This window comes from Natator depressus, chromosome 5 (assembly GCF_965152275.1).
Source record: "Natator depressus isolate rNatDep1 chromosome 5, rNatDep2.hap1, whole genome shotgun sequence".
NCBI classification, from domain to species: Eukaryota; Metazoa; Chordata; order Testudines; family Cheloniidae; genus Natator; species Natator depressus.
Window position 1 is genome coordinate 55,478,391 of NC_134238.1, and position 123,530 is coordinate 55,601,920.

A 123,530-nucleotide genomic window follows, 5' to 3' on the forward strand; every position below is an offset into this window, starting at 1 on the left:
TCATAGGGATGTAATGTATACACCACAATGCACAGAATCCTATCAGTTTAAAAATGTAGATTTCTAATTGAGTCAATGAGGGTGTCTGCCCTGCAATTCTGCCTTCCCAAGCAGGTCAACTATGCACACTTTTATTTACCTAGCAGTGATAGACATGCTATAAATACTCAAATCATCTGGCTTTAGCCTCTCTGAAGTAAACTATTATACTATTTTAGATTATAATGCATGACACTCACCAGATTGACAGATGTGCCCTGTCTAGGGTAGCATATATAGTTGCATATACCTGACTAACTATACAGGGTGTGTATAAAGAGTTTGCTTTTCCATTTCAGTTGAAAAGGTGTCTTTATAAAGTTATTCATCAATTCCTCTAATCCCTTTCCAGTCAGGGTAGCTGCACATTGTTCCTACGTTTGAGAAGCATATATCTGAGCCATAACTGAGCTAGCATTACAGTAATACCAGATCCTTGAAATAGGCTTAAAAACCAAGAAAAATGTGGGGGAAAATTATATGTAAAGATGGGATACACAATGCAGACCTCCTGCAGTGAATTTATTAGGTTTTTAGAAAGAAATAGAAGATACAGGATAATAGATGGCCCCAGAGTGACTACAAAAGCAGTAATCCGTGTGAGGGGCTCTGCTGATGTCATGAACAGTGAAAGTACAGGTCAAGGGGTTTATGGACAGTGGTAGAGCTTTCCGAGCGAATTCAGCCACATAGCCATTCAAGCCAAGATCATCGAGTGGATTTTTCAAATTACATTCACTTATTTCTTTATTTGAACTATGCAGAGAAATCCAAACCATGAAGCAAGAGAAAAATGTACATAAAGAAATGCAATTAGAAAAAATAAAGCTGCGAGGCTATTCTCTTCCTTAGCGTTCAGATACACCACGATGCACATATACCTTAGCGCCACAGCTTAGCAACTACTCTATGTGAAATCAAAGCACTTGGCCATACTCCAGAAGCAAGTCTATATGATCTGAGTCACCTGAACAACCTCATTGACTTATATAATTTAGGACTGATTCATCCCTACTGGCGGAAGGAGGTGGAATTTGCTAATAGTGGCTAGTGCAGATAAGAGGGGGGGAAGTAAGTACTATTCTATTAAATTGTGTTTAAGGCTCCATAGCCCCCTCTATGGGAGGCTGCCTGGGGATTCACTGAATCAGCACATCCTGGGACACACCGCCCCCACCCTCTGACCAGCACTTTTTTATGGCTGTGCTGGTTGACTGCCATGCTTCCTTCCCGTAAAAAGGAAGTTGTGGACATGTTACACAACTTCTCTGGGCAGACTTTTTGCCATCAAGAGCCCTTCCATTTGGGTTATCCAGCTTCTGCCAGAGTAACTTGGGGCTGCATCTGACCCACAGTTCTCTAAATTAGGACCTTTAAAGTCATTGTTTTTAAAAGAGGCATGTGATCTGCATGCCTCTAGTTGGAGATACTCGTCTAACTTGCATGCCTCTGTAGGAACACAACTGTAGTCTTCTTAGAGAAAACCATTACTTAGCTCATATCAGAAGTGTATGGTATCACACATATCTAATATGCTAACTCCAACATGCTATCATACCTGTAAAAGATATGGCAAGAACAGTAACAATTTCTGGCAGAAGCCAGTCATTTTAATATCATGAGATGGGTCCATATGTTAAAATGCAAGGATGAATTCACTTCCTTGGGACTTGCAATCTACCTTGAGTAAGGAGCACAGCAGAGACTGAATTAGACTGTGCTGGTTGGTGTTTTGTGGGGGTGAAGCCAAGGATCTGACCACTCCCTGAACTTGCCCATCTACTTTCCAACCATCTGTGTGGAAGGGAAATAGTAGTCTATGGGTTCTCCCTTCTATACTGTGACATATGAGGTAGATACCTGTGCAGAGGAGTCAGGGGCACCAAATACTCCCTTATGCAGGTGCATAGACTGGTTCATGAGTGAGCCCTTATGTATCAGTGATCCACAAAAAACAGGCAATAAACTTTATTTAGGGCTAGAATAAAACAGTCCCTTAAAAGATCTGACAGACAGGCATATACTGCGCTCTGTGCTGTATGTGCAGTTTCACATTTGGTGACCATTGGTTAATTGTGGTCATCTGGACAGTACAGCTGGTTGAAAAAAAAATTTTTCACCAAAAAATGTTAAAATTGTTTCCATTTTTCTGGGTTCAAAATGAACCCATTTGACATTTTTGCTACATTTTCTGAGATTTTTTTTTAAAACCAAAACATTAAGGGTTTTTTTGTTTTGTTTTTTGGGTTTTTTTTTAGTTTTTGGCCCAAAGGCCATTTTTCTACGAAAACCTTTTGGGCACAAAAATTGTACACCCTACCCCCCCGCCCCTTGTGGGCAGGGAGGAGATTAGTGGTTTCAGTGCAATGTCGTTGTGACCTTACAAAAGCAGAGAGGGACAGCAAAAAATGTACCTACTCATAAGACGCAACGTTATCCTCACTTAGGAAAGGGAAAGAGCTGGGATTTGCCTTATTAATGCCTTAATGCAGCAGTTTTATTACCAAATGTATGTGTTTCTTTGGGAGACGTAAACGCCAAAGCTTTTAAACGTGAACTTTTAAAAACACAATCTCGGTGCTTCAGACAAGTATCTTCCCCTTAAATTCACAGAAAATTTCTGTGACTCGCTTACTGCTTTGAAAAGCTCAGGCTGAAGTCATACCCATCTATCAGTCTTTTCATGCACATCTGAACACAATTGGAAGGTCATGATTTGGTGGATGTGAAGCACCTTTTTAATGTATAAATATTTCTATAATTTTTGTAGTCAAGTGCCCCGCCCCCCCCCCCCACACACCCATGGTAGGAATAATGGAAGAATTAAAATAGTTGTGGAAGAAGGAAGGAACACCCTGAAAGACTCCCTCATTTAGGAACAATGGACTATAGTAGCATTCACTAATCAAAATTTCCCAATAATCAAATCATGCACCAACACTGCAAAACATAAAAGATCACTGTATTCAACCAACACACCCATGCAGCAAAAAAAATCCTCACTACCCAAACCAGGCACTGACACTGCAAAACAAAACAAAACAAAATCCACCGACCATATTAAAAGTCTAATCCCACATGGATGAACATCCACCAAAGGTAATGCTGAAGGAATGGTTAGCAAAGTAAGAGGAGAACCAGGAAAAGACAGGAGCCAGATTCTCACACCAGCTGAGAATATGTCCCAGAGTCATGAAAGAGGATCTCAAGAAGATGTGTATGGTCAATGTCACATATAGTAGAAAGATCAAGGAGAATGTATGAAATCTTAGATTTGGAAAAGAAACTATCATTAATGACTTTTGTAAAGGCAGTTTCAGTGATATGGAAAGGGTGAAAGCCAGACTGATGGGACCCAAAGAAATGGCTGGAGGTGAGGAAGCCTGGGCACTGGGACTAGAAACCACTCTCCAGAAGCTTGGAGACAAAGCAGTGGAAGGAGACAAGATAATAAAGAGACATGGACTTTAGTGAGGAGGAGTATTTTTTAGAATATAGGAAACAGTTGCATGTTTGATTGCAGAAGGGAAGAAGTCAGAGAAGAGGCATGATGAAGGAAACAGAGGAAGTTGGAAGACATGAGAGGATGGGGGTCAAGTTCACAAGTGGAAAGACTTGAAGTAGACAGAAGTTTGTAGACCTCAAAGCAGGCCACAGTGTTAAAGAACAACACTGAAAAGTAGGGAGGATGGTGACAAAAGAGAGATGGGGTGAAGGGAGAGAAAAAAAGGAAAGTTTGAGGGTTTAAACAAAGTCAAAGGTGGCAAAGAGTTTTTGAGGTTTAGAAGCCTGGGAACAGACAAAGGAGGGGAAACAGAAGGACTTGGCCAAGAAGAGGGCAGCACTGAAGGAAGAAAGGTCAATTACAGTTGAGAGAGTTGGCAAGATGACACAGTGCGCATCACTCACCACCAGACTGGCACCTCCTCCTGGTCATTCTGGGGATTAGCTCAAGGCCAACACTGCCACATTCTGCACACCATCATTCGATCTCTGCCATCTACCTGCAGCCCTTCTTGAAGCCTCAGGATCCATAGAATCTTCTTCATGGCTCAGCCCTCCAACCAGTGGCAAGTGGGGGCAGGACCAAGGCCCACCCACTACTCCACATCCCAGCCAAGGGACCCTCCAGACTGCAGTCACTTACTGCATTCCTTTGGTTCTACTATCACTATATTTCCCTGGGCCACTTCCCCATAGCAATAGCACCCTCCTCAGTCCCAGCAGCCCATCCAGAGCTCCCTCTCTTCTCCCCAGATTCCTTTCTGCACTGCTCACCATGCTACAGGGTTACAGCCTACTCCACACATAGTTCTCCCTCCTCAAGCCCCAGGCAGCTACTGACCCTGCTCTGCCCTGAGGTTCTTTTTATATGGGCCTGTTGGGACCTGATTGGCCACTTCTCACAGCCCCTCTTCTATTGGCTGCTTTTCCCTCAGCCTCCTTAGGGCTCTATTAAACCATTACTGGCCTCTGTGGAGCAGATGCCCCATCACACAAGGTCACAGGGGACTTCCAGAAGATGCAGCAGAGCAAGAACAGGAGCAGATATAATAAAAGCCAGGAAAGAGTAAAGGATGTGGATGCTATAGAGAGCTCGCCTCCCCACCGGCCTACTATTCCCCAAGGACCTCTGGGGCTCCTGGGCACTCCAGGGGTCCTGCATTTTTCCCTCCTCCTCTCACTCTAGCAGTGGCAGCAGCGGAGCAATGGACGGTTCCAGGAAGAAGTTACAAGGAAGTGGTCAGTGTGCTGTCTGTCTCCCCCACATACTAGACAGCTGCTGACTGGAAAGAAAAGGAACCAGTGAAGGTCCTCAGAGGTGCCAGGGGGGAGCCAGGGACTTCAAATTGTGGGGATATATTCTCCTTCTGAACCATTCAATATTGTTTTTGTCTTGATAAGGCAATAATTAATAACTGATTATTAATTGTTACTGCAGAAAGAACAACAAACATCAGAGCCCACTAAACTAGGCGAAGGGCACAAATCAGACACCAAGAACATAGGTCCTGGTGAGTAGCATCAGTCATCAGAAAAAGGAAAATCATGTGTGTAATAAACAGGGCATTCAGGCATGACCACTGCACTATATATAGATTTTCAAAGAAACTCCCACAGAGCTCTGGTAAAAGGTCTTCCCCTCCCACGCTAACAAGTTTTTCTTGGTTTGGCTCCTCTACAGTTGCCGAAGCATGGCGCGGGGTGGGGGAGGGAATGTACATTGGTCAAACTGGACAGTCTTTACGTAAAAGAATAAATGGACACAAATCAGATGTCAAGAATTAGCACATTCATAAACCAGTCGGAGAACACTTCAATCTCTCTGGTCACTCGATTACAGACCTAAAAGACGCAATATTACAACAAAAAAGACTTCAAAAACAGACTCCAACGAGAGACTGCTGAATTGGTATTAATCTGCAAACTGGATACAATTAACTTAGGCTTGAATAGAGACTGGGAGTGGATGGGTCATTACACAAAGTAAAACTATTTCCCCATGTTTATTCCTCTCCCTCCCCCCCCACTGTTCCTCAAACGTTCTTGTCAGCTGCTGGAAATGGCCCACCTTTATTATCACTACAAAAGGTTTTCTCCCCTCCCCCCCCCCTTGCTGGTATTAGCTCATCTTAAGTGATCACTCTCCTTACAGTGTGTATGATAACACCCATTGTTTCATGTTCTGTGTGTATATAAATCTCCCCACTGTATTTTCCACTGAATGCACCCGCTGAAGTGAGCTGTAGCTCATGAAAGCTTATGCTCAAATAAATTTGTTAGTCTCTAAGGTGCCACAAGTACTCCTTTCCTATTGTAATGGGGTATGCTGCGGGGGAGATTAACCTGTAGGTATTGATATCCACATTCTTGAATTGATATTAAACAGCAGAATTTCGGTCTTTTTTTTTTTTTATGTTATTCACTGAGGATGGCTGTTGACATTTTACAAAGCAAACTCTACATGTACTTAAACAGATGAGTAAAACATTAAAATTAAAAATCACCCCACTTTTCCTCCAAGTGCCTTTTTCAAATGGCACGGAGAACTTTACACAAGCTACAGGAACCTCTACTTTTAATTCCTAAGGGCAATGATATTCATCAGTATATCTAGCAGTCTAGTCAGGTATTGCTGAGTCAACCCAGTTCTGGGACTTTCCTTGCTTGCTAACACAGTGCACAGGCCTTGAGATGTCATTATTTCACTGTTATGATATGTCTTAAACTGCTGCTGGTTTATTGCAACTTGGAGCAAAGGTTTAAAAATCCTTAGCAACATATTCATATTCACTATTTTTAAAATGAAAACCTGAAGTGCCAATTCATTTGAGGAAGTAGCTTCCCTTTCATGGTGAGGTATTTTTTCTGTTTGATGTAAGCATTTTCAGTTATATAAGGATCCAAAGATACTGAATTTCATAAAACACTGAAATCTAATTTTGTTTTTTGCAGAGCAATTGCACAGATAATCTCAAGCATGGTAGGCTGATATTTACATCACCCATTTTCTAAAAATGCCATGCTTATGTTGCAGAGAAATATATGATATGCCTTACCACTTCAGCCCATTGGTTGAGCAAGTCTAGCATCCTGCCACCAGCAGTGAACCGATATTTGAATTTCCAGAAGATAGTGAAAAAAGCACCACCACCACTTGTATCATAATGTACCTACTCAGTTGTGCAATGTTGTATATTGGCAAGTAAATAGTTTGTAAATAATGACAGGTTTCAGAGTAACAGCCGTGTTAGTCTGTATTCGCAAAAAGAAAAGGAGTACTTGTGGCACCTTAGAGACTAACCAATTTATTTGAGCATAAGCTTTCGTGAGCTACAGCTCACTTCATCGGATGCATACTGTGGAAATTGCAGAAGACATTATATACACAGACACCATGAAACAATACCTCCTCCCACCCCACTCTCCTGCTGGTAATAGCTTATCTAAAGTGATCATCAAGTTGGGCCATTTCCAGCACAAATCCAGGTTTTCTCACGCTCCGCCCCCCCACAGACAAACTCACTCTCCTGCTGGTAATAGCCCATCCAAAGTGACCACTCCCCCTACAATGTGCATGATAATCAAGGTGGGCCATTTCCAGCACAAATCCAGGTTTTCTCACCCCCCCACACACAAACTCTGTGTGTGGGGGGGGGGGGTGAGAAAACCTGGATTTGTGCTGGAAATGGCCCACCTTGATTATCATGCACATTGTAGGGGGAGTGGTCACTTCGGATGAGCTATTACCAGCAGGAGAGTGAGTTTGTCTGTGGGGGGGGCGGAGGGTGAGAAAACCTGGATTTGTGCTGGAAATGGCCCAACTTGATGATCACTTTAGATAAGCTATTACCAGCAGGAGAGTGGGGTGGGAGGAGGTATTGTTTCATGGTGTCGGTGTATATAATGTCTTCTGCAATTTCCACAGTATGCATCCGATGAAGTGAGCTGTAGCTCACGAAAGCTTATGCTCAAATAAATTGGTTAGTCTCTAAGGTGCCACAAGTCCTCCTTTTCAGTTTGTAAATAGTCACGTTTACTGTTGTTGCCCTAATCTGAATAGAACTGTCTGCATAATCAGTGTGATCCATCTCCTATTAAGACCATCCACCCACCAGATAAATATTCTGAAGTTCTAGTCAACCCAGTTACATTACTTAGACCATGGACAGAACTCCCAGGGGGAGTGGAAGATGCGAGTGTGGACTGAGGGCAGTACATGGCCCTGAGTGTCACCTGTTAGAGGTCACTATGCATTATCTATCTCTTAATAAAAATTATTTTGTGTACATTTATGCAAACTTTGACATCCATCTACAGAAATTACTTTCACACTGTAGTGATTGGAACTAGTCACTCCTAGATAATGTTTTCAAATGTGCCTAAGTGACTTAGGAGCCTAACTTCTATTTTCACACAAAGTCTCATTGACTTTCAATAAGATTTAGGCTCCCAAGTACCTAAGTCATTTTTGAAAATGGGACTTAGGCTCCTAAGTGAGAGAGGTGCTTTTGAAATGTTTCCTTTACACTTTTTCAGAAGATAGCTTGTTCTTGGATTCCTGAAACATATAAACAGAAAAGTCATTCTTTGGGGGTTTTTTTGCAAAAAAGAACAGTCTCCAGGAATGCCTTTTCTTGCCAGTTTTTGATGAAACCAGAATAGAGGAACTCTGTGTTACAAAGAATGGAATGCATCTGCTGTTCTAAAACCACCAAAACTCATCCTCATTTGACTCAAGCACTGAAAATAAGGGAAAGCCAACTCAGTTCAGAGCTGACCTGCAACATTACCCAACTGAAACCAAAGCTTTTAAGCAGCTCAGGAAATATAGGTCCATTTTCCCAAAAGAGCCATCATCTCTTTTTCCTGCCCCCTCACCTTTTGATTGCAAGGCCTGCCTCATGTGTTGCTAATGAACTCTGGTACATCTGCAACAGTGATGCTTTGGGGTGCACAGCTCTCTTGGGAATTCCCAAATCTCACACAGCCTCGGTCTTCCTAGATACACTAGATGTTTTAAAGTATTACAGCGAGGAACCTATAAATCAAGATATTCAAAAGGAGAGATAAATCTAGTCCTACTGCTGCCTCCTGCTGCTCCTAAGTAAAGGCTGTGGAGCCTTCCTCCTCCCCACATAAGAGTGCGGCAAAGGATGGCAAACCTTCCCCAGGAGGACTCATGAATTGTGGTGGAAGCTGTAAATTGCTGTTGCAAAGGAAAGCCTCCCAAAAACAAAATCCTTTCCTGTTCCTAATGGGGAAGAGGAAGAAGAGGGGTACAGGAAAAGAGGGGGAATCAGAAAAATCTAGAGTCTATTCCTGGCTCTGTCATAGACCCACTGTCTGACCTTGGTCAAATCTCTTGCCAGCTCTGTGACTGCTTCCGCATCTGTCAAAGAGGGGTAAGAATATTTACCTACCTAGAATGGTAGATGTGAACGTTAATTCACCAATGTTAATGTGATCCACTTAGAAATTCTTGGGTGGAAGGGACTTACAGAAATGCAAAAGATTGTACTGTATGGGGAGGCGAGGGACACAGAGAGGGACTTACTATGGGAAGGGAGAGGCCAAGAATAACTTCACTGGGGTTTCCAATATCTTCAAGCTGGCCCTGGTTCCAGTTTTGACCTTCATCTTGTTTTTTATTAGTTTCTAAATTATTTCCCACATACAGTATTATCTGCTATTCCCCTGTGTTTTCTTCATCTAGATCCACAACCTGGCTGCTCCCCTGTCACCTCAGCCTGCTACTCTCTTTGAAGCACTCACTGGCTCCAACACCGTTTGATGCCAGCTCCACATTCTTGCAGCTTAAAGATCTACATCCTTGATGTGCAAGGCAAATACGCCCTGTAGCTGTGTGCTTGCCCAATCATCCATCATCCTCTTGCTTTTGGAACACGTAGAGTATATTGGTGTGCTAGGGAGAAATTAATCTGGTGTAACTGGGGGGGGGGGGGGGGAGGAGGGGTATCAAGACCACTTCAAAAGAAATCTGCATGCAGATACGTTCCCTGCAGCAGCAACAACATCCACCCTTTCCCCCCTTGCTCAGCAAGCCACAAACTTGACCTTCCAGAGCATTTCAAGGATAGCAACTCTCTAGCCCCCTCCATTCCCTTCCAAAAGAGCTGTGCGTTCCTCCTTCAGGGAAATCAGCTCCGGATGGAACCAGCGCTCCAAACCGCGCATGCTGAGCCGGGCAGGCACAGGCAAAGGAGGGAGGTGGCTCATGAGCACATGCATGACATACCTAACGCTGACCTAATCCAGAGGCAGCTGTGGCAGAAAGAAAAGGAGACGGGGGGGAGGAGGGGGGAAGAGGAGCAGAGGGGTGGGGCACAGAATTCATGAGCTGAAGAGGTGATTTGCATCCCCTCTGATGATTGGCTGCCGGGTGGGGGCGTGTGAGGGAGGTTTTGTCTGACTGGTTTGCATTGGAAGAAAGGGCGTTAATTCCGCGAAAGAACCGAATGGTACGCGGGGAGGCGCTCAGTGCTGGCCAGGACCACTAGGGGGCGCGGTGCCCCCTCTTTGCCCTGCATCTTTCTCCTCTCACTCCCCATCCCCGCCGTACAAGCCTAGAGAGTGCCGAGAAACATGTGACCCTCTCCACCGCGGTTATAACCCCCCCTTTCTCTCTCGTCTGCCTTCATGGGGGATCCGCTCTTTTCATTACACGTTATCACCTCAGTAAATATTCCGAGCTTTACAAGAAAAGCATTTCGGCAAAAGGAAGGGCAGGAATATAAGGAGAGTGCGTGAAAGAGAAGGTGAACGTGGAGAACACACACATACATATAACCAGAGACCCACTCACCCCCCACACTAATCCAATCCTATACCCTTCATTGGCAGGACAAGCTTCACAAGTGTTCCTACTGTAAAAAAGACAATTCCCAGGCTCCGAAGCAGCGACAGTCCATCAAGCCTCGTGATCCAGCGTCTCATGCACGACAGCCCCACACAAATACACATCCACACACAAATAGGAACACGCCCGTGTATCCACACAGCCAGCCGGACACAACATTTAGGGGCGCACATAAGTTTGGGCCGAGATCAAAGAAACAGCATAAACTAATTCACCTCATAGGAGCTGTAGCTGTTTCCGAAGGATGCTTTCAAGGATACCTCTGAAAGCTTCACCTGAAAGGCAAAGAAGCCACTTTTTCAAAAAAGTAGATCCAGCTTGTGGCATTTGGTAAAAGAGGGAAGATTTGCTTTAAAAAAAGAAAGTCGGTATGTGCATTGTCGTATGTTTTCCTGTGTCTTTGGGATACACAGCTCTTCAGAAGCCCCTCACTTAGCTGGCATGGACTGCACACAATAGGCATAATTAAACATTCCATATCAGAAGAGCTACCTCTGTATTTACTATTCTGTGCAAATGTTTGATCGCTTTACTTGCTGACATTTTTATGAGGGGAAGGGATGAGGGACACTTTCTAGGAATTTAGTAAAGAGGAGAACAGGAGAGTGAAGCTTTAGGTGCCTGCCCGCTTTTAGATTGCATGTTTCGTTTCGTTTGCTACAGTTAATGTATGAGATCATCGCGATTTATTATCATTATGACGAGATCTTACAACCCTATGTAGGAAAAAACGGGGGGGTTTCCAGGTCAAATTTTATTTTTTTACACGCAAAAGAGATCACTTCCCAAAAGATATCAAAATCATTAAATCCGCCTTCACTTTTATTTTGTTCTCATGACTTATTTGTAATTTATATTAAACTCGTTTTCTTCCATTATTTCGTCAACTGTGGCTTTAGACATATATTAGAGAAGTAGTAAAATACTAGTTACCTATGCCATTTCAAACCTTGATTTAAGTCATTACTTAATTACAAAAATAACCTCCCAAGGTCTGAGTATTTTCATTGAAGCGATAATTTGGAACAATTTTTGTACAAATAAAAAATGCTTCACATTTTAAAAAGTGCGAATACGTGTGTGTGTGCAAAAAAAGTGCTTTAACGGTCCAACATAAAGTACTAGTTCACAGGAGTATATCCATAATGTAGCAGAATCATTCTCACGCTCACATCATTATTACAAACAATAAGTAAGCCATTGTCAAGAGGAACATGTAGAAAACTGAAATTGATACCTAAAGTGAATAAGAAGTCTGACAAACTACTTATAAAGTGATTATTGCCTAGTTGTTACTTCAACGCTTTCAAGGAGAAAAGTACAAAATACATCAGACTCCTACCCAAAAAAAAAAAAAAAAAAAAAAAAAAAAGACTAAAAAGAAAATAGATTTCTAAATTATTCGCTTAATTACTCTCTGGAATCCAGTTCCCTAATTGATATTATTTTTAACAAAGTGCTATGTTTGTCCAGAAGCCGATCTGGAGTTTAAACCAGAGGATTTAAGAATATTCAAGGTTGGGAAATTTTCTTCTGTGGCCGCCCCTCTTCGTCCTCCAAAAAATAAAGATAAAATTCAGAACGCGTGGGAGGAACTACTGCTCTACTCACTAGGGGAAAATATGGCTCCAAGTAACATGACTGCAGCCTGAGACCGCTTTCATTTTGTTTTAATTTAGCAAAAACAAATCTCAGCAATCTTCTCTCCGATGTCTTGATGTATACAGATTCAGAGTCATCAGCCATCAAATGTCGCTGGCTATCCACACAATAAACCTCATTCGCAATATGCAGACACCTATGTCTATAGTTTAAACATAGATTGCATTGCAAATTCTAAATGCATGGAAGTAATTGTAATTTCTAGGGGAGTGGCATATGACAAGAGCCCATGGTGAGGTGTGGGGTTTTGGTGGAGTAATCCAGGTTGCTGTTTTCCTTCTATGGTGCTGAAGTGAATCATCCCATTGCAAAATCTTGGGGCTGTTTGGCCCTCTTGCAGATAAAAATCAAGGAACCTAATTACGGGTTAGGAGTTCTCTCTTTAAAATTAACATTCTGCTTAATTAGAACTTTTCCGCAGTGAAGGGGAGGGAAACATATCCATGAAACTGGTGCTTAAATAAAACATCATCCTGCGGAGGCAGAAGGAAGCGGTCGTGAGCTCTCTTTTCCTCCCTTAAAACAAACCACCCTTCCCTCTATGTTTTGCTACTGTAGAAAACACCCGGGGGTAATTGAGGACACTTCCCGAGTTCTGTGATACTTTCCTCACTGCTCACTCAGATTCAGAGAGATTTAGCCACAGACATTTTGTTAAACCCCGCGAAAGAATGAAAGCTACTTATCATGCGTCTGCTGTCTAGTGCAATGTGTTGTAGCCAATTATAAGCAATTGAAGCAATCATCGCTGTTATGGGAGAGGGAGAGAGGATTTCAAATAGGAATCTTATAGCTTTAGGACGCTAATTTGGGGAGATTGGGGGGAGAAGCATCTACCAAGGTTATATAAGGGAGAGGCGAGGAGAAATCTACAGCATCAATCCAACTTTGTTTTCAAACCCCCAAATGCAGTTTTGGTGACACCCCTCACAACAAGTCCACTCCTTAGTTTGTTCAGTACACGGTTAAAATAAGGGCCAAAGGATCCATCCCCTAAAATAGGGGGCTCCTGAATGGGACTGGACACGATGAGCATTAGCAGAGGGGCACCTGGAAGCTTCGCTGGGCTGTAGTTTCAAACCACAGCTGCTAGTTTGAGAGAGGAATAGGGCTTACTGGTGCCACCGCCCCAGGAGAGGGTTCGCCCGCTGGCCGTGGGGCTACACTTCTCATAAGTGCTCGCTCGGACCCCGGCTGCCGCTGCTGCTCTATTGAGTTCTAGGAGCAGAGCATCAGGGAGCCAGAGCGTGTCTCAAGGCATGAAGACGAATAATGTGCCGACAATGCTAAAGAGGCTTGTTTGCCATGAATTCTACCCTTATTCCTCCTCTTCAGCTTCAGATCTGCTTGGAGGGGAGCATCAAAGCACTGACGTGTTTTCCCAACACAACTTTAAAAAGAAATATTTTTAGCAAAGGGAAAGTTGGAAGCGTGAGGAGGCGATGGCAGTTGTCACAGTATAGCTACAAACAGAACATGAATTTATGCAAGAATGAAAACAAGCAAACAAGCCAGCTTCTGCTGGATCAGTATATTTCAAGATGTTCCCAAATCGCCACCATAGCGACCCTGCCAACCTCTCCTCCTACTGCTAAGCTAAACGGTTGCAAGGTTGGCCCACAGCACAGAAATTCCAAGTGTAATTTCTCCACGCAGTGGGACATCTGCGAATGCATCTGTTCAGGGCCTGATCCTGGTCTCATTGAACGCAATGGCACTCTCCTTTGACTTCAAGAGGATAAAGATTAGGCCAAACATGCGCATTTAAGCCTTCTTTTACCTCTCAGGAAAACGTGCCTGATTCTGTGAAGCGTTTTTACGGCCTGCTGCATCCATCCTCTGCACAAAGTCTAAGAAACGGTGATGCCAGAGTACAGGAGGTTGGAGAGAATATTGTTTATCTGATCTTTTAGCAGAACATTTAAGAGTTGATGGGGACGAAAAGCACACAACAGATGTGGGGGGGAAACATTTCCTTACTACTTCACTGTACAGAGTGTATTACATGACTAACATTTACGCTGCTAGAAGGGAAACAGCCAGTTTCCACAATGGAAAATTTACAGTGTTGGATAAAGAAATAGCCTTTGGTTTCTGGGAAAGATCACTTTTTAAAAAAATGTGAAAGACCTTAATATCTGTAAACACAGTGCAATAAAAAAAGATCTATTCTACTCTGTAGAGGAGTTTCTTATATAACTGGATTAAAATAGCCTGAAAAGTCTATGCACAGTGCCTGAATAATTTAACAGATATAACTCTGATACCAGTGAAAAGTTGTGCTTTGTTGGGTGATATGAAACATCAATACCCAAACCATGTTTGTCTTGTTTTCCATAATTTTGTTTATGAATCCTGAAAATTGTGTAGCCCATAATCAGTCTAGTATTTGCTGTTCTATTGTAAAAAAAGCTCACTACCAAATGTAAGGCTTGTAACAATAAATATCACCTCATTGATATAAATGCTACAAGAAAGCTACAAGATTCCCCCCCCATCCCAGAATTTTGAGGCATCAATTCATTATATTTCAAAAGAAAAACAGATGTAAAAGAAATTATGGCTAACAAACTTTCACATAAAGCTGATCTGCTCCCCAAATCTCCTCCCCACACTGTCCTTCAACTATATAGTAAACACTATAATTATCATAAATTTCAAACTTTTTCATATTAAATCACATTTCCAAACTGTGCAGCCTAATAGACAGATGAGGGGCACATTTAGAAAACTGCCAACAAAATGTTTAGCTTTATGATTGAAAATAATATTCCCAGAATAATTTGGAAAGTTTTTGAAGCACACAATAATTAGGTTGGCATAATAAACATTGTAACTGTGACTGTTGCAAAAAATTCTGTACTTTTGCTACCATCTTTTTAAAAAAATTACAGACTGCACAGCACAGGGAATACAGGATTGTAAATAGGACTGCAAACTTAGTATTCAGTATTGAAAATTGTTAGCATTGTTGTTGAAATTGCTATTCACAGATGAATTTCGCAATCGATGCAATATTCAGAATTAGTGCTAAAGATGGTAAACACAAATCTCCATTTAAATAAAAATGTGTCAAATATGCAGACATTTTGCAACAGTCACAAAGCACAAAATATTCAGTGTATTTGAATTTTACAGGTTCACTGGTTTTGTTTTTGCAAAAGTTGTAATTGTTAACACACAACAAATTAGAGTCTAGAGATTTTTGTTAGTTCTTCTGTACCGCTCAGAACACCTAGACTTTGTGGGTCTGCTGTCAATCATTGTTTCTCTCAAGTAAGATTTAACGAGCTACTGTAGGAAAAGCTCTATTCACATCCAGTAGTTTTAACAGGTATGGTAACTCCATCTCACATAGATGAAACACTTCATGGAAAGTTTCTTTGTAGGACCCCAGACACTGTGTGAACTAAAGGAGAGTTGTACTGGCTTCCCCATGCCATTGGAAACATTTTGTTCTAGGAAACATAAAGCTTGTGGAAGTTCATGGGAAAGGTCTGCCATGTCAGAATCATGTGCTTTTGGTAATGGCTTGAAAGTATTCAGTCAAGAAATACATGGCTGGTTGAGTTGAGTGCATTAATACCATTCATTATTTTGTAATTTTCTCTTGAGAACAGATGGTTCATTTCACAAATTATGCAATCAAGGACTGTCTAAGATGTGGGCTATGATAGTATCCTTGTGGCTGTCACTTTCCTCCTGTTGTCTCCATAACTACTGAGATTCTTTTCACCCCTTCTTGCACACAGATCCTTTAATTTGAGTGACATTTTTAGGAGTCATTTGACTACAATAAAAACAGTTTGTTTTCACTTCAGCCAAAATTCTGATAAATTCATTCTCAGGTTACTAGTGACAAACATATCCTTTGACAATAATAGTGGCTCTTCTCCTCCTGCAATATCTCAGCACTCCATCGTAGGAACTAGAAGATTATTTTCACCTAAAATAGAGCAGGAAATGAGTATACTGCCAGTCAGCCCATTGTTATTTCATCTGATTGCACAAGCTAACTGGAGTCAGGCCCCAGCCGTAGCTGGATGGGAGCCCTCCATGGACAACCCAGAAAGCTGCAGGAAGTAGTTTAGAGATTCAGTAGGCGGCACTCGAACAGAATTGAATTAATTCCCCCATATGATGTAGCAGATATTGTGTTGCAATTGAGACATCAAGTGAGGTCATTACACTTGTGATTATTAAAAATTCCATGGCATTTTTCACGAGGTAAGGGCAAATTCAAGCGAGAGTAATTACATTTTATCTAGTAACAATTCCCTTTGCATATGATTGTTCTTCTGCAACAAACCGTTGCATAGTGTGGCCATCTACCGTTACAAAATTGTTGTGTCCCAACCCCACAGTGGTTGTATTTCAGTGGTGATTCCTTCCCTTCGTCCTGTGTAGTCTGTGAAGTGCTCTGGGTGAAAAGAACTATAAAAATGTAATAAATACAAAACCCTCACAAAAATACTGAGAGCCAGACCTTAGGCCCCTTTTCCAGCTGCTTTGAACTGCTCAGGTACCACAAAAGCAACTGGAAATGCGGCAGATGGCAATTTCCATAGCATAGTTGAATTCCTTTGGTGGTAAAAGCTGGTGTGCCCAGCTCCATGTTACCCATTCCCAGCCAATCCAGGTAAAGGGAGTATGCTAGGGGTATGCTGAGGCAGTAGGGACCTGGCCAGTGCCCCTGGCACTCTGGCAATCCCTGGTCAGTCCAGGCTCCTCTAAATTGACCACTCCCCTGTCCTACCAGGTGTCCCTGTCTTGAGAAAGATGGCTTAGGCCTGTGCTAAATATAGCTTGGCTGGGTCCAAGAATCAGATTCAGGATATTTGTCATAGATCTGGGAATGCAAACCCTGTGTTTCATTGGGGGGTTTTATTAATGAATTAATTAATTAGCAGTAGTAGTAGTATTCTGACAGTGTTTTCAGTGGAAAGGTGCGTGGGGGAGCTTCTCTCTAGCACACCAGCAAATACAATACAAACAGGCTACTTAACTATTAAACTTGGGACATTTTGGTGGAATGCCACTTCAAACAAACAGACACCAACATCAAAATACAGTAAAAGCCTTGTTATCTGGCATGTTGGGGAAATGGGGGATGCTGGTTAGTCAAAAATTCTGGTTAACTAAGAGTTACACTTACCAATGGAATACCAATTTTCAAAGAATTAGAATACAATAAAATGAATAATGTATAAAATAGTATGCAGGTACTCACCAATCCAGTGGTAGTACTGCACTGCAGAGTGGTTGGTTTCTTGAAGCACTTAGGTATATACAGGTAAAGTTTTCTAGACAATAGGTTATCTTATGACACTACATATCACTATGGGCACTGCATGGCATACACCCAGATCATTAAATATACACTTAACACTAAAACTATCCTGAAGATAATTTAATCTTTCTTTGATGATTCGGAAGGCACTTCAGGATCTTGCAGTGCCTCAGCATCATCATCATCATCAACATCAATTATCACCGTAGATGTAGCAGGTGTAAGAGATTGGGCTGAATCTGTAACGACCCTATGACACACCCTGGAAGCTGCTTTTTTGAATAAATCCCTGAGATCAGCTTGCTTACTTGTCTTCTGCCTCTTTTGCATAAAAGTAGAGTGCAGAATGTGCAATTGCATAACCTCCTGGGCAGTATATAGTCCCAGTTACTAGATTGTATTGGGAGATATCAGAAATGCTGGTTAATAGAGCTTTCCTGTTGATAAAGTGCCGGATAACACAGCTTTTAGTGTATACAAATGTTGAAATTTGAATATAAATATACAGCTTTTGGCACTGTAACATCAAGGAATGAAGGTAGTTAATCAGAACGAGTAAACAAAGACAACATACTTAGCTGCTGGTGGCTATTAAAGAATGTTTACCACTCGCATCAGAATCTGCCTCAAAGACTTAGCCAACACAATCTTGTGTTTGTTGTGCAGGCCAAAACACTTGTAAGCATCTTATTACTACTTGTCTGAGGCTCTCTTCATCCAGTTGTGAAAAGCAAAGAGCTTTTATAAATTGTCCCATTACAGGAGCACCAAAGTCTGTGCAAGATCTTCTCTTTCTAATATTGTTTTATCCACAGTAAAAGAAAACTCCACTTTCTTTTATGATCTGATCTTGAAGCATCTCTGAAATTGTCTGAAGTATTTCATTTGGCATAGTATCACTCAGTGGCAATTTCAGAAGTGGTAAGTGCTACTTTGCATTATATCACCTTATATTTTTCCATAGAGACGTAACAACGGAGCACTCCAGGGACTCCTGGGGACCCTTTATTAAATTTCCACAGACAAATTGAAGGGAAAGTTGGGCTGAGTTCCCTGCTTCCAACAGAATTCAGCTCAACTCTGGTCTCTGCTAAAAAATCCTTGCTAGAGATTAGTTTTATTTCTGGGGTTATAAAAATACTTCAGAAGAACAAAATATTTTCCTTGGGCATGCACAAGACTGCAAAAAATGGCAAGTATTTTCTAAAAGATCTCCAGTCCTTTTCCCCCTGGCCATCCAAGTTCTCCTCATGGAACACCTCACACATTCACTATGGTTTTCAGGAACAAAGTAGAAACATTTCCAGCAAATGCACTTAATATAACCTGATTTGCCATTTAGTGCTGCTGCTGCTGCTCCTCCCTTACATTATGGGTATGATGAAGCATTTTTGTTTACAAGGGAAAACAAAAGAATACATTCCTCTGTCCCTCACTCCTCCACACAACAAGCACGTTCACCCTTACCACAGACTAAGTGGGGAGAGGGAATTTGTGAGGGACCCACTAGTCCAAATATTGGCAGCATACCATTGCCCTCCAGTTCTGAGTGGCCCTCTGTACAGTAGTTACTTGTGGTACAGCTCCTTAAGCGCCAAGTGCTTACAAAGACCAATTCACTTTTTCAAATTAATTTAGTACCCATGGAAGGTACTAGGACTGACAGCTCTGGTTACTCAAACTGTTTATCCCAGAATGGGTGCACCACAGGCAGTGCAACGTCCCTCCCACAGCCTACCACGACGCCTGATTTTCTGACCTGGCAGGAGTACTTCCAGAGATGAGGAGGTAGTTTTAGACTCCATAGGCCAAATCCAATTGCTACTGAAGTCACACAGCATTTCCATGTACTTCAAATAGAGTTGGCTCATGCCCCATGACCATTCAGTTCTTAGCCTTTGTGCTGAGACTTACATCAGCGCTAATTATTGCCAGATGTGGTATTTACTGTGATATGGACACCCATCTCCAAAGAAATGAACTGAGTTCAATCAATGGCTACTGAACAGACGTCAACTGGTGATAGCTAGGCTGCCCTGGGTTGGATTTGCACAGGCTATCTAGAGGCAAATGGTGCTGTATTACCAGTTCTCCAGGCCAGCCAGTCACCTCACCATTCTGAGACAATCTGTTGTAGCCTAAATCATAATTGAAGGTGAGGGAAAAGGAATATTTCTATGCCTACCTCTGCTTCATGAAGTAGTTGCAGCATTCAGAGTTCCTGAGTTGATTCACTCACTCACATTCCTGACACAGCTCTTAAAAAAATCTTGCCACTTATTGCCTGACAGCAAATATGCCAACAGTCAGCTGATAAATAAGAACTTCTGTGAAGAGTGACAAGACACTAACCCTGTCGCAGATTGTCTGCCTGGCAGACAACAGTGAAGCATGTTTCCAGCCAGAGGAATTGGAAGATTTATTTACTTTTTGAAAATCGTTGTTGTCTGGTTACCTCAATTCTGAACTAGAACAGAAATTTGAAGGCTTTTTTCTAGTTAAGATTTTTATTGACAATTATTTTTAAAAGAACATAAGTACATACATGGTACCATGTACATGGAAGTATAAAATTAAAAAACAACCTAAGTTTTCTCCCCCAACAAATCCTGTCCCAAATTTCAATTTGGTTAAATAGTACAACAATGGGAATAACTAGATCCTAATTATTTCACTGTCCCCCAAAAACCTTTGATCAGTTTGATGAGCAGATATGTAAGTTCTTTATACCTGAATAAGACCATTAATTCAGCCAGGTAGTTAAGCATATGCTTAACTGTAAGCATATGAGTAATGTTACTGACTTCAGTGGTTTCAGTGGGACTCCCATGCATGTAAGTACCTTCCTGAATAAAAGCCTGTATTTCTAGGAAGAAAAACTAGATGAACAGAAAGTTGATAATGGGAGATACACTAATTTTAAAACTGAGACTTGTCTAGTGGCTAGAACAGAAGAGTAGGGGTTATACCACCTGAAGATCTGACTCTAAGACTTAGAACTTTTCATATCAATTCTTGGCTATGTAGCTGGTAAATTTTGCCCTCTCAAAAAAACCATTTCGTAGAAAGAGATGTTTCAAAAGGTCCTCAATTTTGGGGTGTCTAATTTTAGACATTCAGAGCCTGATTTTTCACTTGTAAATCTCACTGACGTTAGTAGCAGTTGTGAGCACTTAACGCCTCTAAAAATCAGGTTGTGGGTGTCTAAAGTTGGGCACCCAAACTAGAGGAGACTTGAAAAGTTGGGGGTTTTTTTTAAACACCTCTCTGGGCCTCAGTTTATTCATCTGTAGATGAATAAACATTTCTTTTCAGAGATCCATCAACTGAGGGCTATTACTGAGGTAGGCACCTCTGAGTCTATTGCAGTAACTTGTGGATTAGAATCTTTAGAATTTAAATTTCTTCCCACAGCACGTGGAGCAGATACAGGTCCCAAAAACTGGATTTGCTTTTTCCTCCAACATGAGTAATAGGATAGACTCAGTTTGGGAAAGAAACTAGGGCCCAGCTCAATGGGAATTAGGTGCCTTAATATCTTTGAGGATCTGGGCCTTAGTTCTTACCTCATAATCATCTTTCTTCTCCCTCCCACCTCTTTTTCCCCCCCTCTTAAAATATTGTTCTCTGTATTTGCTCTTTATTTTTTGCATACTCCATTTCCAATTTAACTTAGAAAACAATGGTAATTAGCTGTATAACCAAGCCACGTATTTCATCTGTAGATTCCATTGTTAAATATCTATTAGCTTGGCTCTTCAGATGAGTTATAATGGATTGTAGTTTTGAAAATAGGCATAAGCTTTTTCAGTGAGTGAGGAATAGAGGGAGACTACTTCTGACTGATGCCACTTTGTAGTCTGATGCCCCGTCTCCATGATGTAACGTGAGTAGAGTTACTGAACACTGGTAAACAGCTGCTGCATTCATGGCTGTCCTAAGGTGTTGGCAGATCTATATGAAAAGTGGGATCTCTGACATGCTTGTGGATTTCAAGAGAGTCAATCCTGATTTACACTACGTAAAGTGAAAGGAGGATCAGACCCATTATCTTCAATAGATAAGGGAAAATATTTTGTTTCAATTCCCATTCTAAAAAAAAAAATTCACTGCCATGATTAGTAGAAAAAAGTTGTTACAACAATGTGTGCAAAAACAATTTCTGCACCTTTTGCTATAAAACATGCGAGCTTATTGCATTTGTTCCTCTCCATATCTTGGATCCTACCGGATTGTGACATCACTAGGCCCAATAAATACAAAGGTTATTTCCTCACTCCCCTTCCTCTTTGCTTTAATTCTTTGATATCATTGATATCTCCTTCTTTCGCTGCTATTTGTCCATAGCAGTTGCTCCTGCTTTTGCAGGAGGTGCTGATTCTGTTCAGTTACTCTGGGTGGGGCTGGCAGGCTAATGGAAAAGAATAAAAATATGAGTTGACAATCTTGTGTCCAGGGCCAAAATTAGGAGTGAGGTAGCTGCTCTGTGACATACAAACCTTAACCCAGAGTTTACAATCTTTTAAAATCAGGTGGGTGGTGGCTGCATGCATGCACTCACACAGGCACGGGGAGCGAGGATCATTAAATAATCTCAACTCCAAAACTGATAGCTTGATCCTCTTGCAAGATGACATGTGTGTCATCTGGGCATCACCACTTCCACATACATTAGTACTAAGAAAAAAAATATTTGTCAGTCTAGTCCGATCTATAAAGGCCACTGCCACTTTCCTCCAAAAGACTTCTAGAATGAGCAAAAAGGTTAAAGAGCAGAAAACTGGGGGTAAGTTACAAAAAAATACATTGGTTTCTCCCCTCAGATGATACTAGGAGGGTGGGAAGAGAGAGCTACAATAAAAGGTGAGTAACTTTCCTTGTTGTGCTGCTTCTTTTCCCCATCTGATCTATAGGGAAAGTCAAGGGAAAACAGCAGATGTCATGAGCAATACTTAGAGAAGGAAATACCTGATTGTACCACTTGGGGAACCTTGCAACTGAAGGAGGCACTTGCCAAATGAGACGCAGGCCTCAGGGGCATTACTAGATGAAATACGGGTCTTTACAACAATAATGAAGATGCCCAATCCTGAGAGACTAGCATTTCTGGTGAAAGAAACCAGGAAATTGTGGGAAAGGCAAAGGGCACCTATTGTGATGTGGGATAAATTGGACAACCAGGACAGGGAGAAACAGACTGTTGATAGGAGAAAAAAGGTTTCCTCTAAGGAAGAGAGAATGCCATCAGGCCAAAAGAAAAGGCTGTAGGGGTTCATGGTGTAGATGGATGTAGAGACTCAAATGAAGATGAAAAATTGCTCTGACCCAGTGAAGGGAGGGAGTCAAACCAGAGACGTCTGATAGAGCCTGAAGCCTGTCCAGAGAGACCAGGGCTTTTGCCATTCTGGTGTCCAGTATTATCCCCAGGTGTGAAAGGACCTGAAAAGGGAAGTAGATGGGAACTGTCCTGATTGAAAAGGAAACTGGGATGCTTGATACTCTAGTATCTTGTCCTGTAACCATTTCAGCACATCTGGATGAGGATGTGGGTGCGGGTGCTTTAAGTAGGTCTACGCTTGTGGCAGTGTGTAGAATACAGACCCTGCACACCCAGCTAGCATGGGTATAAATAGCAGTGTGGACAATGAGGCATGGCTTAGGTGAGTAGAGCACTTTACATGCCTGAACCCTACACAGTTCTCTATAATGCTGTTTTCAGCTGTGTAGTGTCTTGCTGCCTCAGCCTTTCCTCACTTTAGTGAAAGGCTTTGGCAGCAGCAAAAAGCTCTGACAGAGGGGAGGCATTGGGGAAAGATTTCTGCAATGGGGAGCTGCTGGAGCCTTTCCCCACTGCCTCCCCCAACTGGAGCTTTTCGCTGCTGCTTGTAGCTACACATCTCAGTGACAAGAGAAGATAGAGCCTGCTTTTACTATGCCCTGTAGCTACGGATGTAGTACCTGTACCCTACATGCCACCATTTAAGTGTAAACAAGGTGTTAGGGACAGAGATGTATTACCCTCCTCACACTGATCAAGGTTGGTCACCAGAACCATTAGGTCTTCCTGAAGACAGGAAGGTCAGGCAAAAGACTGAAGGGAGCTATGACAACCTAGTAGTGCTGTTTGGAAAACATGCCAACAGCCAAGTGGATGGGGATGTCCTGCAGCTCAGCTGAGGAAAGAAAGTTGCCTCATAAAACAGACAGGAGAATAAGCCCGAGAGATTCCATTTGAAAGCTGCATTTCCAGAGTTCAGGAAACAGAGTTTGAGGATAGGCAAGTGTGGTATTGGGGACTGTGCCCTTAAGAGAATGGGCGGAGCCCTCTGAAGCTCGTTATGCACAATTAATTGTAACCAGACAGAATAAAGTGGATCTCTTGCAAGCTCCGTCAGTAATCACTGAGTAATCACTGTACACTATGCTGTGCCAAAACTCTCCCTGCTTCAGTATCTTCCTTTCCAAGGGTCTATCATGTTTTCCCGTACTCCACTCTAACCTTCCTGGGTTACTTGTCAGGCTCAGCACACTCAGATGTGATAAGACCCTCCTTCAGGAACAACAGTACTCCCCTCCAGGAGCTAACTTTCCCCTAACCCCTTGAAATGAGCTGGGTTTGTCTTATGCAGACCCCATGCCCCTCCCACTTCCAGCAGACTCAGAGGATCATGGTTAATTAGAGCCAGCTGCCCTGCCTACAGTTGGCTGGGGCTTTTTGTTTGATTGGTTGGTTTTTTGAGGGGCGGGAGGAGGGGAGGAAGGAGTTCCCCAACCCATGTGACAATTCACTGTCACAGGACGTATAACTGCCATTTGTGCCTTTGAAAATCTCCCCCCTAGTCAGGGGTGAAAGTGAGCCGGTACAGCGTACCGATAAGAAGCCTTTACACTGGCCCATACACAGCCCATGTCCCTGCCCCTTTTGCCTCCCCCGTTGGCGGCCCTGCCGGTAGGGTCCGTAGCAGCAGAGCTGCCGACAGGGGAGCAGGGAAGGGGCAGCAACGTTAAAGCGTTGCCGCGGCAGCACTTTGAGGGTGCTTAAAGTGCTGCCATGGCAAAGGACCCTCCTTAAAGTGCTGCAGTGGCCAGAGCCCTGGGCCCTTTTAAATCACTGCCGGAGCCCTGGGTGGCAGGGGCCAGGCAGTGTGGATAGGCTGGCTGGGGGAGGATGACCCTCACAGCCCCACCCCTTCTGCCCGAAGCCCCACTCCTTCCGGGGGCCAGAGCCAGCCCCCGTACCAGTAAGAATTTATTATTACTTTCACCCCTACCCCTAGTTAGTCATTAAATGGCTCAATTTTCAGAAGTACTTATGACTGGCCATTCCTTTTCACTTCAGTGGAAGCTGGAGATTCTCAGCATGTCTGAAAATCAGGCCATCGATGCTTTATTTCCAGTATTTTAAAACTGTATAAAAAGTACAGTATATGAAGTATGTGATAATATATTCACTTATTAAGGCATTCCTGATGAGTGCTCTGAAGAGATGACTGCATTAGACTCATAATTATGTGAAGAGCTGGGTGAATACTGATGCAAAATTTATATGAATATTGGTTCAACATTTAATGAACTTTCTTCAGCCATTTTCATGCCCTTTGGGGGAGATCCTGGCCTCACTGAAATAAATGGAGACAGGATTTCATTCCTTGTTTGCTTTCTTTGAATACCCATGCAAAGTGAATTTTAAATACTCCCACACAAATATTCACACAAAGTGAATTTTAATTCCACTTACCACGAAGCTTTATACCAGAAATTTGATTATAGTTTACATACATTAACTCAGACTATCATGTGATTTCAAAAAGCAGAGTAAATGATACTAATGACAAGCTGTTAAATAATTTTGAACAAATAAATCTAAGAAAATTGCAATTTGTTTGCAGAAAATAGAAAATTTAGAATAAAATATTTGTTAGGAATATTTGCTCTTCTACTCATGAGTAATATATACATGAGCTGTAGTGTTTATGATATACTGTAGATAGGACATAGCTAACACTTCCTTCTGGTTTTGTGGGGAGGCTCTATTTATTTTAGAATAGAAAATGTCACAATATCAGTATCCCCTTTCAATCAGTTCCTCCACATTTGGCTTGGCTTCCACTCCTTTTCCAGGATGGGCAGCCATTTGCTGTCACCACCAAGTGGACTGAAGCATTTTGAGAACTATTTTCATGTCACTTACAAAAAGGCAATAGGGATGGATAGCCAGGAAAAGAGCTATGCACCAAAACCAAATAACTTATGCCAAAATAACACAAGGACAAGCAAGTGATGGAAGAAGGTGGTGAGAGTTTCTAAAGAACATCTAAAATGAAGGATCAGTTTAAATTCACCAATTTATGCAATGCAGTGGTGAGTTTATATAAAATATGCAAGGGCAAGTGAACTCGTGCCCATGTGATTTAGCTGCTGTGAAGACTATGGATACTAAGGGGAGATCGACACTTTCAGGTGTCTTGACTCATTTTAAAGGCACAAATTTTTTCAACACTATCCAACAAAATGTCTCAAAAGCCTTTAAAAACATGATAATTAGCTTTTTGGAATATCAAAAGCTTTCTCCCTCTCTGAAGGAAGTGATGAATTGTTTTTAACCTGGCTAAACCCAACAACAAAATTAGGTTGACTTTATAACGATAGAGTTGGTATTTCCCCTCCCCCTCGCCCCAGGTCAGAATGATACCTGTGTGTCACGTAGGGACCCTGCATAGGTGATGGTCTTGGCAAAGGAATCTTATGGGTAGGAACATTCACAGCCAGCGCATGTAGAGAAGACAAACCTGGGAAGATTATGAGAACATTTATAGGCAGTGCATATGACTGTACTAAAAGCTCTGCTGAACTGCTACAGTGCTGCTTAAGTCAGTAACAAATTGAAGCACTTTATAAAATTTGTAGCTTTTCAATAATTTTGAATCACTCTAAAGTGCTCGTGCTCCAACCCATATACTCTTTCTTAACCACTGCAAATATAGAAAAGGCACATCATCAAAATGACAGTAATCAGCCTGTTCACTCTCGGGTGTGAAATTGTTCTGTATTCCCCCCACACACCTTGTTTTTGTTGTTTGCCATGTGCAAAAAATGGTCATAGGGACACAAAGGAAAGAAATCTATTTCCTACATCCCCATGTAACCAAAATTCTATGATGTTTTTATATAAAACTATTTTATGCCAGGCTGGCTAAGTGATCATCTGATGGCCTTTTAAACAGCCATCCCATGAACAAGAAGAGAAACAGGAATGGGGTTAAGTGAACCTGCAGGTATGTTCCCCTTAATAGTACAAGTGTTTTGTCTTGGTAGTGAGGGCAAGAGAAAAGGTATACACGGAACTGTAAAATGATGTTGTGTGTACTAAGACATACTAGTATATATTAAATTAATCATTTTTCATTATGCACACCACACAGTAGGGAGCAGTATTGAATTGTCTAGTACAGGTGTTCTTAACTGAAGTCTATATACATTTCTGCAGATATATCCACCTTCTTTTGCATGCACAATTACTGTGCACATATATGCAATTCTGTCCTTTGTAAATGTTTGTTTTAAATGATTTGCATGTGCAGATGTGATAATTGTGCATTACACAAAAAAGCTGGTGGACCTCAGGCCTCAGTTTATGAATATCTAATTTTAATACAACTACCTTCCTTACACTGAAAATATATTCCTTTTCAAATTCATCAAAAACACCGGGATACAGCTGGTACAGTAGGTTAACGCTAGCACATTAACTTTGCCACTCAAGTTCAAATTCAGATTTCTGTCACCAGTTGTAACAATCTATTCTTTGTAGGCCTGATCCCAAAACCCATCAGTCTCTCATTGGCACACATTACAAAACCACAGCACAGTTTGGCATACAAGTTTGTCTTTGCCCAGTGGCTCTGAAATAGAGATGTTACCGAGCTGCCTTGCCAGAATTGCAGAAGAAACTTCTGACATAGTTAAAGTAATCAGATAAACTAGGTCAGCAAAAATGAGCAAGGTGATCCAGTTGCAAACTAAATGGGCAAAACAGCAATAAGTAAGATAGCTTGGAGGGCATATGCTCAAGAGTTCAAATCTCTGGAGAACAGCGTCATGCAGTTCTAATCAATTTTTAAATGTGCTTACTTTCATTTTTTTGTAACCGAGTTCAAACTACGTATTTCACACTAATTTTGTAACTATTTATTTGCATCAAAAGACATGATAAACCTGTCACTAAATTGCCAACACTTCAATTAAGATTTCTCTTCCTTTATTAAAATTAATCAGAATCCTTTCCTTTTGATTCAAATGGGTCTATGCAATCATGCATTGATGGGCATGCCTGAACTGCCTGTTTACATTACTGGGGTTCTGTGCACACGACAGTAAGAGGAAAAATCTCAAGTGCCAGAGAGATAGGTGGAGTAAAAACTGGTTTCAGATGGGTGTTCACATTACTATAAATACAAGTTAAAATGAAAAACAGGAGGAAGCAGGACCAGAATAGGTGGTTTGGGGAAGATGCTCTTAAACATGAGGACCGGCAGCCCAATCAAATGACATTCTGCAGGCATCTCCAGACAGTTTAGCAGCATCATGAAAGAGGGGTCTTCATGTGTGCATGCTCAACCCACACTTTCCACAAGATTAAGGAACTGCAGTTCTCTCAAATCTCTATAAAGAAAATCCTAGCAGCATAGGAGAGGAAATGGGCAGGAAGGCATTACTATGGTATGGAATAGCCTTGCCCTCCCAATTCCAATAATTCTTTATCTAACTGGGACAAGTATGTGCATTGGCCCAATGGAATGCATATATATTTGGAGAATATCTGGGCGGGAGGGGAGTCCAAGTCACTGGGGATGTGGCAAGTGAAAAAGAAAAATTTAGGAGGAAGAGGAATGTTCTCCCTTGCCTAAAATCAGTAGTTTTAACGCATTTGGAGACCACTGTTTAGAGCACTTCTTACCAAAGGATGCTTCTTCTGTGTTCAGCTTTAGAACATAGCGTTAATGTAAATAAATCCCACGTTTGTCCCACAGGGACACTTATCTGACTTGAGCTGCTGTTTGTGCTAGCTTTTGGGATGGGGGGGCACAGATGTCTCGTCTGTCTCCTTCACTTGGAACTTTAACATAAGCACATAAGAACTGTATGAGAGCTGCAACTGATCAGCACCTTTGAAGTTCAGGTTACTTTTATAGATGCCCAAATATGGCTTTAAGAGGCTAACTTCAGATACCAAGGTTTGAAAACTTTGGCCTAAACCTCTCTCCACAAGTTTCTCCAGCTATAAAATCAGATACTGATATTTACCCACAAACCTAATACTATTTACATTGCTGATTCAGGGTCAGTGCAATTCTGTCAGTTCAGCAGTGGAAACTTAATTTTAAACATTTTTTTTTAAATTGACTGACCTGCTAGAAATACATTGAAGTGATTTCATTATTTTAAAACTTCCTGAAGAAAAATTCATTTGCATAGTGGTAACCTCTCATATACAACAGCATAGTCTATTTTCAAAGTGTTCACCTTCTACCATATTTTTTCTCCCTCATTCTCTTCCAGTTAACATTTTACACCAGGTAACAGCCAGCAATTAGCCAATTATGGCTAGTTATTGTGTGCTCTTCATCCTTAAAGGGACACTGTCAACATGAAATCTAGTCAATTTGTTTGAAACAAAGGTAAAAGGTTTCAGATATTACACATGCCCATGAGTTCCATTGCCAGTCTGAGTTAAAAAACCATTTCCTTTTCCGCCTGACATGATATGAAATAGAGAAGGTAGGTGAGGTAGTATTTTTTATTGGACCAACTCCTTTAGGTGAGAAAGACAAGCTTTTGAGATTATACAGAGCTCTTCTTCAAGTCTGGGAAAGGTACTCATAGAAGGAGAAACTGAGGAATCATCTGCACCCCTCATGCTCCAGAAGAGACCACCTCCAACTAGAACTCATCACATACTCCCACACACTGGAAGGAGGGGGGAAAAAAATAAATTAAAAAAAAAAAATCAGGAAACCTACCTGAAGATCATGCAAGAAACCCACAGCAACTATTAAAACCCCTAATCACAGTTATCCAACACAAAAACAAAAAGTGGAACCAACTACAACAATTCCACACCTACAGAACACCTCTGTAGAGAAACCACAACACCAGAACCCACCACATGGACACTACTTGACACCCCAACATCATCACTTTATCACGACTACTTTCCAAGAGACTGAACTTCTGCCCTATCACAGAACCATATAACATACTAACATGTTGAGAACTAGAAGAATTCTTTTGCTTACTCTGCTTCACAGAATTATTTCACAACAATGACACCATTCACAGCTACCACATCCCCACTGACAATCATAAGAAAAAAAGAATCCCCTTACTGGACACCCCAGAGTGGACAAAACCACACATTTGATCATTACATTGATTGATTCAGGAAAAAAAATTGACTGAAATCCTTAAACACACCCACCACAGTCTCTTCCCTGCCGAGACGACAGCTATACAGTCCCTGAAATCCAACTACCAGCTATTGGATAAACGGGTGCCATTGTAGTCTTCAACCATGATGACTATGTCAATGAGGCCAACCAATGAGATACCTGAGATACAAAGACAATATTTTCATTCTCTGGACATATGACCTAAACTCCCTCATAGATTTCCACAACTTCAACTACCATTCACCCAAATTCTCACTAGAACATTCCCAACTAACATCAACTTCCTGCACTGCACGGTCAGCTTCAGCAAGGGAACCCCACAGACAACTATATGCAAGAAACCCTTAGAACATCACATCTTCTTTCACAAATCCAGTAACCACCCCAAACATACCAAGAAATCGGTTATCTCCAGCCAGGCACTCAAATAACACAGAATATGCTCCAAGAAGAAAGTCTGGAATATACACCTTAACACACTTAAAATCACCTTCACCAAACAAGGACACTCCACCAGAGAAGTAGATTGCATCATGGAAGGGACCACCCCCAAATACCCTGAGAGAACCTGCTTAAATAGAGAAACCTGCCTCCTCCCCCATAGTTGTCACCTACCACTCCACACGGTACCCATATGGGGTATCATTAAACAATTACAAGCCAGACTCAGTGGGGACTATGTCCTGAAATAATTTTTTCCTGAACCATCTCTTCTGGCCTTCAAACAACCTCCCAGCCTTGCCAAACTCATCAGCAGAAGCAAGCTCCCCACAGATGAGAACAAACCAACTCAAAGCATCACCAGACCCTTGCCCAAACAACAGATGCAAAACCTGTAGACATAGCTCCACTGCTATGATGATCAACAACCCCCCACCCCCAACAACACACCTTTTAAGATCCATGGATCTTACATGTAAACTTATTGGGATTTTTGGGCTGGCCCTTTCCCAATACCAGGAGAAAGGGGAAGGGCTGAAGAGGATCCTGAGACTGAGAGTCCTCAGGGCCTGTGGAGAGAGGCCAGCAGTTCAAGTCAGTCAAATTGACAGGGCAGGCAGGCCAATGAGGGAATCAAGAGCCCATCAAGGCCCACCCTCCATGTGAGCGGTGGCTGCCAGGGCAGATTAGAGCAGATCAAAGGAAAATGCAGCAGGCCAGAGCTAAGCGGGGGTATGGGGGAGAAGAAAACAAAGGGCCAGAACCAGAGGAGCCAAAGAAGCAGCTCCAAGGCTGAGCTGAGCTGAGCTGGAGACAGAGAAGCTGCCCAGAGCCAGGGAGCTAGAGCAGTAGAGACCAGCAGCATCGATGGTGAGCCAGGACTGAGCTCTGGGGGGACCCGTGGGACCAGAGCTGGATGAGTGGAAGGCTGGCCATGCCGCAAGTAATACTGGAGCTGAGTGTGGTGAGCAACTGGGGACCCTGGGCAGAAAGGGCCCAGTACAGGGAGATGTCACCAGACAAGAAAGCCCCGAAGGCTGGACTTGGAGGGGCAAGGGTGCATGAACCTGCTGGGATGGTTGATACTGGGGAGAAGGGTCTTGCCACCTAGAACCTAAGGGTATGTAGCCACTACCAAAGCAGGTGTCTTACCCACAGTATCACTGCAACACAGCCAGGTCCTGGGAAGGAGGCCTAGGATATTTAAGGAATAGACTGTATTTTTCTTAAGTTCCAGAGACTACTATTCATGATGTTTCCCATAACCATAAGGCAGGGTTCATTCTTCTTTTAACCTTTTCCATTTTCCTTTGTTGTGTTTGGGTTTTTAAAGTTGCTGTTTAATAAATTGTATTTAGTTTAAATTCAATGTAGTGATCACTCGGTCAGGGAAGTGGTCAGTGAGGAATGGGGACACACTAGCCCCTGTCCTATGTAACCCATCACGAAACTAGGAATCCTGTCCCCAGCCTTATTGGGATTATGAGGACTCTGCCACACAAGAGAGAGTGGAAGAGGAGTCCTTGAGGTGAGCTAAGCATCTGGGTAAAGGGAGTTAGGGTGGGGAGTCAAATCCTTTTGCTATCTGATTACATCAGGGTAATATAGAACCTAAGCAAATTCCCCCACAATAGTGGGACCATTCTCCCACTTACATACACACGCCTATCACAACATGTGGTATACCTCATCCCATGTACTAAATGCCCCAATAACAACTATGTGGTTGAAACAAGACAATCATTATGCTCTTGAATGAACTCTCACAGAAAAATGATTAAAGACAAAAACACCACATCACCCATGGGTGAACACTTTTCACAAAGTGATCATTCCATATCTGATCTCTCAGTCCTTTTCCACAAAGGCAATCTGCACAACACCTTCAAAAGACGAGCCTGGAAGCTTAAATTCATAACTTTCCTAGACTCTAAATATCATGGACCTAATAAAAACACTGGATTTATGACTTCTTATAGCAATCTGTAACCTACTAACCCCTCTTTTTTGCCCTGCAGAGGTGTTAACAGGCTACCTCACTTTGAATGGTCTCTTACAATACATGTTAACTACTTATGCTAAATAATCTGTTCCACCTTGTATTCAGCTGTGACACTGGTTATCTTTCCCAGAGCTGCAAAAGAGCTCTGTGTAGCTGGAAAGCTTGTCTATTTATAGGACCAGAAGTTGGTCCTACAAAAAGATATTATTTCATCCACCTTGTCTCTCTAATGTCCTGGAACCAGCACAGCTACAAAAACACTGCAAACAACTGTGTGAAATACCCACACCAAAGCAAAAATGAATCTGACCAACTATACAGTATCAACCGACTGTACTAGGGGAAACAGTGAAATGGACTGTACACAAATTGCTGTCAAATACACACCAAAAAAAAAAATCTAACTTTGCAGTTGCAGTAATCTTAAATGTTACTTGTTATAGCAGGTGTTGCACAGAACTAATTCTTTGACTGTGTCCCTTTAAATATAACATTTGGGCTAAGAACATTATACGTAATTGTGATTTAAGGTACATCAGCTCTATATCGCTCTGAAGCTGAGTGAAGCCTAGTTAGTGCTTGGAGGAGAGTAAAAGGCCATGAGTGCTTGGAGGGGAGTAAAAGGCCATGAAAGGCCAAGGTGCCAGAGGGAGTAGAGTGTGGTATTCAGTAGACAGCACTCTTCCCTTTGGGTTACGTTTGATGCTGGGGGAAAAGTGTTGGTGTCAGTGCAGGCTTCTAGAGGAGGTGTAAGACTGAGATCCTGACAACTTAGTTATTAAAAAGCCTTTGTCACATCCCATAAGAATATGGGTATTCGGCTAGGATGATGGGGCTAATTCCTATTTAGGCATCTGCATTCTGTTCTAATTCTCCCTGCAGCCTCAATTACCTACGTTCTTCTTCTTTACTTCTTGCTCTTCCGGGTTGTGCTACTGTGCATTGTTCCATCCCAAAGATGTATGCATTATTTTGGCGGGGGCATGATTCATATATGCACACTCAGGTAACTGCTCTGAGACTCTTTGGGATGAAAGGCACTTCATAAATCTATACTATCAGACAGACTTATACAAGGGACAAAATACACACAGTTTGGAACCAGTTTTTCAGTGACCCAGTTTATAATAGCAGACTTATGAAGCTGCTATATGTACCCTGATGCTGTTGTATTGACTGTTGGGACTGACACTTAAGCGAAACCTCCATATTATGGACTTCTTTGTAGAAATAAAAAAAATGTACAGGTTATAGCTGGAGGTAATGTGTAATAGCCAGTTATGCTCCAGGCTCCAATTCTGCAAGATACTTGAGCACATGACTAATTTTAAGCACATCTTCCATCTTCTCCCCAACTTTATCTGCTATTTCTCCCTCCCCCCACCCCCAATCAGTGTTCAGGTTTTTACTAAATTTATCTTACAACAATATTAGAACAATCTTGAGTGTTGCTGCCTCTCAAATTTTGAGACTGATGCTGTCGCTTGGCATTTTTATTTTTGAGTATAGAATATTAAACCATAAGTGAATAAGTGTTTTAAATTTCATCATTCACACTTTCATATACAGCAGAACAAACTTTAAAATAGATAACTGGCAGACAAAATTTCTTTCAATATTTGATCAATTCTATTTTTATTAAGTATATGGTAAACCTTTCAAATACAAATGTTTCATAGTTATTTTTTCAGGATTTGATAACCCCATCACATAGAACACAGAAATAAACCTTCTGCAATTTTTTACACTGTTGATCAGAAGAATCAGAAGAAAGATGAAAATTAGGATTCTTGAAACAAACCATCTTTTGTCAAAATTTAATTCCATGTAAGCAACACACTAGCATGTCGATGTCCTGACCATTTCAATACTTTTATTTCACAACTTCAGAAGCTTGACATGAACTAATTCAGATGTGAAAAGGTAAGAAAAGTAAATGAAAATGTTCAATATGAAGGAGAGCGTATGTTTCTGTAACTTTTCCAAAGTACCATTGTTCCCAAGCCACTTTCAATTTACATCTGTTACAGAATCTAGTTACTTGCAGTTTGTAATAAATATTTGATATTTTTAAAGAGATGAGTAATTAAGTGAACACAATAGATTCAGAACATTGCATAAAACAATCCATGCAGGCCAAGGAAACCATCCTTACTAAACTGCAAACTCCACAATCACATTCTAAGTATGAGGGGAACATAGGGGTTGGGGATCTGATTTTGCGCGCACACAAAAAAAGTCCACCTCAAGAAGTTGTAGAACATAGTAGGAATTTGGAGATTTCTGCAATAGCAATAATGCTTGATCCTACAGAATTTCATTTTTCTGCCTCCCACTCTATATACTCATGTGTAATGAATGAAACCATAGAATTACTGCCCAATATCCTTACTCTGCTCAATGTGTAAGTTATAGGAGCAGATGATAATTAGACTGGCACCAGTAGAGGAAGGGCAGCTGGCCAAACCGGTTCATGCTGTGATCAAATTGTAAATCTAACTTGATACAATAACGATGGCTTTGAAATCTGCAAGATTACAGCAGCTATGTTTGCTGAGCGGCTTACAACAATGTGAATGACCATGCACTTCTACTGAAACTGGCAAGAATTTAGAGAAATAGCAACATGATCTAGATCACCTCCCTGCTCCAGAATCACTGGTCAGAAAAGTCAATGGCATACTCAATGGAAAAGATTGCCCCGAGGTTCAGTGCTATCACACTTGTAGTTTAATGTCTACACAAAATGACCTACTATAATTTCCTCAGAAAGAGTCATTTATGCAAATGATCTTTGCATTGTCACCTAATTGGAAAAAGTTGAGGACACAGCTCTCTGAGTTTACCTGAAGAATACTATTGCACATGGTACCTGAATGTTAACCTTAGTAAGATACAAATATGTATCTTTCACCTGAAACATCAGGCTAAGCAAAAGCTCCAGATATTGTTGGATGGTATAGTCCTGGAGCTCAATGAACACTGAGTGTACCATGGAGGTCAGATTCGACTGAACACGGATATTCAAAGAGCACATCCAGAAGCTGAAAAAGCAAGTGAACTCCAGGAATTGAGTACTCCAGAAACTGGCCAGCACGAAATGGGGAGATGCCCCAAAACACTCCAAGCAATGAGTCTCACCCTGTGTTACTCAGCTGCAAAGTACTGTGCTCAGACTTGAGCCATGAACACAAAATTGATCCAGGGACCTGGAAACCAAATCCCACACTGTAGCTGTGGTCAGATATTGGCTGCATGTGTTCATTCAATGCGCAGTCCCAGCTCTGTGCAGATAGCAGACCGTAATTTAACTGCCCAATATATCCAGACGTGGTTTTTAGCGAAGGCACCCAGCCACGTTTATTGTTGACGAAGCTTGGCAATAGCACATGGCAGACTATGAGAATACTAAGACATATATACTTGTGCCAATGGACGCAGCTCAGTCAGTGGCAGGGCTTTCCACCACTGCTCCCTAGGCTGGCCAAAGATACTCCCTCTGAGATATCCCGTGTGACACATAGCCAGAAAGGGATAAGCAGCTTGCAGGCTAATTGACCCCGAGTCAACCTTTGGAAACATGTTAGATAAGCTAGAACTTTGACATGCAAACCTATATTGATGGAAATTAAAGGTGATATTAATTGTATGTATTTACTTATATCTTGTTTAATGATTAGCCATGTAAACAGACAGTTCCTGTGTCTCACTATAGCTATTAATTAAAAGATCAAAAGGACACCCTAACATTTAAATGAACGATAAACATAGGATATTGCTGTATTCATGTGTCTTTGAAGTGTACAGCCAATCATCTGCGAATGGTGGAAAAACAAGTAATTGCCTTACGTTAATCTGTATAATTACCCACAATGCTTAGGAAATGGGTCCACTTCAAAGTCCCCATAAGTGCCTATTGTTCGCCAAAGGACTACAAGCTGTCACAAGAGGGCCTGAAACTGTATAAAAGACCCTTAGGCCCTGATCCTGTCATCTCAGATCTGCTTGAGACTTCATGCAGGGGAAGCCTAAGCCATGAGGACTGAGATCCCAGTCCTGACTGGATCACCCTGAATATAAACTTTGGACTACAACCTATGAACTATTCCTGAAATAACTCTTTGCAACTACAAAGCTCACCATTTCTGCTATGAATCTGAACCTCAAGAATTGTGTTCATGTCTGTATGTATACCGATCTTTTAAACAATACTCTCTCTCTTTTCTTGAATATATTTTAGTTTAGTTAATAAGAATTGGCTGTAAGCATGTATTTGGGTAAGATCTGAAATACAGGTGAGTTGCATCATACGCGCATTTAACTTACACTAGTTCAACTATACGCGCTTGGCAAAAAAAAGAAAAACAACAAGATAGCTGTAAATAGCATGGGCGATTCTGCCCACCATTCCACTCAATAAGTGTATGCCCTGAAGTGAGCGTGAGATGGGAGACGTGAATCTGCTGTTCCCTCAGTCAGTCTCAATTCCTGCGTCTCTCATAGTGTGAGCATCTCGCCGCGCTGAGTGTGATTCTAGTGTTTAAAGATACTGTACGTATTTTTCGTACAACATGGCCCCTAAACACAAGCCAACTACTTCATCTGGTGCTCAACTGAAGAAACAGCAATCTGTTCCAATGCTGGAGGGAAAACTGGCTGTGTTGGACTTATTGAGAGACAGTATCTCAGTCTCCAACATGGCACGTAAATATGGCCGCAATGAATCTAGCATCCGTGCCATCAAGATTTGAGAGAGAAATTCGTCAAGCCGTGGCATCAAGTGCTCCAGTGACTGCTAGCTAAGGTGACGAGCCAGCTGCATGATAAGACTTTAGTGAAGACTGAAAAGGCATTAAACTTATGGCTAGAAGACCTGAACTGTAAACGTGTGTCTATCAATGGCAACACGTTACGAGAAAAGGCTCTTAGCCTCTATGCGCTGTTCAAACCTCCTGCTGAAGAGGGACAGCCTTCTGATGAGAAGGAATTCAAAACCAGCCAAGGTTGGCTTAACAGTTTTAGGAACCGCTTCAACCTCAAAAACGTGCAGACTGCTGGTGAAGCTGCATTTGCCATTGAATAGGCAGCAAAAGCCTACCCCGAACAATTAAAAGAAAATCATAGTAGAAAATGCTATCTTCCGGAACAAGTTTTTAATGCTGAAGAGACTGAGGTCTTCTGGAAAAAAAAAAGCCCAACCGCACTTATACTTTGAAATCAGAAAGACAAGCCCCTGGCTGCAAAGCAGCTAAAGAACGTGTGACTGTGTTGTTTTGTGGCAATGTGGCTGGTCATTTAATAAATGCCGGGCTTGCTCTACAGGGCTGAAAATCCCCATGCCCTAAAAGGCAAGAACAAAAATCTCCTGCCTGTGTTCTGGCAATCAAATAAAAAGGCTTGGGTGACGGCATCATTATTTCTGGATTGGCTCCACAAGTGTTTCATTCCGGAGGACAAGCGGTACCTCGAAGAGAAAGGACTTGACTTTAAAGTGTTCCTGATCATAGGCAATGCTCCTGGCCACCCTGCAACACTCTGGTTTGCGCATAACTACGTTGAAGTAGTCTTTCTCCCCCCCAATACCACCTCCATCCTCTCAACCAAGGTGTGATTCACTGTTTCAAGGCCACGTACATAAGGCTTACTTTCTCACGAATACGTAGCACTATGGATGCTGATCCCAATCTTAATGTGATAGAGTGTTGGAAGTCCTTCAACATTGCCAATTGCATCACTTATATTAAACAGGCAATGGACGGAATCAAGCCTGAAACAGTCAATACATGTTGGCGAAACCTATGGAAAGAATGTGTGAATGATTTTAAGGGTTTCCCGACCATTGACAAAGAAGTGAAACGCATTGTTCAGGTGGCCAGGCAAGTGCGTGACGATGGCTTCGTCGACATCCTTGAGGAAGAAATTGAAGAATTAATTGAGAGCCATAGAGAAACATTGACTAACGGTTAGAGCAACTGACAAAATAGTCTACAGAAGACGAAGATGACGACAATGAACAGGAAGAGCCAGCAAGTTGGAATCTTCATAAGTTTGCAAAAGTGTCCTAAGCAACAAAACACTTGATTTAATTTCTGAATATGATCCCTCTGTGGAACGAAGCCTCAAAAATCACACATACTAATACGGACGATTTGAGACTGTATCAAGAAATGTTCGAGCAGCTCAAGAGACAACAGTGACAGTTGCCGATCACCATGTTTTTCAAGGAAGCAGCAGATGAACCTACTCAATCAACTTCTCAAGCTGAACCAAAGCCAACCACTTCGTCTACAACTTGCTCTCCGTCACCCAAGCTCTTTGTCACCTCCGTCTCCTGGATCGACATCAAGCCCTGACGACCCCCCCTAATTACCCCAGTAACTAAAAATACAGTACTGTAAAATTATATTTTGCATATGTACTCTATTATATACTGTACATTACTGTATACATTATACATATTACTGTACAGGGTTGTATATACAAAACCAGGTACAGTATACTGTACTTTATGGGCGATTTAAGGGATTTTCAAGGGTAATTTTGACTATAAGCAATTTTTGCCTTACGCGCTGACTTTAGAACCTAACCCCTGCGTAAGATGAGACTCCACTGTATTCATTAACCTGAGAGGTAATGTGTCCAATCCTTTGGAATTGGTAGAACTTTTTTTATATGATGAATAGAATTTTCAGCAATCCTCATCACATTTGACTTACGTGTCTGGGTGGAGACCTAAAGGCTGGGTTACTTTAAGAGAGGTGTGTTGTTGGCTTCTGGGTAACCAGTGAGGTATTACAGAAGCTGTTTTGTGCTGGCTTGGTAAATCTAAGTATTGGAATATCAACCAGCTTTGGGGATTGTCTGCCCCATTCTTTGCAGTTCACCCTGAGTGACCTGATCACACCCCGATACAAACAAGTTAGTACTGCCCCTTTCACAGAGTTAGTTACTGCCCCCTAAGATCGCTAGTTATCACCCATCATTTTGTACATGTTGGTTCAATCAAAACATCTCTATCACGTACTGTCATCCTGACCTTATCTTTTAGGAATGGTCAGGGTGTTATCCTTGGGGAATGTTTTTGTACCATCCTTAATATTAAAATGTTCTGGTACCACTTGATATCGGGATGTGTTTGCGTGGGCACTCTGAGAGTAGCACTTCTTAAGAATGTGCATTTTTGCAATATCAGCCCTGTTTCTTGCCAGATTCTGTGAGCCTCATATCAGGTCTCTGATACAAGGGCTTATGTCTCAGGCTCTCTTCCTACTACAGTAGCTATACTGCTTCACAGGGACCGCACCATCAATGAGACAAGATGCCTTTAGTAAAAAGGAAATAAAAACAGGTGCATGATTTAAGACACCCATTGAAAGGACACGTTCCACCATCCAGAAGGCTGAAGCCCAGAAAGAACTTTGCCTCTGAAAATCCCTTACTTACGCTACAGTTGAGGTAAGTTACCAGATCTCTGGTAAGTTTATTAGCATGCATGTAGGCTCTTTTATTGTTTTTAATGTTTTCTCTAACATTTTTTACTTTAACTGTGTAGTAATTTATAACTGTGTGCAATCACACTGTTAACTGATTCAGAAGAAGAAAGCAAGCAGTCCTGGTCAGGCAGACTGCCTATTGCTGGGGATAACACAGCGAAGGCAAGGAAGGAAGAGATGCATGTCTCCACCCACTAGAGTTGATGACCAGAGGAGCTTACACTTTCTAGTCAACTGTCTAAATGGGCCATCTTGATTTTCACTACAAAAGTTTTTTTCTCCTGCTGATAATAGCTCATCTTAATTAATTAGCCTCTTACAGTTTGCATGGCAACTTCCACCTTCTCTGTATCTATATCTATATTTATATATCTTCTTACTATATGTTCCATTTTATGCATCCGATGAAGTGGGCTGTAGCCCACGAAAGCTTATGCTTGAATAAATTTGTTAGTCGCTAAGGTGCCACAAGTACTCCTGTTCTTTTATCTTAAAGAGAAAGTTAAGAGTGACTATTACAAATATGTAATAATGGGCTTGTCACTCTAGCAGAGAAAGGCATAAACACAATCCAATGGCTGAAAGTTGAATCTAGACAAATTCAGACTGGAAATAAGGGTGTAAATATTTAACAGTGAGACTAACCAACCAATGGAACAGTTTATCAAGGATTGTGGTTGATTCTCCATCACTGACAATTTTTAAAACAAACTTTGGTGTTTTCCTGAAAGATATATTCTAGGAATTATTTTGCGGGACTCTTATTGCCTGTGCTATACAGAGGTCAGACTAGATGATCACAATGATCTCCTCCGACCTTAGAATCTATGAAAAAGTCTCTCTCTGAGTCCGATGCTGCAACCGGCTCTCTGTGGGCAGATCTTTGCAATTGCATGGAGCCAGTTGTAGGACTGTTACTCACATGACTAAAGCCTCATCTGCACACAAGAGTGGTACTGCTTTAGCTATACCAGCATAAAGCACTAAAATCCCCCCAGTGTGGATGCACCTATACTGGTATCAATGTGGTTATCCCAGGATAGCTCATTCCCAAATAGGAAGTGCAACAAGCTATGCAGGTATAAGGACATTTATTCAGGTACAACTGCACCCACACTAGGTGTTGTATCAGTTTAACTATACAGATTTAAAAAAAATTACCCCGACAATTATACTGGAGCAAAAATTGTGCAGACAAGGCCTATGCTTACCAATCAAGTCACACAGTAGTAATTAACTTCCCTCCCACACACAAATTGAACTAACACATTACATGTCTGCTACATTTCTTCCTTTAAAGTTTCTAAAATATGTTTTCAAAACACTTTCACACAAAAATCAAGATGTTTGTGGGATTTTTTTTTAACAAAGCTAAATCAATTAAACATTTTGAGTAGTGTTATTCAGTTAATTAGGTTGTCAAATAGTTCCTTGGAAGTCAGAGTTTTGCACAAATTTGCAGAACCAGTAACTAGTATAATTTTAAGATGTATAAATATACAAAATCAAATTTAAGAATGAAACACATTTATTGATCTTTGGTTTTAAAAGTTGCCTTATTTCTGATTTGGGTAGCACTGTATAAAATAATGAAAATTATACCGCAGCCCAATATATGTCATATAAACAAACGGTTTAAAAGGTCAGGTTACAGTGCATAAAAGCAAGACATATGCTGACTAAAAAGATTAGAACACTTCTATTACACTTAGCAAATTCTAAAACACCAACATTGCATCAAACATTAAATCCCTCATTTGAATTAAAGCTTTAAAAAGGCAAGCAGATTAAGAACATAAGAACGACCACAGTGGGTCAAGACTAATGGTCCATCGAGCCCATCATCCTGTCTTCTAACAGTGGCCAGTGCCAGATGCTTCACAGGGAATGAACATAACGGTAATTTATTGAATGACCCACCCCTCTGACATCCTGTCCCAGTTTCTGGCAGTCACACACCCAGAGCATGGGGTTTGTGTCCCTGACCATCTTGGCCATCAGCTATTGATTGACCTATCCTCTATGAATGTTACCAATTTTTTTTCAAACTCACTTACACTTTTGGACTTCACAATACCACTGACAATGAAGAGCCAAACAAGATTGATTGAAGTGAGTCCATGTACAGCAGTTTATCAACAGCTTTCCCTGTAGTCACCCCACTAGTACTTTAGCCAATATACATTCTCTTTTAGCACATAATTTTATTTTATGTTTGTATAATCAGCCACAATCATAAATTACAAATTTTTCACCGAATGACAACTGGGGAGCTCAAAAAGCATAATCTTTGTATTTCGCAGAATTTTATTAAATTAACATCAAAACTTAGTGAGCTTTATTACTATGTTCATCCACATTAGGAAAATGCTACCTGACACATGCTAACACTTTTCAAGCAAGACAGAAAATCTTCTTCAATTCTCCAGATAAACCATTAGCAGCAATAAGCAACATAATTTCTTACACACAGTGTAAAAAAACTAACGTACAGTAGCTTACAGGAACAAGTTTTCCCCAAACCATGTGCTATATACATTAAATATACTAATTGCTAAAGCCATTTTTTAGAGCTAAAAGCTCACACTATAAGGCTTCCTTTAAGGAGTGCTTCCTTTGGTACAGACTTAATTCAATGCAAACAGTTCAAGTTACAAGCACTTTACAGGTAACATGCAGAATAATTACCTCCAGACTAAGCATCTAAAAATGTTTATTTCATCACTTTTTTTCTGCTGAATCAGACCGATCATGTTTGATAGATTTTTTTAATCTTAAAATTTAAAGCATGCAAATTCTTATAAAAGATAGTTAAAAGTCAAGCTGGCAGCCCACTGTCCTAACAAAAGCATTCAACAGTACATAAGGCTGTTATTAAAAATACAAAATTTAAAAAACTGTACAACAGTTAACACTGGTCTCCTGTTTTGGATCCATTATGTTCAGCTCCATACGTCCATGTAATTCCTGCTCTTTTGTATTCTAGGTTTGATCTCATTAATGCTCATGAATAGTCCCATTGAGATCAAGTTAAATACGCAAGTCCTTACAGGACTGGAGCTCAAACTACAAACTTGTAGCAAAGCAGGTGTTAAACTTCTTTCAAAGTCAACCATTCCATTGCAGACAGTCCTAACGGTACAAAATTGTAATTTCTTTAATCTCAAGTATGGAAAAAGTGTGAAAGCGTAAGAGGAACTGAGGTGTTCTTACAAATACAGTAAAGGGAAGGCAGAATTCTTGGAGTATTTATGCAATAAAAGCAAAAAATAAACTTATTGGAAATAAAAAGGTATATAGAGTTAAAATATTAGCCATGAGAATTTATTTTTCCACATCAATCATCTATACATATACACATACATACATCCACACGTGTTTCAATGAGTTAAAATTAAATTCCCATGGCAAGTTTTTACAGCCTAGCTGATCTCTTTTTAAGAAAATGCAGGCTATCTTCTAGGTATGCATACCTACCAAGAGAAGCACAAAGGCATGTGCACAACTTTAGAAAATGTCTGCTTGAAAATGTCATTTCCTAGTATCTGCTCTAGGATGTGCAGGTCCAGGCACTTTAGTAACACCTTGCATGCACAGAAGATGGAGTTTGTTCTTTGTGTAGACGTTGGTAATATTGTACCCTTATCCTCTGGTTTTTGGGGTTTTTTTTTTTTTTTTTTTTTAAATGATGCAACTTTGCCAATACCAGTTAGGTTCCACTATGTTATCAACTTTTGGGAGCCTTCTGCAGTACAGCATAGAAGGTGTGCCTGATTTTAAAGCACCGCGTCATGTAACCTTGCTCAGAGCAGCTCTAATCAATATGGTGTTTTAAAACAGTGATAACTGGTAGACAATCAAATGAAGGTGCTTAATCTTGCCAAGATGGTGGAACTCAAAGTGTAAGTGGGAAATTTTTGAAAACCTACCCTAATCTAGAGAGGGGGACTTGGAAGTTTCCCGTAAATTTTGACCTTTTCCATGGGCAAATAAAGATTTTTCATCTCTTGGTCACAGTCTGTTACAGATAATTTGCTTTGTGAGCATCAATATTGTCAATGCCAGCACAGTTCTAGGAACAAGATGTGTTGATCTACGTACCCTTTGCTAACAAAAGCTATCTCAGTAGCAACAGAGCAACAATTGTGAGGTTATACATAAAATATTAATTTTTAAAGTTCCCAGTAACTATGATAGATTTAAAAAATATTTACAATCTGGAGACATGTACAGTTTGCAATAATTTACAGTTTACAACAATTTTAACTTGAGTGAAATTCTGGGCCTAAACAATGTAATAGTATTTTTAAGTACAAATATGTCCTTATACTTAAAAGGGAATGATATACTAGGATAAAAGCGGGTTCCCCCCCATTTCTGCCACAGATAAATGTTCTCGAAAATGTTTATCTACTATATTATGACAATGCAAGATAAATCATGCCCATATTCCACTTTAGTTAAGACAGGAAAACCAGAAACAGGAGAAATACAGTTTTTGTTGGCACACCATGTTTACACATGTAAGAATCAGATTTACAAAATGGAATTTTTGGTACACTTTTCTTTGTTTTACCTTTTATGAAAAATATTGTAAATACCCATCTGCTTTTGAAGTATATAAGACAATAGTACATAGAGGTAAACAAAGTTACAAAGAATACTGAAAATTAGGGCAAAGCCTAGTTTTATAAGCATAAAACATCATAAATCAGGTTTCAAAAATACAGCAAAACTATCACACAAAGTAATTGAAAATGGCAAACCAGTAAGACTTTTCAAAAAGTTGCTTCTTTAAATGCTACAGGAGGTTTACTACTTGTGCTCCTGGAGGGATTCTGTGCCACTGTGCACATGTACAATTCATATCCCCCGCAAAAATGTTTTGCTTTCCTGCAGAAAAATGACTTTTGACAGGGAAGCAAAGGGAAGCTGCAAGAGCAGTCACTCGCCCCTTGGGCATGTTGGCTTGGGTACCTGGAGCAGCCAGCGGAGATGTAAATCACTGTGAGGGAGTGGGGGCTGGGTGTGCAGGCATGCAAGCAAAAGAGACTTTGTCCCTCTCACTCGCTATTGTGGTGCATCCCATGTGGAGGGGTAGGGCTTCTGGGTGTTTGGAGGTATGTGTGAGGTAGACTCTGTCCCCTCAGAGCAGAATGTAGCAGCCTGCCAGCTTAGTTGTTCCCATCATTGTTAGTGAACTGTTCCCATTCTTAGTGAATTCCCCCCAGGAGCATAAAACAGCCTTATCAATGCTTATGGTGCTTTAGTGATTAGAACTGGTCAAAATGTTTGGACTGAAAAATTTTCCTATCAAAATGTGCTCCAAGAACTGTTTACTGTCGGCCTTTCTGGAAATGGTCAGTAGCTAATATAAATTGTGAGTTTGACTTCCCAGCCTTCACGTGCTCTTCAGTGGCCTATGATGTAATATTGAGCACACGGATGCATATATTTGTTGACTAATAACTAGAAATAAAAAGGTCAAACCTAGCGACATATGATTAGACAAAGGGAGTTTGGGGATCTCCTTCAACACTCCCTACTTCCTTTCTCCATGCATTGTATTGTAGTTTAAATAAATTACCAAAATAATTGAAACTGACATGGTTATATGGCATTATTTTGACAAAATATGCAATATTTTAACATATTCTGCACAGAATTTTAAATTTTTTAGCACAGAATTCCCCCACGGATGTACTACCAAAGTCATGAACATACTGTGTTGTTAAGAGATATTACAGATCTCAACTTTTTCCATTTCCTGATTTTGAATAATGGGAATCTAAACCTAAAGAACTGTTTGGCATTTACAGACTGATACAGAGTTGTACTTGTTATAAATTATACTTCTTAATTAAGTATATACTTAATATATATTATTATATAAGTATATACTTATTAAGCTTACACTGGCTATAAATTTATCAATCTGGGCTTCAAGTTTAAGAAAGAATCAACATGTAGAAACAGTTGATCTAATTGGAGGCACTGACATGAATAAACACGAGGACATGTTCCATGGCATCAGGATTACAAATAAATTTAATCTGCATTAAAAACACTGTTACAACAAAGGTATAAAAATACATGTATACTGGTTCTCAAAACAATGGCCAGTACATCATTATTCACCTGACAACCAATAATGGGAGATTTCAAAAAAGACTTGGTTTGTGGTTTATTTTTCTCTGGGCTTCAGCAAATTGCCTCAAAAGTTACAGACTTTGTGGAAAAGTGAAATTTAAACTTCCTTGTAAAAAATTTAAGCAGACTGTAGCAAGGAAGCCTTAGAGCAAAATCCTGACTGGTGCAATGTGGGCATGCTAGTGAGTAAGAACCACTTTGGGAGGTTTTTCCCATCCATCCCTCCATACCGCAGCAGGAGGGCATTCCAACCTCACGCTGGGAATGACAACTAGGTGGCAACACTGTGTGGTGCTGTACTACTGGTGGGCATGCTGATGCTTTTCAAATGAGAAGCAACATGCATGTCACTGAACAGCGTGACTGGCTGGCCTAAGCCATCTTGCCCAACAACAGGACAGTGTATCCAATATTTCTGTAACACTTGTACTCTCTGGAGAGTACGCCTTTATCAGAGAGCCCAAGATTTTGCCCTTAATACTTCTTTGGGGGGATTTAAGCTGTAGATTAAAATAACAGTTTATTTGTTATTTGTTATTTTGCAGTAAATGTTCATCTTAAAATTTAGAACACTAGTAATCTGCTCTCTTCCTTTTATTAAGATCCCACTCTGACTTAGGAACATTTCCTTAAGATAAAACACTTCAGCTCCTTTGGCCTTTGAGTATTTTCATTCATGATTTCTATTTTTACTATGGACATTGTTCTTCAAGCATGAGTAAAATGTTTAGGAGCTTTGTGGGGGGAAAAAAGCAATGGCAATAGACTATGTGCAGTACTAAATTTGGGGGCTATTGGTTCACATAACACAAAGTTCCTCTATGGAAAGCAAGCTAATGCTTAAAAGGGAAAAGTATAACACTAAGGGTCTTTGAGAATAAAAAGGTGTAAGGGCTTCCATTTTATGGCACCACTAACTTCACAATATTGTTATCTATGAGGACAATTTTCATAGTCATATGTTTATTTTTAAAAATATTAAACCTAAGACCTCAATTAGCAATGGTGAATTCTGCGCCCATAGGTGGCTGACGTAAAGAGAGACAGACAGGTGTTTGGACGAGATTAGCTAGGATTTTCTGTATTCAATAACCATACTATATACTCAGAAGTTGAGCGTTGTGGTTTAGACAGCTAACATGTATCTTCATGGCACACTGCGTGCTTCTAGGTAAGTTTGACTTTATAATTAGGGCATAAGTGGCTTCCTATTCACAAGTTCTCCATCTCCTTTGAATAAAGGATTGATGTTATGTAACACTGGGTTTAAGTAATGAATCTTCTAAAGCAGCTCTTCTTCCATATAATGCTGTTCATTCTCTCTCACTGATACCAAATGCCCTTTTCCTTTGTTGTACCAATTGATTCTTATGTAAGAAAGAGGTTTTAAAAAAAAAAAAGAGAGGACACAGAATTTGTGGTTGCAAGCAACTGCAAATTTTTAGGCAGCTGGGAAATCCCAAAGACCTCTTCAATTACTGAAATATCCACATGATGATAGTACAGCCCAAAAGGCACTCCAAGGTGCCCTGCAAAGTGAAAAATGCTGGTTTATGACCTTTTCTCCTTTCCTATGATGTATAAAAAACATTTCTAAGCTTAAAAAGAGTTCCTATCAGGAATGTCACAGCTGGTCTTCCCTACTTTTTGATGAGAACTGAGAGGTCTCAAGCCTGGTCTAGACACACAGACTCCTACCCATTTAACTAAAAAGATATTATTTTAACCAATTTAGTTAAACTTGTGCAAGTTTGTGGTTTGCTATTCTTATTTCAGTTTAGTTTAATCTTGTAAAACATAAACAGATCAAGTTAAACTGAAATAAGCCACAAACTCAATTAAGACACAAACTTCAATTTAGTTAAACTAGTGGGTTTAAAAAAATCACACTCTTTAGTCAACTCCTTAGGCTCACAAGCCACATCTTCTTAACTGAATGGACAGGGCTGTTGAATCTTTACCAAAGACATCTTATCTCCCAGTTCTTTTTCTCAGAAAGAGGTAATTCGTGAAGAAAGCCAAACAACATTTTAAGCAGCCTGACTAAAAACTGCTTTCCCTCAGTCAGGGAATTACTTGCTTTATATTTCTGAAACCTATTAGTTTTCTGCAGCTATCCATATAATCCTCCAAGAGAAACGAAGAAAACCTTATTTTTTTTTAATGTAAAGAAGGAGAACTCCTGCCAAAGTACATACCCCATAAGCCTTCTTTATACATAATAAAGATGCAACAACAATAACAACAACAAAAAAAGAGCACAAACCTACTTCTTCCTTTACAGGTTACTGTTGAGAATGGCAGACAGATACACAAGAGTAAAAGATAACTAGAAATGACTTAATATGAAGCACAAAACAGGTTATTCATTTGCTCATGAAGATGCCATTCAACTATAGGTCAACAGACCTATTTTATACCATACTCATCACTATAGTAATGTCCTTTTTTACTTCTTTTTTGTCCATTTCCCCCATGTCAGAAAGATTTTCTGACCTAGATAGGTTTTGTACAAGAAGTCCCATGGATTATGCAGGATTCTAAGTCAATGAAAGACATTGAAGAGAGAATATCTTCCACCCATAGCCAACCTGAAACCTGCAGGACCACAGGGTTGGATGCAACATTCAAGAAGCAATGGCTAGAAATGGTAATCAGAACAAAGACAGAAAGACAATCAAGCTGTTTCTTGATTTATCAAAGTCAGTTCTCCAGGTATATCAGTTTGATCAGTCAGTAAGACAAACTGACTGATTTTTAAAATCCTATAACCCTGATATTGACCAAAATGGACCATGAATTTGGTAGGGCCCTAAGAATAAGAATAAGGCTACCTTATTCTTTCATTGCTAATCATATACAACACACACCCAGCAAATGGGCCTGTCTAGTATTGCTGGACCTATCTGTCAATCATCTGAAAGGGCATTTTTCATAGGAATGTTTCAAGTTTTGAATCTATGAAGTCAAATATTCTTTAGGCCATTCAGATAGTGGTTGCCACTATCACCTATTAAAAATTAGGGTATAAGTGAAGTTTACAGCACTGTTAGCTATGAAGTACTATACTCCTACGGTAACTGGCAGGATCTAAGAGGTTTGTCAGGATATTTAAGAGGGCGTGTGCATGCAGTGGGGGATGCAGGTGAGAAGTAGTGGTATATAAACCTTATTATGGTAACAGAAAATGAGCTAAAATATTTTTGAATGCTTTCAAAGCCATTTGATGGAGAGAGAAGAATGGATAATTATCTAAAATCCTTAATTTTCAGTATTCTTTGATGCTTTGTTTTCCCATATCACAGATTTACAACATTTAAATTAAGCATTTTGTAACAGTCTTTCCATTTGTTTACTATATTCCAAGTTTTACACAAATAATTCAAAGAAACCCAAAACCATTACCCATATTTTCTATGTATGGCTAATATTACTTTCTCATACTAAACACTGAGATATCTTTCTGCAGTGCACTTTTTTTTTTAAAGTAAAATTAAAAAAAAAAAAAAAGTTACCCCACATTAATTCCCAATCCTGCATTTCTGATTACAGTATACACAAAGCAACTGAAAAAAAAAAGCTGTCATTCTAATTTGTTCTCAAAATACTCAACTTAGGAACTGTTATTCAAACTGAACAAAACTTGTCAAATTAATACTTTACTCCTCTCCTTACTATACGTTTTAAAACTTATGTACAGAAAATATATTTCTGAGACTAAAAGATGTTCAATATTTCTACATGAGCGGGGTAACCTCACATTAGACTAACAAACAAAGATCACACAGAGCAGGAAAGATAAGAGTAACAACTTCTGGGTGAATCTCTTTCAATAAAATTCAAAGGTTCTTTATTAAAGTTAAATACCTTTGTAGAGGCACCAAAAAATAGCCCTTCCAGCTGAACTTTCAAAAAAAAAAAAAAAATTAATTTTCATTCAAAAAGATCTTGAACTTATTAGGTACATATATGTCCCTGTCCCACTGCCCTGTAACATACATTCAGCAAACTTAAAGATTCAATATTTATTTTTATAGACTCCATATATATTATATATTTAATATATAATATATATTTATATATACTTACAGATACATACACACTCAGCAGGATTATAGTTATTTTTTTTAAACAGTTTGATCAGTGTTGATAATCTATTCCAAATATTTTGTGAATTCAATGGAATTTATCTATTACCTGGAAAAATGAAATTTAAAAGACCCAAATGGAATCTGTGGATCAATAGTAGCACCAATACTGTACTTGCAAGGGTTTATATGGCCATTCATTATTTTAAAATGACTGCAGGGATTGAGACAATATATATTTTATAATATTCTTCTTACACATGAGCATTCCTGCATTTCTTCAGCAGCAATACTTGCAGAGTCCATGCATTTGTTCCTACCCTAAATTCAAATATTACATAGCTTTCTTTACTGTAATATACAGTATTTCTTTTGTCCTGTTGGATTTTTTTTGCTTTTCACACAGAAAAGTGATCAATATCGTTCCAACAGAAATTATTCTCTCTCCTCATTGTATGGCTCAGTTTCAAGATTGTTTAACTAGGCAGCCACCATGAGTGTTACCTGTACCTCAATACCACTAAGAGTCATCAGTCAATGACTGAAGCAGTATACAAAGTTTTGAGGGTGGCTTAGTGTTAATGGAAAGCAAGGTACCCACAGGCGCTACTCTTTTAACTAGCCCTCCAATATCAGCCACACAAAAAAGTTAGTCACAGTTCCAATATCATAATTCAGCAGTTAGTTACCTACCATTCGATAACAAAAGTTAAACCCACTTGTGATTTTAAACATAATATTCACCCTGAGAATACAGAGGAAGCATTTAAGAATAAAACTTGATATGTGTTTTTTCTTCACGTGTGCATTCTTCCATTTTTTTCTTCAGCCCCTCTGGGGTACATGGGTTTGAACCGAGAAGTTAATTTCATACATTTCCTTTGTGAGCTGATTATTCATGCCACAGTCAGATACTGGTGATAGAAAAGCCCAAAAAGGCTTGTGGAGAAGAGGCAAGCAGCAATCCACCAAGTGAGAAAAGACAGGAGTCCTCGGAATAGGAGAGGAGTGAAAATGTTCTTTAGGCTTCCCAATGCCATTGTTATTTGTACTACAGTTACCTTCATCTTTCCATCAGCAGATGGAGAGTCAGAGTAAACTGAACTGGGGAGTGGTCTGTTCTCCACTGGAAAGTCAGAGCTAGATTCTGGATAGATGCCCCAGGAATAATTACCTGTTAAAAGTAAGATAATAAATGAAGCAACTAGATTCCAACTCCTTTTACTTCAGTCAAATCTATAAATATAGCAGCAGTATCCTCGACATATTAGAAATAGAAAATTATTTCTAAATAACTTTCTAAATATGAAATTGCAACATGCCTGATATCAACTCCCTAATTTCACTACAGTAGATCTGGTAAGACAGTGAAAGGCATATCCTTCATCATGGTCTGGTTTTGCTCTAGTCTTTTATTAATACTAGAACAAAACCCATGCCTAATTTACAAATAGTGTTCAAGAAGTCCATGCAGTTTTAAGGATGTTTTAAGACTTAATGAAATCTTCTAAAATGAATGTAACAGATTTCCATAAAATGATGATATATAAAGCATAATTGTTTATAAAATGTAAAAAGCTAACAAAAAATCCATGTTTCAATATACATAAAACATCTCAATTTGTTATACTACATAGTTGCCTGTTGGAATATCAATCACAAATAGGAATTAACATCTGGTTAACAGGTGTCTTAAAAATCAGAAAGAAGACAGAGTAGTCTTAAAGCTACTGTTTTAAATGACAAGAAAACATCTCTGTATATTATTGGTTACACATGCTTTCTTTTAATGGACAGATATAAAATGATAAAAGCCTTTCATAATAAGACTAGAAATTTTTTTGTAAACATATGCACTGTTTTCATTTATCAAATATTGCTTACCTAATGTTTTCAAAAGCAGAGTTGTATGAAGCAGCATTACCAGAGGTGCCACATACTGCAATGCAATTACACAGAGGTAATAAAATACTCGGGCCACCTGAAACCAACAAAATCCTTATGAGTGACTTAGTGTGCAAAAAAAATCTCAACATAGCCGACGTGTTATGAATGATCATAGCAAACGTTTAAATACAATGGTCAGTAAAACAGAGCAGCTTAAAGAAATGTGATCTTTATGAGAGAAGCTTCATTCTAAATATTTTTCCCACCAGATTTTTAGTGTCTAAAGTACTGTCTTCAAAAAGACTTTTCATGAAGAATTTCAGACTTAATAAAAATTTCATAATATTTAAAGAGCACATTACTTTACTAGTTATTTCCTTGCAAAAGGCAAAGCTAAAAAACCCATTCATCTCACTTTTTCTTAAAAAAAAATTGCTATAATTCAATTATCTGCATTTCTATACACTAGAAGTTTGTTAAAAAGTAGTCTCAAAACTAATGTACTTTGGATAAAAGTTTTCAAAAGTGCTGGAGTGACTCAGAAGCCTACGTCTCATTTTCAAGTGACTTAGGCAAATGCTTAAGTCCCACTGTCTTTCAATAAGACTTTGGCTCCTAAGGGTCTAAGTCAGGGTGGGCACACTTTATGGCCCGAGGGCCACATCTGGGTATGGAAATTGTATGGCGGGCCATGAACACATGGTGGAGGAGGGGAACTCTTTGGGGTGTAGCATGGATGGGCTCTATAAAGGATGTTACCAAGGGGGGGGAAGGAGGAGGCACTCATGGGGTGTGGCCTGGAGCAGGGGGCTCTACATGGGTGGTACTGAGGACTCCTAGTGGCTCTGCCGGCAGTGACACCAAGGTGGCCATACCAGGCACCGCCACAGGCGGAAGCACCCTAGCTGGGATGGGTGTGGTCCCTGGGTGGTTTCGAGGCTCTCAAGGGTGGGGCCACAGGAGACTGGGAGGGGATTGGGTGTGCTGCTGCATAGAGGCGGGGTGAAGATGTGCCTGCGCAGTGTGGCTCTGTGTGCCGGAGGATGGTGCTCATCAAGGGAATTTTGAATCAGCGGCTGGAGAGCACTGGGGCAGGAGGAGCGGGGCAAGCCCCCGACCCTGCTCCCTTGGAAGGAGCTCGAGAGCCAGATAAAAACGTCTGATGGGCCATAGTTTGCCCACCCCTGCTCTAAGTCCTTTTGGGAAATGGGATTTAGGTGCTTTTGTTTAACAATGTGAGATATTAGTAAATGAAAATGGTCAGAAAAATGAGAAATACAAATAGAAGCTCCGTGGTTAATTTAACTGGTTAACAGAATTCATGTAAAGAATCTTCACTTCAGATTTAGATTATGTTTTATTGGATTCCACTTTTAAATTTTATTTCTTCACAGGGAGTGGGTCCTCCTCTCTTAATCACTACTGTTACATGTCATATAACTGTTGACTTATTTTAGGGGAAAAATAAGAGGACAAAGTCAAAAAAACAAAATCAGCAATGAAAAAGTCAACTATACGTCTTAAGTGAGAACAAAATATTGGCCTTGCCTAGAGGATGAAAAGGCATGGAATTCTTTAAAATAGCACTGAAAAGAGGGAAGGGTTTTGAGATGAAAAAATGTCAAAAAGACAGTATGGGGAAGAGAGTTCCAAAACACTGGATACCGAAGAGGAAGTATGATGACCACGAAACCAAAGCACAATAAGATGACTGCTCTCCCTTTGATAGAATATGATCAAACAGAAAAGTAGCAACCTATAAAGGAAAAGGATTTGAAGGATCATTTCCTGGTCACAGCAACAGAAGACCAAAAAGAGAGGAGGTGATACACAAATAGTCAGATAAAACAAAAACTGATTTTGTTCAGTGGCTTTGAACTGACTGAAAAGGAGGATTTTGGAAGACTAAAATAGAGGGCATTGTATGGAATAGGCTTTTGCGATATGAAAATTACAAAACTTATAGTTAACTGAGATATTTAGAAGATGTTGCATTTTCCAGATAACACGAGAAACATGGGTGCAGAAAGATGCTGATTAAAGAGAACATCAAGGTTCCTAACAGCAACAACTGGACTCACTCTGGTATTGACTGTGAGAAGAGCCCTGTGAATAAATCCACCTTAATCCTGAAGCCCCACATTAGTCACCGTGTTTCTGACTAAAAAATATGGGCTAGAAATCCCCTTTGAAGCCCCTTAATATTTCGCTGGTGACACAGATACTACACTAATGGTCATTGTGATAAGTACTATTATTGAAAAACCTAAAATAGACAAGTGCATTTTTGTGCTATATGACACTTTCCATACCACATCTCCCATGGGATTGACTAACATGTTGCACTCAGTACTTCTCTGCAAAATGAGCCTATCCCTCCCAAATAGTTACACAGTGGCCTTACACATTTCTATCCACCTATTTGGCCACAGTAATTTGACTGCTAAAAAGAAATAATTATTCAGTTGTATCATGGTAACAAGATGGACAAGTACTTGTACATGCAGGCGAGTACATTTTTTGAGACACTTACAAAATTGCCATATCGTTCAGCTCTTTAAAAGAGAAGAGATTTTTTTTTTTTAATTTATACTATTTTGTATATAGTTCCTTTCACAGTTCAAGGATCTCCACACATTTAGCACAGTATACAGTCATACAACCTTACCTTTGCCTCTGTGGAAGTGGGACTATAACAGCACCCTTGCTTCTCCTAACAAAGCCACCCATTTCCTCTGTGCCCACCATAAGTCCAAATCACTACTTATTCATACACTCCACAGACCTTTGCAGAAGTCTGTGTCGCACCATTCATCTTGGAAATACAGTAGCTGATTGCCAGAGATTATGCCGGACAAAGAGGTTGAGATAGATATAGTACTGTGATTGCCTGTACGGACTCGTTAGGACATGGAGCAAAGGAAGCACAGTTTAGTTTGTGTGGCTGTGGTGTGTGGAAAATATCAGTTCAACTCTGCATATTCTGAATTTGAGGGTTTTTCCCCTTGCAATGGGAGCCTTCTTGTAAAAGAACATACTCAGGAAACCTCTCAGTTTACGATTTTTGGATGTGAATTCTGAGCCTGTGGAAAGGTACAAGGACAGGGCAATGTGTTGTGCCCAACAAGCTATGTTAAAATTTGTGCGTGAATCACTTCATACATTTACCATTTTTCTTCCATTCTACTTACCATTTTCTGCAGATCAACTGTACTTATTCTGCCAGCCTCCTTTTTCATCTGATCCACACATTTCTGTGCTAAATTAAGGTAGGCTTGCAGGTGTTTGCGCATCATGGCCAACCGTAAAGCGCACAATAAGATAATTATCCACAGTCGTACCGTATCAAATGTTGCTTCTGACATTCTGTGGATCAAAACAGTATAGTAATATTCTCCAAAAGTCATCTTATACTTAATGCTATATATCTGTTTACATTATATTATCTGTACAAAAAACTTGACATGTCTTGAAGGAAATATATAATACAATTATTTATAGCGCTCATGTGAAAGCAATATACAATTTTCCCTTCTCCCTTAGTTCCTTACACTACCTACTCATGCCATAGCATTAGGCCTATATAAATACCCAAGTGGTTGCAACAGGAAAAACTGGGAAGTTCTGTCAATATTGACGATTTCAAGCAATCTAGAATAATAAATAAGAACTATGCATTCCAAATGCTTTAAGATTTGGAATCCTCACTATACAGCTGTAAAATATCAACTGAAGTATAGCCTAATTATATCTTTGGCCCTCTAGCCAGGCTAAATGCCATGTCACCGCAATAATTTATTTCTAAATTTAAAAAACACTAAAGATTTAAGTACAAAAACTCAAATTGTAATTAAATTATTGAGTTCACTCCCAATGCAACTTTCTTTAGCATACAAAGTGGTCACAGCTATTAGACAGCTTTTATTTCTAGAAACGAAACAGTAAAAAAAAATTCAAACTTATTTTTACCGAGTTAGTTGTTTTTATTATTTATTATTATTATTATTTTTGAAAAAAATTAAAGGAATTACTTAGCTTCAATAAATAAAGTGACTATGCAGACTCTCTCCAATACACAAATCAGGAAACATATAGGGTATGTCTACCACAGAGACACAGCATAACCCCATAGCGTAGATGCAGCCTACACTGCAGAAGGGGTTTTTCTGTCAGTGTAGGAACACCTCCCCCCCAAAGGAAGTTAGCTACTCTACTGACCACACTGCAAGACAACACCCCAGCTACAGAGAGTGATTTGATTAGCAGCACAGCAATTCTGTTAGAGTGATTGGATTAGTATTTGATGAATTATGCTAACTCAGCTGCTGCATCACCACTACATTACTAGCTCTCAGGTGTCAGCAGCACTTGACCTTCAACCCATACCCTGTAATAGGCCAGCTTGTTCAAGCTTAAAGCACCACTTATCACTCAAGCTAGACACTTGTGTGTGCACAGAGTTGGGACAACACTAGTTATAGCTTGACAAATACTGCAGTGAAAAACAAGCCCAACCTATGCCATACCAGCTTCCTAGGGCTATGCTGGAATCTCTGCAGGGCCTATGCCAAGGATTCCTTCCATGGCCAGAACCAGGGATTCTAAGGCCACTTCAGCCCTTTTACATGGCATAAATGGAACAGAGTGGGGGTGAGAGTCTGATCCTAAGACTTCAGAACAAATGTTAAAAAGGAACCTTACAAAGGCACGCTCTCTTTGCCCAGAGGTGGGTTCATAATGTAGTCCTTGGTGATTGGTTTTACCCACAATAAGACCATAAGTAAAGGTGCCAAGAAGTTTATATGCAGCAATGTTCTGAAAGGAAAGAGAAAAGGAAAAACATATTTAATACATACAATCATTACACTGGTAATCCAGGTTTTCCTACCTCTAAATTACTGAAAATAATGAGGCTTGGCAGAATTTGTTTTTTTAATATATTTTTGACTGATAATATACTTGTTTAATTTTAACCATTCTTTACAATTTTTATAGATTTAAATTTTCACAGTGGCAGAAAATTATTTAATGCCAGTAGACGTTGAGAGTCAAAAAGTTAAAGCTTGATAACTGTAACATACAAAGTTGTCAACATCACATGTAAAAATATACAAAGTAAATATCCTTAAATAAAACTCAAACTCAGGAAGCACTTTTCTAACTTTGCCTATCTGTAAATTTCAAACAATCATTGATGGAAGTATCTTTTCTTCAGTTTGTATGTATGCTGAAATAAAATGTTTACTGACATACACCAATAAAAATCAAATCCTTCCAAGCCTAAAAATAATATGGGAGTTTCTCAATAACTATGAGAAAATAGTGGAAATAGGGATTTTTCTTTTCTTCAGCATGCTTATGGGATTTTAACAACAAAAGAATTAGCCAGTGCAATTTCATGATAATTATTAGATACTGTGGTGAAAGGTGCACAACTTTGAATAAACTCCTATTTCAGTGTATTCTAATGAACCATAAGGAACCACATTACACAGCAACATGGTAAGTGACAACTGTTGTAAATATCTACATTGGTATAATGTATGTTTAATCGAGGAACTCAGTATCTCAAACTGATAATTATGGAAAATATTCAATTCCATTAGTGGAAAGCGAAATAAGGAATGTATCTGAATATTTTTATACTATTGAAAAGATAAGCTTTTGTTATCCACACAAAATCAGGGAAATATTTATCATTTCTGGCAAGTCAAATTTCCCAATTTTGTATAGATTTTCTTAATTGGGAACCTTAACTAACTCAAAGTGAAATTTGGTACTTGCATCCAATTATAGACGCTCGGAGAGAAAACATTACAAGAAATATAGTAGATCATTTCTAGAATAGTTACTTTTAAAGGTATTGGATTCACAGCAAATTAAACTGTATGGTTAAAATAAAAACCAAGTTGTGTGAGTGCAAAACAAGAATGAACTTTTTTTTGTTTTTTTAAATGAAGCTGTGTTCTGTGAAGATAAAGCCCATTCTCAGTTCCTCTCATAAAGTTAATATCAGTACAACCTGAAAAGGGCTTGATTGTGCACCCACTGAAGCGCAATGGAAATATTTCCATTGACTTCAGTGGGTATAGGATTAAGTGTTGGTGCCAGTGCACCAATGCAATATTAGCTGAGCCAGACTGCCTATACTCCCATATCTAAAGAAAGTGCTACAATACTATAGGGGAGACAACCAGGTGAATAAAAACTTATCCTAAAAATATCAGATGTCACTCAATAAAAACTGCTAATAAGACTCTTAAAACCATCTATATTTGTATTTGCAGAAGCATCTCACCATGCAGTCTGAGTAAACCACTGGTTCAGAAATAAAAAAGCAGTGCTAGCTATGCAGTGTTGCTAGGGAACACTACAGCATCAAGGAGCAGCTCAAAGCAGTTCAGTAGCTTGTCAAAGGCTTTTACCTGCTCTTCTGCTTATTTAAGTCAGACCATTAGGTTAGTGGACTAGAATGTGTAAAGGGGTGGCAAGAATCCATTTTTGTCCATTGGAGTAGTGTGAGAAAGGCTGAAAGCACTCAAAGCAACCCGTGGAAAAAGGGGTGGATGGGTAACTACAGAAAATACACACACACACACACACACAAATGGTGCTGCTGAAAGAAAATTAAAAGGACTATCAAAATTAAACATTAAAAATAGCCACACAACAAGATTTTTTATTCTATACGTCACCAAGAACAAGTATAATTAAATATTAGGATATTACAGTCCAGGATTGTCAGTGGGGATTAGGTACTCAGAAAACCCTGAAGGGACATTTAAAGTGTATTAAATAAAATATTTCTGAATTTGGGCCTCTATCTAGGTAAGAAGCTAGATTTGAAAATGTGGCTTTAATCTGGTGTCAACTCCCTCTCCCCAATTAAATACCTGTGAATATATAAATAGCGTCACAAGTAATAGCCACTTACCTATTCAACCTTATTGAAAATGACACTTGCATTTTATTCTTTTATCATTTTAAAAGATGCTACTCGACGCCTGCTGCAGTTTGAACTTGCTCTTCCTACATGGTTTCCTAATTGCAATGTATTTAGGGTGCAACAAATATCAAATGAAATTGCCAAGTTTCAGTCAGAGGTTTAAAAGAGACTGAAAATTAGGGGTTAGTTTTTTCTGCTTGATTTTGTTTTGCTTTCTTTATTGCCCTCCTGAAAACACTTCTCTCCACACTATTCTCTTTCTGTACTCTGCCCCTAATCTTCCAAGCACTCAGGGAACGGAGCACATCTGAAACTGGCAGCTGTGCCTTTTTTCTTCATCACTATTTCCTAATCTGCCTAAAAATGTGACCAAAGTGGAGAAGGAGAGCCAATCAGCGTGAAGCTCCCATACAAGAAGGGGAGAAAAGAACGTTCCTTTATTGGCTCTCCAGTCATCTAGTGACGGACAGTACAGGTTAAGTAGGAAGGTATGGGTGGTGCAAAGGAAGCTGGCAGGCCTATTGGAAGACTAGAGAAAGCAGTTTGGAAATGGGGGGAGGAAGTCCTAGCGAATCACTAGTTTCTCATTGGAAATGAATTGTATTACTTCTTTGTACATAAAAAAAGATATTCAAAAGACTTAACAGCATGTATCTATGTATATATATTTTCTCTTACTGTGTTATTTTTCCTGTTGCTAAATTCAGAGCATCCAGATGCATTTGAGCCAGTCGTAAGCCAGGGAATGTCAAAAAAGCACCAATAAGTGAACAAAGAACAGCCAGGAACAATTTGAAGGTTAGTTTAGACACAGGACCCCTAAAAGAAGGGAAATTTTTTTTTTTTTTTAATTTTAAAGGTTTTTTCCTCAACACTTCATCCCATCCCCCCAACAATTAACTATTTAAAAAACAAAACAAAACAAAACAGCAAAAAGGCATTCATTCAAGATTTTGAAGAAAGCAGTTTAACGCCATCTTGCTAGGATGCCAAGACTGGCTGAGCCTAGAATTACTAGCAATAGATTCAGCAACTTAGAATAAAAACCTAGTAAGCCCATGCAGACTGTACATTTAAAAAAAAAGGCCAGAAAAAGCTTCTATGCAGAAAAATACAAACAATCTTCCAAGAAATATATTTTGTAAATTTGGTACTATGCAGAAAATAACCTGTAAAAAAGAGACATCATTAACTGTAAAACACACAAAAAATAATCCTGCATATTGAAGTCTATGTGAAGGTCAAGGAATAAAAACAGCTAGCAGAAATAGTTAACAAACAAACAATGTTGAGAGAGAGAGAGGGAGAGAGAGACCTGTAAGATCAAACTGATCAACAGAGAAAAGCTAAAGTACATTAATCCACTCTTTTAAGTTATGCTATTTTGTTTGCATTCAACCTTTACTCACTAAATAGCACTCAAATATATTAAACTACTGTTACTCTAGTTACCTATCACCATTAGATAAATGGATAATTTTAATTCACTTATCTCCCAAGAGGACCACTTTTTTATTATTGAACCATGCAATATTTTCATAAATGTATAATGGACTTAAACAAAAAACTAGAATCAAGTATTTGAACTTTTTGCAACCCCGTCTTCAGGATTATGCAAGAATCAAAGACTTAAATGATGCAATACAAATAGAGATTACTATTAATAGGGGGCAACAAATAATAGAGTCTAGGGGACCCATACAAGAGAATTTCAGTAGATGCATTCATAATCCATCTCATTCAACTCCCAAGAGATGTCATGACCATGCAATCGTTGCCTGTAAATTGCCAAGACACTGCAGTGCAGTTCAAAAGGGAATGAGGACAGACAGGCACTAACTGGAAAATTAATTAAAAAGTTAGCAAACCACAATCAGAATAATTTACAAGGAGGATAGACCGCAGGTTAGGAAATGCAAAACGTTCAGTAGAGGTTATTTTAAAGGTTGATTTAGTTAAGACCCAGAGTCCTCAGATACCCCTTCCCAAAAATATTATATTAATATGGTAGTTTAGAATTAATACCCAAAAGAAATTCAAAGTCATGTTCCCACAACCATCACAATTCACTTCATATAAGGGTAAGTGTGACTGACATCCTCTAAATATTTTAAAACACAGATTAAAATATTACTTGCAAAAGGGACTATTTATAGTTATTGTGATAGAGTATGTAAGCAACATCACTTTGATTATAGGATATGCCTTTGTCAGTCACATAAAACTTGGGGGTCCTGAGGCAGATGGATCATATTTGCACAAGAGGCAGTATGAAACAACAGCTTGAACACAGAACTAGGAGCCAAAACTGACTTCTACTGTCAACTTTGCCACAGGCTCCATCTGTAACCTTTGGCAAAGCATTTCACCTCTCAGTCCCCTTATCTATACAGTGAGGACAATACTTATCCTCAAAGGTGTATCGAAGTTTACGTAATATGAAGATGAAGTGGTTGTATAAGAAGTAGTCGGAGAAAAATGCTTGTAATTTTGAACTATATTTAATAGTTTAACCTAAGACTGATTTGAATTAAAACAAAAAAAAAAAACAACTAACAAAAAGCATTAGACCAAGACATGTCAAGTAATTTGAATGTAGAGCTAGATTAGTCGCATTGATCCAGTTCTTTCACATTAATAAACACAGTATAAGACCAAAGCACACAAGTGAATAATCAAGAGACAAACGCTCGCTACCAAAACACAAGTGGCATGGTAAAAAAAATTACAGTAGCGTAAAGCACACAGGTGTACTTTTCAGAAACTTACTGGGATTCCAAACCTTGCTTTTCAAGAAACTGCACAGCACTTTCTGAAAAATTTGAAAACCCTGCAGAGAGAAACAGACATTTTTTTTTTAAATCATGGTGCAAACATGGAATCTCTCTTGAAAGAAAATGCTAGAAAACAGAACATCTTTTAAATAAGTTTTCATAAGTCTGGTTTAGCTCTTTCATGTGCTAATTAGTATGCCACAATGCAATAAAACTTGGTTATTAGCAGGAGTAGTCTTTGAAAACATCCCTTTGATATTTGTGCACTCCATGAACATGAATAAAATTTACATTAATTCTTTAAGAATATAAGTAATTTTTCAGCATCAGAGGAGCCTTACTTAACCATGTGAGGTTAAAAGGGGTTCAAAATAAAAAAGGTAAACAAATAGTTAACAAAAACAAATAGCCTACACAGAAAAATACTCTAAAGGAAAGCAAGGCAATTACACAAGATGTACTTTTAATAAAAGATATTTGGGGATGCAGATTCAAAAATATATCTAAAATAGAATTTGTTTTAAAACAGATACTCTTAAAAAAAGATATCTGAAGGTATAATATTGAGACATGACATGAAAGTAAACAGAGCTCATAAATATTGTCATAAAATTACCCGATTCAAGTCCAAATTCTAGATAATTTTCAGTTACAATAAGGATTGCCATGGCTTTGACAAAGAAAAAAAAGCCAAAGGTGACACAGAGAGATCTTTCACCACCATCTTCTACTTTGAAATAGTGAGTAGTCAATGAGAACAGTATCTTGCTACATAAGAAAAGTTAAGGAAAAGGAATTCTGCAGAATAAAAAGAATTATACCTTAAGTTGGCTAAGAAGTTATTATATACACTTTAGGAACCCATACTGTGGCTTTGTTCGAGATGTGCAATTGCAAACAATACAATATTTTTATTAGACCAAATACAACCAGAATTATGCTTCATAATGTTGGAACATTTAGTATGCAACTGACATTTTTTGACAAAATGGGATTTTGGAAAGATGCCGTTTGATAATTTTTTTGTTTTGATTTATGGCGATAAATATGCAAAATAATATTCAATCTTTTTACAAAAATTAAAATATTGTTCTATATTAAAGAACTTGTTACAAATTAATACTTCTGGGAAAAATGGAAGCTTACAAGCCAATACACATTTTACAAAAAAATAATTGCAGAATATTTATCAAATGCTATAATTCAAGATTTAATATATGTCACGCTAATATTCAAAATAGCCAAGATTATGTCTATAAAGCAGCAAATGAATACATGCAATTCTAACCCCTAGTGGTAGTCGCACATCCCAGTCTCTGGCTTAAAGTTTAACTAAGAAAATCTTAAATGGCAAAATCCTGACTACTGAAGTCAACGACAAACTCTGATTGACTTCAACAGGGTCAAGATTTAATGATTTATGGGAAGGAAATGGATTTGTGCCCACTTTTTGCTTCTTCTTTATATAGGAAAAACCTCAAGAGTTTTATTCATCCCTTGCATGTTTTTTTACTTCGGAGAAATCAAGATGTCTAGTTTAGTCATCCCTCTTTTCCTGGAGGTCTTTTTTTGGAGGACTCAGAGGTATGGATTGGGAGCTTTCTCTATCCTTAACTGAAAAGAGGAAGTTGAACATTTAGCACAAAAGCTTTTCCTCAGAAGTTTGTTAAGCCTTTGAGTTGCACAAGTGTTAAAGTTCAAGTAATCGTAGTGAAAAAAAAATCATGTCCCCTCTCAATCAGGCTTCACTTTCTTAGTACTTATGAGGACAAACCCTACTTATTTCCAATAATTTACTTTACTCACTGAATAAAAATGGAAATTCTATAAAAATGCAGTGACCTATATATAGTTTTCTTGAAAAAAAATCAGGATAAACAAGACAAATATTCCTTGAGAAAACTTTTTGGTATTTAAAAAAAAATGCTGACCACCTGGACAGTACAGAACAGCATTCAATTAACAATAACTTTATACATAAGGAGTAAGCATTTTTATTACTATGCAGTTTATCATCATGTGTTTGGGAGTTATCAACTATAGAAGTTAATTATTAGCAAACTAGAAACAAAGTCAGTAATACCTAGAAGAGAATTTCAAAAGGGAGAGGTAGAGATTCTAGGTGCCTTATGCACTCTGGTAAAGTTCTTTCATATAACCAACTCGCCACAAATAGGAACATCTGATAGGTCGCCTGATCTTTTATCAAGCGGCTTTTAAACTTTCATTGACGACTACTCCTTTTAAATGCATTTCTAAATATAATTAGATCCATAACTGCACAACAGATTAAGATTAATATTTCACGATATACCTCTTATTACAACAAGCTGCAGTCCACTATAATTGAATTTATTTTTAAAGTGCAGGAGATATCAAATCCATATTCAAACAAATAGGTGTGTCAATGAGTCCACACTATCCATTTAGAACAGAAAAAGGCCATAGACAAAACATGAAATAACTGTAAGCCACAACCCATTTTTCCATTACACAACACCATAACCATTTATATTAGTACAATATTTTTAAGGTTATAAAAGCATTTTTAAGAACAATCTATTTTATTTAATTCATTTTAGTGAAACCTTTTGAATAGCATATGTGCTTCTGGGTGAAGACACTTTTTCATAACAGAATATGGAGGATTCAGTGAGGTGTTGCACTTCACTACTTTTATGTCAATGTATGTTTCACTGCATTTCACTATCACGTATATAACTAGAACAATATACCCTTTAACAAGTGGTTTTCTAAGGGATCTTAAAATTTCACCAATAAATAGACGTTTGGTGAAATTTTAAGATCACTTGTATGTGTGTGCGTGTAAATACCTTATATGATAAAAAAAACTCTTGAAATTTTAAATTTAAAAAAGTCACACTTACTGGATTATTATAACACACTTAATACCAGTACAGTGGTATTTACCTACATATTTTGAAGTGCCTTATGTAAACTGGCAAGTGTCATTGACGTTTTATAGACTGGAAAACTGAGGCATAGTGTGATGAAGTAGTAAATGGCAGACTCATGAATCAAACCCAGACCTCCTGACTCCCACTTCCATACTCAAGTCACTGAATGACAAATGGTGATATCTCACACTCACTTGACTTGTATCAGTCGCTTGTGGTAATTTGTATTTTCTTCATTTTATGCAGTTTTGATAAGATTTTTTTAATTACTTAGTCACATGGGGTATTAAAAACGTGTAAAATCTGTGCAATATACTCTATTAAAGTAGAACTGAAGGGGCTTAAGTAAATAGCAATTCGGGAATTCCTTCACACTAACTTATTACATTGCTATGATACCAAAGTTAATCAATACCTTACACAGAACACACACATACATTTATTTTGCTGAAATGTCTGCACATGTACTCTAAAAAAAGAAAAGTAGAAGAGCAAACTAGTCACTGCATCCTATTTCTATCCGGAAATAGCTTCTTGCTCAGAGTGTAAATTTGATGCCAGTCACCTCTCACCTCTCAGACCTTAATTATGTCTTAACTGAAGTTCACCCATTTCACCACCCAGTCAAGTTAAGGAGACAAGAGAAGAGAAAAACCATGTGAAAAGTAACGAGTCACCTGTCTCGCTCCTGAGTTCTCATAACATGATAGGCTGCCCCCAACAATATACAAAGACATTTTTGGAAGGGAAATGATTTTTCTTAAAGGATTAGGAAACTAAAGTTACTTAAAAGGCCATCTTTTATGGTTGTACAGATGAAGACAAGCTGCTTCCAAAATGCAAAATAGCTATTTTTGACCACACAGTTAACTACCATTGCAACCGTCATGATTACGTGTGGGACCCCATTTAAAAGCATGTTCCCCAGGGAAAAACAAAAAAACATGCAAAAGTAAATTGTGTATTGTAAAAAACTTATTTGTCTTAAGATGTCCCAATCAGTTCTTACCATATCAGATTTTTTTAGCGAATTTCCTTATTAATTTTAAATTGAGACACATTCACTGTCCTAATAGATGCTATTGCTGAAAGATCAGTTCCCCAATTTTTTCCCTCTCTTGGGCCACCCCCCGAGCCCACTGCTAGGGATTTAGTTTTAAGTTTGTAGGATCTGTAAGGGTGTTGGCTATAAATTGCTACTTCTAAATTGTCATCAAGTGTCTAGCCTTGGGGTGTGGTTTTTTTTGTTTGTTTTTTTAAAAAAGGCAGTATGAACAGCAGTCTTCAGAATCATGAAATACATCACTCTACAAGTAACCAATTATCCTCGCCTACAACTAGCGGTATGCCAAGATTTGAAACACAATACAGGAACAATTTGAGCAGGGGATTGGACTAGATGACCTCCTAAGGTCTTTTCCAACCCTAAGATTCTATGAACAAAAACATACTACTCAAAACATATTGAGTTTCGACAAAGATGAAAATGTTACTGCTTACAGTGAATCCTGCATCCTCTCAAAAATATTAAATACTAGTGTGATAAGGGCCAGGTGGTTCAGCAGGCCTTCTGACTGCTGCCTCCGAGGTACAGACTGTCAGTGAATCTTCCTCAGTCTATCTGGAGATTAAAAGCTTCATTTTTCTGTTTGGCTAAGAGGCAATAAAAGATCTTCCTGAACTGAAACTCAATCTCGGTTGCCAACTGTGTGATAACTTACTGGGGATGTCTATCATTATACTTTAAACTCTTGAAATTTATTGTTCATTCAAGACTAAGTTCCTGATGAGAAACCAAAAAGTACACATGGAATGGTTTTCTGTTCAGAAGTTTATGCTATACATCTATTAGAGTGTATAGTATAGATATAGTGTATCTATACTATATGGGGGGAGAGATGGCTCAGTGGTTTGAGCACTGGCCTGCTAAACCCAGGGTTGTGAGCTCAATCCTTGAGGAGGCCATTAAGGGAGCTGAGGCAAAAATTGGGGATTGGCCCTGCTTTGAGCAGGGGTTGGACTAGATGACCTCCTGAGGTCCCTTCCAACCCTGATATTCTAGGATTCTATTACACCACTATATAAAAAGCTACTATTTGCTTGTTGCACTGAATCACAACTCCTATAACAAATAACTGGAAACCTTTCAGATCAGTCATCACTTCCAATTTCCATAGGATTCGGTTGGCATCTTTGACTGCCTAATCCTTAGTAAAATCCAACATTCAACATCAAAACAGGAAAAAAAGCACTTATCAAAACAAAATAAGCTGTTCTGGAATTAACCCCTTATTGGCCATGTTGCCTTCTGCTGATTTTATGTACTTCAGAATATAAATTTTGTGGGCATATTTATAAAACCTGACAATTTAACTCTTTGGGTGAGAGCTGTTGGAGCAATTGATGCTGTGTTCCTTGGTCAGAGGGCCATTCTGTGCTTGCACTGGCCCCTCATGTAAACTGGAGTGGAACTATACTATAATCTGGCTGCCAGAGGCCCCCATGGGCCCTGCTGGCAAGCAGGGATCATTGCTGCAATCTGGTCATGCACCCTCCAGATGCAGGAAGCAGTGGCAGTGCTGATGTGGGAACCTACAGCTCCACCCCACTTAGTGAATACTCCCGATGCATGAGGAACCCTCTAGCTTCAATTAAATTAGATTTAAATTTTCTTTGTGCTACAGCATAGTTAAGGTGGGGTAAAAGATTTTAGGGGGGGGGTCTAAGGAACCTTGATTTAACTGCTTGTTTCCTTTGTGCGAAAAACTATACAGTTATTAAATGAAGCACCAACACCCAGTTCTAGGTGCCCAGTATGGTTACTCATTATTTCTTCTTGCCACAAAACATCAGACTACACTCAATAAATCCATTTGTGCGACTTTTAAAAAAATTACTATTCATTTTAACAAAACCAGAATTTAGAATTAATCAAGAACTTGACAATTCATTCAAAACAAGAAGTTTGGCTAACTGTAAAAGTTTAGATATTTGCTATTATTGGGAATTACAAAATTTAACAACTTCAATTTCATTTGTGAAGCGTTAGTCTAACACGAAAGGCCACAGTATCATGGTTTTCAGGTAAAAATTAGAGCTGTTTTTTAGTTCTACACACTATTAATTTCACTAGCCTCATTCTGCAAATTACACTCTAATGAAGAGAATCTTATTAATAGATTTTCATAAACGCAAATACAGAAAAGTACTGATGCAAACAATCATTTTTTCCTCCTCTAATGGGTTTTCCCCCCTTCTCTTAACCTGCAGTAGCAGTCAATGCAGACCTCCTGCCGTAAGTGCTAATTCATTTTGTCTTACAGAGCAAGCTTCCTAACTCCTGGAACCAAGAAAATATGAGGTCTTATAAAAATCCTTTCTGGGGCAGGATTTGTTATTATTCTAATTCACTATTGCTATTTTTGGCAACGAACTCCCACATATAAATCTGCCAATTACAAGAGAAGAAACCTAAAGTCAGATTTTAGTGGGCATTTATCTATATAAGTATTTTTGTAGAAATCTTAGCTATCTATGTGATTAAATCTTTTCACTTGGTCAGTAGTTGGTATTTACATGTAGCAATGTCAATGTCGGGGAGTGGAGGGAGAGGTGGGAGACCAGTGAGCGCTGGAAATTAACCTATACCTGTTGTATACATTACAATATACAGTACTCCAATTTGATTTAATATAGCAGCAGGAAGCTCCAATAGCAGACAATTTTGGGTATGAACAGGTGGTTATTCAGTCCATTTGTGGTGAACCTCTGAGAGCTCTAAGGTCTCTCTCACACACTAGTTTATGTAAGGTTGCATGCTCATATTACAAAGCCTTACTCCCGAGGGAATTCTGCACCACTGTGCATGCACAGAATTTATGTCCACTGCAGATTTCTTTGCTTCCCTGCAGAAAAATGACTGACAGGGAAGCAAAGGGAAGCCACAAAAGCAGTAATGCGACCTTCCCCAGCAGTATGTTTCAGGTGCCCCTGGCAGCCGGCAGAGAGGTATATCACTGTAGGCCAGGTGGCGGGACTTGTGGCTCCTACTCTGCGCCGGGCTCAGATGCTAGTCCCGGCTGGGCTGGGAAGGATGGGACTTCCTCTTCCCCTGCACAGCATCTGGGGCTGGGTCAGACCCACCCCCAGATTTCTCCTTCAGCTGCAGGAAGCTCTGCAAACTCACCTCCCCCCCTCCCCAGCTTCCTGCACCCATCGCTCCTCAGCTGCAGGGGGAGGGATCTATGTACAAGAAACTGCTTCCCCATCCACCCAACCCCTGTGTATCCAGACCCCCTCATTCCCAGACCCTCCCACAGAGCCTCACCCCCCCACCCAGAACCCTCATTCCCCCTGCACCTGGACCACCCCACTGAGCCATCCAGATCCCCACCTCACCGAGCCCCAACTAGCTGCACCTGGATTGTCCCCTTCCCCCAGCAGATCCCCCGCCGAACTCTATCCCCCCACACCCAGACCCCTCCCACTGAGCCTCCCACACCCCAGACCCCCCCTGCCGAGCTCTATCCCACTCCATACCCAGCCCCAATCACCTTTACCTGGACCCCTCTGAAGCGTCCTATTAGTGTTGCATCCAGAACCCCCTAACAAGCCCCTGTGCATCCAGATCCGTCCCCGCACCTGGATCCCCCAGAGCCACCCGCACCCAGATGGCCCCACACAGAACCCTCTCAACCCACACCTGGATCCCCCCCCACACACACTAAGCTCCTTCACACTTGGATCCTGCTGGGCTGAGCCTGCCTGCCCACACCTGGTGCACCTGACATGGAGGGGTAGAGCACTGGGTGTTTCTGGGGCAGGCCCGGTCCTTGCACTGTGTCAGGGTTGGGTGAAGCCTCACCACTAGGTCCGTGTCCTGGGAGGGGAGCGGGGGCTGCAGAGTGATCTCCCACCTCTGGGAAGCCAGTGGCCTGTGCTCCCCAATGCCATGCTAGAGCCTCCACTTTTATTTAACAAATAAAATTCACAGAATTTTTATTTTTTGGGCGCGGAATGCCTTCAGGAGTAAAAGCTTGAACACATTCATATCAAAATTCTGGTAGAAAACAAGAGGATAGATGAGGCAGAATACTGACACAGGTAGTACTCAAGTCCTAAAGCCCTTTATGGGAACATGTTTTTTTGGTTTAGGGTCAGAGTTTAAAGCCAGAAAGAATAATCAGATCATCTAGTATGACCTCCTGTATATCACAAGCCACCAACTTCACCCAGCACTTGCACACTAAACCCAACAACTGAACATCACATTAATATTTCACAGCTGTAGAGGCAAATACATTCCATCTCAGGAAATCAGTAATATAAAGACTATCACAGGAGTCTCTTAACTTTTGGAGATTTTTTTATATATTATGTGACAGGGTCGGGCCAGATGGCTACAGGAGAGTGATAGAAGGGAGATATATTAGCCCCAGGTTAAGTAGGTCCCTTTTCCATGGGTAAGGTAACAGGGAAGATTCCAGAACAATCAGCAACTTTCTGGAAACAACTAAGGCAGACAGGCTGATTAGAACACCTGCAGCCAATCAAGGAGCTGCTAGAATCAATTAAGGCAGGCTAATCAGCGCACCTGGGTTTTAAAAAGGAGCTCACTTCAGTTTGTGGTGTGTCTGCGAGGAGCTGGAAGCAAGAAGCTGAGTGTGACAAGGCATACTACTGGAAGACTGAGAAGTACAAGCATTACCAGACATCAGGAGGAAGGTCCTGTGGTAAGAATAAACAAGGTGTTGGGAGGAGGCCATGGGGAAGTAGCCGAGGGAGTAGTAGCTGTAGACAGCTGCAATCCACAGGAACCTGGGCTGGAACCTGGAGTAGAGGGCGGGCCTGGATACCCTCATCCCTCCATCCACCCAACTCCCTACTTGATACCGGAGGAGTTGACCTGGACTGTGGGTTCCACCGGATGGGAAGGTCTCTGGCCTGTTCCCCGATCCACTAGGTGGATCAGCAGAGACTGCAGGGATTGTTGTTCTTCCTTTTCCCCATGCTGGCCAGTGATGAGGCTAACTGAGTGAACGGCAGATTTGAGCCACGAAAGTGGCCAAACTGAGGGCTGCCGTGAACCTCTCAGGCGAGCAAAACTGCCAATAAGCGCAGGACCCACCAAGACAGAGGAGGAACTTTGTCACAGTAAGGAAACATCAAGACAAAAAATGCTGTAAACTGAAACTAAGGCTGGAATTACACATCAGGAACTTAAAGAAAAAAATCTTAGAAAAAAAGTTGTGGTGTTTTTTCCAGTGATAAAACAGGAATTTTCTAAGATAAGGGATACATTACACAGACACACACACACAATCTTTGGGAAACAGAAAAATGAAAAGACAAGACAGCAGCTCTCAACTTGTGACCTGCAGGTCGCCTGCGGCCCAAACAGCACATAGCTGCGTCCCATGTGACATCCTCATAGCCAACCAGGTAGTATATATATTGTGTGGGTGCGGCCCACAACACACAGGCAACTGCATATGCGACCCACAAAGGTAAATAGGTTGAGAAATACAGAGTAAAGGTACAAACTGTTTCTGATCCCACACCATCCATTACTGTCCATCCAAAATTATCAGACAGCCTTACTCTTGAGCACTACTTCAGCAGCGGCAGTGAGCCCTCACTAAAATGTCTACCCAATATATGTACAATCGTATAAGATATATACGCTGCTCTCCCAATTCATCCTAGTTAGAGGCAAGATGTTGGTGTTGCTTTCTTGTCTTAGAATTCATTTGCACACCAAACACCTACACAAAACTCAATCCACTTTCTCAACACAGTTCCCTTATTACTGGTTCTCATACTTATTTGAATGGGCTCCACTTCTTTGTGTCTGTAGTCATTTACGTCCCTACAAGTACATATGCCGCTACCCAGCTCTGAAGGCAGCGCCACACAAGCAGCATCACAGAAGTAAGGGTGGCAATGTGAAAAGTGATATTAGTCAATATCACTTTTCACAGCAGACTTAGTGCCCCATTGGCACCCTTACTTCTGTGCTGCTGCTGCCACCCCAGGGCTGATACCCGGAGCCCCACCACCTCCAGGTGAGGGACTGGGATGGGGGAGCCTCCCAGTGAGGGAATGGGGGCAGGGGAGGGAAGAGAGCCTAAGTGCGGGCTGCCTCCTGGTGAGGGATTGGGGAGTTCGAGGGAGAAGGAACCTGAGCCGTGGGGCTATGGCTGTCCCCTTTATCCCTGCCGCCCAGGTGTTTATGGTCTGCACGAGCCCTAGCCACCCAGGGCTGAGGGCCAGAGCTCTTAAAAAAACCAAAACACAAAACAAAACAAAAAACCCACACAGCTCACACCTCCCTTGGGAGGCTCACCCTATAGTTTGTGAAGCGTTGCCTTACATCATATAAACCAGTTACCTTTACTATCCCTAGGGGTCAGATTTCCTATAGCTACAGACATTAATCCTTGTAATACGCTTGTGCACTGGATATATACCATGTTACATAAACTGCAGTGGCCATATTTATATGTCTGCCAGCTGCTGCAGATTTCTTAAGGTATATACAAACTTCCAGAATATATGGGATTTAACATGCTTCTACATACAAAAATGTATGGATAAACTGCCAAAAATACTGGCTTAAGAGGGACACTTGATAATACTTTGCACACATAGGCATGCCATACATGATGGAATATATGTTCACTGGTAGGTCAAAAGTAAAATGCCACCCCAAGTAACCTTAATGCTATTTCTACCATTTCCAGTATTTCAGCTTTTCCCCATCCCATTCAGGATTTGCTTTGGTTTTAAAAAAGTTTTACCTTAACGAAGAAGAAGAAGAAAAAGTCATGAAGTTCTAAGACTACAACATTAAAAATTTTCTAGTCTTAAGTGAGATACTATCTGAAACCAAAAAAATCATAAAATCCATGTTATATAAGAAACTGATGAATACGCAAGACCATGCACAAAGTATTGACATGTGCAACTATCCAAAGCTGAACAACTATCTGCTCACATTTTGTTAAATCCAGAGTATGGCTTTATGTATGTTTAACATCTACTTCAATGCTATCCTTTCTGGTCTTACTCCTTCGGAGTTTGTGGATGTTTACTTTATAGCCAATACACAACCACTAAAGAAGTGGGCAAATGATAATTTAGGACCATCTATACAATTACAGAAAGCAATCAGCAATTTTACATTTTTTTTCATCTACTAGTCCAAATAAAAAGCATTTTCCAGATTCTCTTTCTGAAGGCCAACTCTGCAGATAAGCAGAGCCATGCACATGCTAAGATCTTTTTAAAAGGAAGAGAAGCAGAGTACTGTATATAGTCTACTCCTCAACTGTAATGGTTGACTGCAGATGTACAATTTTAACAGTTGACATGAGAGCTCCATTTAATGGACTCCAGTCATATGCTGCTTTCTACATTACATTAGAGTGTGTAGAGACTTATTGCATTCAAAAATATTTATTGCACATAATTTTCTTACGTATTAAAACAACAGTTCCTTAAAGTATGTATTGCAGTATGTTAAGATATGATCTATCACATGTTGATGTGTGGTATAAAAAAAAAAAACTAGATAAAGGGGGAAAGAATAGCTCAATTAAATAAAATGTCAATACCATACCCATTACAAACCAAACCCCCTACAGTCAGCAGTTTTGTTTTACAATCTTCCTAAAGCACAGCTTGCTTGCATATAACAATGTGGCTTATAAGCAGAATATTATCACCTTAGGAATCTGATATAGTAAGACAACCATATATTAAATATTTTAAAACTTCATTTTTGTCTTGGAGTTTCATGCAACTGTGGTATAATTATTTCCACCAAATATTCTCTTTTGAAAGCTTGTCACAATATTTTAAAACAACATCTCACATGGTCAGAAAGGGACTAGAATTTGGCTCTCTTGCCTGGTTAGGTTACTTTTAATAGTTCAGCATCATGGCACTGAGTTATTGCTGGCAATAATGTCTTCCAGAGTGATGGGGGTGCTTTTCACTGGGTCTGGATATCTGTGATCAGGAAAAAGCAAGGGCATTAGGAAATGTCGTATTTCCCTAAACTTTGATGGAGGGTCAGGTGGGATTCAGCGTGACAATGTCATGGGGAGGATAGTAAAATAATTATGACAACAACTTTATCCTGGCCAGGGAGATTTTTTTTTAAATGTGGATTTCATCAGGAATTAGACTCATAGCTTTAAAAAGGCTTTCAATAGGAGTTTCTGGGTCAATCTGGGGGTGAGATTATTTGGTTGACTCTGTTCAGGGTTCAGCACAGGATGGTGATCACTCCCAATAGCCTTTGTACTCTGTCTCAGAGGTGTTTAGGTGTCCCTAAACCTCTCACTAGCAGAAGCTGGGACTGGACAGTGAGGGATGGATCACTCAAAATTGCTCTTTTCTGTTCATTCCCTCTGAAGCAATTGGCACTGGCCACTATCAGAGTCAGGACAGTGGTTTAGATGGACCATTGGTCTGACCCAGAATGGCCGTTCTTATATGCTGGTGTCCAGCAGCATTCCTTCACTGACCACCATCAACAAGCCAAGAGGGTGGCAATGCTGTCAGATGCTGAGAGATATGGAAGTTTGTAGAAATGGAATTTAATTACAAGACCTTTAAATCCTTGGTCCCTTTGTTTGTGAGTAAAGGAAAACAAGGCAGGAAAAGATTTAAATCTGCTAGAAATCTAGATTGAAATATCTAATCTTAGTGCCATTTGTTTTGCTTTTTATCACTTGGGCGGATTTAATGAAAGATAAAGACTGCATTCAATAATATGAAACAAAGAATGCTAAGTCAGTGGCTAACTACGCATTGAAAAACCGTAATATGTTAAGAATAAGAACGCAGTGCCTTTCATGTATAACAAACTCAGCTAGATGACAAATGCTGGCCAATCCTGACACAGCTAGCTTCTGCTGGCTAGTCAGTGCAGCAGGATCTGAAGGTGGACAGTTGAGGAGGTTGCGCAGCTCTGCTTTTTACATCCAACCTAAAAATCTAGGGATTCGCCTATTCTAGAGCTAGATCTGATAGACATACTATTTAGTATGAGAGCTGAGGTAAGTTTAAGTTGGACTAGTTGGGTAGTCCAACTATCCTAGCAGTGCAAATTCCCTGAGAGGATGTGTGTCAATCTTGATTTGGTTATGGCACAGAGTATGATCAACACAGAAGGACCAATGATCTCCCCTGGGAAGTGGATGAAGACTAGGTGTCCATGCTGATATTAGATTTATCATCATCTGCAATTCCACTAACCCTGAAGTTATCAAATCACTTGCAGATCTTCATGGGACTGGAAGGTGCTTCCTACTACTGGCTTCACTCTTTCCTCTTAAAGAGAACCCAGAGGGTAACAGCTCTTCTGCCTCATGAGCTTTAATGTACAGGTCCTGGAAACTTTCTTCTACACCACACCTCTTGTTCAGTGTTTGAGGTCTTTTAGGAAGCCTACAGAGGAAATTTGGACTAAGGGGCTCAATATGCTGATGATGCCTGCTCTTTGTTTCCATCTCATCCAATCCGGAGTGCAATTAGAGCACCTCTCTCAGTGCTTGGGTGAGTCTGGGGCAAGGAGGAAAAGTTGGCTGAGAAATGTTGGGGTAAATACCCAACAGATACAGTAATGGCTGTGTCTGCACCTTTGAGACTGAAAATATGCATGTCCATCATCTGTTTCCCATAAATGCAACTTGGGGATTTTGTTGGCTTTACACTTGTTCATAGATGGAATGGAAGTTGCAACCAGGTCTGTGTTTTATCACCTGCATCTGAACAGAAGGTTGCAACCATTTCTCTCAAATGCCATCATAATCCACACCTGTCACCTATGACTTCTCCAATATACACATACACATATATATATATACACACACATAGGCTACTCCTTAAAACTATTTGGAAAATGAATCTAGTCCAGAATGCAGCCACCCAAATGTTCAGGGGTGTATCTTTGCCCAAGCACCTGAATTATTTTTACACTAACTACATTAGCTGCCTATTGGCTTCCACATAGAGAGTTTTATTTTGACTTATAAGGCCCTAAATGGGGAAGGCAGAAAGGGATAGGTAGGCCATACAATACTTCCACAATTATTATCAGCAGAAAAGTATGAGCTGGTGCTCCCTTTGAAAGACTGGGAGCTTGTGATAGGACATTCTATGTGAAAGCTCCAAGTTTTGAAATCCACTCCCCCCTTCAACTTACAATAGCTCATATATAGCCTATGGGGGTGCTGTAAAACCTGTGTTTTTGGTTGAGGTACTGAGAAGGATGAGGTCTATGGAGCAAAGAGGTTCTTGCAGAATTAGGGACATGATTAGTTTTGTTACCTTCACTGGAGAAGGGTTGGGTTACATGTGTAGTGACGTTATTTTTTCTCTATTATTTTCTATCATGCAGAGGTATCTTCTGTAGACTTTAAACTGAATCAATATAACTTATTTATGTTAATAAGATTTATATCCAAATCATTTATAACAATCAAAGACTACTTGATATACTAGCTACAGCATCATTTAAGTTGCATGAGGACTAGACACTAATTTCCAGTTACTTTCTAGTAAGACAGTACCATGCCTTGAACAAGGTCTCCCTTAGTGTGTGAAAGCCAGTGGAGAAATACAGTGTCTTTGAAGTGGACTGCTGCCAGACTTTCCATTCTTTCATAATGTGATTTAACCACCTGCACAAACGTACATTATTCTTCCTTACCTCTGCTCTCCCAGTTGAGGTAAGGTATGTACACAACTAGTTTCCCTCTTCTTCCTTCCCTAAAAACCAGGGAAATGGTTTCATACTTCTAGAGCACATGTTGCCAAGAAAGAAGCAAGGTAATTTTGCCTATTTTAAAACGTGCATGAATATGCATTAGACCTAAATTAGATAAGTCAAATACTGGTATTTTAGGGTACAACAAAATGAGATATCATTTTTACATTAATTGAATCCCTGCTTTTCAAGTACCATGCTACCAAAGCCAAGGATGACAATCCAACTAGTAACTGACTGCGAACGTTTTCTGGATCTCATCTTTTTTCAGGCTATTTCAGGTACCTTATCAGTACAATCAAGGCATACATTCTATTAACAGATATAGAGGAGCAGGACATGTACAGATGCAAAAGTTGTGCTAGCTCATTAACTCAATATCAGGGCTCCAAAGTTTTACCTGACACCTACTAGCTGGCACTGATACCAAGGATGGGTCACAACAGGAACTCCCATGGGGTATCCATCTTTGGTATTAATTCTACCAGAGCAGCTTTCGATATTTGGCTAGTAGATGTTGGAACAGCAAGGAAGTCATTCAGTCTGCCTTCTAACTCACCTCTGGGTCTGCTCCCTTCACAATCAGGTTCTCACGTAAACCAGGCGCTTCATCACCTCATATCTCTAAAGTCAACTCTTTCCTCTCCATTCCCTAAAAGTAGAAACCTGGTCATTTCTCACTGACTATTGCAACTACCTACCTCATGCATTCCTGTCTCCTACATATCCAGCTAGAGAGGCAGCTAACTGTTTGTTCTGATGTTATATGCCTCTGCATAGTTTTCACTATACTTCCACATTATGTTCAATTCTTTATCTTGGAGGTTCTGCACAATACCACCCCCACTTACTTCTCTGCTCTCATCTGTCTACACCCCTTCTCACTTCCTAATCTGTTACCTTTCAAATGACTCCCTGTGTCTCCTCCTATTCCTATTCTCAATGTCACATTCCCCTTCAGACCTGCCTCAGGCAACAATTAGTACATTTGTCTATATGGCAGCTGGACATTGTTCTGTACTGTACTTTACTACTCATTAACACAAAAGATTTCTGCTACCACCTTTTAATCTTTTTTGTACCTTTTCTTCTTGATTGTATAGTTCAGCAAAACAAAGTTAGTTCAGAAAAACAACAACATTGTGAGGAGGCTGATATTGCAGACTTATAAATCAGTATTAACATTTCCCTTTTAAAGAAAAAAATGAAGTACAATTCACACACTCATAAACACAATCTGGTATTAAGATTAACAAACTATTGAACATAGAATACATAGCTAGACTGATAACGCCACTGACATCCAGGATCCTTTTCCAAATGTTAATTCTGCAATAAACAATCCATTGTTACCATCTGCAAATTACAGGGGGATACAAGTTATCATTTGAAAAATAAATAAAATGATTTAGGAACACAGCAAAGGATACATGGCAAAAGCCAAAACAAGCAGACACCAGACTATGCTGATATTCATTTCCTGTGAGGGCTTCATCAAACTGTAGTAGGCTTCAGTTACCAAGTACACCACTGTAGCTGCAACTGTGAAATCCACCAACCACTGATATTCAGGAAAATAATGCAATGCTGAAAAATAAAGGTTTTCAGGAACCAAAAGCATAAGTAAACTTTTTTAAGGCAAAGCAGTGACAAAATGAAAGAGGGACCACATGATTAAAAGAAAATATACTTAAAGTCCTTACAACTGCTGCTTCTTGATGTCCAGGCAGATCTAAGATATCCAAGTAGCAGCAGTGGCAAAACAGTGCTTTTGCTCTTCTGTACTTAATAATTTATCCCGGCCTTTTTCACTTCTGGACTGGATTATTGTAACACAAAGTACACAGGGCTAACACATGAATTCCATTCAGAAACCTCATCTAATGCACAAAGTTGAAGTATTATTTAGTATTCAGGTTTTATGCACTACTTGCTTAGTGATGCTTTATGAAAGGAGAGTCCTGCACTTAAATTCCAAAATATGAAATGATTTCCAATTTATTTCCAGCTGTAATTCAAGACAAAGCGCCAAATAGTTTGGGTTCTACCTACATTAAATTTTGTCATCTGAGTGCTTAACAATTTAACCTGTAATGTATGCTTAACATTTTGTGCGGAATTGCTCCCCCTAACTTCTAAAAAAATCAAAAGATTTTTCTTCTTCAGGATTTTGATGGTTTCTGCTGGCAAAATAATCTGAAATTATTTGGCTAGAAACCACTGGTATGCCATGCTTCCTGCATACTAGGTAGTTTGCAAGGAGAAAACTTCTCTCCTGTGAACTTTAGCAACTGTATCAAAGTGAAGCGCCTAACTCTAAAATATAAAAAATGCACACCAACCTTCCCTAACCCTTTCACACCTTACAACTTCAGAGACTAAATCAAAGGCTTCTGGCATTTTAATCACTGTAATGGCCAATTTAAGCTCGGTGGGGGTTCTCCTTCTCAACACAACATATGCCTATTAACAGCTATATGTCATGGTCCTGATATTTTAGGGACACAGCCTCCATCCCAGAAACTTAAGTTATTTTCATCTGCTTGTTTCTCTAGCATCTCCTTGTAGTTTCTAAATATTTTACTTTAGAATGTCAGATATCTGAGATGTTTAGGTTTCCCCACCACCACAGTGCCCATGTACTTCTAGTGGTTTTATCTGTAAAGTTTATTTTTCACATCCACCAATCATCTCGTCTTCCTATAGTAGCATACAACCATATTTTGTCACTTTTTCAAGTACATTGTGTATGATCTGATCCTTTCCAGTGTCCTCTTACATTGCTAGAGATGTCTGTTGTAGTAGTATATATCTGTTATGCTGGATTCCTCTCACCCATTCTTCTCTTTTATGCAGATATTGAGATATCAAGCAAGGAACGAGAGAAGAGTTTTACTTCTTGCTTTTCAGCTAATTTCCTTCCTTGTAATGAGTTGCGTTTTTACATTCTCATTAGCCATAAAAATATTCCAGTATATATCACAAATTAAATGTACTTGATAGAAAAGAACATATTGTAATCACAGAATATATCTGGGATAACATTCAACCAATTACAATAATTTATCTTACCTAAAGTGTCCACTTCAGTAACTGACTTTGTTTCCAGATGAAGATCAATATCCTTAGGAATGGTTAGGGGTTTATTTTCAATATGACCATTATATTTTCTGTAAAAGCCATGCACACAACTAATCAAAAATCTATTCACTATTAAAACATTACCTTGTTTTACATAGTAATCTCTTTAAAAGTTGTTATATGAACATTTTTCATATTTGAAGTTTTTATATATAAAAACGTAACTGGAGTTAAATTCTACACACCATTATAATAATAGAGATGAGCGTGTTTATTAGCTTTACCATGTCAAAGTTTGAAATACTATTCTGATTGTGTATGCACGTCTAAATTATCAAGCAATGCCAATCTGAGGCTTTGAAGCGGAGGCTCAGGCATCTCAGCTGGAGACTGACAGAAAGCAATGTTGAAGTCGTGCTGGGAGAATACCACCTGTCATCAGCTGGAGTTTGTAAGTTGCTGAGAAATATTTACTGGAATTAATGATCAGTTATCCAGCTTTGAAGATAACTGGTGTTGTTGGAAGAGAGGGTGGATCAGCAGCCCAGGACATAAGTGGTCTAGCTGAATAAGAAAAGAGGAAACATTTGGTTTCAACAGTCTATTAATATCTGAACAAATACATACAAACACTGACTGGGACCACAGCTCTCTGCAGTCTTGAAGCCTGAGAGGGTACATCTACACTGCCCAAAAAAAAAAAAAAAAAACCACCCTTGCAGCACCAAATCTCAGAGCCTGGGTCTACAGCACTAAAAACAGCAGCGTAGATGTTCCCACTCAAGCCAGAGATCAGGCTCTGATATCCGGCAAGCAGGCTGGGCTTCAGAGCCTAAGTGGGAATGTCTGCACTGCTATTTTTAGCGCCATAACACAAGCTTGAGTCTGTAGACCCAGGTTCTGAGACTCGCTGCCCTAGGTTTTATTCCATCCCCCCCAACATAGACATATACTGCAATGTATGGCAAGTACAATCCAGCTCATCAGATGACGTAGATCCCTGCCACACCAGTTCTCCTGTTAACTACCAAATAAAAACAAGTTTAAGACATTTTTCTACTCCTCTAAACAACTGTTCTACACTCAGTCAGACCTGCTTATTTTAGTAAAACCTTACTCTGCTTATTATCCTTATAACTGCAGACACAGCATAGCTATATCAGTGTCATATTCTTTCCTGGCTTGTGTATCAGCAACAAGATTAACTAACCTCCAGTTGCAAGGCCAACCATGTCCAAGTTTTGCCCTCATTCAAAATTCTGCCTACCTGTGAAACAGGTGCAAATGAGGACATAATGGGTCCTGTACAAACTGTATGCACAGGCCAGACTTTCAGATACCTGGTTGAGTTTGCAGATCAGGCTGTTAGAAAATATTTTTTACTTTAAGTTAATAAAATTTACACACTGCCAATTACTTTTCAGTGTAGAACTACACTTAAAGTCTAGGACAGTGGTCCCCAACCTTTCTGTGGGAATAGCTTATTGCTATTCCCAGAAGACTGTGGCAGGCACCGGACACCCCGCCACCAAAATGCCACTGCCGAGCGCGGCCGCCAGAGAACCGGCCGCCAAAGTACTGCCAAGAAGAGGCAGCAGCAGCAAACGCCGCCGCCAAAATGCTGCCGAGAAACGGCAATGCTTCTCGGCAGCATTTCGGTGGGCAGTTCTCCAGTGGCCGTGCTCGGCGGCAGCATGTCGGCGGCGCGGTGTCCTGCGGGTGCACAAAAGTGTCTCAGCGGACGCCATGGTGCCCGCAGGCACCGCATTGGGGACCACAGGTCTAGAAGAAAGGATCTGTGGGATGTAAACAGCCTCAACTGGGAGGCCAGTTGACTATGGGACAGAGCTACACAGGAGACGGATCAGAGAATACATTTTTTGTAAGGTGGAGGGTCCAGTGAAAGGAAAAGGAATTACTGTGTTAACCTCTTCCCTGGACTCCCACCAGCTGATGCCATTCCATCTTGTTCCTACACAGGAGGTCCCTAACTAGCTGAAACAGAAAGAAACAAAGGCAGAGGTGATAGTAAGCCAGTACAGCCTGGTACAGCCAACCAGTAAGAGTCGGTACACAGCCAACCGTACCGGCAGGACCACTGATGAGGGGGGCCAAAAGGCGCAGCTTCCCCAGGGCCCCGCAATTTAAAAGGGCCCGGGGCTCCTGGCTGCCACTGCTGCTACCACTACCATGAAGCTCCGGCGATTATTTAAAGGGCCCAGGGCTCCCGGCTGCTGCTACCGCAGCTGGAGCCCCTGGCACTTTAAATCACCGCCAGAGCCCTGGGGTAGCTCTGGCGGCAGCAGCCTGGAACCCCGGGCCCTTTAAATCACAGCCTGGCCACGCTGAAGGGCTGGCCTGGGGAGTCTGGCCCCAGCCCTGCCCCTTCTGCCTGAGACCTCACCCCTTCCAGTTGAGCCCCCACTCAGAACCCCGGCTGCCCTGCGTACTGGTAAGTCCCTTAAGTTACTTTCACCCCTGAACAAAGGGTTGTCCAATATACTTTGCTGGTGAGGACATACTGGCCAGGAAAACTGTTTCCTTACCCCAGCAAGATTTAAAAAAATTCCTCCTGCATCCTATTTCTTCAAGCTTTGTCCAGATTTTAAGCATCATTTCTGTAGTTTCCCTTACAACAAAAAGGACACACATGCATATACATATTGAATACTTCCACTTCTGTAGGGGCTTAGCTCCAAGTTTTAAAGATCATGCTCATCAGAGTAAGAACTGAGGCCTTCAAATCATGCCAGCATAAGAGCATTTTGTTTTTTAAAGGTAGACAGTAGTTTGGGGGTAACAGCTACTAAACACCGTAAGATCATCAAAACAGAAGAATTTGGAGATTCTGAAAAAAACTAAAAGGAGTAAGTGAGCTGTAGCTCACGAAAGCTTACGCTCAAATAAATTTGTTAGTCTCTAAGGTGCCACAAGTACTCCTTTTCTTTTTGCGGATACAGACTAATACGGCTGCTACTCTGAAACCTGAAAAAACCTGTTACCTACCTTTCGTAACTATTGTTCTTCGAGATGTGTTTCTCATGTCCCTTTCAACAGGTGCGTGCGCACGCCATGTGCATGATGGTCGGAAGGTTTTTCCCTTAGTGGTACGAGTCGGGTGAGCTGTGAAGTGTATATAGGTCCCTGCTGACTCATCGCCTGCTCAGTTCCTTCTTGCTGGAATACTCCAACAGAGGGGAGGTGGGCGAGATTTGGAATGGACCTGAGCAACACATCTCAAAGAACAACAGTTACGAGAGGCAGGTAACCATTTTTTCTTCTTAGAGTGGTTGTTCATATGCATTCCAATAGGTGACTTCCAAGCAGTTTCCCTGGGGGAGGGGTCGGAGTTCACCTGCTTGCTGAGTGCAGGACTGCCCTGCCAAAGGCTGCATCATCCCTCGCTTGCTGGGTAATGTGACGTGAAGGTGTGGATGGTGTTGGTGCCTTGCATACGTCCTGGATAGGGACCTGCGCCAGGAATGCTACGGAGGACGCCTGTGCTCTCGTGGAGTGCGCCGTAATTGGAGGGGCTGGAATTTTTGCCAGGTCATAGTAAGTCCTGATATAGAACGTGAGCAGGGGGTTGGACTAGATGACCTCCTGAGGTCCCTTCCAACCCTGATATTCTAGGATATTCTATTCTATGATCCATGATGAAATGTGCTGGGATGAGATGTGGGGGGGCCCTCATCCTTTCTGCGATTGCAATAAAGAGCTGTGGTGATTTATGAAATGGCTTTGTGGCTCAGTGTAGAATGCTAGGGCACGCCTAACATCCAGGGAATAGAACATGCACTCCCTGCTACTGGCATGGGGTTTAGGGAAGAACACCGGTAAAAATAGGTCTTGGTTCACATGAAACTGGGAGGCTACCTTTGGCAGAAACGCGGGGTGAGGGGACAGCTGCACTTTGTCTTTATAAAAGACTGAATAGGGTGGTTTGGAAATTAGAGCTCTGAGCTCGGATACCCTTCTGGCCGAAGTTATGGCCACCAGAAAGGCCACCTTCCAGGAGAGATAGGACAGAGGGCAGGTTGCCATGGGCTCGAATGGGGCCCCCCATGAGTGTGGACAGGACCAGGTTGAGGTCCCACTGGGGAACAGGCTGTCGTACCTGGGGATAAAGCCTGTCTAAGCCCCTAAGGAACCTGCCCACCATGGGATTACCGAACACTGACCCACCTGTTGCCCCTGGATGAAAGGCCAAAATGGCAGCAAGGTGTACCCTTAGAGATGATATTGCTAACCCCTGCTGCTTGAGGTATAACAGGTAGTCCAAAGTAAGGGAAATTGGAGCTAGCTGCGGTTCGATTCCCCTTTGCCAAAACCAAATGGAAAAACGCTTCCACTTTGACAGGTACGTGGTGCGAGTGGAGGGTTTCCTACTTTCCAGCAGGACCTCCCTCACTGGGTCCGAACACTAAAGCTCAAGAGGGGTCAGCCATGGAGTTTCCAAGCCATGAGGTGGAGGGACTCCAGACTGGGGTGTTGCAGATGGCCGTGACCCTGTGTGATTAGGGTCGGACATACAGGAAGTGCCACTGGTCTATCAACTGAGAGGTTCAACAGCATTGTGAAGCAGTGCTGGTGGGGCCATGCTGGAGCTAGGATGATCTAGGAAGCACCATCTCAGCGAGTCTTGAGGAAGACTTTGTGTATGAGACGGAAGGGAGGGAATGCGTAAAGCAGGTGACTCGGCCATGAAAGACGTCCGCGATGGAGCCTAGGCTGTGGTTCAGGAAGGAGCAGAACTACTGGCACTTCTTGTTGCTCCACTTCGCAAACAGTCTATGTGGGGAGAGCCCCACTTCTGGAAAATCAAGTGCGCAATGTCTGGCCAGAGGGCCCATTCGTGGCTGTGAAACGAGTGGCTGAAGCTCCTTTTGCACTCCTAGTGTGACACCTCTAGGTGCATTGACTGGGTGATGCAAAAATCCCACAGTTCAAGGGCTTCCTGGCACAGAGGAGAGGAGCGAGCATCACCCTGTTTATATAGAATATTGCTGCAGTGTTGTCCATCAGCACCGACACAATTGTGCCCTGCAGGCAGGCCTGGAATGCTTGGCATGCCAGATGAACCGCCCTTAGCTCCCTTACATTGATATGTAGTTCTGTGTGGGACCATAGGCTTGGGTTCTGATACTGCCCAGGTGCGCTCCCCAACTGAGTGCCGAGGCGTTTGTGACGTAGGATGGGGTTTGGCAAAGGGTACTCCCGCACAAACAACCTGTGGTTGTGGCCACCAGTGGAGAGACTCGAGGATGCAATGGGGGAGAGTAACTATCGTGTCCAGCAGGTCCCTGCCCAGACTGTGCACCCACGCCAACCACGCATGGAGGGGCCGAAGGCGTAACCTGGTATGCTGGACCACATATGTGCAGGCTGCCATATGTCCCAATAGTTTCATGCAATTTCTAGCTGTGGTTGTGGGAAATGGGCGAAGGTTCTCAATAATGTCCGTGAGTGCTTGGAAGCGCAGCTCCGGCAGGAATGCTCTGGCCTGCGTGGAGTCCAAGAGAGCCCCTATGAATTCTATTCTCTGCGTCGGGGCCCGCGTGGATTTGGGCATGTTCAGTATGAGACCCAGCCTGTGGAATGTGGCCCAGCCCAAGGACATATGCTCTGCGGCCCATGCTTGGGACTCGGCCTTGATGAGCCAGTTGGCTAGGTATGGGAATACTCGCACCTGACGTTTGCGGAGGAAGGCTGCCATGACTGCCATACACTTGGTGAATACCCCTGAGGAACCTCCTCTATTGCCCCTAGAGCGAGGAGCGATTGCACCTCCTGCAAGAGGAGTTGCTTGTGAGCATGGTCTCTGAAGAGGGACAGGGAAGGAGGGTGGGAGGGAACAGAATTGGATAGAATATCCCACCCCTACCGTGCTGAAGACCCAACAATCTGACATGATCTGGGACCAAGTGCGGTAGAAGCGGAAGAGTCGATTCACAAAGGGAGGGGGTAAGGATCCGAGACAGAAACTGATGCGCTGTCTGCGGGTGCATCTTCAAAAGTTTGGCTTCGGGCCCGGGGGCTGTTTGACCGAATCCTGGTCTTGGCCTGAGGAGGACTGTGGCGGGTGCCTCCTATTATTTCTGCCCCGTCTCCTTGACAAGTCTCATCTAGGAGGCCCAGAGTAGAAGCAGGATGGGGGCTGAGGCTTAAAAGGCTTTCTTGGGGGATCCACACCCTTGCACCTCAAAGATTCCAAAGTAGCCTGCGAGTCCTTAAGGCTGTGCAGACAAGAGTCCATATTTTGGGCAAACAGGCCCACACAGTCAAAGGGGAGGTCCTGTATTGTGTTCTGGACCTCAGGGGTATCCCAGAGACCTGGAGCCACGCACTGTGCCTCATTGTGATGGCGGTGGTCATGGTTGATGACGCCGAATCTGCTGTGTCTAATGCGACCTGGAGGGAGATTCTGGAGACGACCCTGCTCTCCTTGCAGAGCGTGCTAAACTCCTTGCACGAGTCAGCCGGGAGTAACTCCTGGAACTTTGCCAACAATCTCCAAGAGTTGAAAGCATAGTGGCTGAGTACCGCTTACTAGTTGGCCACTCGAAGCTGGAGCCCCCCAGTCGAGTAGACATTCCGGCCGAAAAGATCCAGCTTCTTAGTGTCCTGTGACTTAGGTGCGGGACCCAGCTGTCCTTGCCGCTCTTTGTGGTTGACCACATCAACCACCAGAGTCCCCGGTTGAGACAGAAGACTTGGTGTCTGACTCAGACCAGTAGTCTGTGCCCCACTATGGGGGGGGGGGGGCGGAGGCAGACGGTGCCGGGGAGCAGTACCGGGGAGATGGTGAGCAGCACCGTAACATCATAGGCTTGCCACGATGACGAACCAGAGGCGGTGCCGCCATCAGTGCCACAAAGGGTGCCGGAGCCACATGCGGTGCCTGGCTAGACGCTGTAGCTGGTGCCGCTGACAGTGCCTGGGCTTGTGGTGCCGGGCTCCGTGCCATCATGGCAATGAGGTCTCACGCTGCCTAGCAGATGTCCAGCGTGGAGGGAAGGTCGAGCTCTTCCTCCAAATCCTCCCAAGACAGGGAGTCAATCAGCACCAGACTCGACAGGCCTCCCACTGGGGCCAGAGTCAATAGTGCAGGGTCTTGAGGCCCAGACCGTGGGTGTCCCGCCAGGGGACACACCCCGCTGGAGTCCCCTCGCAGCTTTTTGACGGGGAACAACCTGTTCTTTTTCTTACGCAACACTGGGGACTGCAAATGGTGCCGCCTGGTGGCGCTGGCCTTACGGGTTGGGGAGCGGCACCGGTGCTCCTTGGAGGAATCCTTCCTTGGTGCCGGGACATCATGCACCGAGGCTGGGGCGCTGCGTATCGATGATGCCGGTGCCGCTTCCCGTGCCAGCTGCGGGCAGAGGGCCGACTCCATCAGGAGGAGCTTCAAACGATAGTCCACTCTCTTAGTCCAGGTCTGAAGCTCCTGCAAATTGGGCACTTATCTGTCTGATGGCCCTCTCCTAAACACTTGAAACAGGCAGCGTGCGGATCACCTGTGGGTATAGGTTTCACACACGTCTCGCACACCTTAAACCCGAGACCGGGGCATGCCCCGGTGCCTGGGGAAACTAGGCCGGGGGTGGGGGGGGGGAAGAAGCCCCCTCGAAGTTAGTCCAACTAATCTACAAACTAATATGGTGGTGGGTCAGCAGGGACGTATTTACACTGCCATAAAGGCGCCACTCCAGGAGTCTCCACAGCTGATCCGACGAATACCGCGAGGGGAAAAACCTTCTGACGATCGTGCATGCGGCGTGTGTACACACCTATTGGAATGCACATGAGCAATCAATCGAAGAAGATTATTAGGTTTCTAAAAAAAACCCATTAAACATCAGAATGAAGCAAAAAAAAAAAAACAATTAACACATTATAGAAAGGTATAAGCACCAAAGACGACATTTTTTTAAAAGTGTAATAAAAAGGGAAACCTTTCACTATGCTATACATTACAAAACAACATTGAATTCAACAGATTTCACTCGAACAGGAAAAATAATGCCTTCGAAAATATTTTCTATTCATGTCTCTTCAATTATTCCTATGCTTTTTGGGGTTTCTCACGTGGAAAGAGCCAGTTAGCTCTATATTCACTATACTCAAGCATTTTAGTATAAAAGAAGTTATTCAGAAACAGAAGAACTTTATAGCAATACTTATAGATCATAATCTAGTGCATCAGATACTAAATTGCAGCATAGGCTAAAACAGACCAGTCAGTTAAAAGTTTGACCTAAATCTGTTTTCAAGGAACACTTCCTCAAGACAGGAAGTCCTGAACCCCTCCTTCCAGTCCTACTTTTAAACATCTTCCTGAATTTGCCCTACTATATTTGAAATGTGCAGTTGCTACATTTTGCAACATTCTGGGGTTCTGTGGAGCAGAGTCCTTAACTTCAAGAGACACTGGAAAGGCCCAGAAGATTTAGCTTCCTTTCAGTTGGTCACCACCAGTTCCACATTTCACTTATTCAAATAAGGCAGCGCCCTCTGGCATGAAGAACCCTTAAGCAGTCTAGCAATCATATTCATATAAATTCAGCGGCACTACCCCTTCCTACCCTTAAGCTGTGGGGGGGGGGGGGGTGTGTGTGTGTGTGTGTGTGTGTGTGTGTGTGTGTGTTCTTAAAACAAAAAAGGAACTATAGCACCTCTGAAGAAATGACTGGTATATTCCATTTCAAAAGACTTAACTTTGAATTAAAGGTTGCTAAATTACATATCTCACCAACAAACCATAAAAAGCAAAGAAAGAAGCAGTTAAGCCATTGAATACCCCTTCTACACTACTACTGTCAGCTTCTCTTAAGTTCCGCCACCCACAGCTCACATAACTCCCTTCATCCTAGAGAAAACATGCAACCACATTTATGGTTATATATTTATATGTTCTGATGATTATTATAAGGTTGGTGTGACTTTCATAAGTTATACAGTATGTCAATTTTATTAGTGTAAATACGATAGACACTGTCAAATTTCAAATGGTGACTGCAAGATATTTTTTCCATGTTTCAAAAAAGTTTTGTGACTAGGTGAACTATATTACTGATTGCTACTAAATTTAGTAGCAATTTTTATATAGAAAATAAAACAAGCTTGTAGCATATGCACATACTGGTGTATTATATTTCCTGTCAGAGCTGAAACTGCATGACGACTTCTAAATGAGAGTGTAAATATGCAGGCTGTGGATGGTGGAAGGTCTTCAGGTTGAGAAAGACTACTGATGATTGGACACTAGATGGGTATTGAGTGACTTAGCTGCTTCTTGTCTTGCTTTTTATTGTTTGCATTGGTGGGATATACAGTTCAGCAATATTAACTCAAACCTTGAAAGTTTTGGTGTAGGAATTTTTCAGATTACTAGTAAGTCTGTATCAATGATTGATAGCTATTCATATGAATACTTATCAATATTGATATATTAGTAGTTTATACCTTTAGTTATTTTTGCTCTAATTTGTTGAAACAAAATCAAGAAATGAGAGAAGGGCTTATTGATGACAGAAGTTTAAACATTAGAGCTGTAAAAGTTGGAGGAAATATTGCATAAATTGTTAATCTTTATTTTCAAACTTCTGCGTGAACAGATTGTCAAGTTGAATGTCAACACAAGTCAGAGGGTTAAGCTAAGCAATAATACAGACAGACTGCTTTCACATCTGGTGAATAGATCAGAGATGTAGTTTGTGAATGATAAGATAATAGCTCTGGTAACGAAACATTAAAACAAGTTTCCTTTTAGTTACTAGAGAATATCTGAAACTCCAAATTCAATGCATAGTTGCAGCAAACAAAGTAAACAGTATGCTGAAATGCAACAAGAAATTTGAGACTGATACTATGAGGAAAGACTGTGTTGACAGAATTCTTTTTAAAAAAAGAATTCACATTTGAGCTTTTTTTTAAAACTAAAGACTGAACCAAACACTTTCAAAGCTCATTAAAAATAAATTTCAAGTAGGTTAAAAACAGAAGTAGAAGGCAAATGGCAGCACACCTTGCACTCAAGTAGTGCCCTACACATTATATTACAAAATTATATCCTGGCATTGAAAAGAATGTCTTGGCAAAAATCCGGTGGGAAATAAGTCATTGCATGTAGTGTGTTAAAGTGCTTAAGATTAGTAAATAAAAATTTACCTATCTTTTTTGCTTTTCCCCCTTTGTTGCTTCCCTGCAAGAATTCGTAATTCTTCTTCAGTGGGATGTTGATACCATCGTAAACTAAAAGAGAAATTTTAAGTTAAAACACAAAACAAAAAAGAGCAATTAAACTCTCATATTTAAGTGAGAGTTAGAAGTTACATATTAAAGCATCTGCTACTTGCTGCTTCTCAAAGAAATACTTTATCTCTGTGTTTGGGAGCGGGGGAGTGGCAGGAAACTGAACCCTGAAACGTTTACAGCTAAACCTTCATTTCTTTTTGAGGTGAACAGAAAAAACTTACCAAACACACACAAGTACTTATGTTGCTCAGATCCTAAATTCTTAAGAGAATGCATTGACAGTCTTAAATTTTACAAGAAAAGCTCCCTTACACATTAAAACACTGAACTGGTTTAAATTGACATTACAAATACAGCAATTAAGGCCTCATCTAAATGGAAGAAATTGGAATAGCTATGACAGTCATTACTCTGGAATAACTCCCCTGTGTGGACACTATTTTGAAAATGATTACTCCTCTCAGAAAATGAGTAATTATTCCAGAATGAAGTCACTTTTACTCCAGACTAAATTGTCTACATGTGGGAGTTACTCTGGAAGAGCTATTGCAGAAAGTATGGAGAAGATGGAGCTGGCCAACTCCTCAGGTGGCCCTATCTTCTATGCCAGATAGGATGTAACTGACTAGAACCCTAGGTCCTTCAGTTCCAAAAACAAGAGAGTTTACACAAGAGTTCCTTCTCAGTCAGGTGGTGAGCTGATACATCAGTCACATTTTCATTCTGAAAAGTTGAGGCTGGTAGGTAGGAGAGCCTAGGTATTAAAGAAAACACCACAATGGGAAAATATATCTGCACTTACCTTAAAGTTTCTTTCTTAAAGTAATAAAGGTCCACAGATCTGTTACAACAGGTATTTCAGCCTGCTTGTAATTAGGGGCCAGAATCAGATTGGTTGGTCACTGACAGCAAGGGAATGGCCTGCCCCCTGAAGTTCCCCTTAGTTGAGGCAACTTCCAGTCAGAATAATTTAAGTCTACTTTCCTAAATTACGGATTGTGTTAAAAATACGAGGTAAAGACAACAATTTCTCATACTGCTGGGCATGGGAAATTCCCCGAATGAAAACAATGCCATATCACTGCATGCCAATTTCCATCTCTATTCTGGATGATGCAATTTGTCTACAGAGCAGGCCGGATCTGTGGACCTCATTACTTGAAGAAGAAAAAAAAAAAGAAAGAAAAAAAAATATGGTCCAACAATTTTTCCTATTCTTTATTGTGCTCAGGTCTGCAGATCCATTACAATGGGATTTTCATAGCTATGTGCCTCTAGGGTGGGAAGCAGAAGCATTCTTTAAATATGGACATCTAAAACGAAGTATATTATATATACTCTATCTTTCCTGGGGCACTACAGTATTGACTTCTGCCAAAAAAAAAAAAAAAAAAAAAAAAAAAAATGGCCATGGTTAAAATACTGGATTAACCAATATATAAAATATGGGTGAACAAATATACCAATGCTCATGCAGCTGCCTGGCAAATCTCAATACAAGAAACATGACTTCTCTTCCCTGACAGGAAGACTGTCAGTACTCCTAAGGACTGGACTTTGCTGCTTGACAGAAGGAAGAATATTTCTTGAATTTACTTTGGGAATGAATACTATGACAATAAATTGCAGTGTTGTTGTAGCCATGTTGTTCCCAGGATATTAGAGAAATGAGGTGGGTAAGGTAATATCTTATTTGATGAAAGAGACAAGCTTTCACACTACACAGAACTCTTCTTCAGGTCTGTGAAAGGTACTCATTGTCACAGCTAAATACAAGGTGAAACAGATTGTTTAGCATAAGGAGCTAATGTTGTAGAGGACCATTCAAAATGAAACGGGCAGTTAACACACATGCAATCCTAGGAAAAAGGAGGGTTAGTAAGTTCTAGATTGTTATATAGAACCATAAATCCAGTGAGTCTCTTGAGTCCATAATTTTTGGTATCTAGCAGTTATTAATTTAAGTTCCCAGGCTCATCTTTTGAAGGTGTTGTTCAGGTTTCCTTTGAGGATGAAGACTGAGAAGTCAGATAAAGTGTGATCATTTTGTGAAAAGTATTCACCCACAGGTGATAAGGTTTTTTTTGTTTTGTTTTGTTTTTGTCTTTTATCATTTTTCTGTAGGAGTTAATTCAAGAGTGTAGTGACTGTCTGGTTTCACCCATATAGTTGTTATTGGGGCATTTAGTGCACTGGATGGACATACACCCCACAACTCAAAGCGGCACCAGACTCTGTCATAACAGACCCAAAAGCTGCGCACACATCTCCACTGCGACAATTATCAATACCCCCCACTACACACCTCTCAAGATCCATGTGTCCTATACACCCCTATCACAGCAGGGCTTCACAAGTGTATGTTGCCCTTGGAATTCCACATGGGATTTTTATAACAGTAATTAACGAAGAAAACCGAAAAAAATCAATTCCTGTTCAAATATTAATATACTTGTAGATCTAATTTATTTATGCACACAGTTAAGCTTAACTATCTTTTAGTCAGAAAGGTTTTTCTGATATTAACCTAAAGCACACTTGCTGCAAGCTAAGCCAAATCACTTCTTGTCCTGCCCTTGGCAGACATGGAGAACAACTGACCACCATTCTCTTTATGATGACCTTTCACATATTTGAAGACTTATGTCCTGTCCCCCACCCCCCAAAGTATTTTCTTCTCTAGACTACATGTATCCAACTTTTTTCAACCTTTCCTCACAGATCAGGTTCTCTAAACCTCTTATTTTTCTTGCTCTCCTCTGGACTCTCTCCAATTTTTCCATTTCTTTCTTTTGGTTTGGTACCCAATACTGAACACACACACACACCCCCCATTTGAGGCCTCCCAGCATTCAAGAGAGAGGAATGGTTATCTCCCAGTTAATATACCGCAGGAATGACATTTGCTTTATTTGCAACAGCATCATATTGAGGACTCATTCTCTTTGTGATCCACTATAAATGCCCAGATCTTTTTCTGCAGTACTACTGCCTAGCCAACTATTGCCCATTTTGTACTTGTGCATCTGATTTTTCCTTCTTAAGTGTAGTACTTTGCACTTATCACTGAATTTCATCACATCCCTTTCAGATCAACTCTCCAACTTACCAAGATCATTTTGTATTCTAATCCTGTCCTTCAAGGTGCTTGTAACCCATCCCAGCTTCAAGCCATTCACAAATTTAATAAGTGTATTCTCCACTGTGCACTTCAAGTCATTAATGTTAGCAACAAGAAGAAAGTCAAGGAAAGTGTGGGCCTCTTACTGAATGAGGGAGGCAACCTAGTAGAGGATGTGGAAAAAGCTAATGTACTCAATGCTTTTTTTGTCTGTCTTCACGAACAAGGTCAGCTCCCAGACTGCTGCACTGAGCAGCAAAAGCATGGGGAGGAGGTGACCAGCCCTCTGTGGAGAAAGAAGTGGTTCGGGACCATTTAGAAAAGTTGGATAAGAACAAGTCCATGGGGCCGGATGCACTGCACCCGAGAGTGCTAAAGGAGTTGGCGGATGTGATTTCAGAGCCATTGGCCATTATCTTTGAAAACTCATGGCAATCGGGGGAGGTCCCAGACGACTGGAAAAAGGCTAATGTAGTGCCCATCTTTAAAAAAAAGGGAAGGAGGAGGATCTTGGGAACTACAGACCAGTCAGCCTCACCTCAGTCCCTGGAAAAATCATGGAGCAGGTCCTCAAGGAATCAATTCTGAAGCACTTAGAGGAAAGTGATCAGGAACAGTCAGCCTGGATTCACCAAGGGCAAGTCACGCCTGACTAATCTAATTGCCTTCTATGACGAGATAACTGGCTCTGTGGAGGAGGGGAAAGCAGTGGACATGTTATTCCTTGACTTTAGCAAAGCTTTTGACACTGTCTCCCACAGTATTCTTGCCAGTAAGTTAAAGAAGTATGGGCTGCATGAATGGACTATAAGGTGGATAGAAAGTTGGCTAGATTGTCGGGCTCAACAGGTAGTGATCAATGGCTCCATGTCTAGTTGGCAGCCAGTATCAAGCGGAGTGCCCCAAGGGTCGGTCCTCGGGCCAGTTTTGTTCAATATCTTCATTAATGATCTGGAGGATGGTGTGGATTGTACCCTCAGCAAGTTTGCAGATGACACTGAACTAGGAGGAGAAGTAGATATGCTGGAGGGTAGGGATAGGATACAGAGGGCTGTTGACAAATTAGAGGATTGGGCCAAAAGAAATCTGATGAGGTTCAACAAGGACAAGTGCAGAGTCCTGCATTTAGGACAGAAGAATCCCATGCACCGCTACAGACTAGGGACCGAATGGCTAGGCAGCAGTTCTGCAGAAAAGGATCTAGGGGTTACAGTGGACGAGAAGCTGGATATGAGTCAGCAGTGTGCCCTTGTTGCCAAGAAGAACAATGGCATTTTGGGATGTATAAGTAGGGGCATTGCCAGCAGATCGAGGGACGTGATCGTTCCCCTCTATTTGACATTGGTGAGGCCTCATCTGGAGTACTGTGTCCAGTTTTGGGCCCCACACTACAAGAAGGATGTGGAAAAATTGGAAAGAGTCCAGCGGAGGGGACAAACAAAAATGATTAGGGGACTGGAACACATGACTTATGCGGAGAGGATGAGGGAACTGGGATTGTTTAGTCTGCAGAAGAGAAGAATGAGGGGGGATTTGATAGCTGCTTTCAACTACCTGAAAGGGGGTTCCAAAGAGGATGGATCTAGACTGCTCTCAGTGGTAGCAGATGACAGAACAAGGAGTAATGGTCTCAAGTTGCAGTGGGGGAGGTTTAGGCTGGATATTAAGAAAAACTATTTCAGTAGGAGGGTGGTGAAGAACTGGAATGCGTTACCTAGGGAGATGGTGGAATCTCCTTCCTTTGAGGTTTTTAAGGTCAGGCTTGACAAAGCCCTGCCTGGGATGATTTAGTTGGGGATTGGTCCTGCTTTGAGCAGGGGGTTGTACTAGATAACCTCCTGAGGTCCCTTCCAACCCTGATATTCTATGATTCTATGATTAATAAAAATACTGAATAGTACCAGACAAAGGGCAGTTTTCTGTGAGACCCCCACTAAAAGTGTCCTCCCAGTTTGAAATGAATCACTGATAACTATTCTGTGAGAATGGTTTTTCAACAGTTGTACACCCATCTTATAGCAATTTCATCTAGACCACATTTCCCTAGTTTGCTTATGGGAACGTCATGTGCGACTGCATCAAAAGCCTTACTAAAATCAACATATATCATATCTACAGCTTCCCCCTTATCCAATAGGCCAGTAACCCTGTGAAAGAAGAAAACTAGGTTGTTTTGGCTTGATTTGTTCTTGACAAATCCATGTGGTCTAGTAATTATCACTCAATTATCTTCTAGGTACTTACAAATTGATTTTTTAATAATTTGTTCTGGTATCTTTATGGGTATCTGGTTGACTGGTCTATAATTTACAAGGTCCTCCTCTTTCCCCTTTTTAAAGATAAGTACTATGTTTGCCCTTCTCCAATCCTCTGGGACCTCACCCATCTTTCATGAGCTCTTAAAAATCATCACTAATGATTCTTAGATAGCTTATTGTCCTTAAGTACTCTAGGGTGAATTTTGTCAAGTGCTGCTGACCTGAATACATTAATTTATTGAAATATTCTTTAACCTGTTCCTTCCCTAATTTGGCCTATGTTCCTTCCCCTTGGTTAATATTAATTGTGTTAAGCATCTGGTCACAGTTAACCTTTTCAGTGAAGACTGACTCAAAATAGGCATTTAACACTTCAACCTTCTTTGCATCATCCGTTATTAGTCTCTTTTCCCATTAACTAATGGACCTAGACCATCCTTTGCCTTTCCCTTACCTCTAATGTATTTACAGAGCATCTTCTTATTTCCATTTATATCCCTTACTAGTTGAACTCTTTGTCCCTTAGGCTTTCTGATTTTGTCCCTACATGATATAGCTATTCTTTTATTCTCATCCTTACCAATTTGTCCTTGTTTCCACTTCTTGATTTTCTGGTCATGAAAGAGCTACAGATACAGCTATATTGGTCTCTTACTGTTCTTCCTGTCTTTTCTCTGCATTGGTATAGTTTGCTATTGTGCCTTTAATACTGTCTCTCAGAAACTGTCATCTCTCCTGAACTCCCTTCCTCCTTAGGTTTCCTTCTTATGGGACCCATGTCAAAGTCTGCTTTTCTGAAGTCCATTGTCCTTATTCTGCTGCTCTCACTCCTTCCTTTATTTAGAATCATGAACTATCATTTTGACATCACTTTCACCCAAGTAGCCTTCCACCCTCAGATTCTCAATCAATTCCTCCCCATTAGTCAGAATCGTCTCATAAAGCTGACCTCCTGTTATTTTTCCCCACCTTCTTAAATAAAATGTCCCAAACACATTCCAAGTTCTTTTTGGACTGTGTGTTTTGCACATCACTTTCCAACTGATGTGTGTGTATTTAAAGATCCCCCATTACTACCAGGTCTTGTGTTTTAGACGCTTATTTGTTCTAGAAATTCCCCCACCCTCCTCCTCCTGTGTTTGTATTTTGTTTTTTAAGGGAACATAGGAAAGGGAAGAAAAGAATGCCATTTGAACATCTTAAAACTCAAAAAACTCAACGCACACCTGTTAGAGATAAATGGTGCTGGCAATTCCTTTTTCAAGTGAAGATGAAAGAATTCATTAATTATTTTTAGAGCACTCAAACCTGTGCTGCTCTGCTGCTTAATATGCTGCAGATAATGCCCAGCAATGAGAGACCTTGTACAGACAAAAGTTTAGCAGTTGCATTTAAATTTAGGTTATCTACCCTGCAAATTACCATCATTCCCCTCTCTTCCTTGAAACTCAACAGCTCCCAATATGCATACAAGCTAAACAGGCCATTCTCAAATATCAATATATAAATATGTACACTTCGGGACTTCCAGTTATTTTTCAAGGACAGGGGTTGGCACCATCTTATACTCAAACAACTCCTAACCTAATCAATTCCCACAACTCCACCTTGTAACAGGATGGGAATGGGTTTCTTTTTAAAGGGGAGGTAACCCTAAACTGCAGAAGAAAATGGTAGTGGAAAATCACGTAGAAATACTGGTAAGATGCCTGGAAAATGTACACATAATGCAAGTGTACTACTTCAGAAATCATTGAAAAAAGTGATGATTTGGGACTTTACTAATAACTTAGAAGGTTATTGTTAAAATCTGGAAAATGCCCTCTATGAGAAACAGTATAGCATTTTCTAATGATGTAGAGTTTCTTTGGAAGAATAAACCAAGTACAGTTTTCTAAAATGTAAGAAAGATTTATATTCACAGTAGCTGCTCTTTTTAGTTAGTTATGGAAACAATCATTCTGGGAATGCTCCCTTTGCAACACATTATGTCTGTTTGATCTATTGTTGTGAGGGAGCAGTATATTGAAATTTACACAAATCTTGCCCTATGAAGTAGTCAGAAAATAGGATTTTTGGTAAATTTCTAAATACTGCTTATATGCAAGGCAAAACAAGAGTGGAACCACTAGGTACACAGAGTCATTGCAGAGAAAAGTTGATCACTATGGGAGAGCAAGAACTAAGCTATATCTTAATATTAGAAAGTGTTGTACAGCTCATCTCTCTTAAAAAAGAAAAAAAATGTCAGCCAACCAACAGCATGCTTAACTGTATAACAACCTTAACACTGAATGCATCCGATGAAGTGAGCTGTAGCTCACGAAAGCTTATGCTCAAATAAATTTGTTAATCTCTAAGGTGCCACAAGTACTCCTTTTCTTTTTGCGAACCTTAACATAGTTCCTTTACAATGAGAATTTCATTATATTTTCAGTCTGATGTCACAATATTATAATTTTCTACATATGGTGCAAATGATGCAAGTGGTTGCATTCTGCTGGAAATGGTTGAAACCTTTCCTGATTAGTTTAATTTTCCGATTTCTAGACTCTATACCAAGTGTCACCACATCCATATATACTGTACCAATTCATTGTTTCTTATCTTACCTGCCACTACAGAGAAGCCAACGAGCTAGAGAATAGTGAGGTATGATCTTCTGTATGACACTAGCCATCACCATGGTAACCACGAGCTGTACACCTATCACACCCTGTGGAGGAATAAGTTAAGTCAGTATATGTAAAAACCCTAAAGTACAGACCTTTTATATTTTAAAAGCAACCTTTCATAGGAAGTCTAATGAAGGTTTGTTTTTTTGTTTTTTTTTTTGAACGAGAGGCTTACTACATCAGTTTCATTAAATGATCTGAGACTTGCTACATTCAATCCTAGACCTGTTCTAAAAAAGGCACTGTTAGGCCATGGGACTAGTAATAAGTGTCCTGTCTGACAGCTCATGAATCCTTAGCAGTGGCGGACTTAGGGTTAGCGGGGCCCTGTGCGCAGCTTCATTTTCATACACACCCCTCCCCCACTCGGGACCCAGCCAAGAAAAGGAACACTCTCTCTTATCTCTCCCACCCCCCGTTTTTCATTTTTTTTCCTTCATCCTCCTCCTATATTATAAATAATAGGAAATAAATGACAGTACAGTGAGGTACCCTGATTGGGGCAGAATCTTGGAGGAAGTTTGGGTGTGGGGTGCGGGCTCTGGGCTGGGGTGCAGAAGGGGTCATGGGATGGCACTTACCTTGGGTGGCACAGCTCCCAAAGCGATCGGCACACCCCTCGGAGGGGGGGGAAAATCTCTGCAAGCCACTGCCCGCAGGCACCAGTCACACAGCTCCCAGCAAATGGGAGCTGCGGAGACAGTGCTCAGGGTGGGGGCAACGCACAGACACACCCCCCCCTAGGGACTGCAGGGACATGCCGGCCGCTTCCGCAAGCGGTGTGGAGGAAGGGAGGCAACGCAGGCAGGGAGCTGCCTTAGTCCTGCTGCTGGCACATCTCTGCACACCCCTTCGGGTGTGGGGGGCAGGGCAGTGGGTCTCATGCACTGCCTGGGGTGGAGGCAGCACATGGAGCCGCCTCCCCCCACCCAGCCAGGGGCATGCAGAGATGTGCCAGCAGCCGTCGGCTTCCGGGAGCAGCGTGGGGCCACTGGCCACGGTATGCAAGCAGCTTGCCTGCCTGAGCCCTGCTGCATCCCCAGCAGGGACTCAAGGGCAAGTTGTCAGATGAGATTTGTCCTGCATTTTGAGGGTCCCCGTCATTGGGGGCCCAGTGCCACCGCACTCTTTGTTTCATGGTAAATCCGCCTCTGATCCTTAGTGCTAGATGTGTCCAAGAAAACAGGGATTTCTCTGCTTTCTAGTGGTACAAGCAATTTATTTCTGGCCGTGACATTTCACAAAATATCAGACCTCAAAATTATGTCACAGATTACCATCTTGCTTTTTATGCTTTCTTCAATTCTGACATGATTTTAACAGCTGATACTTTACAAGCCTTTTAGAGCTAACATTTGTAAGAAAGCTGGAACTTCAGCTTTCAAGCAGCATAAAGCAGTTGTTCCCAACTTTAATGATTCAAGGGATAAATTAAAATCATGATGGAATTTTGACAATTTATGGTATAGGTGGAGAAAGGAAAGAAAAAAGCAAGATTGTAATGGGGGTGGCACAACTTAAAGTCTAAAACTCTGACCACACAGCCCGTAACTCTTTGGCAAGATTAATAATGTCTTCTTATCCCTTGTCCTTGACCAAGTTTTGCTCACTTGCTATTTGAACAAAAATTCAAATAAGATCACAAAAGGTTTTTTTTTATTAAATTTCACTAGATGCAACTTTCATGCGATACAACTCTTTTCCCTAAAGTTCATTTACACTAAAAATTGAAATGCTTTACAAATTGTAATTCCAGTTCTGTTCTTGAACACCCAACAGCACGCTCCAAAGCTTGTAAAAATCAAATATTAATGAGTTCAATATTATGATACGAGTATACACCGGACCTTTGCTATAGCCCAGGGTTCGGGATCCATGCGTGGTCACGCGTTGCCATGGATCCCAATTTAAATATTTAAATTTGGGATCCATCACCACAACCGCGCTATACGCAAATCTGCGCTATAGCGACGCGAGCTAAAGCGAGGGTCTGGTGTATCAACTTGCTTATTTAGCGTTTGCATATTTGGTGAGCCAAGCAATAGCGTTCTTAGTGGCCAAATGGAGCCCTCAGAGACCACTGCTGAATTTGATTAGCAGGCACTCCTTGACAACGTGTATCATGGTTTGATCTACACCACTTGGATTGCCTCAAAGACCCCAAAGGTGCTCGCTGGTGCACAGAGGCCTTGCCCAGTCCAGAATTGGCTAAAAAGGGGCCACTAATGATGTAGCAGGTCAAAACTGGGCAGGTGAGCATTAGGGTCTGTGATGAGGAACCGATTGGCGGATAATGTTAACCGTCAGTCTTCCTGCCACAAGGACTCTTTTACATCGTGGCGTGGCCGCCTCAACCATAGTGGGTGTTGTGATGAAAGACGTGCAGCTGATGGACCTAAAAGGTCACTGAATAAGGGCAAACTTGGGTTGGCACATACCTTCTCAAGCAGTTTGCCAACTGCAATCTCCCTCGTGATGTAAAGGGGAGCAATGTGGCTCAGAACTAGAAGCCATGAAAGATGAGTTGGTCAGAGAGTTCCTGTGATGATGCACATTGTTGAGTCGAGTTGCAAGTCAACAAGTTTCATGTGTGCTGACGGACTCCATACTGGCGCATAGTACTCTGCTATTGAATTTGAGATGCCAAGGACTGAGGTCCATAGGGCTGGTGCATCTGCTCCCCATGAAGAACCTGCCAGTTTGCTGTGAAGGTTGTTGCATGTATTGACCTTTGCTGCTGCCTTGTTCAGGTGACTTTTGCATGTCAGCGTTCAGTCAAGGGTCACGCCTCACTAAACAGGGTTCACTTCATGCTTCAGCTTCCGGCCATTCGTTATGATGTTAGTTCCCTTTTAGCAGTGGCTTGGAGAAGACAGAATGTGCTAGAGACTGTCTTGCTGGTGCTTGGCAGAAGGTGCCATGTCTTGCTATAGTTGGCCAGCTTGGCAGCATCGTCTGTCGGGGTTTTCTCCAGTGCAGAGAAAGTCTGAGCCTGGTAGCCCGCAGCATATGTTGTCTGCATAGATGAGCTTCCACAACTGGGTTGGTGGCAGGTCATTGATGTATAGACTAAAAAGGTCGGGGCTAGAACAGACCCTTAGCATAACCTGTTCATCTGTTTTCTTCCAAGCACTTGGTTTCTCACGCACATGCATCCTGAACCATTTGTCTCAGAGGAGCAGTTCAATGGCATCAGTAACCCAGGGTGGGAGGACTCTTGATATTTTAACAAGTAGACCCGTGTGCCACACCATATCATACGCTGCAGGGAGGTCAAGGAAAATAGCACCTGTTTTCAGATTTCTTTGAAAACCGTTTTTGATTAATGTGGTTAGAGCAAGTACTTGATTGCATGTGCTTAGACCATATTGAATGACTGCTTGATCGCCCTTCAAAATGTTCTCCACCTCTGGTGTTATTCACTGTAACATTAGGTTCTCTAGAACCTTGAGAGACAGAGAAAGCGGCAATATCAGGAGATAGCTTGATGCTATGTTTGGGTCTTTACCAGGTTTTGGGAGGCCAATAACTTTTGACATGCGCCAGATTTTCGGCAGTCTTCCTTCATTGGTGACCCTTGTGAAGAACTGAGCCAGCCAAGAGCGGACACATGGGCCAAGATGTTTCACGAACTCTGGAAGGATGTTATCATAGCAAACAGTGGTACCAGACTTGATGTTATATAGCGCTCTGGAACTGCGAAAAGTTCAGGGCAAGCTCTGGATTTGTACTGCTGGATTTGACCTTCCCACTCACTCTGGACTCAACTATTCATTTCTTTTTCCAGGTGTGTCTTTCCCCATGCGAAGCAGGTGAATGGCTACTCTCAGATGATCGGCTTGGTTTTGGTGGTTGCTGGGCTATTCCAAGGCGACAAAGTAAAACTCCAGCATTTCTGGCTGGAACAAGTAAAGTCCAGGTACTTGGTCATTTCCTTTCGTCTGGCTCAGCGAGCACAGCTCAAAGCTTCAAATAAGTGGTCAGCCTTGTCCAGGTCATCAGTTGAGTCGTACTGCTTGAGTAGAGTGGCAATGGATCAGTGTTCTCGTCATGCCACCTATCAGTACCTGGCACAGTCCGGGAAAGTTAAGGATCATCCTAGCAAACCAAATTCTGCAAGCTTATACTTGAAGAACCCTGGTATCGTCACATTCTGCTAACCCTAAGAACGTGCAATCCCATAGCTTCCAGACCAGGGGGTCGGCAACCTACGACACACGAGCCAATTTTTAATGGCACGCTGCTACCTGCCAAGTCCCAGCTGCCGGCCCCACTCAGCCTGCTGCCGAACCCAGGCCAGCAGCGGGCTGAGTGGGGCCGGCAGCTGGGACCCCAGCAAGCAGCAGTGTGCCATTAAAAATCCTGCCCGCCTTGGCCCGCTCTTCTCTGCCACCCTGTCCCCCCAGGGGCAGGGTGAAGAAGCTTGGTTCTGCCAGCTGCTGCTGCAGGGCAGGCAAGTTCCCCCCTCCCCTGCCGTGCTGGGTTCCTGCCCCTCCTCCTCTCCCTCCCACTGATCAGCTGATGGCCCTTACGGGGAAGTGGGAAAGAAGCCGAGCCACAGCGCACTCGCTGCTCCGGGGAGGAGGTGGAGAAGAGGTGGAGGCGGGGCCTTGGGGAAGGGGGGTGGAATCAGGGCATATCCCCTACAGCCCTCTGCCGTGAGCTGCTCTGGGCAGGGGGCTGCGAGCAATCCCAGGACCATAGCCCAAACCCCCAACCCTCTGGCCTTACTCCTGCACCCTCCTCACACACACCCCCAGCCCTCTGCCCTGACTCCTGCAGCCTCCTCACACACCCCAGCCCCCCCACACCCCATGCCCTGACTCTTGCACCCCCCACATTCCCACCCCCACCCTGAGCACCAAATGGGAGCTCCTGCACCCCCCCCCCCCACATTCCCAACTGCACCCCTCGCACCAAATGGGAGCTGCCCAGGTAAGCGCTCCACACCCAAACCTCCTGCCCCAAACCTGAGCCCCCTCCCTCATTCTAGCTCTGGGCCAGACCCTACACCCCAACCCCCAGCCTGCTCCTTCACCCCCAGCCCTGTGCTCAGTGCACTCCCACCCTCAGCTCAGTGCAAAGAGAGAGGAAGAGAATGGGCTAGAACCAAGGAGAAGGTAGGTTCCCACTCTACGTGGGCAGGGCCGGGATCCCAGACCGGCAGCGGGCTGAGCGGGGCCGGCAGCTGGGACCCTGGATGGCAGGAGCCGGCGGATGGAACCCCAAACCGGCAGTGGGCTAAGCGGCAGTCTTCTCCCTCACCCCTGCACCCATTGCCTTTGAGGCCTTTTCCTTATTGGGGAAAAAAGGTATGTTTTCAACCCAAGTTAGCTAACACAAGCTAACTAGTATGAGGTAAAATCCTCATGAAAACAAGGCAGTCTGTAGTTTTCACATAACATACCAGGTCCAGTGGGTGGTCTTAGGTGCTTAGAAGGTATCAGTATATTTGGGTGTCGGTTCTCACATCCATACAAACTCATCTCCTTAGTCAAGTTATTGTTATGAGACATCACCAAACCTACTAAGGTTATTTGAGTCCATTATGTACATGATCAGGAATTATTGTCATTGACTGTGCAAATGGAGTTCCTCTTTCCCCAGAACTCACCAAAACACCTTCCATACCAGTTGAATGCTTTATTTCTCAAATGGAAAAAAACTACAAAGAAACATCCTATATCAAGCCTCACCATTGTATGGTGTGTTTTGGAGCATTAAAAGTAACTATATGGTTCACTCTAAACTCACAAACTCCAAATTTAAATTTTCTTTTGTATTCTGAATATCTTTCTGGATTATATGTGTAAAATACAGTAAAGCAAAGGCTTACATAATACCCTCACACAACATGGCTAGCAAATAGTTCCTGTGTGTGTCACTATTCAGCATGGTGTAACATGACTGTCTTGATCTAATTTGTGGACAGTTCACCTAACTATTTTATAAAGCCCCGTGGTGTGGTTTGAGAGCCTCCCAAAATTATGTGTATGTATAAAGGTATATTTGTTTGTCTCTGTTCCAGATATTTCTAGAGAAAGACGCATATTTTATTTATTTTGAAAAAAAGCTTTGCAGGCAACCTTTATACATCACAAAACCCAAAAAGGATACACATCCTATTTAAAAACAAATCCTTTACCAGTCACCTTTTAAAGCTTTAATAGATTGAGAACAGTCATGGGATATGGCCTTTCAAGTTCTACTTTTGCCAGTTTGGGGTAAGATTTTATATAAATAACTTGTATAATTCATTCTTCACTCAGGTTGTTGTATTTGAGCTATGCTTTTTCACAATTGTAATCTTGGTAAAGATATGTAACACAGAAAGGCTTTCAGCAATGAGAGAGTGATTTTCAATCTTGGGCACCGTATCATGCCAGACATTTTTCCACGATTTATTATGGGCAAGATGTTATTACTTGCAACCATTTTTTAAATCTTAAGATTTCACTCTGCAGTACCCAAAAATACAAAGTTTGTGACTTTAATGTCATGCTGCCACACAGATTGCAGTTTACTTCTCACCATTTCACAATACCACTACTAGTGACGCTGCATTCAGTGGTTTAACTTAGAGGATCATGTTTCAATATGTTGAAAACAATCCTGGTATTTCAATAAAGAAGCCATGAGGCCCTTGACAATTACCTGAAAGGCGTTCCCCCTTAAATCTGTGAAGCAGCATAACAAGCACATCAGGGGAGAACTTATATAGAACATTGTATATCTTACCATTCTACTTTTGTCCATATTAATTGGAAATTGAAAGTGTTAAAGAAAGCACATAGTGAAATAACCTGAGTAAAAATCCTTTCCTCTCAATTGTTTCTTTCACTGACTTGGGATGTTGTTTTACTAGTTCTCCATTCATCACAGGATTTATCTTCTAAACCAACAAAATTTGCAAGTCTCTCTTTGCAGGTAAAAGCTATACTGTAGTAAGAATGCCAGCATTTTTAAGCACTGATACAGAAGGGGAAAAAAAAGGTACATTTTCTCAGAAAAGATGTTCCCTAAAGTCTCCTGGGGCAGACAAGATCTGAATTTCTAATATAAAAGAAGCTAAGAAAAATAAAAAACATTCCCAGTCCCATTTACGGGTAAAGAACATTTTTCCCTTTAAGTCCAATGTGGAAGCTAGCATAACCATTATGCAGCACTTCATTCTAATCTTCGTGACCTTTTTGCAATATAATTGTGGTACATTTTACATACAAGCCAACCACTCAATAGTTGAAAGACACGCTGTGAAGTTATTTACATTTTATTCCATAAATATACATAACCCCCCAATAAACTGCATGTGTGCCATACAAGCAAACAAATACTATACATAAAAATGCTCAAAATTCAGAAGCAGTATCAATTTCTGAAAGGTAAGAACATTTGGAAAGTAAAATTCTATACAAAGAGAGACTTTATAGGGAGACCTTACACTGTAATAATCCGTTCAGAAAACTACATATAGATTCAGAATTGGTCAACAAAAACCACTGCTTCAATACTAATTTATATCTGAGCTGTTCTCTCTCTCTCTCCTCACTACCCTTTAAAAAATAATTTCAACTCTGTACTCCAAGTGACAGCACGATTTTTCAGGAATTTGATCATCATGCCTACAGAGCCTTTCACTTTCAGATCACTGATACAAACCCAGACCAGGTCAATGGTGACAGAAGTTGTTAACATCTTATAGCTGTCCAGAGGCATATGTGAAATGAGTCTGAATCAGGTATCCAGCAAACAGAACCCAAATCACAAAACTGCCACCACAACTGACAGGCAGCAGAGACACCAAAAACTGAACAGGAATGGAAACTGAACTACTTTTTTAGCCATAGAAATGGTCCTTTCAAAAATCAGATTTAAGACACCATGGCAGGATAGAGTGGGAAAGTTTATAGTCCCACTATAAGTATTGCACCTGTTCTCTAGATCAATCTAGTTTCAGATATTTGAACTATTTCTCATACAAAATCATACACCACTTTTCACCTTACTAAATTTGTATTGCTTCCTATTCCCGACTTAGAAAGCCAATATTCTAAAATTAAATGTCATCGACCATCATGAGCCGTGTAGCTAGGAACAATAAAGTCTCTTTTGCTTGCACAGGATATAGCACACCTTTCATTAACAGTCCCTTTAATGGAATTCAGCTGGGAAAATGTGTATGTGTTTTTCAGTGCTAGTGCTGTCACCTATGTTAAGTAGCAGGGTAGACAGGGCATGGGGATTTTTACCACATTTAAAATGCTAGTAGTTGCCAGTGCATCATTTACACAAGTGCTCTTAACAATGAAGCTGCACTCATGTGGGCAAGAGTGGGAAGTTTTAGTAAAACACAGTCCTAGCACAGACAAGACGCTTCAAGGTTCCTGATGCAGCCTCCTATTCTTGAAGGACCTCAAAGGTTGAGGGAAAAAAAAAAGGGGGGGGGGGAGTGAAGGTAGAACAAAGTGTATTCTAGAGATCATGACTTTCACATCCTTACTATTGCAAAAGGTACATAAAACTTTGATAAGTTAAAAACAAAGTGAACAGAAATAAAGAATGAATAATTCAGATAAAGTTGCAAAACACCTGTATCACTTATCTCAGACAGATAATTGTGCTATGTTTACAAATGAAATGAAATAAAATAAAATAAAATGTTATAGATAAATACTTACCTAACACATGAGTTCTCAAAGTACTCTCAAGAAGACATTTCTATATCCTTACTTTATAGAGTGTGGTTGGATTAAATAAGTATTAGATAAGAATCAAATGAAAGCATATTAAGTAAAGATCACCAAAGTTAATAGTTGTATGCCAAGGCTCCATTTCAACATCTCTGTATTGACTTTGTCCAAGGTCATTTTCAGACAAGAACAATGTAGGATTTTTTCCTTTTGATCTCAAACATACATGTTTGGGTTTGTACCTAAAGACCAGATCCTGCAAACACTTAACTTTAAACATAGGCAATTCCACTGAAGTCAGTGAACTACTTACATGCTTAAAATTAAGCTCATAAAATAATTGTTTGCAACATCAGGACCTTGACTGAGAATTAACACGGATACCCACAGACTGCCAAACATGAAGACCACTATATTCCTGAGAAACTGGCTAGTGGGATCCATAGCAAACTTACAGTCTCATCCCTAGAAATACAAATTCAATAAGAAACTCTTTGTAAATCCACAAGTCTCAGAAATAAGATTCTGAAGCAAATGTACAAAAGTCTTCTTTGAAGTTTAATTCAGAACATACATTTACTTTAACTATACTTGCAAACCCACAAAAAAAAAAAAGCTGAAAAACTTTCAAGTGAGTTGTAAAAAACACAAGCATTGTGCTGCATTTTCAAAGCCACCAAGGCTCTTAGTAGAATATAGGGTATTGCACATCATCTTTTCCAGTCCCAATGATGCAACAATATTTAGGGCAGCCGAAAGTTAGATGTGATGGGGGAGAGGACGGGGACTGAAATGCCATCTGACAAGGGATAGGACATTTCCAAGTTAAAAATTACTTCCCTTCTGTTCAGTTCAAGGTGGGGAGGAAACAGTGGCAGTATATGGTCATATGTAATTCTGACTCAGAAGCATCACATTTTATTTTGAATGGGATGTACTAGCATTTAACATTTATATTCCAGTAGCACTTAGAGGCCAACCAGGTTGGGACCCTAGTGTGCTACATGTTCTACAAACAGAGAAAATGGCAGACCCTTTTGCAAAGAACTAAAAAGGAGAATATATTCCATGGATGAGACAAAAATAAGACCTGATCTACACTAGAAACTTACATTGGTATAGCTATTTCTCTCAGGGCTGTGAATTCTTCTGTTGACCTAGCTACTGCCTCTTAGGGAAGTAGATTCCCTAAGCTGATAGCAGAACCCTTCCCACCAGCATAGGTCACGTCTACACTGTTGCGCCTTAAGTGTAGAAATGGCCTAAGATGTGTGCAATTCTTGGTCAATCTGGAACAGTAATCACAACTACCCATGTGCCTACTGTTATAAAGTTGTACTTTTCTGTATGTACAGTACAACATTAATATGTACGTGTGTATGCTGGAGCTTGCATCTTAGAAAAGCTCAGAGGGTCTTTTCTTATATTAAAGTACAAATCAAATATTACTCAGTGTGTAATAGCAACCCAAAATTAATGTGTGCATAGGTCACTGAGCACCAGGTAGGAAGGACAAGGAAGACAGAGACAGTGATAATTAGAGAAAATATAATGCCTTAGAGGGGACACTTTCATGTAGGCATTAACCTCACAGAACATCTGCAAGTCAAAGTCATATGATTTATATCTGGCAAGTAGGTTTAGTAAGACTGTCTTTAAAGGAAATTTAATTTCTGTATATATTAAGTGTTAATAAACCTAATTTTGAGAAAGGTAACTGCTTCTTAGGGCCCCTGAACATTCCCTTTTAACAACCAAGTTTTCCTGTTTTTTGTTGCTTTCTTGTCTCTACTGTTGCGTAAGGCAAAGAACCTGGGAGCATGAACAGAATCAGTAAGGGATGTGCAAGCTCAGAGTTCTCTGATGCGCATGCATATACCACCAACAGGCCCAGACATTTGAAAATGCTTGCAGTCACTTCCTATCTGAAGTCTGCCACCCCTCTAGAGACCCACAGAAAAGTGCTCCCTGCTTCCCACTGATCTCATAACAACCACCACCACCACCAGCTCCTCCTCCGCACACCACTGTGGAAGCTTTCCATAGAGAGAGTTAGGGAAGAAAGGGATTCTGCTGTCCTCTTGCATCTCGTGCAGACACCTTTGTAAACTATTTAATACACTGTATCACCAAAGTAAAAGAGCACCACCTTGCTCCCTCTCCAAAGTCCTGGGACTCTGGGCATGGGTGTGGATAAAAATAGGATGATTTTTTATTTAAATTAAATACAGATTTCAGAAAATGTACCTATTTAAAATTACATTTGAAATTATGACAACCTATGTTGAGGCCTAAATTTACAATAATCTATTAAAATCATTTAAATTTTTTTTAAAAAAATTCTATTAAGCAGTACATGTTTGCTGCCAAAGTTTTAATAAGTAAAACTACTCATCTGATGTAAGTCACTGGCTAAGCACCTGGAACCAGAATCTGGTGAAGCTTTGGATAGCAGTAGCCTCTTCTGCATATTCTCTTCATTTCAGTTTATTCAACTAGTTCATTTCAATAATGAGTTCATTCAAAATTAAGAAACCAACTGGGAGTTGAAAAAGCAGAAAAGCTTGTTTGCTTCTTCCAATCTATGATAAGAAGTAGGTGTGAGAAGATGAGATCTACTAATTCTAAAGTCCTGAAGGACATGGTGACTAGAAACCATCAGTTCAATTCATTAACTATAGCTAAAGCTTCCTTCATTTAATAAAATCAGTTTTAAAGGAAAAGTTTTGATAAATTTTGATCAACTTTTTTCTTATGTATCCAGGCATTTAAGGTAGTTTTATTTAACTAATAAAGCAATTTTAAATTGATGTTTTTGTGCATTTTTAATTGTATTCAGTTTCCATCTGGATAAAGCTGAACACAAATCACAAGTTAAGAATTAATCATCCAGTAAATAAGAAATGCATCATTCATCATTTTCTAACATAATAAAAAATGCAAAATTTAAGAACCTAAATAAAAGTAAGTTAAGCTATAATTGCTTAAATAAATGTGTATAAGTATAGTGCATGCACCTGGTTAGCAAAAAGAAGCCACAGATTTAGTGTAAAAGCTAAACCGAGTTGCAAATCAACATGTTTTAATGTTACCAGCGAATAAAAATTAGATGTCAAAAATGGTATTACCTGTTTCCAAGTCACTGATAACTCGGAAGAAAATTATCTTGAATGCTTATGGATCAATGTCCTAACAGATAAAGCACAAGATGAGATATTAAATGGTGTCTGCTACAGACCACCAAATCACAACAGGGAACAGAATGACTGCCTCCTTACAAATCTATCTACAATGCATAGGAAAAAAACGGCATAATCATGGGGGACTTCAATTGGCATGACATATGCTGGAAGTCTCTTGTTACCAACAGAGAAACATCCTTGGACTTTCTAAACATTATAGAGGACAATTTCCTAATTCAGTAAGTGCAATAGACAACACAGGAGAATTCTTTATTAGAGTGTGTCCTTACAGATAAAGGAAAACTGACCACAGAACTAAATGTTAATGGTAGCTTAGATATAAGTGATCATGACTTGATCACATTTATAATGTGCAAGCATAATAAAGTCTAGACCAGTAGTATATATACTTGGTGCTTTAACAGGGCCAATTTCACAAAGCTGAAAACAACTATGAGTAAAACCAGCTGGATGAAAATTTGCATCAGAACAGTCAGAATGATAATTGGAAATCATTTAAGAACACTTCACTAAGTGCCCAAAGAGTCAATCCCACATTTCAGAAAGAAAATCCCACATCTCAGAAAGAAGGCTTTGCTGCTTAACCGGACAGACAAGAAGAAAGCTGAACTAGTTTAGAGGGGAAGTGACAGCAGCTATAAAAAAATAAAAATATATAACAAATGTGGAAGAAAGGGGAAGTAGACAGTAATGTTTATAAATCAGAAGTTAGGAACTACAGAAAATTGGGAAGGGAAGCCCAAAGACACAAGGAGAAGTCTACAGCCAACACAGTTAAAGAAAATAAAGAGTTTTTAAAATATATTAAGAACAAAAAGAATACTAAACAATGGTATTCCATTACTAGATGGAAATGGTAGAATTATCAATGAACTCTTCATTATTAATAAATATTTCAGTTCTGTATTTGAGGAAAAATAAATTAGATAATCTAATCCTATGGTGATAACACACTTTCTATTCCCCTAGTAACTTTGGAGGACATTAAACAGAAGTTACTAAAATTAGACCTTTTTATATAAGCAAGTCCAGATAATTTGCATCCAAGAGTTTTTTTTTGTTTTGTTTTTTTTTAAGGAGCTGAGGAGCTTGCTGGACAATTAATGTTGATTTTCAATAAGTCCTGGAACACAGGTGAAGTTCCACATGATAGGAAGAAAGACTGTTGTGCAGTTTCAAAAAGAGTAAACAGGATGACCTGGGTAATTATAGGCCTGTCAGCCTGACAGCAATCCCGGGAAAGATAATGGAGCATCTGATATGGGACTTGATTAATAAGGAATTAAAGGAGGCTCATATAATCAGCATGGGTATATGGAAAATAGAGTCTCTCAAACTAACTTGTTAGTCTCTAAGGTGCCACAAGTACTCCTTTTCTTTTTGCGGATACAGACTAACACGGCTGCTACTCTGAAATCAAACTAACTTGATACCTTTTTTAGATGAGATTATAAATTTGGTTGATAAAGGTAACTGTATTGATGTAATATACCTAGCTTTCTGTAAGGTGTTTTGACTTGGTACCATGCAACATTTGATGAAAAACAAAATATAAAATTAACATGGCAAACATTAAACAGAATAAAAACTGGCTAACTGGTAGGTCTTAAAATATCACTGTAAACAAACAATGACCATCAAGAGGGTGTGTTTCCAATAGGGTCCCACAAGGATTGATTCTTGGCCCTATGCTATTTAACATTTTTATCAATGACCTGGAAGAAAACATATCTTCACTGATACAGTCTACAGATGACACCAAAATTGGGGGAGTGGTAAACAATGAAGAGCGGACCAGTCACTGATTCAGAACCCTATGTATTGCTTCGTCAACTGCACACAAGCAAACAATATGCATTTTAATAGGACTAAATGGAAACATGTACATGTAGGAACAAAAGATGGGGGACTCTATCCTGGAAAGCAGTGACTGAAAAAGATTTGGGGGTCATGGTGGATAATCAGATGAACATGGGCTCCCAGAGTGTGATGCGGTGGCCAAATGAGCTAAAGCGATCCTGAGATACATGAGGAGGGGAAGCCACAGTGGGAGCAGAGAGGCTATTTTACCTCTATATGTGACACTGGTGCAATCACTGCTTGAGTACTGTGTCCAGTTCTGGTAGCCACAATTAAATAAAGACGTTGATAATTGCAGATGATTTAGCGAAGAGCCATGAGAATGATCAAACGGTTAGAAAACATGCCTTACAGTGATAGACTAAAAGAGCTCAATATGTTTAGCTTAACAAAGAGAAGATTAAGGAGTGACAAGTACAGTCTATAAGTATCTACAGGAGGAACAAATATTTAATAATGGGTTCTTCATTCTATCAGAGAAAGCTATACTATGATCCACAGGCTGGGAGCTGAATCTAGACAAATTCAGACTGGAAATAAGGCATATGTAAGGAAATAAGTGAAGGTAATTAACCACTGGAATATTTTCTCAAGGGTTATGGTGGACTCTCCATCATTAAATTTTGAAAACAAGGTTGAATGTTTTTAAAAGATATGCTCTAGGAATTATTTTGGGGAAGTTCTTTGGCCTGTATTATACAGGAGTTCAGATTAGATGATCACAATCTCTTCCAGCCTTGGAATCTCTGAAAAACTTTTCTTTAGGAAAATAACTAAAAAGTACAAATGCAAAACAAGATTAAAATTGTTAATTTACAACAATCAACCTGAGTATCAATTCCATTTTAGCCAATACTGGAGTTTTCCAGGGACTGATGAACCCCATGCATTCCCCCATTTTTGCCAGACACACACTCCATTGATGGCCATGAGCTCCTCTGAGTATCTGGGGGACGGAGAACAGTTTAGTATTCAATCCCAAGGCCTGGTTTACACTAGAAAATTAAGTCGACTTAACTACATCGCTCAAGGTTATGAAACCATACCCTTGAGCAAAGTAGTTAAGTCAACCTAACCCCCAGGGTAGACAGCATAGGGCTGATGGAAGAATTCTTCCATTCACCTAGCTACCGCCTCCCAGCGAGGTGGATTACCTATGCCAATGGAAGAACTCTTTCTGTTGGCGTAGGTAGTGTCTACAGTGAAGCATACACCAGTGGCGCTACAGCATTTTATTAAGCGTAGATATGCCCCAAGTTTATCATACAAATGGCAAGCGATCCTCCCCCACCCACCAAAAGAGGTTATTGTTCTGGACTTTTGTATCAGGCCTTGAATGCTTTTATATTCTCCTAGACTCGCAGGTGATTCATAATTTACTAAGTTTTTCCACAATTCTATTTATAAATTGGCTGTTCGTATTATAAGAAATAGAGTTTTGCTCCAGATGTTCACTCAAGGCCATCTGAGCATACAGGCAACCTGACTATGTTGTGAAATGAAAGCTCTCTTGCAAAAGCGGATGCTAGCAATTAAGTGGACTCTACGGTTATCCTCCGGCCAAAGCTGAAGTACTTTCTATTATACATGTTACATCATTACTGAAGCAACTAACCCAGTAAGCACTGGAAGGACCCTCACAATCACTAACACATAGTACAATGCATTTTGGAATCACCTGCCACAGGGAGAACTAGTCCAGAAAGCCTAACCCAGCTATAATGAAAAGAAACAAGATTAAGTTTTGACATTTAGTAATTAAATCTAAAGTGCCCACTCACTCATGCTAAATGAAAGCAAAAAAACATCCCTAGTGAACATGTAGATGGGGATGGTTGAAGCTATCGATTTCTAAAGTATTTAAAGCTTTCATTTTATTAAAAAGTTAAATTTCTAGTCTTTGTGATTACAAAGATCTCTTTCAAAAACATGGATGGGGCACTATCTTCCCACTTCTGTGAGCAAATCTCTAGTACCTTTTTATACAGCTCTCAACACTCAGACTTTGTCTACACTAGGACTTTTGCGCAGTCTGTTAAGCACTAGTACAGGTATTATTAGCTAGTCTGTCTCTACACCAGTGCTTTCCACTGTTGCAGCTGCATTGATACTAAACTAGACAAACTATACAAAGAGTTCTTGGGTGGATACACCCTAGAAAAGCAAAGCTAGCAAAAAACTTTCACCAATGCTATTCAGAGCCCTAAGAGCAAACAGGAAACTGTCAAGCATCAAGTAAACTTAACTCTCCTCCTAGACACTAAATCTGGAAAGTACAACCCCAAAAAAACAGAGGAAAAAGGTATCATAGCTGAGAAACCCTTCAGGCAGGTGGCTTTCAGGTGCTGGGAAAGTGAGAAAAAGTTGCTCCTCCTCCATTCCAGCAGCTGCAAGAGGAAGTGGTTCCCAATCTCCCAAATTACTCAGACATTGACCAGCTTGGATGATGATATGAAACATTAAGTTTTCAAGCAGAGTCCAAGGACAGCATCCTTGACCCTTTGCAGCTGCTAGGTGTGAAAAATGGGACATACTGGGCTTTTCACCACTACACTGGACTTCACAGCCAGACCTCCTTCCCCTGCATCTTTCATAGTGGCCTCTGGCTAATAGCTTTAGTTTACTGTTTAACAAACACCTGGTAAAAATTTTTCAGACTCTGGATTAGGTAACAACCACATAATATACACTAGAACCTAGGCAGAAAGAGAAAAAGACTACTATGATTAGGAACCATGTTAAATGGACACAAGCTATTATTTCCCTGCCCCAATATTCTGCATCTATTTCAAATACAGTTCCAAACTACAGCCTCGATAAGCCCTTAAGAGTGGTGCAAGCATTTTACAACCTTCTGAAGCAGCATTCAATTCTCATCCCTTTAGAAAAACCAAGCTCAAAAAAGAGGAAAGCATAAGCAAAAAATGGTAAAGCTTCATTTACTGCTTTGAGTGACAACTTTCATGTTTCTGTAATCCTATGTGAATAAAGCTACCCAGTAATAATCTCAACTCAATATTATGCAAATCAATAAGCACTGCAAGTGTCATCTGAATTTGTAAACACTGTAAAGGCAACATGTTTTGCAAGACCTATTGTGCAAATTAACATCTTTCTTAATACAAAGTAAATCAAAGTTTAATTCTTATTCAATTAAGAATAGAATATGTGAAAATGTTTGCAAAAAAAATTGCTAAAATTTAAACTGTTTTTTTGTTTGTTTGTTTGTTTAACTATATTTTCTATATGCAGTAGATACCATGAGTTCAAACTCAGTTTCTGGCTCTGTCAAAAGTTGCCCGCAGTGTCCTATGTCAAAATATTTTAATCCAAATATTTACACCAAACAACTATAGTAACTGGGCTATTCTATGTGAAGTCATATTTTCTAGTTTTGAGCCTGAAGTTTTTAACAGTCCCAACTAGGCTCAAGACTTAACATATTAAAATGCATATCTTTTTTAACCACATCTGTTCAAAAAAAATCTCAATTTATTTAAACCAGTACAACTCTGAGGACTAATCCGCACAAAAAGTTTACTGCTTTACCTATAATTACAGCAGAACAATGCCCTACAGCTGATGCAATTATACAGCTATAAATCTGCTCATACCAGTATAACTTATTCCCATAAAAGAAGAGGAATAATATATACCACTATAAGTTGCTGTACATCAGTGTAACTACATCCACACTAGGAATTGTAACAGTACAGCTGTTTAAAAAAATAAAGAAATCACACTCCTAAGAGTTATACAGGTACAAAATGTGTGTGTAGACCAGGCCTGAACATAGACCACGCCTCAAGTAAACTTCTCATTGACATGAATTGGTACCAAGTGGCAGAGTTCCACAGATGACTGTCAAAAATGGAATGAGGGAGGAATAAACTCACAACTCTGCTATTTTTTTAGCTACAATTTTCAGCAAGTCTAGGTGACTGATCAGCAATCACGCCACTTAAGGCTCTCTTCCTCCCTCTGCCCACATGACAAGAATAATTTCATTTAAAAATATAGTTATGTAAGGTGGGCCATACCTACACAATGAAATTTTACCAAAAAAATTCTCTGTAGTTGGACCTAGCATAAACAAGGAATTTTTACAAAAGCCAAAGCTTTGCCTATGCTAGAGTTTTCAGCAGTACTCACACCAGTACAGCTGAACCAGTAATAGTAGTTAGCAATTGTAAGTAAAATTCTCTAGACATGGCCAGTGTTATAAAGCCAACTCATTCTTCTTGCCTGTATGGACAAAAAACAAAAAAACACAAGTATATTGGATTCCCTACCAAGTTTCTCTAACATGACTATGGCTATGTCTTTGTGCATTTTTACATTGATAATTAACTCATTTGTTATTAATTTGAACAAAGGATCAATCTAAAGACGATAATGATTATGGCACAATGTGTGTTGACTGCACCAGAGGTTTTACTAACTAGCAGCACCAGAGTAAAATTCATGCTCAAGTTCTACTATCTAGGATCTGTTGTACTGGATAACGTATCTAGATGACGCATTTAATTCTTGCATCAAAAAGGCAGCCACCACTTTTGACCAACTTATCAAGTGTATGTGGGATAAAAGAAAGCCAGCATTGAGCATCAAGATATGGGTGTACCAGACATTCATTTTGAGCATGCTGTTGTATAGTGGAGAGACTTGGACCACCTACGGTAGAGGTAAGAAAAGGCTAGCCACCTTCCATCCTGCATTCCTAATATCATGTGGGAAACCAAAGTTTCTAACACTGAAGTACCTGAGAAAGCAAAATTACCAAGTCTCAGACACAGACATGTCCTTGGCTTGATCATCTGTGCCCGGTGGACACGATGGACACATTCCAAAGGTCTCCTGTATGGAGAACTTGCAGATGCTCCAACGTCATTAGGCCACCCTAGGTTCAAAGTCAAGGATGGCTGCAAGAGAAACTTGAATACTTTCAGTGTCAACACTGCAAGCTGGGAAGATTACTCCTAGGGAAATTCTGTGCTACTGTAGTGCAGTAGAAAAATGCATCCCCTGAAGATTTTCTTTGCTTCCTTGCAGAAAATGGTTTCTATGGGGAAGCAAAGAGAAGCTGCACCAGTACTCACTCACCCCTCCCTGGCAGCTCAGCAGCTCAGCCACGTCTGTTCTGACAGCCAGGGGGAGAGGTAAAACACTGGGGGAAGGGGAGTCTGGGGATGCCCACCTAGGGAAGTTAGTCCCAGCTGGGGGGGGGGGGGGGGGGGGAACACGACGACACAGAGACCGAGTTCCCTCTTCCCTGTACACAGAGCAGCCAGGGCTAAGTCAGATCAAGCCCCAGAAACTTCCCCTGGCTGCAGGAAACTCTTGACCATGGAGGGGGGGGGGTCCAGGTGTGGAGGTGAGGTTCAGTGGGGGGTTGGGAATGGGGGGGGGGGTCCGGATGCACTGGGGTTGGGCAAACAGGGGGAGCAGCTTCCTGTACAATTACTCCGCCTCCCACCCATGTACCCAGAACTCCCCCCACCAAGCTCTTTCTGCATAAAGAGCGCCCCCCACATCCAGAATCCCCTCACCAAGTCCCCCAAATCCCTACCCCACTGAGCCTCACCCCCTGCATCAGGAGCCCCCCACCCCACTGAGCCCCAGCTAGCTGCAACCTGACCCCGCCACCCCACCAAGCCCCAGTCTCCCAGCCCACCTCCCCCACTGAGCCCTATCACTTTCACCTGGACTCCCCTACTGAGTCCCATTCCCCCTGCACCCAGAACCCCGCACCAAGCTCCCACATAGAATCCTGGTACACTTGAGGGGCTTCTGCAACAAAAAATTTAAAATTTTTAAATTCTGCAAAGTTCTGCATATTTTAATTGTCAAAATAACAAACACTATAACAATATAGTCACACCATATTCAATTAATTTGGTAATGTATTTTGTCAGCAAATAATTGAAAATGGTGTGATTATATTGTTATAGTATTTGTATTTGTCAGGGTTCCTTCCCCACTCTGAACTCTACAGCCATTTAAACAAAACAGAATCTAACGCATATCTAACTAGACTGCTTACTGACTTTTTACAGGAGTTCTGACCTGCATTCCTGCTCTGGTCCCAGCAAAAGCATCACACAGACAGACAAGACCTTTGTCCCCCCCGCAGCTTTCAAAGTATCTTGTCTCCTCATTGGTCATTTTGGTCAGGTGCCAGCGAGGTTATCTTAGCTTCTTAACCCTTTACAGGTGAAAGGGTTTTTCCTCTGGCCAGAAGGGATTTAAAGGTGTTTACCCTTCCCTTTATATTTATGACAGTGTTATACTGATAATTAAAATATGCAGAATTTTACAGGATTTTAGAATATTGTGCGCAGAATTTTTAATTTTGGGGGGCAGAATTACCTCAGAAATAGAAGATGCAGATAAGCAACAGGCTACAATGGAGGGCTGTACTGCACCAGAGAGTCAAAAATGCTGAAGATAGGTAGTTGACAGAGAGGAAAGTGGAGAGATGAAAAACGTAGCAGGCTTCGAGCACTAATAGCATACCAGCTTCTTCTTCTGGCCCTGGCCTTATGCCTGCATTATCTGTGGCAAGCTACTATGACTTCAGAATTGGACTTTTTAAGTGTTTGCAATGCTTACACCATTTTTTTTTTTTAAGATGGACAGTTGCCATTCCATCACACAGCTAAATCAATGTAAAATCTTAGGGGAGACAAAACTGTACTTTTTAACCTCAGTGTAACTAGTCAAAGTTAACCCTACACACTCCCATCTGGGGTTGATCCTGCCTACCTATATCAACGTAAAAGTACAGAACCTTTTCTCTACCACAGGGGTGGGCAAACTTTTTGGGCCAAATGCCACATCTGGGTGGGGAAATTCTACGCAGGGTCGGGGCAGTGGATTGGGGTGCAGGAGGGAGTGTGGGAGGGGGTGCAGTTTGCAGGAACGGGCTCAAGGCAAGGGATTGGGGCAGAGAAGGGGTGCAGACTGCGGCAGGGGGCTCAGGGCAGGGATTTGGGGTGCAAGAGGGGAGCGAGGTGCAAGCAGGGAGTTGGGGTATGGAGTGCAGGAGCGGTTCGGTCTCCGGCTCGGCACCACTTACCTAAAGCGGCTCTGGGGTGGCAGCGGCACACACCGGGGCAAGGGCAGGCTCTCTGCATGCCTGCCCTGGCCCCAAGCCGCACCGCTCTGGGAAGCGGCCGGAACCACGGCCCTGCGCAGCCCCTGGGGGAGGGAGGGCGGGCACAGGGCTCCGCGCGCTGCCCTTGCCATGCCTCCAGGTACCTCCCCCAAAGCTCCCATTGGCCACGGTTCCCTGTTTCCAGCCACTAGAAGCTGCAGGGGGCGGTGCCGGGAGGCAAGGGCAACGCACAGAGTCCTCTGCCCCCCCACAGCCCAGGTGCCAGCCAATTCTGAGAGCAGTGCGGGGCCTGCAGCACCACGGGGGGCAATCCCGTGGGCAGGATCCAAAGCCCTGAGGTGCCCGATCCAGCCAGCAGTTTGCCCACCCCTGCTCTACCAGGATTTTATAACGAGATAGCTAACATTCATTATCTCACTGTAAACACACACTTTCAGCAAGGAAAGCATAGCCATAGCCTTACATTAAGAGCCTGTCTTCACCAGACTTTTCACTGACAATTAACTCAGGGTACTTAATGTTTGTGAAGGCTTGCATGGACATATCCCCCACATGTGAACTAAGTGATCAAGTCACTCAAAGCACAAAAGTCTAGCGTAAACATACCTTAAGGGTCTCTATACAACTGAAAACACTATGGTTTTAGGGGTGTTTTGGAAGGGAAGAGGATTAAATTTACCTTGGAATACCACAGTGATGATTTGAGAGCCTAAATTATACAAACTAAACTGCAATACGCTCCAATAGTGATAGTCAACCAGTTACTAACTCATGATCCATTTGGCTCTCTTAGCTGCAGCTCTATTTTTGGACTATAAAAATTTTTCAAACTATATCAGATGTTTGAGCTGCTAAAACTATAATGTTGAATATGCATAAAAATCTATTATAAATTGTTACTCCTCTCTTGGCAATATCAAGATGTCTGCTACCAATCGTGATTCAAAGATCTGAATTCTCAAAACAAGTATTCCAGAATTATTTCAGAAGTCTCATTTTTAGTATGAGCTTTCGTGAGCTACAGCTCACTTCATCGGATGCATAGCATATCGTGGAAACTGCAGAAGACATTATATACACACAGAGACCATGAAACAAAACTTCCTCCCACCCCACTCTCCTGCTGGTAACAGCTTATCTAAAGTGATCATCAAGGAGGGCCATTTCCAGCACAAATCCAGGTTTTCTCACCCTTCCCCCCCCCCAGACACACATACAAACTCACTCTCCTGCTGGTAATAGCCCATCCCTCTTTGAAACCTCTCTTTATAATGCGCATTCATAAACCAGTCGGAGAACACTTCAATCTCTCTGGTCACGCAATCGCAGACATGAGGGTCGCTATCTTAAAGCAAAAAAACTTCAAATCCAGACTCCAGCGAGAAACTGCTGAATTGGAATTCATTTGCAAATTGGATACTATTAATTTGGGCTTGAATAGAGACTGGGAGTGGCTAAGTCATTATGCAAGGTAGCCTATCTCCCCCTGTTTTTTTCCTACAAACCCCCCCCAAGACGTTCTGGTTAAACTTGGATTATTGCTGTGCACATTGTAAGATGAGCTATTGCCAGCAGGAGAGTGAGTTTGTGTGTGTGGTTTTTGGAGGGGGGTGTGTGTGGGGGGGGGTGAGAAAACCTGGATTAGTGCTGGAAATGACCCACCTTGATTATCATGCGCATTATAAAGAGAGGTTTCAAAGAGGGATGGGCTATTACCAGCAGGAGAGTGAGTTTGTATGCGTGAAGTTTTGTTTCATGGTCTCTGTGTGTATATAATGTCTTCTGCAGTTTCCACGATATGCTATGCATCCGATGAAGTGAGCTGTAGCTCACGAAAGCTCATGCTCAAATAAACTGGTTAGTCTCTAAGGTGCCACAAGTACTCCTTTTCTTTTTTCTTTTTACGAATACAGACTAACACGGCTGTTACTCTGAAACCTGTCATTTTTAGTATGTTAACAAGCCCACGGGATTTTATAAGCTATTTCTTGTGACCCACAAAACAATGAAAATAATAAAAATAAAGTAAAGATGTTCTTCTGCACGTCATTTACCAGAATACTCTACTGCAGGGGTTCTCAATCTTTTTCTTTCTAAGCCCCCCCCCTCCAATATGGTATAAAAACTCCACAGCCCTCCTGTTCCATAACAACTTTTTCTGCATATAAATGCTAGAGCCTGCATTAGGGGATAGCAAGCAGGGCAACTGCCTGGAGCCCCACAAAGCTAAGCTTTGGCTTCGGCCCTGGATGGCAAGGCTCAGGGCAGTATGGCTTCGGCTTTTTGCCCTAGGCCCCGATGAGTCTAATGCCAGCCCTGCTTGGCAGACCCCCTGAAATCTGCTCCCAGCCCCCCAGGAGCCTTGGACCCCTGGTTGAGAACTGCTGCTTTACAGCTCAAAACTATTTAATAGAAATCCTTGTGCCTGGGCTCTGTAAGCTGAACTGTTTGAGTCATGCTTACATACCATAGTTATGCTTACATACCATAGTTTTTTCCTTGAATCTTTACAAATAAAAAAATCAGTTTCTGTATAAAAGATGTTTTAGATTCCTCTCTCTAAACAAATATCAGAATATTTACTGCATTCATTTTCAGTCCTGGTCTTTACAAGAAAAGTTGCATTTCTGTAACTCAATTGATCTTAAATGTCACTAGTTACACAGGTGCAAACACCTAGCACATTCCTTGTTTACAGTTAAAAAAAGCTTAGCTCAGTTTAAGTTTACTTCTGGGAGTGCACTACCAGAACTAGATCAATTCTGAATCAATTTAGTTTGTTTTCAAGCCCCCATGCCTATCCATTTTTTTCCTTGGCCACGCCTCCTATTACTTTTAAGTCTAAGAAACAAAACCAAATGCATTACATTTAAGTTGAATAACCTTGGGCACCCCATTAGTTACTTACAGTGGGTAGATGAAGAAAAGCCAGCGAGAACATACACCAGCTCCCAGCAATTCATTAGCATGTTGGGGTCAATCCTGGCCACCAAGAGTTAACTTGATGCTCCCCCCACGCCGAAGAGTTGCAGGCACAGCTGGGAGATCACGTCCGGGATAACACCCTCAAACCCCAGGAGGAAATGCGCCGCGGTAGTGAAGAAAATCACGTCTCCCTGGACTCGGAGACGGAATACGCAGCTACCTACCGACCACTGCTGCCCCATGCTCGGGAACTAGGCTGAGGGGGACCCTGCCAAACCCAGCAGGAAACACAGACCGAGGAGCCTCTCACCCCAACACTTCCCACCGACAGCCTGCGGGACCCGCAGCGGACACAAGCCTCCTTCCCCGCGCACGCCACGAGCCCACACGCACCTGGGACCCCGCACGAGACACTAAGGCCCCCACAGGAGTCACCAGCCGAGCCCCCGTGTTCCCTGCGCGCCCAGCGGGGCCCCCAGTGCCCTCCCCGTCGCTCACCATGTTGCTGCCGCCTCCCGCTGCCACTCCAGCCGCCTACCCTCTCCCCGCTCCGAGCACATAAATCCGCGTGTGCCCCGCACAGGCAGCTGCCGACGGTTAGGTGGGGGGTCTCGGCACGCAGCAAGCCAGGCACCCCGGCAGACACCAGCCCCGCACCAGCTTCTGCCCGGCTCACACCTCACAAAGGTCACGCCAGGACCCCACTGCCCAAGGACCCTTAGAGCGGCTAAGCCAATTGCCTGCACAAACAGGAGCCCGCACTCCACCCCGCGCCAGCTCTACAGACACTCTCGCCTCGCCGGGGCGGCGAACAACACGCAGGCAGGCAGCGCAGCGGCCTGCCCCGGGCAACAGCAGTAGCTCTGCCTGCTTTTTTCCGTCAGGCGCTGCCGGGCCAGCCTACGCCGCAGACAGCTCTGGGTGGCGGGACCCCATTCACGTGACACGGGAGGTCAGCACCAGAGACCCCACGCCGCAAGGGACAGAATGATCTAGGGCGCCCACCCGAGTTCCCAACACCTTCTACCCCGCTACCCTCCCACCCGTGCCCGGCGGGCCCGCGTGAGGGCGGGCGGGCTGTAGAGGAGGGGCTGGGGCAGTGAGCGCAGGTGGCTAAGCGGGGCCGGCCGGCCCTGGGAGGCCGGATCGGGAGAAGAGGTGTCGGGGGCTGGAGCTGGGCCGCCTGTTCGGATCGTTCTCCGGCGGGAGGGTCGTGACCGAGGCTAGGGCAGCCGAGCCTGAGCACTGAGGTCACTGCCACAAGCTGCGACTCGGAGAACAGGGGAGGGCACGGGGGGGATGGAAGGTGCCGCTTGTGCGCCTGCGCCGCCGTGAAGCCCGTCGGCCTTCTCTTAAGCATGCGCGCTAAGAGCGGCAGACATCTTGTGAAAGCTGCTGAACCCGGAAGTGACGCGGGTGTTTTTGGGTGACAGAAGCCGCTTGCGTGGTCCCCTGGGGGGCGGGGCTCGGCGCGGCAGGGACCCGAAGCTGGTGGACTCAGGGGCTCTTCCCTGCCTCTCGCCGGGGCGGCGGCTCTCGCGGCTGCAGTTCTCTGCTTGTGGCGCAGGGGCGGCCGGTGAGCCCTGCCCGGGGCGCGGGGAGAAGGCAGCTGCATGTTGTTCGTTGGGAGCCGGGGACCCCAGTACAACCTGCAGGCACGTGCACCGGCTCCTGTGGCGCCACGCTGTGCATACGTCACGCCGCCCGACGCCCTCCCAACCAACAGGTCTGCTCCCCACGCCAGCCCCAGAGGGACCTGCTGCCCGCCCCTCAGGCCATACAGAAGGGCGCGCGGGCCTAGCCCCTCCACATTTCGCTTGCACCTCCGTAGCGATCTGCTCCGATCTGTGCTAACGTGAGGTGATCCAGCGTCATGCCCCCACCGCAGGCAATCACCTGGCACCTAGTAATTCTGTCCCTCAGCATGATCGCCCTCACACCTGCTACAGTCACGTTCTTCGTCTCCCAGGCACATACCCACCTCTGTATGTGTGACCCCCAAAAATCCGTGCCCCTCGCCTTGAAGTCCGTCTACTCACCGCAA

At 41.3% G+C, this 123,530-nt stretch overlaps 1 protein-coding gene across 2 annotated transcripts; it reads right to left on the minus strand.

Moving 5' to 3' along the window:
- Nucleotides 1–43,410: 43,410 nt before the first annotated feature.
- On the minus strand, nt 43,411–121,631 carry TMEM161B (transmembrane protein 161B). Of its 2 annotated transcripts, none has more exons than XM_074952825.1 (12): nt 121,470–121,631; nt 97,629–97,732; nt 89,551–89,634; nt 79,372–79,469; nt 77,730–77,886; nt 62,219–62,370; nt 61,598–61,658; nt 59,507–59,647; nt 56,584–56,697; nt 55,074–55,248; nt 51,880–51,976; nt 43,411–51,169 (listed from the first exon to the last, which is right to left on the minus strand). In XM_074952825.1, the coding sequence occupies exons 1-12, from the start codon at nt 121,500–121,502 to the stop codon at nt 50,892–50,894; spliced, it is 1,494 nt and encodes a 497-aa protein (XP_074808926.1). In that variant the 5' UTR covers nt 121,503–121,631; the 3' UTR covers nt 43,411–50,891. The 2 variants fall into 2 exon arrangements, with proteins under 2 accessions (XP_074808926.1, XP_074808927.1); XM_074952826.1 differs by lacking the exon at nt 121,470–121,631 and adding an exon at nt 100,130–101,742.
- Nucleotides 121,632–123,530: the final 1,899 nt, after the last annotated feature.

Bases quoted from the DNA above. Each gene is read 5' to 3' on its own strand.
- TMEM161B (XM_074952825.1), bottom strand. From the start codon at position 121,502: ATGTTCTCGCTGGCTTTTCTTCATCTACCCACT. The intron at 51,977-55,073 runs GTAAGTAGAATG...TGTTGGTTTCAG, and splicing joins CAGTTGATCTGCAGAAAATG to GTGGCCCGAGTATTTTATTA. The intron at 51,170-51,879 runs GTAAGCAATATT...TACTTTTAACAG, and splicing joins TCTGCTTTTGAAAACATTAG to GTAATTATTCCTGGGGCATC.